This window comes from Semicossyphus pulcher, unplaced genomic scaffold, assembly GCF_022749685.1.
Source record: "Semicossyphus pulcher isolate SPU_LCO1_2020_fin unplaced genomic scaffold, fSemPul1.0.p SCAF_23, whole genome shotgun sequence".
Lineage (NCBI taxonomy): Eukaryota > Metazoa > Chordata > Actinopteri > Labriformes > Labridae > Semicossyphus > Semicossyphus pulcher.
Window position 1 is genome coordinate 8,822,045 of NW_027211697.1, and position 144,179 is coordinate 8,966,223.

The 144,179-nt window shown below is 43.3% G+C and overlaps 3 protein-coding genes across 6 annotated transcripts; all 3 read left to right on the forward strand.

Moving 5' to 3' along the window:
- The first annotated feature begins 11,371 nt into the window (after positions 1-11,371).
- Positions 11,372-71,254, forward strand: LOC138602717 (BAH and coiled-coil domain-containing protein 1). Of its 4 annotated transcripts, none has more exons than XM_069674265.1 (28): positions 11,372-11,543; positions 38,117-38,299; positions 44,924-45,049; positions 45,256-47,616; positions 48,107-48,221; positions 48,319-48,518; positions 48,602-48,763; positions 49,979-50,286; positions 50,637-50,982; positions 51,527-52,477; positions 53,864-54,033; positions 54,144-54,280; positions 54,467-54,580; positions 57,368-57,482; positions 57,795-58,029; positions 58,178-58,378; positions 60,172-60,345; positions 60,478-60,761; positions 60,950-61,030; positions 61,534-61,666; positions 62,605-62,719; positions 63,274-63,349; positions 65,973-66,081; positions 66,217-66,333; positions 66,442-66,612; positions 67,360-68,594; positions 68,755-68,991; positions 69,100-71,254. In XM_069674265.1, the coding sequence occupies exons 1-28, from the start codon at positions 11,372-11,374 to the stop codon at positions 69,307-69,309; spliced, it is 8,838 nt and encodes a 2,945-aa protein (XP_069530366.1). In that variant the 3' UTR covers positions 69,310-71,254. The 4 variants fall into 4 exon arrangements, with proteins under 4 accessions (XP_069530366.1, XP_069530367.1, XP_069530368.1 ...); XM_069674266.1 differs by having other exon boundaries at positions 48,605-48,763; XM_069674267.1 differs by having other exon boundaries at positions 48,605-48,763; positions 57,798-58,029.
- Positions 71,255-93,217: 21,963 nt separating this feature from the next.
- On the forward strand, positions 93,218-97,470 carry fscn2a (fascin actin-bundling protein 2a, retinal). The gene is made up of 5 exons (XM_069674702.1): positions 93,218-94,040; positions 96,512-96,668; positions 96,758-96,879; positions 96,989-97,156; positions 97,265-97,470. The coding sequence occupies exons 1-5, from the start codon at positions 93,218-93,220 to the stop codon at positions 97,468-97,470; spliced, it is 1,476 nt and encodes a 491-aa protein (XP_069530803.1).
- Positions 97,471-111,689: 14,219 nt separating this feature from the next.
- LOC138603051 (transmembrane protein 235) lies at positions 111,690-117,158 on the forward strand. Its single transcript, XM_069674705.1, has 4 exons — positions 111,690-111,861; positions 113,080-113,157; positions 113,500-113,637; positions 116,914-117,158. Exons 1-4 carry the CDS (start codon positions 111,690-111,692, stop codon positions 117,156-117,158), a joined length of 633 nt encoding a protein of 210 aa, XP_069530806.1.
- Positions 117,159-144,179: the final 27,021 nt, after the last annotated feature.

Sequence of the window (144,179 nt, forward strand, 5' to 3'; positions counted from 1 at the left end):
TGTAATGATTTTAATTAGGAAAGGTGCAATAGGAGTCTTCTCCGTGGCAATGCTGACACTCCAGGGTGCCTGGAGCCAATTAAAAATATGTGCTGATCAAACAGCCTGCCCTCGCCATGCACGACTATCCCCAGAGCCTCTGCAGCAGCAGAGGGACGGCCAAGCTCAGGGCCTCCAGCTCCCACCGAACAGGCTGCAGACGAGCAGGCAGAGCTGCGCCCGGCGCTCTCCGCCCCGAGATCTGGTTCAAGGCTCAGCTACTCCCATTAGCTGCATGCTACAGCACGGCCACGCAGCCCCAAAAGAGGAATCCTTCAGCACACAATCAAACGTCTGTGAGAAAATGTCACACACCCCATTTGATCCCCCACAGAGATCCCTCTTTTTTCCACAGGGGAACTGGCTCAGCCCAATTTTCCCCACACTCAGAGTGAGAGCGCCACATTAAATTAGAATTATATGACGATTTTAAGTGACAATTAAGCCTGGTATTAATTACACTGTTCCCTTTGTTTCCAGCAATCCCTGCGATGTTGCCTGTCCCAGGAGTGCCAAAAATAGATCAATTTAAACGAATGTGAAAGCAACTTATATTTTCCAAATGTTAATATTCTTGAGGAATCCTTCATCTCTGTCATGTCCTCTCCCTCCTCCCTCTGCGAAGACCCTCCTCCCTCTATCATTAGGCATCTCTGTCCCCGGTGATTAATGATACTAATGAGCATGTGCAGCCATTCACTCTGCCACACATTATTCTATCCTCTGGCTTAGGCCATGTGTCATGTCCTCCTGAGAGCAGAGAACATGGCTCCCTGGTCATATTCAGCCAAACAATAATATTAACTTATATCTTTTGCAATATCTACAGTATGTCAGAGGGGCTGTGACACACTGGCACACATGTACAGTTTGCAGGAACATGGCTACAGCTACAAAGATATTACATTTTGGAAAAAATCCTGATGATAAAAAGAACATGCATGCACAGGAAGCACAGATTAATACACTTCTATATCGAGATCACATTTGAAGTTTGCTTTATTTATTTGTTGGCGAAACAATTCTCAATGCATTACTCGTGCTTTAATCAAATATGACAGACTACTGCTGTGGCTGACCTGCTGAAAGACACTGAATTTATATGGAGCCTGTAGCCACCAAAATAATAGTGGTTCAAATCAGAAATGAACCTCACATTGAGGATTTTAAAGCACACATTGCTCGTTGATCCGACCGTGCCACTTTCTTCCTTTTCAACTCTGTCATCTCTGCGATGGGCGAGCATTGTCAAACTTTCATCACTGGAAGGTGTTGCAGGCTTGTCAGGCGGGCAGCAAGATGCACGATAACTGCATATTTGAAGTTCAATAAAAAGGCCCACATATCTTAAAGAGTCGCATCAGCCCGGGAGACTGAAATACAGCTCATCACTTTTATGTCAGCACCACAATCGGCTATTGGGATATGAAATTAATATGACAGAGGGGCCACCTGCTATAGAGGGGGCACAATGGGAACCAGGAATGCTGGTTTGGGCCTTGCAGAGGACATTTTTAATTGGACGCTTCATGTGAAAGGCATATACATGTCATATAAACCTATTTGTCGCTATGATGGCAGAGCTGGATTTATGGCAGCCAGCAAAGAGACATAGGGAGAGAGGGAGACGCTTTGAAGAAAAAGAAAAGTAGTGCATGGAGGCAGACAGCTGTACATTTGAGTTATTACTTTACAATCAGCGCACCAAACCACTGTGAAGAAACGCTTCGTTTTACTCCGATTGTTCAGAAGTTGTTTGTTATCAGGAGCCATGGCCGTTAAACATGCTCTGACTTCACTGCATGCTTGTAATTGTTGCTGCTGTTAGTGTAGATAAGCGTCAACATAGAGGGCCTTTAACTACCTTTTGACTATACTTAGTTAGAGCTGCAGGCCGCTGCGCTGCAAGGACTGGATCACGGAGTCCATATTGATCGTACATCAGTAAGCGGTAGCCTGGTCTCAGCACCTTCTTAATTCAGCAACAGTTTTCAGAGAGGTGGTTGACTGGAGGATGCTGCAACTGAGTTTTTCTACACTGAGATTAACGTTGAAGGATATTATCTGCACTTTATCGGTATCTGCAGATTATGGCTTTTTTTCTGCCGATATTTTCTGCCATTAAAACAACACTTTAATTCTGCCTCAATGCTCTGTGATGTCCTAAAAAAGCTTGGCGTAATGCTACAACAGTAATTCGGCGCGAGTGTGCGCGTACACTGCATGCACCACGCCTCTTGCGGCAGTCATGAAGAAGGGTGCAAGATGTCAGTATGGCAGTTTTTCAAAGTTTCCGAAACAGATAGCAGGGTTGCTATTTGCAATGGTTGCTCAGCATCGGTCATGTGAAGAGGCGCCAAATCTGTTTTATTTTAAGGAAAATGTTACATACAAATAAATATGGCATGTTGTACATGACCGAAGTTTAAGTAGTTTTCTTATATTTCCCAGTGAATGTGTGCATTATAAAAAGCACTGTATTATATTATTTCTGCATCTGCCAGTGGGCCACTACAACAAGAGCAGGCATGATATCAACTCCACTCCAGGGGAGACTTGATGCTCTTTGCAATTAGGTGGGAAAAAAACATAAATATATCGTTATTGAAATCAGCAAAAAGGGTTGGAAAATATCCGCATATCGGATATCAGCAAAATATCCATCGTGCATCCCTACTTGTATGTCATCAAACAGCGGTTTGAACATGTATTTTCTATTTTCCATTTAAAAAGAATCCATCGTCATTATCTTCATATGAAATATATGACTTTGGTGAAAAGAGATAAGCGCTATATAAACAGTTTACAGTTAAGGGAATTTAAACTGTGAAATTTTATGATTTTGTGGTCTCCACCATTTTTGAACTTCTAAACATGCAGGGGATTTCAGCCGCTGCTGCATGACGTAACCTCACTATATAAGAGAAATCAAAATATGTAGCCTTCGTTTGCACCATTTTCCTGCCAACGTAAACCCTGTGGTGTCATTTCTCTGACTGGCAAGAGAAATCAGAATCTCCTAATAACTCAGCCTTAGGGAGAGGAAGGCACGAGTTGTGTAAAATGAATGCATGGGCTCTGTGAATGGGAGCAGGAAGCCCAAAGGGCCGGGCTGACTTACCACGTGGACAGACCCGGTTCTGGGAGATGCCAGGCCTTCGTCTGGGACCCTGAACTGATCAACATGATCGCTGCCCAGTTCAGCCATGTGATGCTTACGCAACGCTCCTCCACCAACCTGCAGCTGGGGGAGAAATCAATCCCACCACAAACCCCCTTTTCTTCTCTCAAACAAGAGCTTTTTAGTGACAACAAGCCATCTTGGTCACATGACCATGGGAGCATCATGCAACACCCCCCCCCCCCCCCAGCTGTCTACCAGGACCCCCTCACTGCAGATGTTCAGTAACAACATGCATGATGAGTTTAATAACGGAGGCACAATGTTGCTCTTGTGTTGTTAAGCCTTCGACAGCTGTGTTCGACATCTACGATCACAAGGCTTGGTCAAGGAAGATAATGACCTAACGTGTGATACAGTGGGGCGGTGATCAATTGGGTTTATTTGAATGGAGAGTCATCTAAAGCTGTTTATTAATTCATCCAATATTAATAGCATTTATTTTATAATGAGAGCAGGAAGAGACAGTAGCTGAATGCATAATCAAATTAACGCTGATGTCTCATTTTTACACTAATGGGTTAATGGAGATGATGCATTGATAGAACTCATTCGTAGCAGCATTTGGTTTAAAAGAACATAAATGATGTTCGCTTCTGAAATTTTAGAATTGTACTCAAAGCAGCACACTTTGTAAATGTTGTCACTTCCGTTTAGGGCTGCAGAGCAAAACAGTGATCGCCAGTGAGGTAATGAAGGGGTTAAAATATGATGTCAGGCCTGTTGGCTTGGTGAACGGGAAGGTGAAGAAGCTACCTGAGGATTGCCATGCATGATCCAGTACTAAAATCATTAAGCGTAATATTTAGAGAGAAATTTGTTTTATTTAATTAATTTTATTCATTCTTAGGGGTTAATTTATGTTTTTGTGTGTGTGTGTGTTTTTCTCTTTATAGTTTGGGCTCCCAGTTCTATGCATTGTCTGCGTCCAAGTTATTCCTCTGCTGGCACTCATATGCTTTCAATGATCTTTTGTTTTCACTCAAAGGAAGTATGATGTGAATTAACGAGACCTGGTTTAAAACAGACTGTTGCTAAAAACTGAAAGGTGTTAGATCTGCCCTTTAGCCAGAGTCACATCACGGCGGGGAATCATCTAAAAATAAAATGAACAGTTTTATTGGAGTGGTAAGATCAGGGTTCTCCCCTTGAAGTGAAGACAGATCCATGAAACAGAGCCAGCGTTCAGTAGGCTTCTGGTTATGCCATATGCCACTACAATTCAGGCAGTTCTTACAGAGCGCTCCCCCCCACACACACATAGAAACACACACACATCCACCTTCATTATACCGATCCACCAATGACAAAAATATTTCATGTTTGTTGTGTTATATTTTCAGGACTAGCTCTACATAAAATGTAAGGCTAAATGTGTTTACTAAATGTTATGTATATGAGTTATGCATACCTGTCTATATGTGATTCTTAATATCGACTGATATTCAATGAGATAATGCCTGCATGCACCACTGCTCATACGCACACACAAACATAGACAAACACACACAAACACAGGGGTCAAAGGTCAACAGTTGTCTACTCACTCCGAATGATTTTGACCGCAGTTTCACCGCTTAACGTAACCAAATTGAATGCGTAAAACCAATGCACAAGCCATGCACACACTCATTTTTAATTATTTTTTTAATTTTAATTTTAATATTTATTATTTCATATTACTTTCAGTGAGATTGACAGCATTTTAGCGACTTAAAAATGACGAAATTGTTCAAAACTGCAAGTTGAACCTTCAGGTAACACAGGGCGTATTTGTTTCATGCTTAAAACAATATTTAGATTTCTCCATCACAGTGAGATGTTTTACACGGTCAGCCAAGCTTGTAGTGTTCCTGGGTATTTTATGTGTGGAAATAAAAGCACATAGACAATGAGGTTGTGTATCCTCGCTATCCAAAGGCCCCTTTCACCGTGTGTGGATGTGGGTGGGAGGCTCAGACTGTCAATCATCGACGCTTCATTGATCAAGGACAATCCTCGTCGTAAAACTGGTCTTTTTCTTAAGAAATCACTCACTCCGCATTAATTATCACTCCGCCTGGTTTGTGTGTGCGTGGCGCACACTGAGGTGTACGTGCTCGTGTGTGTGAGTGTGTGCAACTAACCACCCCTTTCACATTGCATGCACTCACTCGAGAGGAGCCCATGATGAGATGAAATTCCAACAGCCTCTGCTAAAATACAAGTTAGTATTCAAGCAAAGCAGCCGACCTTTAGTGACATCTCACACAGGGAAGTGCACGGTGAAAACAGTGTCATCATGCTCACAGCTCAATGGACGCGAAAACATAAAACCCACTAAATTCAGCTCAAGATTAATCTGTGCAAATAAAGATAATGTCAGAGGTATTTTGTATGTCTATTAATAATGTAGGTCCAAGCTCACTGGGTCTACAATTTGAGGGTAAAAAAAATGAGCCAACTGAAGGTTTCATGTTTCCAAAATTAAATAAATAAAAAGTAATCAATGCAGAATTTTTTCCAGATTTTTAAATGTAAACAGCATCAAAAATCTACCTTGGTCAGGGGTCACAAAGAAACACAAAAATGTGGTAATAATTTAACTCTTTTTTTTTTGGTCATAAATATTAATAGCCTCCTTGTATATTTTATTTTCTGTGATCTGACAGTTAAATGAAACATTTAGCCTGCTCAAGGGTAAAAATAAAAACCCTCTTCAGTTAAATGCAGTTTATAAATAACCAAATGAAAAGCAAATGAAGGAAACTTTCTTCTTTATTATTGTTACAAATTAAACATAAAACGTAAAACAAAATGCTTTGTATATCAGAAAGTGGCTGCTATTAATTCACACAAAAAGGGGAGGGAGGGGGGTTACATTCACATGAAAACCTTGATGGAAAAAAAAATGTTATATGGAATCAATTGGCTACTAAAAAAGGAAATATTTTGGCTGCACTACATTTACGATCGTCTTCATATATCCATCCGCTATCTCGCCAGGCTCTATGTTGGCATTTTACACCCTAATCTGAATTTTAAAGCTAAACCACAACTATTACAAACAGCATGCGACGCTATCATCCGATTAACGCCAACGTCAATTTTTACATCAAACAAATTACACTGTTTGTATTTTTTTTAACCACACAAACCCCCACTACGACAAACCTCATGCAGCCACACTTTAAAATGGTGAAAGACTCCACGCAGATTTTCTCCATTAAAGCGGACTTCGGCTGGGCGATCCACCGCCGGAGCTTTTTTTTTTCTCTGTGCCCCTCTCCTTTCCACCTCACGTGCAGCCTGAAACCTCAATTGTTTCGAGTTTCACTTGTTTTCATAACTTTTCATAATGATTAGACATCGCTTGGTCCGCATTATTCCGAAAACTAACCTCGATTATTCTAAATATCCAACATATAATTTCCCCCTCTCTGCAGTATTCCCTTTGATTCACGCTTGACTCATATGGCTTCAGGGCCAATGGGGGTCCGCCTTTGAGGCGCCTTGAAACCGTCTCTTCTTATCCCCTTTCATCATCTAACCCGGGAAGCCTTGAAACCGCAGGGCCAGTTATTGCCTTTTTTTTTCAGACAGCCCAATGCGGACTGGCCAACAGCCAATCAGAGTCTTGTTTACATTCGGTGACTGACAATGCTCTGGCGCTGTGATAGCCAATCAAAGCCTCGCATACAGGAGGGGATTCATTTGTAAACATTTAGCATAATGTAATAACCAAAGTCCATTGTAATAACATGAGGGAAATGTAGGAATTACTGTCTTGTCTGCATCATTCAGTGTAGAGTTTCAAGAAATTGGATTTGAAATCATTTGTCAAAAAGCATTGAGTGTCTCTAAAGCAGGAAAAATATAGACACGAGTACAGAGAGTGTTTGTGTAGGCCAATAGAATGCCCTGAATTGTAAGCAATATTAAAAAGGGAGGTTTGCTGGAATTTTTAGTTGCATAATAATTGACTGATTGATTTGTGCTTATCTTTTCTTTTTAAACAAACAAACAAAAGGCTAAATTAATGCAATTTTCATAGTTGTCATGTGTTGTTTCTATTTTATTTGTGACAGGCTTATCTCCATGTCACACAGGCAGAGATGTAGGCTTTTTATTTTAACACACTTTTGCATTTAGATATCAAAATAATTAAAATTAAATTGAGCTTTGACATAAATAGAATAGCATGGTAATATATATTGTTTACCTTGCAATGACCACTGCTTATAAAAATCCTCCTTTTTAATTTTATGTATTTGCATACATAATGTATTCAGGTTTAAATCTCTTCAGAAGTGTCATATAGTTGCAGTGTGTTCATCCTTATGATAAACTATTTGGAGCATTATCTCAATAATGTTAGTTTAATTTGGGTTTTTCTTTAAAGCATGCATAAATTGAATGGCAATATTGATTTTTGTTGTTGTCTTTTACCTTATTTACATTATTATGCCCTCTTCCTGTAGGCCTTTTATACCACTATGCATTTTAATCTGTGCTCACGCTGCACTGAGCTCTATTGTGGTTGATTTGGACCATCCTGTGCTTTAAATCTGGCGCTTTTCACTCTGTTTAGCATTGCCAGTCACCACACCATTGGCCTCCGCTGACGGCCAATCAGAACCTTCCGTATCTCCGGGCGGGCGGCACGAGCTCATTAACATGCAGGTATCCGACCAATGGGAGGGCGTGTTTACCCTGCCCCGAGACGCGAGGTACGCAGTTGCACCGGGAGAGAAACCGCTGCTCGGAGATCCGAGCCGCGATCCAGCCAGGCCGGAAGCCGTAGTCCCACAGCTTCCATAGACTGAAGCAGAAGGCTCCTGCACAGCCTCAGATGGAAATATTGTAGGATTTCACTCTAGCCACATGGTTTATTTCAGATTTTGATTTTAAATGGGCGTCGCACACGGCATTGCACCTTCCCTCCCTGTGTTTTGTGATTTTATTATTTATTGTTATGCAAGGATTTAACATACCAGTAAGTAGTAATTTTATATACTTTATTTTTTTGTTGAATAAAACTATATCAGGGCCTGTTTTCTAGCTGTAAAATGACAGAGGCTGAGTTAAGTACAAAATGCTAAATGTGACATGGTGTTCATTATACACAGCTCATTGCTATAATTTACAAAATAAAAATTAACAGTATAGGCTACATGGTGTATTCTATGTGGAATAAATCCAAGATGTAATGGATCGAACTGACAAAAAAGAATTACCTTAAATTATACTTATCAACATTTAAATCAGCAGTATTAATATTAGTAGCCTATGGATAATAATAATTAAAATAATCGTTAATACATAGGCTACAGTGAAAATGTTGGCGTTAGCAGCATTATTGTAGCTAATTAGATATAATATGGAATTGTCGATCGACGACGTATTTGCTTATGATTTGTTTTTTATATACATTTTTTTAATATATAAACGTGACAGTCTACGTATTTTACAATTTGCTACTATTTACAAGCCTTTGATAAACTGTTCAATTGTTCTTTTATTTATAACCATGTGGATGCGGTGTAGACTATGGTTGCAATCTGTTAGCTGTAAAAAATACAAGCTAAGAATCAGCATTTAGAGGACCGAGGACACGTTAATACTCACCCCGGCCGAGGTGCACTCCCTGTCGGCCAGCTCAGTCACGGAGGGCCGCCTGTCTCGCAGCGCGATCGGACCGATACAGCATAATTTGATTTATTATCTGCGTTTCTGCTTTCGATTGGATTCTGCAAATGAAATTGACAGCAGCTTAATGAATTGCATTATGGGCGTCGATTATCTGAACGGTTCTAAAAATTATAGCGTAGATTTTGGTGAGGGGATCCGCACATTTGAGGCTAAAAGAAAAGAACGGTAGGTGTTCACGCTGCTGCAATTTAATTAACACGAATGTACAATTCGACCATTTGCAAAGCAACAGTCTCTTCCAAGTCAGGTATATGTTTAATCATTTTTTATTTGGAGGTTGTTAGTGGACATTTGGTGGGCTAAATGCAACAGCATGGCGAGGGGGAAGGTAGGCTAATGGCTGCCTGCAAAGCACTTTCTCAGTATGGAGACAAAGGCAGTCCTGCTCCTGACGGGCGGCCATTCACCTTGGATCTTCCACAGTCCACACATTGAAAACTTAGCTATCATGTGTGCTATAGTAAGGCTTCTTACACGTTTTAACGTTAAGAGGCCCACATGCATGCTCACACATTAGCACACGAAGCCTCAGTTTATACGCTTTTTTCCCCCAGCAGCTCCGTATGGAAGGATTTTATTGTTGTTGATGAAGCACTGAATTGCAGGCTAGGCTGTAACTGGCTACATGTGGAGATAATAGTGTTGAATGAAATAGCACATTATGATAATATGTTTGTGCATTCTTACACATTTTTTTCTTTACATTTTTAATTTGGATTTAAATTATTTTGAAATTCTACTTTTATCCACGTTTGAGAACACCGTGTAGGATCCCCCAATTGAGAATCTATAATGTAAAACCAGACACGTAGCTTACTATAATGGAAGAAATCAGTCATGTAGGATTTATTTATTTATTCGGATCTATAAAAATTAAGCTGCCTTCTGTTTGCCTGCTTTATTTTTAATTACTAACAGCCATCACAGAGGCACACGAATGGTCTGTCACGTTGACATGATTGTGGTAAAGACAAAAGCAGATATTTTTCCAGTGAAATTACAGTTTATTTTAAAATAGTTTTAATTTATTTTAAACGATGCTATTTTTGTAGCATGGCAGGGGATGTAGCCTCTAATGTATTTACTACTCAATTTGATTACCTGACCTGAAATAGGTCAAGGCAGATGAAGACAGTGAGAGTGCAGTTATTCACATGCACACACACACACACACACACACACACACACGAGGGTGCGCGCACACGTGCACGTACTCACACACACAGTGAGAGACATGAGTCCATGCTCTTAAGAGCTGATGCATCCCTGTTATGGAGTAGTATTTTAATTATATGCTTATTTTAAATATCAGGTTTCTCGCTTTTGGATTTGTTTCGAAAACTTTTAACAGCACAGGTTTACTGTGCGCAAATTTGTCGATGCATGATGCATTTTATTTCCTGTTGCCAGTTTAAAGGTAAACTAAGATTATTATGGGGGTCTGCAGATGGTTCAAAATATATATGTGTCATTCACGCTTGTTTTTATAAAAGATCACTTAAGTGCAAATGGGAAAATAGTGTGAGGTGTAATGAGAGCTGAATGGAGTTTATATAGAGGCAGGAAAAAAACGCCTGTATCAATCGGAGACAATAGGACGAGCAGGAGAAGGCAGGCAGCGTTGTTCACCTTGAGATGTAGGCTGAGCAGGCGTCCATCATTATAACACACCCAAACAGGACAACACACTTCCTTCTCCAGCGGAAATACGAGTGTTTTGCATTGTTGCAGCAATCACGATTTCATTAAAAAAATATATAAATTGCATGTTGATGTGCTCACCGTGGTTTTGGGAGAGAGAGTGACAGCTGGCAGTTGCTGACGTGGTAGGCTATATGATTTAAGCGTTTGGATAAAGTGTGATATCATTGTCAAATAGAAATGTATAGAAGGCTAAAATCTGCTCGCTGTGCCTGTGTGTGTGTATGTGTGTGCAATGTGAAGTGCTCCTCTCCATATGATGCATGCAGGCCTATATCCCAGGCTGATCAATAGAGCTGAATGTGAGCCCGGCTCAGTGGGCTATTGGACGCCTCGCTGTCCGTTTCTATACGCGCTGACTTATTTGTACCATCAGTTTTATGCAGAAAAATGAGATTTCAGCTCAGTGCAAAGGAAATTTTGACATGACAGAAAAGGTGTCACAGCAAAATCCAATGGAGCTGCACTAATGATTTGTTTTTTGTTACATTTTTAAAAGACTAGACTGCACTGTCAGGATTTTTGCATCGTGTAATTCTTACCCGGGCTTTTTTCCCCCATTTGTCTTGATAATAAACGTGGCTTTGATTTTCTCCTTTGGCAGAAAAGATGATCGGGGGCTGCTACGTTTTTGGCTGGGGAAGCCTGCGATCGACTGAATGCAACACCTAGATCTGAAGGAAAGGATTATTATATGGGTTGCATTTGATTTTCCTGACCTGCCCTATCCGGATTTCGGATTACTCAACATTCTTCGGAATGGAAGGACGGGATTTCGCTGCTCCGGCGCACCTCCTATCAGAGCGGGGCGCCCTGGTGCACCGAGCCGCCTCTCGGATCGCTCCCTCGGGCCACAGCTCTGTGCAGCACGCCGGTCACTTCCCGCCGGGGAAATATTACCCCTCGCACATACCAATGGCTCCCCACTCAGGTTAGTCAATCATACGAGGGTTTTGTCACACAATAATGTAGCGCTACTGATATTGTTTGTTTCAATAGAAGCAACATACATTATTATCTCAGTGCTGTCTGTTGTTTCAAACGCTCTTGTCATGATGTTGCGCCATAAAGCCTGTTCATTTATCAGCGTGAATACATGGCTGTTGCCTGCATGTGTGCTGGAGAACAAAGCTGATTATGTTTTGCACAAAAGGGACTTTCTGTTTAAAACAAATGGTTGCTCAGCCCAGGTGTGGCTGTGGAGTTTCACTATTCAAATATCCGCTAATAAATCATTTGAAATTTGATTTACACAAGACCCACAATCCGGAATTTTGATTAAGCTGAATCAACATTAAATATCTCAAAGGTAATAAAGACATCTTAGTTAAACAAATAGCAGTTTGATAACTTAGATAAATGCCATGGTATTTAAAAATGGCATTTAAGATCTGTTTTAGTTTGCACACAGGGAGTTAGGCACTGCATGGCTTCCCATTGGCTCTGGAGCTGAATCTGAAATTAGATCTTGTCACTTTAAGTTAAATTGATAAGTGTCACACTGGTGCCACCGCTTAACCAGAACACCTAGAGCCATAAGCAAGGAAAGGAGAAAGCTGGATGAGCAGGCGTTATGTATGGATGTTGTATTAAGAAGAGTAATAGTAGGAAATACTCCTCCTATATTGGGCTTCAAAGTGTCAGGGTGCAAATGTGTTCACAGTGCATGCATCAGGTTTAACAAGTGACTTAGGTATCTTGTGTACCAAAATGTGCACATTTATAAACATGAGAACACACATTTGTGCCCACATTACCACTCAGGGTGCAGAATCATCTATAACAGCTGACATATGGTGGACAAAACAAAGACAGTCAAATACAAACTCAGACAAGAATGAAAAACAAACATGGTGACGCTTTAATATTCAGTTTTTGTAAAAACAAGATTTCTGATGTTTTTTATTTGTATGTTGTTTTGGATTTATTTAAATATTAAGTGTCTTCCAAATTTGGCCTTAAGAAAAATACAAATGTGAAAAAAAACATGCACAGCATTGTAATGGACTGTGTCAATACACTGTTGTTGCTCTTACTTTGTCCACCCCTGTTAAACAAAAGGAATGTAAATAAGTCACAACAGAGGCATATTGATTGCATCAAACAGTTACACTTCAGAGGCAGTTTCCTTTGAAAATATGGTAATGCTGCTTCTAAAAACATGTTGTGATGCAGCAGTGGAGGAATCTAGGGTCACCGCAAAGCAGGGAAAATTTAGCGCTTAAAAGTTATTTTATGTAACGTATAAGAGCTACAACTATAAATGAAATCTGTGGGCTCGGTGTAGGCGGTTTTTGTAGGTGTCAAATACCGTATCAAACTAAAAAATGTTTCTGATTTATATCTTTTTGTTTATCTATTTATTTAATATCTAATTAAAACGTAATACGTAAAGCTGCCAAATGAAAGATACTTTTTAAAAATTCATTTTGTTTATAAAGATTCTGAATTCATTTGCAAAATCATGCTAAACATGAGATATAATTAGCCATTCAGGAGAATTCATGGGCGCTGTTCACCATTCATCTCTCACCATTCATGTTTGCTTTTGGCAGTAGTCTCTCTCTCTCTCTCTCTCTCTCTCTCTCTCTCTCTCACACGCACAGTGCCTGCGTCCGTATGTTTTTTTTCTTATAGATGTTTTGTTGAGAGCATGAAGGCTAATGCTGGCTACAGGGTACAGGTGCTCCCCCCGACCAGATTTGGTGTTTTCTTTTGTAGTATTGTGCCGCACCAACAACAAGACCTACCCTCCAAATGTCATCACCGTTCAATGAGCAGCACAGGTGGTGTATTGTTCTCCCCAGGCTCGTCAGTAACACATAGGTGCGACTGAGGAGAAGTCTGTCTAATAACCTACAGATTTAGAAAACGACTTAATTCTTTGCATTTCAGGTATTTTTTATTAAATCAACACGGAGAATAATTTCCCAGAGTTTCTAAATCCCCTGCAGGCTCCGCTGGAATGATTTTGTTATTGTGCTCTGCTGATGTGCAATTTTTGATTTATTATTTTAATAATATTTGAAAATGTCAAGCATGTCATAATGCAAATAGGTGGATGAGACATGAAGGATAATCCAACAATTATAAATGGCATGTATTTTTAAGACGATAATTCATCAAAAAAGCACACATTGCAAATCTATTATCCATGTGACGCGAGGAAAAACTAAACAAAAGCGCTTTTTTTTTCACCCCTTAAAAGCCTTTTTAATTTATAATGTCTGCATTTAAAACAGCAATTTTTTTAATGTATCTTTTTCAGTATTTTTTAATGACAAATAAATCTTAAAGGAATCCTTCTTTTTGTTCTTTTGCTCTTGAGTTAGTTTACCCAAATTAATTCAGGCCAGTCACACCATGTAAGAACAGTCAAATGCTCGTAGCTTGTCTGACCAAACTGGTCCCAGACTGTTGTTCTTCCTGACAGGCCAGGTCATTAGCGTCCCCTCAAGTGTCCCCCGTATGCTAGCAACATTAGCACAACTGAGAATGTTGTTTGCTGAGTGTGTTGGATCCCTTCAGTTTCTCTGCACTTTCCCCCCGGGGACTAACTTGCACACTGGTTCACATGAATACTTTACAAAGAGCATGAATATTTCAGGGTTGATGTAAAAATGCATTCAGAGGCAGGTTTCTGATGTGGCTCCTTGAAAGGGCTTCTCTGACTTTGCAGAGGTATTTATTGGGAGCGTTCCCTTCACCCCCTTCTGCTAAAAAAGAGCGGTGGCGTTTGCAACACCCTCCCTTGGCATAGTTCCTTGTTGGGTTACAGAATTTCAACAGATTTTTTGGGGGGGAATTTGTTTCTTTTTCCTGCACATACTGGTGAGTTTGGTTTCAATAAGGCAACAACAGACACACGCTCCTTCTTTCTTGCCCACTGAACCATGTTAACATAGAACCGGTAGAGATTCTGTCAGTGTGCATTTGCTGCTGTCCATCTTCACCTACTACAAGCAGTCATTTGTAATGCATGTCAGGTGGTCGATTTATAGTTTGCACTGTGTTCAGGGAATGTGACATTGGAGCAACTTCTCTCTCTCTCTTCTTGCTGATACAGTGAGACACAGACCTGTTAACTCATCTAATGTAGCCTAATTCAGCCAATTCATTTACAAGGACTTTGAAATAGTAATTTTATCTGCTGCTGGCTCCGGCGCGGAGTTTGGAGACAGACTCGACTTGGCTGCGAGGCTGGGATTCAGATGTTGGATAGTGTCAAAGGAGGAGACACAGTGGAGCTGTCTTTACTGCTGGCATTTATGGCTGGGGGCTCATCTTTCAGCCATATTGTTCTGATCAGTGTGCTCTGGCTGAGGTGTGGCTGTGTGAAAGCAGCAGGGGGGCCTCAGAGGCTGTCCATGGCTGAGCTCTGGTCTAAACACCCCATGTAATCAAAGGTCATATTTGTGTCATCTCGCTCGCTCGCTCGCTCTGCCTCCCCTTCCTTTACATCTCCTCTGTCTCCCTTTCCATAAGCTGTCCTCTCTCTCCTCCCCTCCATTTCTCGGCCTCTTTCTTTCCAGCAGGAAGACCCTTGTGTCTGGGAAGCGGTGGTCTTCCTGCCACCTCTGTTTTGGCCACCCTCCCCTGCTCCGGGCCATTGTTGCAGACCCCAGCTTTGTGTGTGTTTTACGGCTGCTGTTAAAGATAAAAAACAGTCCCTTCCACCCCCTTTATTGTTTTCTGGTAGGATGTCCCTGTCATTCCCTTGGTTTTTATGTCCTCGCTGGATATCCGAGCAGCTTCCCCCTTCAAAGGTTAGCTATGCTGTCTGCCTTCTCCCATTTTTTCTCCAAAGGGGAATAAATAACTTTACTGAGACTTTTATTGAACGTCTCATTGCTGGAATATCCCATGGGTCTGTGGTTGTTAGGAAGACGCTTCAAAGACAAACACAGGTGTTTGGTGGAGTTAGCAAAGGGCTGGTTACAACTCGGGTCTTTAAAAGAATAACCCTCAGTGAGTGGGTGAGGGTTGTTTGTGGGAAGGGAGGCTTCTTCTTCTTGGCCTTGTAACTCTTGTGTTGTGAGCACTCACAGTTCGTACCAAGCCTCCCTTTGGCTTAACCTACCCCCCATCCTTGTTGACCCCGGACAAGAGCGGTGGCTGGAGTGTGTTGCGTGCTCAGCGTAATTATTTAGCAGCACAGCACCGAGCCACAACTGAAAGCCTGTGCGTGTCCTTTCTTTTTAAATTTGAACAAGTTTAGGGATTTGGTGAGAGGACATTCAAGACCTGAGCGAAAAGAAAACTGATACCTTGAATAACACGTCTTAAATATTACATTAAAAGTCTGTTTGTATCCAGGAGCCACCGTTGTGGAAGTACGGTGACAGAACGTGGGTCTTAGGCCAAGTTGCATTTGGCTCGGGTCTTCTGCACTCCCTCTCTCTTTCGCTCCAGCTCAGCAAAACAGAGTGAAAACCTCGGCCCGCTGTCGAGCTCGTTTTGTGGACCGTTGTGAAATGACACGGTTCAGACCTGATGTCACAGGAGTTACCATGAATAGTGGAGGTGTCGCTTGGCATCCTACACCTGGCTGAAATAGCACCTTGCCCAATGCTGCCGCCATCTGTCACCTACCCCCTGACACTCCCACTGGTAACCAAAATGACTTGCAAGGGCAGTCAACTGTCTTTAAAAGGATAAGTGCCTTGCATAACCAAATACTGTTAATAGGGGTAAAATGCGCTCTGCATGTTTCAAGTGGATTCAGGCATTGGTATCATTAAAACTCAGGCAAACTCCAGACTATCCCTGTAGGCTTCTTGTCACTATCGGATCATCGTACCAGGTGTCCAATATCCAGTCATCAAAAAATAAGTAACAGCATCTGGGATTCAGTACACGCAGGTAACTTAAGTGACAGTTCCTTTTACATTTCTTTACTCATCAGCAAAACTGTCCGCAAAAAAGTGAAGGCTGAGGCTGAGTGTGAAAAAAAAAAGAAAAGAAAACAGGGGTCTTTGCAAGAGGAATTCAGCTAGTAAGTGGCCATGCTGCCTCAGAGGCCGCCTCTTCAAACACACCGCCACCCACACTACAGTACCGTGTGGCATGGTGCCACAGAGCCCTCGCCTCGAGCATGGGGCGTGTACTCAGGACAAACACAAAGGAGACCCACGGGTGAGAGTGACGGCCAGGGTAATACCTTCCTGTATCGGATTTCGGGGCATTGGATTTCAAAACCTTCCTATCTATTTTTACACTCAACACGAGGAAGTGAAAAAGTGGCATTAAGAATCCAACAAGGCTATGTAAGTCTTTTGTTCACTTCCCATGACGGACACATGCGCGCACACACACACACTAAAGCTAAAAAAAATAGTTGGACGCAAAATATGTTTCCTTGAGATTGAATAGACTGATACATTTGCCCAAAGTCAACCAATGCTGTTTTGTTTGTGATCTTGATCGCGCCCTTTTTTTTTGCTCTCTCTTGTTCTTGCTCTCCACCCATTCTCCCTCCCTCTCCAAGTATCAGGCTGCTTCTCATCAGGCAGCCCCAGGCCCACCTAAGCGCATGGCCCGTATTGCATGTGACAGCTGTTGGACATTATTAACGGCTCAAGCAGAAAATCCAGATCACTTGTTTTTTAATTTAAATTTTATTATTGTTATCGGTCACTGAAAAGAACAAAAAAAAAAAGGGACAGTTGCCCCATTGTTGTTAGCAGATTTGTGGTCAGTGACAATACTGTACTGATCATGAGTGTGTGCAAGCGTGTGTGGTTATGTTTGGGTGGGCGTGTTGAGTTTGCACTTGTGTGTGTGTGTGTGTGTTATTGGGCTTTTTTCTCCAGACACCCCCCACTAGAGCTGAGGCACCCTGTGGTTCGCTGTGAGGCCTAGACAGGTGCATTGTTAACCCTCTAACGTCTGAGTCTGTCCCCGCTGAATCTGCCGTAGTGCTCCTGGCATGGATTTCATGCTGGTGATGCAGCTCGTGTAGTTTTGCCGTTTTTGGCGCCGCTTTCTAATGTATTGTTCATTATCTACACATAAGAGTTTCATCCATTAGACACTTGATTCACGTGCAGGATGCCTGTCCAGTAGAAGCTGTACGTGTCAATGAATGGGGTTCATTTTGAATGGTAAACAATTAGTTTTCCCTGTTCAGCTCTGTTTTTAAAGAATATTCAGTAATGTAAGCTTCAACATATCAAATAGCAGATTCTTAAATGTAGATGATACGTAGCAGAAGGCCAAGATTAAGAGCAGAAAAGCCTCAAGTAATGGGCCAAGATTTGGTGACTGTCAGTGGAACAGCGGGCATGTATGACACAGTACCAAACAATGAGGTGCTCTGCGAAATATATGCAGAGATTTGCCATTAAATATACATGCAGCATGCCTCTCAAAGATGTGTCAGCCTTTTTGTGAGAAAACAAAGATTAGCATCAGGAATTCCATTTTAATAAGTCTCCTGGGACCATCCAAACAGCTGCCTAGTCCTCAATCCAAAGGGGACTTGTTGCTCTCTCTCTCTGTGTCTTTATGTCACACACTCTCTCTCTCTTGCATGGATCTCCTGTGCTCCTTCTGACATTGATTAGAACAAAATTCCTGCTCTCTCCCTCCCCTCCTGTTTTTTTTTTTAATCAAATCACTTGTTTTACACCACAAATTCTTTGTCTGCATGTTCCCTCTTTGATGATCCACGTCCATATGACTGCTTCTCCCTGCAGTCCCCCCATCCTTTACATTCACTGTCCTCCATGTGTCTGACTCTGCCCTCCACCTCATTCTGCAGTTTTATTTGTCCCATCTGCCTGCTGTGACCACTAGGCTACACTGCCTCCTCTCTCTGATACAGTATGTGTCCTGAGGATCTGGGGCAAATGACTGGCTCCTCAGCAACAGATGTGTGTTTGTCTGCTGGTGCTGCATGCATTAGCTTTCTCTGCTTGCCATGCACGGCCACTGACCTACCCTCTGGTGAATGTGGGGGAAGGGACACAGTGTGTGTACGCACGAGAATGGCACAGACAGACAGAGAGGAAGAGAGGAGAGCGACAGCAAGACTAAATGCACACTGTCACATGCTGTCATACACTTACTGGTGCATTGCAAGCGTTTGCACAAAACGGCACACACACACACATGCACGCGCATGCACACTCGCACGTCTTACACAATCACACATCTAGCTTCCCAGGAGGCCATGAGGCCAGTGGGACAGAGCAAGCTTGAGAGTCTGGTTTGTCTGTTTACATCTAATTATAGAAACAGGACTATTTCTGCAACCACTGCTCCAGCTTTTTTATACTCTTACAAGAGGGGGAGAGGGAGGGAAGTGAGAGCGAGTGAAAAAAAAACAAAGCTTTGACAGCCTTTTCTCACAATGGTGAACGGTTATCTCATCCCCTCAGCGCTGCTACTGTCTGTGGGCTCTCAGTACAGTACAACAGAAGACAGAGAGGGAGGGGGAAAGTGTCTTGTATCGTAAGCCCTCTCATCCTAGTGTAACATGAATGTGCAAATTTACGAGAAGCGAGCAACGGCATACGCGGCAATGTATTTTCCCCATTAGCCACATGGATACACTGAGTTGACAATCGCCCCGATAAAAAGAGAATAATTTCTTTACCCCTGCCCCCCGGGCTCTCGCTTGGACCCGGCAGAAAGCGCCGTCCATCACAGCAGTCAAAACAAATGGAAGAAAAAGTTCATGTTGGGGATTAGCGTTGTATAAATGTATCTAGTAGTAAAGAGACAGGGCCAGTGCGGTAGTTAATCCTCAAGCATGGTGGCTGATATCCAGCTGAGTGGCTGTTGTTAGCCAGGGGGGCCTGCAGGGGGGACGCTGTCAGGGAGACGCTGTGCTGCCCGTCGGCCTGCTTGGGGTTGCCAGGTGAGAGCCGGATCAGGGCAGGGTTGGGCCTGTGGGTCCGGGCCAGACAGGTTGCAGCCTCTTGCAGGTGCTTTCATAAAGAGCCCCCCAGGCAAATTGCAAAGCCCGCTGGATGCAACCTGAGCCAGGTGCTACCCATCCCCCACCCAAATACATAAACCACAACATAATGGAAATGTGTGCTTGCATTCGCCCCACCACCACCACCACCCACGCCACCCTTTTTATTCTGAGACATGGCAGGTAAATTAATTGGCCATGAGTATGTAACTTATATGCCGAGATAAAGGTGCGCTGTCTGGCCGAGGCGTAGCGTAACGGCCGTAATGATGGCTCCATTGTGTTGATGTTGAGGGGGGTAGTTAGCGGCACAGCCAGCGGGGCCTTTGCTGGAGGGCTGGATAGTCTCTGATTAATAGTGGGGAATGCTTTGAAGTGACACCCAAGTGCAACGGCTCACAGGCTAATAGCAAAACCATCAGTATAGGGAGTGCTCCCTCTTCCTTAGTCTTCATTAGCTAACGTTTCCACAGCACTATCTTGCCACCCTCCTCTCACACGCCTGCCTCATCTACGGAGAGCCTTAGGAACTCCGGGGGTTTTTATTTTTGCAATTGTTTCATGATTTCACTGTCATTTTTCTCTGTCACGTTCGGTAAAACGGGAGATTTTTTTCTTGAAGGCAGCAGAGAGGGACGAAGATGAGGCCTTTCCTCCCAGGGCTCAGCCGCAGAGGTGAACTGTGGCGCAGCCCTAAAGACTCGTGGGATTGATGTGGCACAAGTGGGACACGACTGGGGACTATTCCCAGGATCCATTTTGATCTCCCGTACTGACAGACGCGCTACAGCTGTGGGTGTGTCTGTGCGAGTATGTAAGTGTGTGCGTGTGTGTTTAGGAAGCCGAGGCGGGGAGGCAGGGTTGGGTCTGTCAGCTGTTGGAGTAAAGTAAACTATTAGCGGTGGGAGAAGGCAATGTTTCCAGTGAAGAATTAGAACCACTTCTAATTGCAGTGAGGTTGGGCTATGATTACATGCTGGCTAATGCACTGACAGACCTCTCACTTGGCTGGCTCTCAGAACGCTGCTGAAATGGCTGAATGCCTTTTGGTTATACAGCATAATGGGAGGGTGTGTGGACGCACGTGTGAGTGTGTGTGTGTGTGGGTGGCTGCCTATGTGTATCTGTGATTAAACCTGTTTTTCAGAGTGGTTTTCTGTGCTTCTGGCATGATTTTTAGAGTTATGCATTTTGCTTGCATACTTGCGTGTGTGTGTGTGTGTGTGTGTGTGTGTGTGTTCTTTGTGATAGCTGTGCTCTGCTCCTTTCTTGAGTGCCTGTCGTTATTTGTAGTGGAGGCAACTTTTCTTTCCAAATCAAACCTCAGCTGGTGCAACTCTCTGAACAGTATGTAAGAAGTGTGTTTTTGAGTTTTTGTGTGTGTGTGTATTCATGAGTTGTATTTGTGTGTGTGTGTGTGTGTGTGTGTGTGTGTGTGTATGCCCACGGGAAAGAGCAATCAAAGAAGCTGTGTGGTGGAGCGATTGTATAAAAGGAGTGAGAGAGGAAACAGAGTGGCAGGCAGCTGAGAGGGCAGCATGTGGGGGTGGACGGGGGGCTGATGCAGGTGCCTAATTCTACCTCAGCCCTGGGCGTTTTATATTCCATCTATCTCTCTCTCTCTTCTCCACTTCTGCATGTGGCCGTCGTGGTATGTAGTAAATCCAACTGCTTCAATTACTTCGGTGATCAGCCAATATATCTGTGACAGTAATCAGAATAATAACACACACAGATGGATTTATACAGCATTATACTGGAAGTCGTCTACATAAATAATCAGGGAAGAATTTTAGAGAGCTGTGTTCATTTTTCAACTCATAATTTTATGGGTTTTTTCTTTTTTGCAGAACAGCTTGTTATCAGTTGTGCAGGTGCCCAGGTTTGCAAGAAGCTGTGGTTTACTGTTTTGCTGGAAAGTGCTGTAAATCACATCGCATTCCCGGCATATGGGGTGGCAGTTATTGGGTTGTGTCTGCTGTTTCTTCATCAGGGCCTTAGGCTGTGGGTGGGCGGTATACCAGTTTCACACCATCACCGGTGTCACGTTCTGCCACGACATGGATTTTGCAGTGCAGTCAATACTGAGATAAACATTTTGGTTTTCGTACACGTTTGCCATAACTTATCTACAGGAAAAGTCCGTCTGACATCACGTAGTGCATCTCTTCCGCAGAGCACGCAGAGACCTGACGCTCTGCATGCAGAGTGTGTGTCGCTTGCCTGTAAACATGCACACGACGCTGCAGCCGTCATATATAATGTCGGCGGGATAATTGAGACAGCTTTCCAGTGAATGTGTCCCTGTTATTAGCGGAACCTCGTCCCGGTGCTGTGGCCGCATGAACGGACCGTTCGCAGAGCAGAGGTGCTGCGGAGTGTTTAAATTTAGCGGCTTCACCTGCTTGCGCACACACGGCATGAGGTTGTGCGCTTGGCGACAGGAAGTAGGACGCGTGAGTTTTGTTTCCAAAAGTTACCATCACAGGTAACGCTGATTAAACATACATTTGAACACCGTTAGAAACGGTAGATGACAAGTAACCCAGTAGCAGCCCACAAGTCTGTTTGTAGTCGCTGAACCAAGTGTGGTAAAAGTATGAGGGATTTTTGTTTTGTGAAATAGAAAATAGATTTTAAAGTCCCAAATAATATTAAGTATAATTGTAAGTTGTTTATATGCACATGAAAACACAGTGATGTGTTCCCTTACATTGACAAGAGAACAAAAAGAGCTAGAGTACCTTTTCATTTTGTAATACCGATACCGGCAAAAGGAAAATAAATACAGTGATATGAATTTTAGGCCATATCCCCGACCCATAAACCTATATAAAAGACCCAGACATGAAAAAAAAACAGACAACATGATTTCTCCGGGGTTCAGGATGTCAAGGAGAACTTCACAGAAATCTGTTGTGTGTACCTCTGCTGATTACTTCCCAGGGTAGCGATGGGTCATAGATAGGCTGGAATGGTTCTCAGACTACTCAAGGGATGTCACACCTACATGAGGGCTTTTGGAGGTCAGCTGTACAACATGGCTGCTGCGGAATCATAAATGAACTTTGGATGTGCATGTGGATTTGTGGGCAGGACATGCAGGACATGTGCTAGATTCATTTCGGTGATGTGGATAATCGGCACTTCCTGGTCATGCTGGTGACCGACTGGTGAGTTATGTGGAGAGAAGTGGTCATACTCCTTAATGGCACACGACCAAACCAGAATTGTCTGTGTGCTTGGAAACTGGATGCATCAACACCACTGGCATGGCGGAGGTGGGCTAAACTATGCAGATGTGTGGGAAGGAGAGGATGGTAGGGCGAACTGGAACATGTGATGGTGCAGCAGATGTCTGCACCAAGAATTTTATTTAAGAGGTCGGCAATATATGAACATCTTTTTGTTGTTTTCGGTATGTGTATGTAAATGTGTGTATCCCCATTTGTCAGATCTTCTTTCAGAAAGAGAAGCTGCTTTGAGGATCGATACTGACATACTCTCTGCACAAGTACACACACACAAACACACACACAACATACACACCCTTTTTACGCTTACTGTCTCATCTGTCAGTTGACAGAGTTTTCTCCAGCTCTGTGGGTTCTCTTTCCAGCCAAGCAGATGGTGAACATTCAGAATGAAAGCAGATCCTAAGTCCTTTTGGATCTCCATCAATCCAATAGTCTCTGGGACTGTCCTGCGCGGGGGCTCAAGTTTCTCAGCACTCACTGAGGCTTCCCAGCTCTTCAACCAGGGTGTAGTTGCCACTTTCCTGTCCAGTGCTTTTTAATCTCACACGCACAAATTCTGCAGCTGAAAAGGGGCTGCTGACAGTTGCTCCCATTGCTCACTCCTTTTCTCCCCGGCAACTCAACTGATACCTCCGAACCAAATCGGGTGCCTCTGCTCTCCCACATCCTCACCCAGGGTGTCCTACTGTACTATGTGAACATAGCAAACCGCTCTTTCCCCTCAAATTTCCTCCTCTGTCCCCTGTACCTGCAGTGGCAGCTGTACCCCTCAAGCCCTCCTCCCCCCGGCCCTCCACCCTGTGTGATTTTACGTGACAGATTGAGTAGGATATATTTCAGCACGCGTGTTCGGATCTTTTAACGGGGCTGGTTTGAAGGCGCGTCGTCTTTGAAGCCCGCACCACTCCTAACTGTAAGTGATTTTATGAGACATGTTTCTGTGCCAGTCAGCCAGGCCACTGCGCCACAACCAGATTGGTGGAGAGCAACGGGGATGCCATTCCAGCACAAACCATCTGGGAAGAAAAAAGGGAAGGGAGAAAGTGTGCGTTCTTGTGTAAGTGATTCTACACATATGTTTGTGTGGGTGTGTGTTTGCGTGCATGTAAAGGGAGAGAGGTGGTTAGTGCTGGCTGTGAGAGGAAAAAAAAGTTTGGCTTCTTGAGGAAGGCCTCATACTGCCCCTGCCTTCGTCTACTGATTTACGAGCTTGTGAAGGAAATCTCTCATTTGTCACTTTTCATCTCTTTTCTCCACGTCATCTTTTTTTCTCTCTCTCTCTCATGGAATTCAGCTTTTTCCTTGAATCTTCTACTGCTTCCTTCAGAGGACAGAAAGGAAGAGAAGAACTTTCTTTCTTTCTGTATCTGGTTAAAAACATTCAAGGCTTGCTGGATATGTTTTAGTAAATATTCATGGGTGTTGATATGCCAGTGTTATGTAGTTTGCTTGTGGTCAGGATGCGTGTCATTAGGCAGTGTACACTCTCTGTCTGTAAATAATTCCAAACACTTGTTACGGTACTGTTTCTGCTACACTGTGGTTTGAACATATTGTCGGAAAAAAACATTCAGTCTAAATATTATGAGCGTGCGTGTGGACATTTCCGGCCATGCACACACGTTTGCTGCTAAAACCTGCTAGCCAGTACATTACCGCGCTGGGGTCACAGTCAGGTCAATTGCAGTCGGCAGTCTTAGCATGTGTGCGAACATCAATGTGCAGTCATCGTGCGTTTATGTGCCAGTGTGCGCCTTACTCACTCAGGTGCTACCTATAAATCCACCTCACCCTTCCCTGGCCCGCTGAGGACACAGCAGGAGCAGCGGGGGCTTCACCCTTTTTCAAAGCGGGGGTGAGAGAGGAAAGGGAGGGAGAGGGTAAAGGGTTAGAGGGGAAGGGAGATAAATGAGGGAGGGGGCTTAATGAGAGCCCTGGCTCACATGATTATGGGACATGCTGATAGAAATCAGGATCTTTCTCAAAGAAGTCAATTAACCTCCTCCCCCCTTCCCTAATTATGCACGGATTGCTCCACTGGCTCTTTACTGATAGGGCTGCTCGGTTCAGCTCAATATGCAGACTCATGCTGCCTTAGTCTACACGGGTTTGTGTGTTTTGTGAGAAGCATTTGTCAACCCTTTTTTAAAATAGAAAATGTTCCCAGTCTGCTTTAAACTCCGGCTTTTTAAACGCCAATATTTATCCCCACCCCCTCATCTTTTTTTTTATGTGACAAGTAGAGCCAGTACCGGACAGATCCAGGAGGGGGCTCCACCCTTGGAGGCCTCTGGTCATTAGTGCATAAGAGGCTAGATGATGGCTGAACTCTGTGGTCAGAGTAAATAAGCAGTGTAGTAGAATGTCAACATGACCAGGCGGCTCCTTCACAGCACCCAGTGTTGACATAACTGCTCTCTTATCTGAGAAGTGCAAAGCCCAGCCCCACAATAGAACACTGTGCCAGAACAAATACAGTATGGAGATAGAAACCACACTTTCCAACACACACACATTCATCAACACACACTGTGAGGGAATGTGTTGTATGGCACTACAAGTCAAAGCTGCTACTGCCAGCATCAATATGGCACAAAACAATGCATAACTGATAATGCAGGGCTGTGCAGTAATAAGTTTCGGTCCCAGCGTGGGCTGTTCCTGCTACCCGACTGCCTTGTATTCATGTGAGCTCATGAAAATAACGGGGTGTTAAGGATCTTGGTAATCTGAGTAAATGACTCCTCGCTCTCTTCTCAGTACGGCACAAGACCGAGGGCCAGCCTGACTGTCATGAGACGAGCTCTGCCATCAGACTTAAGTGAATGAGCAGTTTGTGGATGACACAGCTGCAACTCTCTCTTGTGTGAGTGTGTCAATGAGAAAGAAAGGGGAATAGGGGAAAGAGGTCACAAAAGGGAATAAAGATGGCGGCTGTTTGCTTTTCAAACCCCCTTGTTTAAGTACCTGTGTCACATTTGCTATTTTTCTGTGTCAAAACATTTCAGTAAGCCCTCTTCCCCTCACTGCCTCAATTCACCCTAATAACTCTTCTTTATTCTCCTTCCCTGTCTCTCCCTGTCCCCCTCTGCCTCCTCCCTCCACTCCATTATGGCCTCTGCCAGGTCTAGACTGAGCTTGGCTCACACTGGCGTTGTGATAACCTGCTGAAAGCTGTTGCCCTCCTGCGGATACGAAGACACCCAGCTGAGGTTTCTCTGCGATACTTCTCATGCTCCCTCCCTTTAGCTACACGACTCGCTGTCTTCCTTCCACAGATTCCCCAAATAATTCACTGGTCAGGCCAGTTGCGAGGCTTTCTGGCCCCGACGCATAGATGCTGACATGTTTTATGACAAGCAGACCTAAGCGCATATTAAAGAAAAATAAGAAAAGCCAACATGTGCACTCATAGGCACAGTGTTCAAAGCTGGTTTAATGGCTACTCTGGGATATAGGGCTTTTATTTGAGACCCAAAACACTGCCAGTAGTTCTATTGAGCATGGCCAGTTGGAAAAATATACGATTTTAATTTCCAGCCTGCTAACATGTATATGCAATGATAGTTTTGTGTGGCTTCTCGATGAGTGTGTGTCCGCGTGTGGGGGTTGTGTGTTAAAGGTTGTTCTATGGCAAACGAGGCGAGCAGCTGCAACACATCTGTTGACTTCGATCAGATGCTGAAGGCCCCAGAAGGCGTTCCTCCTCCTGTGCTGGTTCTCAGTACAATCTGCAGATGAATACAGAGTGAGGGGGGATAACACGTGACTGTCCGGCCTGCTCACCTGTCCGGCTGACTCAATGTGATCACTGCAAAGGAGATGGATGATTCCAATGTTAGCTGTGCAGCCAACCAACCAGACAGACGAGCCACGAGCAGTTGATCAAGATGATATCCCCCCTCCCTTACGTCTCCCTGCTTTGACCTTGGACTGTGCCTTTTCTACTCCTTGCTGTTCAAGCTTACATCAAGCTAACCAGCTGGAGAGGCTTTTTATGGCTGCCCTGCTCTATGTTACACTTCATCTGCTCGTGTTCGGGTGAGGATGACCTTCTCTCCTCTGTACACATTGCAGGAAATGCTCCTAATTTTGTGCGTTGCTGCAGATGTTGAGCAGGCCCAGGCAGCGGCATTCCATGGATGACCAGTGTCAGCAGTCAGGAGACATAACTCAACTTTAAAGCCCAGTTTGTGTGATGCACTTCATAAAATAATTTACTGTGAGATTTGGCCGACCTTGTACGCATTCAAAAGTACAGGCTACTTCAGAGAGGAAGAAAGTGGTTATTCTATGGGCCAAGTAGAGCTTTGTTCTTATGGCAAGAAGCTTTGCAACAACAGAAGTCAAGGAGATCACGCGTCTTATACAGTGTGTTCTTTTCAAGGTAAGACTGTGTATCGTTCGGCCTTGGCTACAGGTGCCTTCCCTCCCCTTGTCTGTAGGTTATCAGAACCAAAATGCTCACATTTGTCTTGCACAACGCTACAAGAATTAAACATTTCTCCTTTGTTCCCCTTGTGAACCAGCAGCAAATTATATTCAAGGCTGCGGAAAGACCTTGGGCTGGCTGGCGCGGCGGCTTTCTGCTCCGTTATCTGCACTGTTCTGTCTCTGAGCCTCTGACAGGCTACATCAGACGGAGAGAAGCCAGAGCAGGGAGCTGCCTTCTGTTTCTCTCACACGCATCACTCTCGGACTTTATCATATTACAGGCCAATCCAAGAGAACTAAGAGGACAAGCAGCAAAGCAGTCTCCTCAACCAGCACTGCTCCCCATGACCTAAAGGAGGCGCCGGGCCACAGGTGGAAGAGGGAGGGAAAGAGGAAGGGAGGACGTAGAGGACAGGACATTCCAACGAGCCCTGGTTGCCAGTTGAATGCTGGGATGCTGATTTATTGGCAGCTCTGACGGAGGGAGGGGTGAACCTGTGACTCCCCATAAAACAAGACGTTCATTACCCTTCCAGACCTCAGGAAAACTGATGGACGAACAAGAGCAGAGAACCAGAGTGCAAGTGGGACGAGCGTGGGAGTGTTAGTGGTTTTTAAAAACCCAAAAAATGAAGAGAAAGTGTTTCCATTTTGAGGCAAGCGGATGACTGTAACTGAGGGAAGAAAGCGAGGCGATGAGGGAGGACAGAAATATGGAGCTGAGCAGCAGGGGGAAGGAGGCAGAGTGATGGAGGAATGATGGAGAGGGTGTGAGGACGGAAAGGGAAAACTGAGAAGGGGAATGAGTGATGGGGCTCGAAGGAGCAAAGGGAGAACAGGGGATGAAAGTGAAAAAGGGAAGACAGCAGGCAAAATCTGCACCATGAATCGAGCTGCTTGCAGATTTATGTGGTGTTTTGGGTATCATTATACATCAACCAGAGGAGATGGGGAGACTCGAGCAATATGACGCCTATGGGGTTGTGTGTGTGTTTATCTGTGTACCACACTTTTATTCTCCATCCTCACGCTGTTCATGTCTCCTCCAAAGCCAACTGACTGCTGAATTCGACAGAACGCACTCGCCTGTGGTGAGGTAACATCCACCCACATCCACGCTCCACTTTTCCAAAGCCTATCTATCTAGCACTACTGGTTGAGAGAAGAGAGGTAGACCACCCAGGACTGGGTAGTCAAACTGGTGCTTTGATGTGGCACAAGCATATGTGCAGTGCATGGGTACAATCTCTGCTAAAACACACTCGCAAAATACAGTTTTACTACCTCCTGTGCGGCATCATTACTTCTCGTCACTGGACCGGTGGGATGCTCAAAATGAAAGAGAAAGAGAGAGAGAGAGGCAGCCACCTCCTGTGCCAGGCAGTGCCAGGCTGAAACGCTGGAGCCGTATGGTCGCCCTGAGGGGGGGAAACCTGCCCAGTCTAACCACATCTCAATTAACCAATTAAGTTCAAAAGTTAACAGGGGACTAATTAGAGAGAATAGTGCTGAACACTTGTTTTAATCTGCCTTTTTCCCTCTACCAGGCACGTTTGAGTCCGTGACCTGGCTGGCTGAGCTTGAGCTGCGTCGGCTAAAACATGGCACGCAAAGACGCCCTTAGTCACCCATCCATCCCCACGGCCAGAACATAAAACCAGTGGATTTAGACAGATCAGTCATCAGCTGTAAAACAAACCAGATCAAGAACATTCCATGTGCTGTTTCCAGTGGAACGCGAGAACCATGAAAATCCCATCTTTGAATCAGGAGATTGAGAGACGTACGAGAAATGTTCAAAGGAGAGTTTGTAGTTATATGTAACACGGCTATTTCCTGTTCACCCCCGTATTTGGTCCTGCAGATGGGTTTTAATGGATGCCAAATGGGAGGTTTAGTGCCTTGCTATTGGCCTGTTGGAGTGTCTTTTTAACACCATCATATTAAATGACTTGTGTTTAGGACTCGAGGCTACGGCGTGCTCCGCTCGTTTACAATACGCCTTGGGCAGAAAGTGTTTGTGACTTACCACTAAAAGTACAAATTTTATCCCTGTGTTCAAGAGAAGGAGGGGGGGCTGCTATATTGGCTGCTACCACCAATAAAAGATATGTGGGCTCTATGACACAATTGTAGTGGGGCTGCTTTGAGCCCTGGAGCCAAATGCAGTGTGTTTGGAATCAGGCTGACAGCTAGATAGAGAGAGAGGTGAGAAATCCCTCTTTGACTCTGCTCATTTTAAGCGGGGATATCTGTGTGCTCTGATTTTTTTTTAGGGCTTTACTTGAAGGCTGTGACAATTTAAGTTACTGCATGGTTTATTAGCTGTGTGTGTACATGTTGTGTGTGTGTGTTTGAATGGGGGGAAGAGGGTAAGAGAAGTCAGGATGCAGTTTGAGGGGTGAAGGACTCCCCTGTTGTATGCGAGACCCTGGAGGATTCCTCCCCCTTTCCTCTCTTCCTCCTCCTCCCTCCCCCCCCTTTTACACTCATCTCTTCCTCTGTGAGATCCACAATGCTGGGAAGAAATGTGTCATTAACAGGGGAGACCAAAATAATGTTTATGGGCTCAAGCAGCACTGAAATCATTTTCCATATCAGTGCAACTGCATGGGCCCTGTGGGGGAGTAAATCTGATTTTCTCCTCCCTGTGCCAATGGGAAACATCATGGGAAAGAAAACAGATTGGATTGTTAGAGAGATGGCCTGACGCAGCTGTGGGCGGCTCTTTTTTGTGTTTGGGTGTGTTGCTGTGTGTGTGTGTGTGTACATGCGTGTGTATCATGAGAGAGGAAGACAGAGAATACTAGAGAGGGGAAGAGAAAGAGAGAAAAGAATATAAAATGCGGATGTTTAGCGAGCGTGTGCGGAGGAGAGAATGAGATGGATGAGCCCCTCTATGATAATCACATTTTTTATGCCTTAGGAATAAAGAGCCAGAACGCAACAAACGGCCCTGATACGTTCTCATGTAACAATGGGTCAGTTAACAAGCACACTCACCAAAGTTCGGACAGATAACAAATGGTTCTCCTTGAGGAGTGTGTAGCTGCCCTGTATACAAAGAACAAAGTGCTTCTGGCTCTGCAAGCACTCAGCAAAATGTCAGACCTTTATTGGCCATTCCATAAGAAACACTTGCATTTTATCTGAACCAAGAGACAAAAAGGCAATCGCTTTAGTAGCTAGCATGGAGGGGGATTTAATAAAGTAAAATGCTGATGGAAATAACAAGGTGGTGCTTGGAGAGAAAACTCCGCAATGAGAGCCAAGTCCAAGTAAAACCTCATTGGTCTACTGTAATATGCACTTCCTACATTGTGAATATTTAAGTTCCCAGAGAAAGGATAGACTGGGAGGAATTCAAATCAGAGTTAAGCAATTTTGTGTTGTGACATTGCTTTTCTTGTGTGTGCTATTAAATCCTTGATGTGGGAGTAGGGAATGTGAGTGTGCATGTGTGGGTGGGTGTAAAAGGAAGGTAATGGGCCTTGAGCTCATTTGTCCTGGCCTGGTCCTGCTGCTGTTTCGAATCTGTCCTCCCACCTCCCGCGTCCCGGCCGGGAATGTCTGCTTGTTCTTCACAGATGAGGCCAGTGACTCAGCACCCTATTTCACTTTCACACGGATCACAGCAAGCACACGCATATGCATGTCCAAGTCAGAAGCCTGAACCTAAGAGACACTAGATTTACGTTAGTATTTTGTCAACCATTAAACTTGATCCGCATGCCCTGCCATGTGCTCTACCCTAATATCTTCACCTTCTTCTTACCCTGTGGCCGTCTCCCACACTGCTAAAGTCCTCAACTAGCTCTTACTTTGAAAGTCAGAGGTCTTATCGACTCTTAAACGGCACTTCCTGGCCCGCTTCTCGGCAAATAGCCGCAGCGGTGCTGTGTGTCCGGCTCTTTATTTACAGTGCCTATAAAACGCCTCTACAGCAGGAACTCTTCCAGACATTGCTATCTCTCCCGTCTGCCACCCCCTGCCCTCAGCAGCACCGCTGGCACAGGAGTGATGGGATCAGAGGTGGGCCCCTTTTTGAAAATAATAACTTTGATAATAAAAGAGGCTTTATAAATGATTAATTGCCCTAAAGTAGAATAACGCCTCAAGGAGGCCTGCCAGGTAGTGGCACTTCTGTGATACCTGTGGTGGTGGTGGTGTTGTGTAACTGTGTATTGGTGGGATGTCTGCATGTTTACTGACATTGCTCCACCCCTACCGATGAAATATCTCTTAAATCTGTTTTCTCCATAGCATCATGGCCTGTGTGGATCTATTGTTGTTTTCAGGCTCCCTGCCAAGCCAGGACAAGCCAGTTGGACTAATTTGTTTAGGATTAGAATCTCTTATCCCTATCATGTCCACTGTATAAACAGCTGGGTGAAGTGGGCGGGTTGCTTCAGCTGACCTCCAAGCCAATTTTATTTGCATAGCACTTCTGCAAAAAAAAAAACCCAACAAATTCTCAGAAATCCCATTCACCCTGCCATCCCGCTTCAATCGTGAGAGAGTGGCTGACCACGAAGCCGCTCTGCAAACACAGGCTGTCAACTTCAGTGGGACGACCACCATACGCACACACAATCACACACACAGAGGCTCACATATGCTCAGCGACACACACTCCCACACACTCTCTGCTGCTCTTTCACTCTCAAAGTTTCTCACAGTTTCTCACACCCTTATCTTCACATCAAGTCCAAACTCTCACCCCCTTACCCCTCCTCAGGATGTTGCTCTGTAGTGCAGACAATCTTTCTCACTTTCTTCCTCCATCCATTCTTTCAACTGCTTCTCCCGATCCCTTTCCACTTCTCCCACCCCCGCACTGACCACATCCACTAAACTCACTCCACAGGCACGTAGAGTGGAGAGCGTCGGAGGCGTGCGCTGCTGGCACTTTCCCCCACCCCTGCACTGGGCAAGGCTCCAGGACTAGACCGCCTGCATGGTCTCTCTCTCTCACCCGTGCTTCAGTATGCTTCTGATCAGCCTCCTATTAGAGTCAGCCCCTCTTCCCCAGCCCCTCCATTCAACCACCCACTAACCCAAAAAGACAACGTTGGGGAAGGAGTTTATGAAGTAACTACAACAACAACAGCAAAAAAACCCTTTCTGTTACAGTTAGTTCCGAAATAAGGAGGAATTTGGCTACCAGTTGCGCTAATGTTTTCAAGATGACTGACTGTTTGAAGGAAATCCCCCCTTCTTTAGTAGCCATTTGAAATTCTTTCTGTGTTTTATTGTGAGGAAGTAGGTGCTGGGTTAGTCAGCGGCCCTCCAGGGTAGCGTGTGCAGTCTGTCTGAGGCTGCCGGTATGTTCAGTTACCCAATCCAATCCAGCTTCCCTGCGTTACCAGAAAGGGTCAAAAACGTACGTGTGAGCGAATATGTGTGCGGAGAGTCTGGCTGGCTTCTTTGGCGTCTGAATTTCTAGGCAGAACATGGAACTTCATCGGTAGGAAAGTTTGACGAGAAAGACACTGATGTGGGAGTAACCTATACCGACAGACACCCTGCTCAATATGTTTTCACTTGGTAAGTTAACATTGAAATGTCTATTTCTTGATCAATTCTGTCGTCGGTCTTTGCTCTCTGCTTTCCTTATATTAGTCCGAGCCAAACCATGGACATTCAGAGCTTAGTTCATACAAACACAGAAACTCTTAATGGCTTCAAGAAGAACAATCTGTAATCCCATTCTGATATGTTCTGAAAACATGCTCTGATGTCTTGTCTTGCTGTGTCACAGAGCTAAAGCAATGTCAGCAACAGCTACTTCAACCAGCCGATTGATCTTATACAGCTCTTGGAAAAGAAACTGTTTTCTCTTTGATCACATGACTAATACTGCCGTTTTAATTATTTTGGGTATAAGTGTGTGTTTTGTCACAGGTCACGACAGAGCTTATATATTAGCGTTCAGCTAAAGAGCCTGGCTGCCACATGGCACTGAGTGCTGACTGTGCACCCTCAACCAGCCTGTGCTCACTCACACTTTCTGTGATGGGAGGTCTTATAGACTACTGGTGTATGTCTTGTGTTTCTCTCTCCTGGCATTTCTTCTTCTTCTTTCCTTCTCATCCTCTCTGGCGCTTGCTGATCACTGAGCTGTAGAGAACAGGTTGATGCAGTCACACCTGCAATTTTCTCTCTGTCTCTCTCTTTCTCTTGTCACCATCATTCTCATCTATGGCTGTCTGTCTGGTGTCCTTGTCTAGACGACATGTCCATCCGTCCCTTCAGGCTGCCGTCTGCAGATAAGACGGAGAGCCGCGGACTACCTTGGCTCATTTTTCAAGAGCAGACAGGGAAATATGATGCATGGTGAAGTAATTTCGCTTTATCTTCTCTTAGACAATAGGCAAAGTCGTAGATCTGTGCTTTTGCGGATGTGTTCGCTTGCATTCCAAAGCGCCTAAGTGCATGAGGAGAGGTGTCTATTTCTCCAGTCGGAAAATTTTGATCTGATTCCCAGCATTCAAAAGAACAACGTGTTGTGGGCGTTAGCTTGTTTTCTTCTCAGCTTTTTTTCCTCCATCATTACTTGGCCCACTCTTAGACGAATCCCTTTACGTCCTATTATTGTTTAATTCCTTGTTAAGACACCAAAATACCACTCGCCATTGATTTGTATTAATGGGCAGGGATGCTCAGCGGGGCAAAGATTATAACACCTCCCTCCCCTGCAGCCTAACAGTTGAAACCAGATTAAAGTACGGAGAAAGGTATATGTGTGTTGATTTGTGTTTACGAGCTGCACAGGATGTTGGGTGGGGTTTCAAGGTAGGTTTGGAGGGCTACTGTTGCTGAGCAGCACAATGACCAACTGCATCTGCCCACTGCTGTAGTAATGGGCAGCATTCAGCCTCCTTGCCTCGAGCGCTGTTTTTCTATTGTTCCCATGACAACTGGGCCTTCATTTTCCCTGCTCCGCCTCCCCGCCTGCTGCTCACTCAGTGCCGTCCACAGGGGCCTCTGCCTGGGCCCACATTACAGAGTGTGCATACATGTGTGTTTTGGTCGTGGTGCACAAATTGGACTCCACACACCCACGCTGGAGTGTGGGTGGAGTAGCACTAGTTAACACCTCCACCTTCTGAGGTTCTGGTTTACTTGTGTGTGTTTTTTTTTTGTTTGTTCATTTGAACAAAACTGTGTGAGTGAGGGTGTCATGGTGGGATATTTACGTGTCTGGAGGGAGGTGAGGTTCCTCCATCCCAATGCTCCCCTCTTTCTCCTTTAATTCTCTAACAAGATTAATCTCCATCTCTGTTAGTGATCGGCGCCGATTAGGATGAACTGGATTGTATTTTCTTGAAGAGCCTACACAAGTGCACTGCTGGCACCACTTAAGAACTGGAGAAAAATAAACAAGTTTTTTTTCCCACAACGTAGGCAGAAAAACACACTAGTTTTACAGGGAGCTGGCCTGGCAGTGGCAGGCTCCCTAGATCTATGACACTATTTAATAAGCTGCTAAATAAACAGTTATGGTGAGTCCAGCACTGGTGCTGCTGTGCCTCAGATTTTGCCCCACTTCTTCTGCTCTGCTTTGGTTGGCAACCAAACTGAAACTACCCCGACACTAAGGCAGACCAGCCCACTTTAATAACCTGTGTGCATTCACCTCTGATTCATTAGCCTTTACATGGGTTTAGGGAGGGCTTCATATAAATAGTATGACTCTTACTTGTGTCATTAGATTCAGCTGTGGTATGAGAATGCTATGGTATTCTTGCAATACCATCACAGTATATTTCTCAGCACGAGGCAAGAAGCAGATATAACACAGACGGAGGGGTTCTTTCCTGAGTGACAAGCTGTGGAGTCAGCAAGACCCCAAGTGACAGAGGTGAAGGCCACTGCATTATTACTCGGCACTTTTGCTCAGATTGCACCAATGGTCCAACCCCTCTCCTAGTACGGATCCTGTACCTAAGCTGGATTAATGAGAGGTCTGATCTGGTTGTGTTGAGGTTATGAGCTTCTTGTTTTACCTTCCTTCGGTTTTCCTTCAATCCCGTCTTCCCCTACCATCAGCTTAAACTTCAAAGATCCCTTGCCTGACACCTAGACTTTTTATGTATTGTCCCTCTCCTCTCCTTCCTGGCAGACACTCCTCACTTGGTGTGTGAAGAGGGCCTTCGCAGCCTCTCTCTGTCACTCCCTATGTCTCTCTCACCCTTTCTCTTGCTCTCTCTGGGGCAAGGCTGTTAATAATGCAGGAGGATTAGCTGATTTATGAGCGCCGGAGGCGCTGAGGAAAGCTGGGGTTCCTTGGGGCGACAGGCAGAAAGGGAGGGCCGAGGAGTGTGCAGTGTGGAGGGCGGTGCCATACAGGAGCCCTGGGTGTCTGGATGATGGAGCCTAGCAAACATGTTCACCCCCCCCCCCCCCCCCCCCCCCACTGCCCCTGATACCCACTTTGAGCTCCACAGAGCTGTGCCAGGAGCGCAGTGCAGGGTCAAGGGTGATAGGAGGTTGCAACCTCGCAGAAAGGAAGGGCTGAAAAGGAGAAAAATGTGGATACTGTGGTAGCCATTAAGGTACTTCTAGCCAACATGTTCAATGGTTGCTATAGCACCCATTCCTACAAGCCTGCCTCCAAAGATGTTTTAAGTCTTCCTCATTATATGTCTGTGTGCTTCATCCTGCAAAAAATTGTGATGACAGAGGAAATGGTTGGATTCAGTTTGTTTGTCTTTTGCATCAGAAAAAATCTGGTTTACTTTGAGTTAATTTTGCTGACTTACAGTTAAACCATTTTAATACATGTTTTCTGTTGTACAAAGGACACAAATAAAAATAGGCTGTGGCTCAGTGGTAGAGTTGTCGTCTCTCAATCGGAAGGTTTGGCAGTTCGGTCACATGTCGAAGTGTCCTTGGGCAAGACACTGAACCCCAAATTGCTCCCTGTGGCATAGCCATCGGGTATGAATGTATAGATCGTTAACTCTCAGATGTACGTCGCTTTGGACAAAAAGCGTCTGCTAAATGAAATTGTAACACTGTAACATTGTAAAACAATTACCAACACTGAAACCAGGGATATGTAACATATTGCTTTTTAGATTTTTTTTAGGGGTCTTTTTCTTACAGTAATAAATGTGTTAGTTAAACTCTTAAGAGACTGTTATTGTTTTTCCCCGAGTTTGTGATTGACTGTCAGTAAACACATACACACTCAGACACACACACACACACACGGCTGGTTTTAAGGTTGTTTTCGAGGAAGAGCTCTGTAAGGTCAGGGATTGTTGGGGATTTCCACCTGTCTGGGGCTCTGGAGCAAAGAGTGACAGAGCTGCGCCTGTGTGTGAGAATGCGTGTCCAATGCCTATTTTTATGTGGGAAGTGTGTGTGTGTGTGTGTGTGTGTGTGTGTGTGTGTGTGTGTGTGTGTGTGTGTGTGTGTGTGTGTGTGTGTGTGTGTGTGTGTGTGTGTGTGTGTGTGTGTGTGTGTGTGTGTGTGCCTCTGCATGCTCCTGTGCTCTGGCCCATGAGCCATAGGCTTTTTCGGTGCAGGAGCGAGCGGCAGACTGATGGGTTTATTCCTGCTGTCTGCCCAGAGGATGTGCTCACTCACTGCCTGGCTGATTAAGACTTCCACACAATTGTTCTCACACTCCCAGAAAAAAAAAAAGATCGATTCATGTTTGCACTGATTCACGCTTAAAGAAAATCAAATCACACAGCGTTGCCTGTTAGATCAGCTCGTCATGAGGGGCTGTTAATTAATTTTTACCCTGTCGCTCTCCCCTTTCTTTTCACAATTGCCACGCGATGTATGCTAGACCAATGTGTGTGTTTGTGCATGTATGTGCATGTATGTGCATGTGTGCTCTCATCCAGGCATTTTCATACATATGCATGAGGCTTCACAGCAGTGTGACTTGGGGGAAATGAATGTGCAAAGAGCCGGGGACCCGGGCCCCTCGCTCAAGTGCACTGGCGGGCGCGTAATGGGAATGTAATTTAAGCAGTGGTTAATCAGTGTGTTTTCTCCGACTTGCCCAGCAATGCATAATAGACAATCAGCCCCCAGTCACACGGGCGTTGCTACGAATGGTCAATTACTCATCATAGTCTTGTTAAACACACAGTTCAGCCAGCCAGGGACAGATTGCTCTGCTGGTGCCATCATTATGGTAAAGAACAAAGCAATGCTATGTGTCAGAGAGGAAGAAGAGAGAGGAGCGACAGAGGGAAGAGGCATGCATGTAGTGTGTCTCTGCTCATCGATATGGGACAGAAGGAGGAAAAGGAGGAAAGGGCCACTGTGACAAAGCAGAGAGAGGAAGGAAAAAGGAGTTAAATGTCACAATGGAACCAAAAAGAAAGTATGAGAACAGGATTGTCAGAGTCACGCAGAGAGATCGGAAGAATGAAAGGAAGAGAGAAAGAGAGGACGTGAAATGGAGCAGAGCAATGAGAGAGATTGAGGGCATGAAAGTGAGAGATGGAGAGCATAAGATAATGGAGGGAGGGAGAGAAATTGAGAAAGGGACACTGGGGAGCAGGAGCAAAAGTGTGTGAGAGCGAGAGGGAGAGAGCCTGAGAAAGTGTGTACTCAGCTGTGAGATGAGACCTCTGTCTGCCCATGGGGAGAGGTGGTGTGAGGGGAGAGAAGACGAGGGGAGAGGGCTCTGCTGTCAGTGAGGGGGAGGAGAGTCACTTTCCCATCACACACATACACCCACATTCACCCTCTCCCCAAGGCTCCGATCAACTCTGCTTAATAATTCCACCTAGATGGCCAGTGGACTCCATCCTTTTACATCTAGATCTCATTTTCTTTGTTTTTGGTCACACTGTACATGCACTCCTCTAATTCTAACCATGTTTTCTCTCCTTAACTTTGTCCCCTGTGGGCATGCAGGCAGTGGATTGATGGGCAATTCCTCCGCCTCCTTCATGGGGACCTTTCTGGCCAGTAGTCTGGGTACCCCCCCTTCCCACCCGTCTCACCCTTCCCGGCCGCCCTCCTCGCCCTCCTCACCTTCCTTCCGGGGTGGACCCCACTCCAGCGCCTCGCAAATCTGGTTTCCCCATTCGCATGAAGGTATCTCAAGTCACACACACACTCCCACAGCCTCACCCCATCAGCAGACCACATCATCTGTATTGGGAGATATTCTTGTCATGGAAGTATCGGGGACAGAGCTTTGCAGGGTGTATTGTTACTGATATTGTGTATTTTTAGGCCGTGTTAGGTTTCCACCAAAGCACGGCTTGTAATCATCTAGAGAGAGCCAGGCTCCCACCCTTTTATTTATGCGCCGAAACAGTCCCAGGACCAGCATGTTTAGGACTGAGCTTGGTGCCACGGTTTCTGGATAGGGACACTGGGTCAAAAGTTCAGCCAAGGAATCTTGCGGTATTCCAGTCACGTCAGCAGGAATGTCACTCAGGACTTTCTGAAGCAGCACGCGCAAAACGCCAAGCCAGTAAAAAGTTGCAGTGATTGCAAAGCTTTCAGCTGGTGTCTACATCTCAGTTTAATAGGGTGGTTCCCACCCAACGCTCAGCTATACAAAACCCTTGCTGTACACACAGACGCCGGTGCACAGTCAGGAAAATACAAAAACACACACATACATACAGTTCAGCACCTCACATTTCTGCTTAGATATAGCCGGGAAGTCAGACAAGGATAAAGGAGAGAGATTAATCTGCTTGGGTATTTCGGGAATTCTAATGCTAAGGATGACAGATAAATGCAAGAGCCCCCTCCCCACGCACATATATATTAATGCAAGGTCTGCATTCCTGGGGCTTTACTTCTGTCACTTTTGGATTTACATGTTCGTAATCTTTTACTAATTACATGACGCGATGGCCACCTAATGCCATCGAGTGAACCGCAGTCTTTGGAGGTAATTGACTCTTGTCATTTCAGCCCTCTTGTAGTCATTTATTTATTTTCTAAGAATAGCCCAGCTGTTAGTCCATGGGGGTACGCCGGTGGGGAGTGTTTGTTATTTGTGGTCACTGATCATCCGCGCCCCAGTTGCGTGATGTGTGGCTGGGTCTGATTGGGTGCAGTACAGCTGAGATGCTGTCTGTTTTTTTTTAGTGTGTTAAGGCATTGAATGCCTCCCAGCGCCTTCCTCGCTTCCCCTCCACTCCTCTCTCCCCCCACCTCGCTCTAATGTCCTGGCCACCAGGGGTTGATTCAGGAGACAGCTGCTACAGTGGTGAGAGTAGGTGAAAATCCAGACTTCTTTCAATGAACAACAGGACACCAAAAATAAACCTGAATGAGATACCAACTGTAGCGTTAGCCCAGTCTGAAGCGTTTACCCTAAAAAGTAATTTTTAAGCATGAGCGTTTCTTTTACCTTATATTGTCAGGGTTTCATTGTCAAAGATTTTCTTCTTGTGGAAAAGTAGAATAATATTAATAAGAGTGATGATGATAATGCCAAGCCTAATAAAAGTAATGGAGGTGATTATGACTGGGATTATTACTCAGTTGGCAATGGAGGCCATTATCTCTATTGCAGTTTAATTGCATATAACGCACTAAGAGCATGATTGAATCCAGACTGTTCATCAACCACATTCAGCTGTTCCCTCCTCAAGATAATTGCATATTGTCTTTTTCCTGTTTTGCATAAAAAGCAAGTCATCAAAATGAGCGGCACAATTACCCAGACTCTCGCCTGCTCTCTCCGGGTGTCAGCAGAACCCCACCAGCAGCAGAGCAGGCGCTGAATTGTGCGTGTAAGTGTCAGCGCATTAGTGTGTAGCTTGTAACCTTAAAGATATTCTCTGGATTTTTTTTTTGCAAGAGTGTTTTTAAAGTGGCTGCATGCAAATCGTGCATTCAAACTATTGTTTGATCCTCATGTCTCTGGCATATACCTGTCATGGTGCAGGATGTCTCTTTCTCTGTCTCTGGCGCGATTTCCAGAAGAAGCCAGAATAAACCATTTATTGAGCGATAGATGATAATAGTCTCATTAGTTGCTTTGGACATGTTCAGGCTGCCAGTCCAAATCCAGTTTTGGCCGATCTAGATTGTATCAAGATTGATTTCAGAAATGTCTGGACAGCAAAGAACAACAACAACAAGAACAACAAAAACACAGCTTTTTTTCAAATGTATCACAAATGACATTTGGAGGCTGTTTGACATCATTCAAATCAGATTTCCACAGATGCGCCTTTCTTCAGTCATCCTGCTACTGAAGCTTAGCGTCAAAGTGTCATTTGTATTTTTGCATATTTAACCCTACTGAACCCCAAACAGATTTTTGATTGTTTTTATTTTTTCTTTATTGACTTAACTTTATTAGGCAAGCCAATAAAGAAAAAATATATTGTCTATACAATTATAAACACAGGCTTTTGAATTTGTATTTCTGTGGGGTTGCCGCTGGGGATTAAATGAAAACAAATAAATGCACCTAATTGCAGAGAACATCAAGTCTCCCCTGTAGTTGAATTGATATCATGCCTGCTCTTATTGTAGTGGCCCACTGGCAGATGCAGAAATAACACAATACAGTGCTTTTTAAAATGTACACATTCACTGATATATACAATGCAATACTTATTTGTATGTAACATTTTCTTTCAAATAAAACTGTAATAATTATACAACTTTCCCTGAGACAATCCTGACAACAGCTACAACTAGGGCAAATTTGACCTATTTCACAGAACAAATACTTAAAACGAAATCAACCGTGCTGTTGGTTTCAGAAACTTTGGAAGAACTGCCATCCACAGACATCTTGCACACTTCTTCACGCTTCACGAAAGAGGCGTGGTGCAGGCAGCGGGCACGCACACTCGCGCCGAGTTAACGTTGTAGCATTACGTGAAGTTTTTTTATGGAATCATCGAGCATTTAGGCTAAATTAAAGCGTTGTTTTATTGCCGGAAAATATGGGCAGAAATATGACATATCTGCCGATGTCGATATGTCATTTTCGAGCCATAATCTGCAGATACCGATAATATCGTGCATCCCTAAACAAATGTAATAAAAACTACAAAGTCTGTGCAAAATATTCGGTTCAATGTGAATTTTGATCAAATTCTGCTCCTTTGGACCAAGATGACTTTGGCAAAGGAAGTCAGAAAATGTCATCGAGAAACTCTTATGTTGGCTTAAAGGTTTATTGTGTTGGGGAGAGGAAAGTGTACTGTATACTGTCTTGCAAACGCTGACATATTCTCAGAAGGTGACAGTGCCAAACCATTAGCGGTTTCCATGATGTCAGAGGGAAGCAAGGATTAAAAAGGTTCTTTTATGCTTTAGATTCGCTCCTCAGATTGATTGCCAGATACAGTAAGAGCCATTGTGTCTACCACACATGGGATTGTCTGTTCATTCTTTGAGGGGCACCCTGGACTCACTGACACAGAGTGAGAGAGAGGGTCGGCAGTATGTGACAGGGACTGATGCAGTGTGGTGACCGTTTTAATAAATGTAATGTAAAATGTTTTTCATCAACACTTGGAGAATGGATTGGGTCCTTTGAGCTTTCAAATGATTTATTTTCATGTTTGAGAGTGATTGAATAAACCCGTCTGAATCAACTGAGAGGAAAAATTAAAAAAGAAAAATGGACCATAAAAAAAAAAAGCGTACCTCCTTACAGGCCCGAGGCCAACTGGCTGTGGTCCAAATGACTTCTTACGTTATGCCAAAAACAATCGCAGTCTCATATTTCTGTCAACACATATAGACACACGTGCATGCGCACACACAATTGCCTGCACACACCTGTCTAATCCACTTCTGTTTGATACGCCTTTCCAAGCCTATCTTCAGTTGTCCATCTTTCCTTCTGTTTGCAGTTGCTAGCTTTTCCTTTGGTGGGATTTAAGCTGCACCCCCCACCTCTCCTCTCTTCCATACTGCTGCCTCTTTCATTCTCTCTCCCTCTCTCTGCCTCTCGTGCCAGCCTGCATCCCTTCCTTTCAATTAGTCAAACCTAAAGAGATCCAGCACAGTACTGCCCCTCCTCCGCCAAACCCCTCCTCCTCCTCTTCTGTGTCTTGATGGTTCTGTCACTTTTTCTCAATTAGCGGACCTGACAGGCAGCTAAGCCTACTCCTCCTCTCCTCTTGGTCTTGCTTTGCCATGTTCTCTCTCTGTCCCTCTATCTTTAAAATGTTACAGCCATTTCTCTTGAGAGAATATAATTCAGCATTTATGTAATTTAGCATTTAGCAAAATTGAGGAAACCCTCATCAGCAATTGTATGGGGTTGTATTTTTACAGAAGGTTTAGGAGAGGATAGGAATGAATGGTTCTGGGCTAGGGCAAAACAAAATACTGTCATCTGCCTTTAATTCAGCAGGCTTAATTCGCCTCTGCCTCTAGGTGCTGTTCTATATCCAGCCCCCTTCTTTGTCCTCCCTGTCGGCTTGCTTCTCTTAACCCACCATGCTGAGAGAAATACCTCCAGAACTTCTAGAAATCCCTCCCTGGGATGCGGCTCTGTTTGTTCTGCCTCTTGCCCCTGCTCTGCCTGTGGAAAAGAGGGCATGCGCTGCAAACTCCCCTCTGTCATTCACTTGCCAAAGCGGACTTGTTTATGTGTGTGTGTGTGTGAGTGTGTTGAGGGAGAAAAAGGGAGCGAGGCTGCTGTGCAGTCAGCAGACTGCACTAAGACCCTGCTCACGTCGCCTGCAGCAGGAGCAGCGGCAGCAGCTTCCCTTGTCCTGGCCAGATTAATGGCTGAATGGGCTCTGCCGTGCCCAGCAGTCCCCCTCTTGCCGCCCCAATGGAGGGCATGCTGAAACTGAGCGGGCTGGCATTATCGGGCACAGCCAGACCACGCTGTGAAAAGGGATTACGCCGTCAATCGTCACGCTCACAAACAACATGCTGCCGCAGAAAAAAAGCCCCTCTACCAGCTTGGATAAAGACTGCCAAACAGCTCTGTGCTTCTCTCCCTCCCGAAATCAGAGAAGAACGTCTTGCTTAAACAAAGGATCCCCCCTTCTCCCACTGTAGATGAATTGGCATAAATATGTGTGCTTATTAATCATGACAGCAAAAAAAAAGAGACTGAGACAAAAGGGAAGAGAGGGAACAGAGTAATAAAGGTAAAAAAAAATTGGTGAAACCAGGAAAAAGAGAAAAAAGTCCAGGGTATGTAATTATCACCCCATTGCCCTCCTCAGAAAGAAGCACCTCCTGTGTTATTGCAGGGCTGTTTGCCCTTTCTGTGCATTTCATTAATTAAGATGGGAGCATGCGGAGGCCGCTCTGAGACGGGGTCATTAAGCCCACCACAACACTCCTCCCTCCCCAGAACTGGCTCGCAGCACTGGCCCCATTGTTCCACCAGCAAAAAGTGAGATATTCAATAATCTGAGCTCCTGTTATAACCGCAGCACTATGCGGGCAAAAACACACACACACACACACACACACATACACTCACACACACACACACACACACTCACAAGGCCAAATGAAATGCATCTGCGCTTTCCTGGATAAGGTTGCATGCTTGCCAACACAAATACGCCTGTCTTTCATTTAGCTTGTAAAGCCATGTTTTCCTCTCTTTATCCCCCACCTCCTTCCTTCACTCTGTCTGTGAGTTGTGTTTGAAAGTGAGGCTAGAGGGTGAGACAGGTGCAAAAGCAGGGGAAAGGAGACATGAACCACCTGGACTCTGTCGATGACTCAGAGGTCACTGAGATGCTAGAATGTCGTGCTGATGGACAGACTACTGTCTTTAATACGGTGGCGGAAAAGAAGCACTAAGGCAAAATAAAACATGCTTGTTTCTTCTTCTACTCCTCTTTTTCATCTTTCATTTCTTTTCTATTTTGTTTTTATATTTTCTGAAACCAAATTACATCATATGGTCAGTAGAGAATATTCAATGTAGTTATACATAACTATTGTTGGCAAAGACTTTTATCATGAGCCCCATCTGCTGCATTTTTGTAATTTACAGCGCTTTAGTTTTATAATTTAATGTCTTTCTTGCAATCGTGTAAAATAATTAATTACACAATATTAGAGCTATAGAGCTAATTAGAGCTAATTCAATCCTAATTAATTTGTTTTGATGTTGTAGTTCTCTTCTTGCACGAGAAGTGGGTTGTCATAGTGATGCTGTTTCTTTGTCCTAATATTGCGATGGGCTTTCATCTCAATCCATGTTCTCTCTCCTCCCTCCACCTTCAAAGTCCTTTGTGTTTTTGAATGTCCCACTGCAAAATGAGTTTTGTGTTTGGTCGTGGTATAAATATCCTCCAGATGGACTTGATGTAATAAGCCCAGGTGTACTGGCTTACAGGCCCAACATCCAAATGACCTTTTACCCCTGATGTAGGTCAGTCAAGGTTAGCCGCTCAGCTCTTTCTTCATGGTAAACAAGCTTCAAATCTGTTCTTATCACCCCATTCAGATGGATAGAGGTGCCACTGCCAGTGGTGAGAGAGAGATAAAGAAAGAGCCATATGTTTCGAAGACAAATTTCATACATTACAGCAATCCCCAGGCTTGTCTTGTATTGTTTGCATTCTTAACTCAGGCAGGAAAAGCAAACATGACAGGCAGAGCCAGTACTTATTTGCGTATGAACACCACCAGCTGCATTGGACCTGAAGGATTATGCTGGGTTAGTCTGGATAACTGCATCTTGGTGGTTATTGTCCTGTCTTATCAGTTATCTCCCTCTCTCTCTGCTATTCATCTCAGCAGCTCCAGGGTATCCCCGATTCTCAGGGAGCTTGGCCCACACTTTCCTTCCCATGAGCCACTTGGATCACCATGCCAACAGTGGAGTTCTTTATGGGCAGCACCGTTTCTATGACACCCAAAAAGGTGAGTCGCGGTGATTAAAATTTAATCAAAAATAAATAAGACATTTAATCCAAATTATACAACATAGTATGGTGTAATTTGATGTGGGATGTCAATATAAAGATGCCTGGGGATATTATCATGTGAGATGAATAATGTAATTCTGTAATTGCCTTTCCTTTCTTGACTTATGCATTTCTTACTTGCCTGCCTTTTTCCTGTATTAGAGAACTTCTATCTTCGGAGTCTGCCGTCCCAGCCACCTCTCATCTCAGCCAATCACAGTCTGCCACCAATGTCCAGGGCAGGTTCAGGACACTCTCAGGGGTCCTGCAGCAGAGAAAGAGATGCAGGGGTAGGGACAGGTCTTCACAAGGGTCTTAAAGAGGTTACCGTGGAAAGAGGAGTGGGGCCTGTCAAGGAAAAGGAGAGGTCCAGCAGCAAGCAGGAGGCAAAGGAGAGACAGCAGCACCAACCACACCACAGCCACCAGCCACCCCAGCCCGCTCACCACCACCACCACCACCACACCCACTCCCATCAACAGCATCCACACTATCCGCAGCACCCGCTACCTTTGGAGGAGGTCAACAGTAGGGCAATGGAGAGGCACAAGGCATCACTTACAATGGAGTACAACAAGGAACACCCTCAGACTATGGGCAAGCCCCTCAGTGCCTGCTTGCACAATGGCAAGATGCAAAATGGAGATGCAGGAACTGGAGCAGGGGCTAAGGCCTCCATGTCCAGCTGTGGTGGGGAGGGCACAGCCCTTGTGGCTATGGGGGGTGGGGGTAGCAGTCAGGGTAGACATATGGGGTCCAGCGGCAGTAGTCGCTGCACCAAAGAGGGGGTTAGTGGGGAGATGAGGATCAGTGAACAACCATCAGACTGTCTGGAAAGGGGTCAAGCACCACTACACCACTCTCTATCCTACTCTGTACCTCCACCCTTACACATGGGTTCTGCTGCAGGAGGGGCACACCCCCATCCACATTCTCATTCTCACCCCCATGCTCATCCTCACCCAGGGGGCTTTCACTGTCTCCAGCTCCACCCCAGTCACCCACATCATTCCCACCATACGCACCATCACCCGGACTTCTTCTGCCCACCCCCTCCTGCTCCTCTAGCCAACCCAGCCTCACATGAGAGGGGGCCAGCCAATGTGGGGCGAGAACCTAAAGTCACAGGGGCTACATTTGTGCCCTCTGTGGCAGACCTGGGGGACAAATCAAGTGGGCCATTCCAGCTTGGTAATCCTGACTGCCAGGGGGTTGTCAGTGGAGGGGGAGGCGGAAATGCCAAGGACAAGGTAATAGAAAAGAATGGAGGCAGTGGGCACCACACTAGCTGGCACAGAAAACAGCAACAGCAGCAGCAGCAACAGCAACAACAACAGCAACAGCAACAGCAACAACAACAACAGCAACAGCAACAACAGCAGCACCCATACAGAAAGACTGAGAAGGCCCCAGACTGGATGCAGTCCCATCACCAACACCATCAACCATCACAGCTTCCTCCACCTCCACAACTACAACAGCCTCCACATCCCCAACAACAGCACCAAGTTGCCAGATCACGCAGCGCTGAGTGTATCAACAGTGGAGTGGAGATGGATGTGTTCAGGTCCTCACTGCCCCAGGGACCGAAAGCTGGTCATTCTGTCCCTCATTCTGTCAATACTTCTCCTTACAGAGACTGTTCCCATCCGGCACTCCCACCAAACTCCTCCCCACTTGGAAGTAAAAGCATGGGTCAACATGGTGGGGCTGGAGGACCCCATGGCCCGGGTCCCGGGGGTAGCTGCTCCTTACAGAGAGATGGCCAAAAAGTAGCCAGGATACGCCATCAGCAGCATGGCCGACCTGGCCCAGATGCTCCTTCTCCTGCTGAATTGAACCAAGTGGCTAGTCAGGAGATGAAAAGAAAGATGGACATGTCTCCTTATGGTTACAACAACAGCAGTGGGCAGCACCATCACCAGCAGCCCCCTGTGCCATCCTGGGCCATGAGGCCTCCACACCATATGTCGCAACCAGAGGAGGAGCAGAGGAAGTCTTACATGGATTTAGGGAACGGTGCAGGCCAACATTCCCAGCAGCAGCAGCAACAACAACCGGGAATGAACCTGCCTCCTCCTCAACCAACCCCTGTACCTCCCCTCAGTCAGCAACAGCAGCAGTCACAGCAGCAACCTGAGCCCCAAGGTCCGACTCAGGTGGAGAGCAGTGCCATGAAAAGCTTACTAAAGTACAGCAACCAGCAACAGCCACTGCTCCTTTCCCAGAAAAGTCCCTTTGGGGGGCTTGGAAGCCTCAAATCAGGTCCTGCTGGTGGAAGCTGTGCTCTGCAGGGCAACAAACAAACCCTACCTTCCAGAAAGGGCCCGGCCAATGAAAACGAACGTCCTGATTACAGTGGGCGGAACCGGGATATGGGGGAAGCAGGTCATGGGGAAAGTGAGGTGCGGCAACCGCCAGTGGGAATAGCAGTGGCGGTGGCCAGACAAAGGGAGCCAACTTGTCGTTCAGCAGACGGTCATTCCAACAGCCGACAGGGCAGGGTGCACCCCTCAGTGAAAGGTAAAAACAAAACAGGGAAATGGGAAAAAAAACTAAATAACAAAAGCAGTAATAAGACATACTGTAATTATAAGTGAATGGATGCAGAGTCCTTATTGTTTGTAACTCTCACTGGCTTTTACTACTTATAGGTGTAAATATAATTTGATTCACAGCACTCCCCCGATCCAATGGTGTAATTTTGAACTAACAGCATTACCAATGGGATGCCACTTGGCTTTCGTTTCATCAAATCCAATTTATGATACCTGAAATATAGGTGTGATGGAAGGAGTAGGCCAAAGCACTGAAAACTTCATAAGAGTACAGGCAGTAAAAAGTATGATACAAAATATAACCGCATAATAGGGCAAACTAATACACTTCCAGTAAGCAAAGTCTCTTGTGAATCATTGTAGTGTTTGTCGAAATAGTGAGAGACTTGGGAATATATCCTCGCTATAGGACACGAGGAAGAAAACTAATGGTTAAGCTAATCTTTGTCTCACAGGACCACCCCGTTCCATGTATCCCTCAGATCCCACCACGGAAGAGGAGAGGAAAAGGATGACTGGGGAACAGATAGGTCTGACGTGTTTGGACAGAGAGAGGGACACATATATCAGGTAAGCAACTGTAACGCCACCGCTTAACAGCCAATTATAATCTGTTGCTGTTAGAAACAGTCAGTTTACTGGTGCTCAATTGCTTTCTGGATTTCAGGGATAATAAGGAAAGGATGGAGTTTGCAAGAATCCATCCCTCCAACAGCTGTCACGGAGACCTCACCTCTCATCTTATGGTCCCAGGCGGGACTTCCCTCCAGTCTGGCCAATTAGGAGATCCGGCTGCACACTCAGCGCACCATCATTGGATGCCAAGAACTGGAAGCCCGTCCCTCTGGATGACGGGACACTCTTATGGTAAGAAAATACAAATAGTTTTGTGAATTAATTAATTGAATTTTTTTAGAAGAGATGGGTAAATCGATTTATTTTGTCTAAAGCAGGTATTGGTCACACAGCCCTGCATCAGAATCTACCCCCAGGTTTCTCTGCAGCTATGCCAGGTCCTCTGCAGCCAGTTCTGCCTCTGTCTCAGGACCCATCTGCCCAGCTGGTGGTTCTGCCCACCGAGCCTCCTGCCCATCCTGCCACTCACCACCTGGGTATGGCATAACCTTGGTTTCTCTTCCGTAAAGACGAGTGTTTTATTAAAGCACTTTGAGCTAAATGAGTTTGCCAAATAGACACAAGGACAGCCTCTATGTGTACATTATGTAAAATGCACATTAAGCCCTTATGCAAATGTAAACCCCATAAATTTGAAATTCACTAAATGTAGGCTATATTTCATAGGTTTGCCTACTACCGACTAGTACTTAACACAATGTTATATCAATGTTCATAAAAACATCTCATCTAAAGCTATACTGTATACCCCCCTCCCCCTCAGTTGACATGTATACACAGAAAGGGTGCAAGGTTGAGAGAAAGATTTTTCAAACTCATTGTAGACGCATTCAGTGAACAGGCTGTGACATTTAATTAGCTCACAATCTTTTACGCTACATTTCCTTCTGTGCTCTGCAGGAGTTACAGCCGAGAAAGGAAATGCATCCGCAAAAGCTTTCCCACAGGAAACATTTCAGTATCCAAGTTTATGTCTCTGAGCGAGGATTTTTTGGTGTGTCCGTGAGGAAGGGGGTGGAGGGCTGAGTCAGGGGTGAAAGAATTGGTTCCTATAGTGTAGGCCCACTACTTCCCAACCCAGATCTGCTGTAGCACCCACATAAAGTTCTACAGGACCTTAAAGCCACATGATGAGAAAGGTTGTCTACCCACAGGCATGGGAACTAAGCCTCCTGCTGGGCCCTTTTGCAGACCATGACTGTGGTTTTGGCTGAGCAGGTGGGACTTTTTCAGCAAAAAGTCCACACTGAGTGCATTTCCAGCCCACCATGTTGACCTTTGATCAACTTCTAACCATCATCATCTGTTCACATTTCATTACTGTCGCGCTGTTTTTTACGCATTCCTGTATATTCTCAAGGCAGTCCTTAAGACACAGAGAGGGGAGAGTGTGGGATTGTGCTCGGGGAGAAGTTGTTCTGTGAAGACAGAAACCAGATTCTTGGAGGAATTTGTGCAGTCACTTTAAAATGTGAAAACAATGATTTTTAAATGATCCTTAATGCTTTTCCTGTTGGGAAATGGGTGTGTGGGAGGTAGGTAATGAGAGATATGGTTAACACAATGATGTATTATAGTGTGTTACACATAGAGTTGTTGTGTATGTATCCAAAGTGTGTATGTGCATCCATGTCTGATATGTGTTCTAAAGTAGCCCCCTTTGTCACAACCCTCCTCCATTTTCTCATTAGATGTGATGGAGCAGCCAGGGCTGTGGCCCCCTGTGTATGGCGCCCGGGGCCCACCCTCCCACATGCAGCATCCTGCTGTGTACTCCCGATCCCAGTTTCTACGGCAACAGGAGCTGTACGCTCTCCAGCAGCACCAACAGCTTCAGCATCAGCATCAACATCAACATCAGCACCAGAGCCACCAGTCACAGCAGCCACAACCACACTCTCAAACCCAGCAGCAGCAGCAGCAGCAGCAGCAGCAACAGCAACAGCACAGAGCTGCACATGGCATGGACATGCAACATCATGTAACTCACAATTCCCAGGTGATTGTAAAGGCAACGTATGAGAGAAATGATGTTAGTGTGAAGAGAGTTTTATTACTGTAGATTTCCACAGATCCATCTAAAAAGAACACGAGTCAAGCAAAGTATGAGAGGCATGAGTCAGCTTAAATCCTCAAATTACCATTTAGTCTATTTTTAACTCCCCTAATATTTTTCTGGGGTATGCTTATTTTCTCACAAGGACGAAGTGAATCACTGAATATAGGTTGCAGAGCGAGTAGCTTTTTGTGTCAGTGACTAGTTTGCCAGGATCTTGGTTATTACATTGCTAATGTGGAAATTTACTTGGCTGTAAAGTGTGACGAATTCATTTTATTTTAATGCCATAGATGCAGAAGAGGCCGGATGAGCCCTCGGTTGAACTACAAGAACTCATTTCGGAACCCAGAACGCCTAAACCTGCCAAGCCCTACTCTTACAACACACCTCAGAGAAACACCTCTCCCCCTGGGGCCTGCACTGCTCACCTGTCCCCTTGTTGCCAGTCCCCCTCACTACGACCTCATCCTAAAAGCACTCCTTCTACCCCCTGCCCTGCTCCCAGCCCTGCTGCAGCAGCCCCTCACTCGCCTGCCATCAGCCCTGCCCCACCTCAGATGCCCAAAGGGAATGAATCCCAGGACAAGAGAATAGAGGGGCAGCCACCACAGAATTACCCAGAGTCTCTGGAGCCTGGTAAGAATAAGTAAATCCATCCTTTGCTGATTCCATGCAATGTAAAGAAGACAAAAGAAAAAGAACAGTAGATTTCAGGATATAGCTGCTGAAAAATGGCTGCTAGCTGAGCCTGGGCTTTCTAGTACTGTTACCTTGGTAATGTCTGAGAAACACCTCAATAGCATCCCTCGCTTCTCTGCCACCCCCACAGGCCCGCACTCTCTTCATCATCATTAATGTCTGGCTAACGGCCACCAAGCGCCAGAGAAATTGTGTCAGGTGCTCTGATAAACCAAAGGCCTGGCCCACTTCAAAAAACACACTTACACAAGGTTGCATGCGAACTCCCTCTTGCTGCTGGGATATCAAAGCAAAGTGTTTTTCCTTTTCCTTGTTTTCGCCTCTTTTGACCTCAAAGGTAGCTAGGGAGTTTACCTTATTCTTTGTTTACTTTGGCTTTTCTGCTAAAATATCCTTTTTTGGGAGTTTCTGTCAGAAGGTTTTAGCCAATATTTACAACTGATCATTCTGTTTTGTTATCTATATTTTGATCTCTCTATAGACTTGCCTCCTGGATACACCTACCCAGCTATTGCCATGGGCTACAGGAGTGGACCCTCCCCCCAGGATGTTCGACTGGCTGAGCCGGCCGACCTAGAAGCCGTCCAAGTGGAGCCTGCTGAGCATGCTCCCCAGTCTCTCTCCAACCTGGGGGACGGGCTAGACTGCCAAGCGATCGTCAGGCCCCTCCCAGAGCCACTTCCACCTAAGGAAGTGGAGCAGGAAGAGGAAGAAAGAGTTGTTGAGAGAGTTCTGGAACGGAGGGAGGAGGTGGAGGTAGCAGCGGTGACAGCAGCCAACTATGTGCCTGGAGAGAAAGAGGCGGAAGAGCAGGGGCCAGCTGAGGAAGAGGTCCTGGTTTGCCCCCCTGCTGAGAGCCCGGTGTGTGAGGCTGCTTCCTGTCCAGTCTCCCTTTCAACAGGAGAGCTGGAAAGGCCAGAGGCTGTCATCACACTGGAGGAGGAAGAGGATGGTGAGGCGGTGGGTGAGGAGAGCCAGGTGGAGCATGCTCAAAAGGTCAACATGCCTGGAGAGAAGCAGCCAGAGTTGCCCACCATCATCGAGCTTGACCCTGCTTCCCCTGCAGCCCCTGAGGTGCAGTTCCCAGCCCTGGAGGAAGTAAAAGACAGCCACCAACAGCAGCAGAATGAGACAAGCCCTGATGACTCCTCAGTGGATTTTGTGTGTCTTTCTCCTGCTTCATCTTCTGCCCCTAGCCCAAACCAGGCAACTGTTGTTGTGCCCCACAAACCTCTTGTGCCCTGCTACTGGAGTTTGGAGCTACTGATTGCTGCCGCCTTCTGCACAGATGTACCTCCATTTCCCTTATTCCCTTTTAGCGCCCCATTAGTTGCCCCATCACCGCCTAACCCCAACCAGGGTATGGAGCTTCTGAGTGAACTGGCAGATCTGGAGCTGGAACAGCAAAAGCTTACCTGTGGAAAAAAACAGGGTGAGGAACAGTGGTTCTTCCATTACTCACAGATATTAACATGCATACAGGAACACACTAATATCAGCAGAATGCACCCCTCTCTCATAGTTTACCCTCTTTTTCCTCTGCGTCCACCGAGACAAACTCCCACTCCCCCCTCAGGCCTAGCCTCTGTCGCTCTGTGTTCCCTTCAAGATACTGCTCTGTTCCTACTGGTCTCAAGAGCCTCTGGTGGATTCTAACATGTCCCCAGAGAAGCTGTCTGCAAGACTGCTTGCCGTTTCTCTTCTTTGGTGTGTTAAAGGCACTTTTAGTTTCTAAAAGGCTGTTCTAACGACGCAGAGGCCTCAGGAGAGCGAGAAGAAGCAGGAGGACAGGGCTGAACTGCTAGTGAGGGGTGTGCACCTCCCTTTCTCACTCCCTCGCTTTCCCTTGCAGCTTTCCTTAGGGAGCCGTCTCTCTGTCTCTCCATCCTGCCGCTGTTTGATCCACACATGTGCAAAAATGCACAAACACACACAATTGCAAATACACCCAATTCAACAAAAAGGCGAAAAAGACACACCAATTGGCTTCCCTCTCTCCCACACACAACCCGTTACTGAAAGTTAGTGTGTAATCGCAAAAGCAGTCGATGTTTTCAGCACCCTGGAGCATTGCCTGGCTAATTAGACCCCATTGTTTTAAAGTGCCTTTAAAAGCTTCCTTGTTTTTCAAAGCGCCATGTGTTTTTTTTATTTATGCAAAAGGATGTTTTGTGTTTACCACAGCATCCTAATGCATTTAACTGCTCCCGAAAGGTTTCTATAAAAAGGGTATCATCAACTGATTTCAGAGTCAGTGATGTTGTCTGTGTGATGCGATCTTGTTGACAGCCCAGGGAGGTGGCACATGTCGAGTCACAACAATAGTCTTTACCAAAACAAGTGAAATGAATCAGTATTTTATTTTTACATGTTGAAAGACGGAAGGAAGTGTTACATTGTAAACAAAATTGTATTTTTCTGCGTCTGTGACCAGGCTGCAACTGCATCCCTTAGGCACATTGATTGCAGATACTTTTAAATTCAACGGGCAGTTAGGGCTGTATAGGAAGGGCTCAGCCCAGATGGCCACTGACATAGCGGCATCTGTTGAGTCCACATTGATATGACCTCTGAAAGGATATGCTGTTGCTTCCTCATGCTAGCTTAATGCGCCAAATTTCCTGCAATTTCTTTCTTTGTCACAATTTATTAGATAAATAACAAAAATACTGCGACAATAAGTGCAATTGCAGGTTTTGATGCTGAATATGCACATGTAAAACAATGAACAAAATGCCTCTCTCATTCATTTTAAATCAAGCATGCATAATGTAAGGTGGAAAAAAAGCAATGGTTTATTTCTGCTGTTCTGTAACAGAAGAGGAGATGCTGATGTTTGACCTCCAGAGCCTTGCTACCCTGGCCACAGCCCGTGCACTGGAAATGGGCTCCCAAGAAGGCAGCAGGACAGATTCAGGACGACACTTCCCAGCTCGCAGGATCCTCAATTTACGCAGGAAATGCAGCTGGACGCCTCGCAGTGAACCAGTAAGACTGCAAATATCAGTGCTTCCGTTGGGGTTTTAATGTCTGTCATTCTCTTGAACTAAAACATTGTTTTTCTTGTTCAAAACAACCATCAATGACACATCATTCAGGTGTGCCCAGCCAAAGGTACCATGGAAACAATGGATGGTCCTGAGCTTGCCATGCGTGTTAAGTTGGCGGAGCTACAGCGTCGCTATAAAGAGAAGCAAAAGGAGCTTGCCAAACTTCAGAGGAAGCACGATCATCAGTGAGTAGGACCTTATCCTCCTTTCCCTTAGCTCTTCTTCACCTTTTGTCAGAGAAGTTAGACACATTTAAACACATGTGTATAGTTCTCAAAGGCAGCCTTTCTGTATTCTCTGCTGCTACAACGGTTTGAAAGATACGTGTAGTGTCTGTGTGCTCGTGTGTTTACATCTGCATGTGTAAGCAGGAAGGAGGAAACACCTCGCAGCCCAGCGCGACGAGGACCAGGGCGGCCTAGGAAGCGGAAACCCACCCTCACCACAGGTCCAGTGTCCTCATCTGAGGGCCAAAGAAAAGTCAAGTGAGTATCACTCAGCTAATCTGTGCTGGCTGGCTATATTCCAGCCCTGCCTGATAAGCCCCTTTGTATCACAGGCGTACAGGGGCTGCCTCTCATTGGCATAAACAGGAAATGGGAGAACACAGCTGAACCATTCAAGAAAGTCCACTTGAGTCCCTTTCTAATCTAATCAACACTGGCGTTAATTGTATAAAAGCATGATCAGGGCCAGTTTTGTGTACGTCTAGTCGTACAGAATATTTATGTATGCTTGATATATGGATCACAAATGGACCCTCGGACTGCAACCCATCTTAAACCTCAGCGCCATTACTGTAGTGCATGTCTAGCTTTGCTGTGTAGGGTTTGCTGGGGGAGCTGGCTGCTGGCTGGGGGGGGGATGACATTCAGAGGATGTAATTAGAGCACTGTGAATTCTCTTGTAATCTGTCCCAGCAGCAGGAATGTCACACACCATAGCCCCACAGGTCACCAGGGGTCCAAAGGATAACATGATGGTCAGACAGTCCGGGCACTCAGAGATAAGCTGACATTTAGAACTCAATGTCCATGCGTATGTGAGAAACAAAAAAAAAAACAATTAGAGGAATACGGAGTAGTGCAGGAGAATAAAAATGAAGAGAGCGATAAAGAGATCGGAATATATTCAAGAAGTAACGGCATTTATTTTTCCCGAAATGTGTTGCTGACATTTCAAAACGTGCAAGCATCAGCTTCTTTAGTCGCGGGGGGAACCATTGTTGTTCGGTGGCAGTGGCGTACTCATAGACCAAAAGGTTTAGGGGATAAAGGGTTGCTGTCAGGCTTCAATTAGTCTTGTCATCAGGGTTTGGAAAAGGCTTAGAGCACTAAATGCCACCTCGCAGCGTTTTCTCTCTCTCTCCATCTTCTCTTCGTCCTTCTTTTCTCGCTGCGGTTTCTGGGCAGCAGTCCACCGTGTTCCCAGCTGACCCTCTGCGATGTCACCTCCACTCTCCTTCCACCAATGTGCCTCCACCCCCTTGCCTGGCCAACCCCCATTGGAATAGGGATGCTGATGCTGGGTGACAATGACACCCAAATGAAAGGGTAACGGCCAGGGCCCTACAGCAAAATGCAGAGGAGGAAGGGTAGGGGGCTGACATGGGTGCGGTAGAATGGCCTGCAGGCCACAGTACAGTAAACTGCAGTCTGTCTCTCTATTGTGTTAACACTTAAACTGCAGCTAGCCACAGCTCTGGTACTTGCTTACTTTTGCCCAAGGCAGCTAGGGTGTACACCCTTTTTCTTTCCTGCAGATGCGTGTGTGCAATGCAGAACAGAATGACATGAAGCTTCTGAACAAGAAACAGGAAGGCTGGGGACTGATTAGCCCCATGTTGCGTTACATGGCAGGGTTATGTAAAAGCATGCACTGCACCTGCCACTCATGCCACTACAAGACGCTGACGCTTGGGGACTATGATGGAGGGCAGTGGGTCATTGGAGTAACAGATCAGCCTTATAGTATTTTCTTCTCCACCTTAATTTGCTTGAACCACAGGGAGTGTGTGTGGCAGTGTTCTAGCGAGCGATAAATTCAAGCTTCCCTGCCTGTGCATTTTATGCATCTGTGCAATTAGGTTTGGATGCAGCTGTGTGCTTATGAGCATTTATGCAGGCATTGTTTGTTTTTTGTGCGTGCCTGTTATTCCTGTGGGTAGAGCACTGGAGTCCTTTGTGGCGCTGCTTTGATTGGGGGGAAGGCTGGAGAGAACTGCCGCTCGCCAGCAAACCCTGCTAATCAATTCTGTTTAATTAGTCACTGTATGCTCAGCCCCAACAGCCCCCCACAAAGGGGAGGGACTCTGTCATATTGTGTTTGTCAGCAGCGGAAGGCAAGCTGTGGCGGGATGTGCCTCACAGGGACAACTCGCACTCCGCTGCCACCTCTGTCACTCTCCTGTCAGTCAGTGGGCAGACAGTCCCACTGCCCGACAATCGCCTTCATTCTTTTTCGCCTTCTGTGAAAGATGTATGCTGACACACACTGATTATGAGATTTACACACAATCAAGGCCTTCATAAGAGCTCCGTGTTCTCGTATTCCTGTGTTCCTGTGCGGACTAAACAAAGACGTGCAGCACATTTGAATCCAAACAATGTTACAGATTTGTATGTGGTACATGAACTCTGTAATGAACTTTATTTACTTCACATTTAAACCCTTCGTACTCTGTAAATATGACTTATGATTTCCTTGACAGTAGGCACACCAGGCGAGGGTAGGTTAATCTTTTGTTTTGAGCATGCATGGGCTCATGTGTGGTCTATGGGCAGGCTTCCAGAGAGAAATTCAAGGGCATTTGGAGTGTTCTGCCAGTGATGCTGTTAAGTGTAGGGGAAAAAGTGTGCCACAGTTATATGAAATCCAACTGGAGAGCTATGATATTCACTGAGAACAATAGAGCTGCATACAAATGCAATGCCTTCCAACCATTTACTGTATCTTTCAAAGCTGTGCAGTGCTTCAAGAGCTGCAGAGAAACTCCCTAGGTACAGTGTTAAAGCGTCTTATGCCACACTGCCCTCAAACAATCCCAGGTTTCTTGTTAGATCCCATTTTTTCAAGTATGTGGTTCAGAAAGTGGGCTCTCCGTGTCCTTTTTTGTCATTCTGTTCATCAGACAGAAAAAGGAGAGTTATTAGATCCCACAGAGAGGTGACTCAACTCTGTTTTCCCCTGTGATGTCCTACCCCCTTTTTTTTTGCTTTCAAACTACCGCTATTCTCCTCTAATGAATGCCTCTCCCTTGTTTTGACTGGCAGGTCGCTGGGGGCGGGGCTTGCCATGTCGCCGGAGGACCTAGGAGGAGGCGGAGACTGCCAGGGAAGGAAGAAGAGGCTGTCCAGTCGAAGCTTTGAGCGACTTAGCAGCACACAGGTCAGGGTCCCCTTGTCCTCCTCCCTTTTGTCCTCTGTGCGACCACAAATGAAAGAGGCCACTCTTTGTTTCTTTGTGTTTGATATATTCCTTTGTTGCACACCATTTCTAATTAGGTGCTACCCTCAGGAGTCAAATCCTCTGCTCTCCATATTAATATCTTTTTCATTGGGGCTTCTACTATTCCTTTTTCTTCTCTGTGTGTGAGCAGATGAGAGCCCTCGCTCTCTCTGACGTTCTGCTGCTTTTGCGGCTGCTGTGACCGCGAGTGTAACTGGCTCTCTCTGGCTCTCTCATCTCTCTCTGTTGCAGCAGATAAAAGCACAGGGCTGCAGAAAAAGCAGTCTTCACCGCATGCTCAGCTCCAAGCTGGCCGGTGATGTGACTCAGCTCAAACAGAAAACCCATGGTAAAAAGAATCTCTCAGGGACAGGCTCCAGGGACAAGGAGCTTTCGCCCTGCAACTCCAACCCCAAGCATAGACACAGAAGCCAGGGCACAAGCAAAGCTGAGTCCAGGCTGGAGTCAGGGGGACAAAGTGACACAGGTAAATACTGGCAATCATGAATATGATTGTGCTGTTGATTGTGTGAATATGATCATGATTTTGCGTTAGGGTTAGGGTTAGGGTTAGTTCTTGCAGTTCTTGCAGTTCCTCCAACAATTCCCAACATTATTTTTGCAAACCTTCTCAGGAGCAAGTGCAGACAGTGGTCCTCAAGAGAGCTGGATGGGACTGGTGTGCCGAGGACGTAAAAAGGGATCCACCTCCCTTACGCAGGGTTCCTCTCGAATGAGCCAGTCTAGAGCGAGAGCGAGAGTTCTCCGTGGCCAAAGACAGGACATAATGGAGGAGGGAGAGAGCTCCCCTGCAGAGAGTGACTCCTCTGATCAAGGTGAGGAAGAGGATACCAACAACACACATAAGCCCCTTTCCTACATGCACCGAGCTCCTGAAAATGTCCTTCTAATGTCCAGGTGTATTCATTAGTAAACAAAGAACTATCCAAATCACTTCACAGGAAATGTGTTACAAAGCAAATGTGGAATATTTCATAACCGTCCTGAAATTGTCTGGAAATAGTAAGGATGTCATGTGTGAAAGGGGCTACAGCGTGAACCCCTTTGGTTAAATAAGCTGGCAGCAACCCAGTGTAAACAGTCGTGGGCATTGTCATCTCACAGCAAGAAAGACCTGGGTGTTTTTAGTGGCTTTAACCTTTTTGTTTGAAGTTTGCGTGTTTTCTTTAAGCGGGGTACACACAACAAGATAATCAGGCCGATTTTGGGCCCCATTCCAACAATCGTAACCAAAGTCTCGATTTTCTGATGGTTCTAACGATGATCTTGCCAGATGTTCCTGTGGTGTGTGAGGTCTGTTAAGAGTGATTATACTTCCCCCGATCTGCTCGGAAGGCCGTCGTGGCCGCACCGATTTCATATTGTAAATATTTAACATGCTCGTTATTTACGATCCGTTATCCTGTTGTGTGGGGGGGAACCCCGGTGACAGCCGAGCTCGCAGTCTGTGGATTGTCACTTGGAGAGAAACAATAGCCAATGGGGAAGCAAGCCGACTGAAGAAGGTAGCACGACAACCGCAGCCATGGCGATAAAAGCAAATGGGGAGCATAAAGTAACATGTGCAGCCCAGGTTGCTGTCGTCTGCAATGTTTGTTTACTCGAAAGTCTCGTTTGACCGCGAGAGTTTTGCGAGATTTCCAGTTGTGAGAGTCGGACTCTGGTTGTTCATGAATGGAATCTGTTAGTGTGTGGTGTGCTGGTTTGGCGTAATCGTTGCTCTCAAGGAGCAAAGCTGTTCAATCTTTGCTTTTATATTGTCATGTGTGGGCTCTCTCACATTTTACACATCTGTTAAGATTTGGGCCAGGCATTAGTTCGCATTGTTGACTTCAGGGTTCTCTCCCTCTCGCCCAGAAAGACAGACAAGTTACATCAAAAGGAGACTTCTAATCGGTTAACCATTGAAGTGTTACATGGGCAATGAAACAGCGACTTCAACATACATAGATTTAAAAGTCTAGTAAGGATTGCAGTGCATGAAGATCATTTGATGTGTTTCAAGTTAAAAATAAACAACCCCTTACACATGGTGTTTGTTTGAACAGAGATTCACCGACACATTGATTCAGGTATCCATTTCAGATGCCGCTTTAAGTCCAGTGCGCCTTCTGTTAAGTTGTAAATTACTTTAAAAGTAATCAGAGGTAAGTTTATATGCGTTGATGAATGTCAGGCGTGTGCATGGACATTTGACACCTCAGTGATCGCCCTTGTTGGTCGGGTCTGGTACTAGATGTGCAGCCGCAGCTGTGGACACTTGCCTGTGAGTGGCTTTGACAGCACAGGAGACTAGCAGACTGGGTCAAAGCGCTGCTTAAAAAAGTGCAGAGACAACACGCACATAAACTCACTCCTACACTCCATTCCACATTTACCCTGTAACATGTGGGTTAACACCAGGAAATACCACCGAGGCACTTCATATATAATTTCTATGAACAGCAACTATTTACTTAAATGCTAATGAAGTGCCTGTGAAATGATGGAGAGTAAGTTAAACAACTTGACAGGTTGGCAGTGACTTACTTTAAAGACAGATTTGATAACTTGGACATAAACCTTTCCCATCAGAGCCTCTCTATGTGTTCTTCTCTATCTCCAATAGACGATGAAGAAGAGGAAGGCAGTTACGATACAGATGAAGGTCAAGATTACAGAGCCCAACCCTCCAGAGAAGTCACTTCTAGCTCCCACATGACAGGCCCCAGCCCCTCATCTGTTGTAAAACTGGAGGCCAATCAGAAAGCCAGGAACAAGAAACAGAGGCAGGAGCTTTATGGTAAGACTGTCCTTTGAGAAGGATTCATATCAACAAAGCTGCCCCAAATGTTCATTGGAAGCATCTGCTTTGTGTTTCTCCTCCTGGCTTGTTAGCTCTGTCTAAATCTGTTTCTTTAATTGAACTAAACAGGCTCCCAGAGTCTTTCTGGAGCAGAAGGGGAGGTCAAAGTAAGGAAGAAGCCCCGCTGCAGGCTGGGCATGGCCACTGCAGTCAAAAACCACCATGAAGATTACCGGCCCGAAGGGGTTAGAAGGCCATGTGTGCCCAGGTCTAAGGAGCCACGGTGGGGTAGCCTCGGGACCAGAGGCAACCGCTACCGGAGGAGCATGGGATTGGCCACCTTCCCAACTACCAGTGAGAGGCTAAAGAGGGCAACCCGCAAGAGCACGATGTTGAGAGGAGCAATCAATAAGGTTAGCTACATGAGATTTTACAGAAATTATATGCGAATCCCCCAATATTACTTACACAACTACTGTCATCGTACATTTCAAAAACTGTTTAAGTCCTTTACTGTCTTCCAGAAATGTCAGATAGATTTTTCATTGTAGGGATAAGTGACAGACTCATGACTAATCCATCCTCGTGTCAACTTTTACAGAGGAGAAGCTGCTGGTCAGTTGGAGCCCAGTCTTCACAGAGTGAAGAAATCAGCAGGGGACGAAGGAGCAACGACAAGCAGGTACCAGTTAACGTGACTAAAAAAGCACCCAATCTTAACTTGTGAAACCAGCCACATGCAAACCGCCACACACAATCCAATTCTAGAAAAAATGCCATCCTTCACACATTCTATTAACAATTCTGGTGATGTCTTACTGTCCCAGATTTCTCACCCTAAGGACCGTTACTGTAGAACTATTAAAAGTACTTATCACATTGCACATAGCCCAACCTCCTGCTGAGTAATCTTAGGAGAGGCGAGGATGGGAGAGGAGATGTGGGAAGGGGGGGGGGGGTGGCTCACACCTTCTGCTGTGACAGAGTGAAGAAATGCTAGTGAGTAAAATGGCTACTGATAGGAGACTGTACAGGCACTGTGATGTCCCCTGTGGTTAATTGCTACTTTGAATAGGATACCAAACAATTTCTTCTTTCTTCTATCACACATTCTATCTCCAATTTTTTTTATCAATCCCTGCATCCATTTATTCTTCTGACGGCCCCTTCTGTTATATTCTACAGCCAAAGGGACGAGCAGTGAGCCGGCTGCTGGAGAGCTTTGCTGCTGATGAGGGCTTTCAGATGGATGGAAGCAGCTTCTCAGAGGAGGAGGAGGAGGACAGTAACCATGCCTACAATAGCAAAAGCCCTGAAGGTAAATGATAACACGGGATATCTTTCAAGCAGCAGATGAGTTTCTTTTCCAGCTTTTATACTGAATGGTTTCGTTTTCCATCTGCAAAAGTTGTGGGTAGTACCTGGCACTACTTTTAGCATCCCGGTAGCAAAGGTTCCTAGCAAATCAATGATCATCAATCCATTGTTAATGATGCACAGTGAAAACATAGATCTATATTATCCTATATATGATACACTTTTATTTTGAAATTCCCATGGCTTATTTGGAGAGATAGACCGATATGGTTTTTTCAGGGCCGATACCAATTATTAGTAGTCAAGGAGGCCGATAACAGATATTTGGAGCCGATATTCATTTGCAGTAAAAGTGAAAATATTGGCGTCAAAATTTTGAATAATACAAACTCCAACACTTAACTTTGTTTAAATGCCTTTAAGCATATGCATCAGAGCCAAAATAACCCCGTTTTAAATTGATCTCTTATCGGCCATCGGAATAAAAAAAATAAATTAATAAATTTAAAAAAAAGGCTGATGCCAATATGCGTCAAAATGCCGAATATCGGCGCAGATAATAGGTCTATCCCTACTTATTTGTGCCCCACCCCGACTTCTATTCCTTTCTGCTTAAGGTTAATTGGCTTTAGATGTTGTCTCATATCATTTGCAGGCCCCTGAATTAAATCAGATATAAATAGTGTGGTGGCAGGTGTTGTGATATTGCATTTTGGTCCAAATAACTGACAAAATAGAAATGACTTCACTTCACATAAAGTTGCTGCCTGTGTTTGTGTCCCATTACAGACACGAACACAGGCGACACACGGCCACGACGCTCAATACTGGTTTCAAGCGAATAGAGTAGAGTAGAGCCAGTACTGTCTTTTGTGGAAATCAGCATTAGTCTCAATGATGTTTAAATATTAACTGTGATGTTTTCCTTTTCTTATGCAGTTCCTAACTGTGTCCTGACCAAAGAGCTATTAACTGACGGCCTGAAGGTGCTGATCTCCAAGGAGGATGAGCTTCTGTACGCTGCCAGGGTCCACACTCTGGATCTCCCAGACATGTAAGCACATATGCAGCGGTTGTAATGATCAGCAAAGGTCCTTTTCTGCAAATGTAAATACATATTTTTGGTTATTAAGGTTGTAAAGTATTAAAAGACTTAGATTATTTCAGTCTAAAGTTACAGATTTAGGCTCAGTACTTGTGCTACAAACTCACATTTCTATGTAAAAGCTGAGACATAGAATCAATGAATTATCCTGGAGGCTCAACCCAACATAACAGAAATTATGCAAATAAGATTTACCTGAATATGCATCTCTACAATCATCAAAAGTGCCATTAACATGAGAGTACGGTGAGTTATCACCAGTATCCAAATTTAGCCTCGTTTTTATCGCTCTTCAAGTCTTCAGGTCTGTCTTACATTATCAACCCACATCGTCCCATACCAAGCTCTGAGTATCAATACTGCTTCTTTGGCTCAGGCATCATAAAGATGCTATTACAGCAGCAGAGTGGGAGGGAACACATGACATGGGAGCCAGGCAAGCATAATACAAGCCTCTGAAAATAGTCACATCTTCGTCTATCTCTGCTGTGCTTTTTCTCTAGCTTCAGCATTGTCATCGACGGTGAAAGAGGAAACCGCCCAAGAATCTATTCATTGGAGCAGCTGCTACAAGAAGCTGTAAGTTTACTGCAATGCATTAAAACAGTCTTTACTACAAGGAAAACCATCACCTGTTTGTTTGTCAGGGTCACTCAACACTTCTATTTCCTTTTAACATCCTCTTCGCACAGCCTTTCTGTCGCTCTGCGAGGCCTTTTGCGTTTTCTCTTTCAACCTCCATGGACTGTCACTCGGGGTCGTTGAGGCCATCTAAACCTCTTATGTGAATATGAACATATGGGTGGCAGGACCTTTGGGTTTATGTGTGTGCGTGTCTCTGAATGTCTGTTAAACCAAGCGGTGTGTGAGTGGGATAATCCTCCTCACACCTGCATCCATTCACGTTTAAGTTTAAATAGAAGATGACGTCAACTTTACTTCCGTATTGCTGCCAAAGAAACAGAGTTGTTTACAGGCTGTATACATCTATTTATCACATATCTATTTCACTATAAAATTGTTTACCCCTTTTTCAGTTGAACCTGGGGTTAAGATTTCTACTACATCAAGATTGTTTGGATTTGTTATTGTCACTCACTTTCATGTTGAGATATGCAATTACTGTCTATCTAAGTCATCTATGTAATGGGGCATAATTATACATTGTAGAAACCACAGCAAATTCTTGGCTTGTATCCATTTGTTTTATGGTACCACGTGCTTCTAGGTGTGTTATAAACCCAGAATGGAGTTTTAGTGTTTGCTGCAGAAAGCTACTTTTGTACCATTTCTTTTTTTACTGAGAGGATGCTGGTCTCTGTGGACTGTTAACAGCTGGGTCATCTACAGCGAAGCCGTCAAACCCACATCTTCTCCAACTGTGGAAAAATGTCCTCACTAGTGCCAAACAGGGAAGAAGTGTTTGTATACCATGGAGTGTCCAGATGATGGTCCAGGCAAAGAGGATCTTTTTTATCTAAAGTTCTGAATAAGAAAAATTGTAGTGTGTACATTTCTTTTGTTAAATGTACATTTTTACTACTACAGCATTTTAGACTGGGTGTAATTGAATTTCCTGTTTGGTATGTTGAACTCTAGCATTTATGGAGTGAGTTATCTGATAAAAAAAAAAACTAAACAGGCATAGTTTTTCTCTAAAAGTGATGAGTAGACCTTAAAGTGCTAATCTCAAAGATTTCCGAGTTGCGGCAGCACACTTCCCAGACATCCAGAGATGTGTGACGTCCTCTGTTGGCTCCTGGCTGACGGTCGCTTTCCTTTTAAGACTGTTTGCCTTCATCTGAGTGTCAAGTTTGTTTCTTTTTCTTTGGATTTTATCTTATTTTTGAAGTTGTATCTGTAGTCATCGATCTTTTCTTTGTTTGTTCAGCCATAGTAGATTACTGTTTACTTGCAACACTTGTAGAGATCGGAGAAGTAGTCGCTTAGCTCCGCCAACCACTGCTGGGTGATGGAAAACCTGTCACTAACTGGGCACTGCTTGTGATGTTTTCTGCGAAAGTCGCACCAGTCTGTGACTCTGCAAACGCAAAGGCTTTCATCAGTGGGCCACAGGCTCAATCACCATTGAGTTACCTCATTCGGCGATAGACAGTGACTTAACAGACATTTTTTTTAGATGAAAATCTTATTACTTTAATGTTTTTTCAATCAAATATAAGATAGATAAAATATTCAGTAAATAAATAAATAATACTAAATATTGTGAGCTATTTTTCTCACCATGTTTAAAGGTAACTGAGATAAATACATCACAGGAGCAACAGATTCAGTTACACTTCCTCAAATGATTTTGCATTTTGAGAACCATTTTAAAAGTTTTAGGTTTTTTCTTTGTTTCTTTAGTTAGTTAATTATTAAACCATGAACACGCTTAAAAGATTGACCACATATTATTATTTTAGCAGTTGTTCTGCATTGGCTGTTCTTATAATCGAGTTAAGATCTGATGGCTTGTCTCCTCCTTTTCTCATCCATGTTACGATTTTCATACTGATCAATGTCTGATCAGTACGAACAAAGAGATACGCGGGAGAAGGCTTTGTGGTAAACCAAGTTTCCCCACAAAGCTTTCTCTAAGTGCCATTTTCGAATTCTCCCGGCAGTACTACACAAAGCACTTCTGGCAGCTTGAGTCATATCTAAACACTGATCAGAACAGCTGGTTCTGTATTATGCCACACTTCCTTTTCTTTAATATGAGACTAAGAGCCATTTATTTGACTCTGACACCAACAGCCCAATTTTCACTGTGTTTCTTCTCCCTTCCTCGTGCACACAAACACCCACATCCACACCTCATCAGTCAAAGGGTCCCTCGCCATGGCAACAGTAAATGAAAGCAACCTGAAAGAGCCCCCAGTGAGTGGCGGATGCTGGGCCTGCCTGCATTGTTGGAGGGAGGATCTGGCAACCTGCAATCACAAGCCCTCTATTCAGGCCCTCTTTAGTATTACTCAGCAAGTCAGGATTTACTGCATCATGGCTTCCGTTCTTTTCAGCCCTGACTGGCACATTGGCATGAGATAAGTGCCGCTTGGAAACGTGGCACAGTGGCTGCCCATGCACAATGCTCCATGGCCCTCACACTGTTTGTATGTATGTGTGTGTGTATGCATGCACGCCTGTGTGTGTGTGAAGCCTGTAATGAATCTTTATTATGTTTTGGTCTGGCCTTCAGGTCCTGGATATACGTCCCGAGTCTGAGACTATGCTCAGTGAAGGAACCAGGGTGTGTGCTTACTGGAGTGAACGCTCCCGCTGCTTATACCCAGGCTACGTTCGCAGAGGTGAGTCATTGACTTCTTTCTTGTTTTTCCTGTGTATTCTTTATGTCCTAATCTATATATTTAAATCTACATACATTCAATCATGTTCGCTAGTTCCCCGTCATTCCTGAAAATATACAAATTTGTCTTTTCCAGGTGGTTCGTCTGAAGAAGGGAAGCAAGGAGGAGTGATGGTCGAGTTTGATGATGGAGACCGAGGAAAGATTTCTCTCCCAAACATCCGCCTCCTTCCTCCAGGATACCAGATCCACTGTGCGTGTCTCCTCTCTGTGCAACTGAGAAATGTTTCCCCTTTCATGTTGCTGTGCATTGTCTACCTGTATGAAAATGCTAATAATCTTCCAACACCTTGTCCTCTAGGTGCAGAGACATCTCCTGCCCTGTTAGTACAAAGCGGGACATCAGGCAAGAGAAGTTCTTGTCTGGAGCAGGTTCCCATCAGTGACAGACATTCTGACAGACTAAGCACTATCAATTCTGTTATCAACAGCATCAACAGCCAGACTCTAACTGTTCACAAAAGAAGGCCGGGTAAGAATTCACAACTGAAATTCTTATATTCAAACATATGTAACATGTAAAAGTATTCTGCTTATGTTGAGTGAAATATTGTCAAAAATACAACATTTTTAAAGTCGAGCTGAAACGGCATTTCGAGAGTATCTAGCTTCCGTATCGTGACGTATTTCCGAGTGAAACAGGACGTGCAGGCGGGACATATCATTAGAGGGATTTGATTTGATCATCGAGGAGTGGGCGTAGACAGACGTTCTCCACAGCGCAGTAGCTAGCTAACTGACCGAGCGTTCTTGGTGCTCTGCAGCTAAATGCTGTAGGTTGATTGGTTGAAATTGTTTGGTGCTAACTTACGTAAGCACGCGTGAAATTTAGTTTTACCGGAAGAAAAAAATGTGATTTTGATATAAGAAGAAATACATTTTCTGTAATTTTTTTGGCCTATATTGTCAAATAGACGCACAATATTACCGGGGATGTGATCTAAAAGGATTAAAATGACATTTTTAATTTCACCTCGACTTTAAATAGCTGCACTTTTTCCTATTTTCCCAAATATTCAAAATCTCTTGTATATAATTATAAAAAAAACATCCTGATTTACTTTGTCATTTAAGCTATCTTTGAAAAACTATTTCTAACTGGAGTGTAGACACTGTGTTGGACTAGATTGAACAGGTGTACTACAAAATGGTCATTGGTGCATAGTCATGTTTGGTCTTATTGTGGCAACATAATTATATTATATTTCTTTCATTGTAGGGAGACCAAAGGGTTCTGGGAAAAAGCAGAAACAGCTACAGCAACAGGCTGAAAATGCCAATAAAAATCCTTTACCTTTCCTGGGTTGGCCTTCGTTGACCAGCACCAGGAAGAGGACATCCGACAACCTATTCCAGTTTAATGGGACACCAAGGAAGGCCTTTAGAGGGAAGGATGATCTGTTTTCCTTGCCTCAGACCCAGCCACTTGCTTCCACACCAGCCAAAGGCATTTTCAGCAGCAGCTCCTTTGAGGTGGACTCCTTCAGCAGCATTGCAAATGGCTACTCCTCCTTCTGTACTCAGTCCACAGGACCAAGTCCAGGTTTATCACTGGGCCCCAGAAGTGGCTTGTATGATCAGAGGCGCAGGCACGATGAGCTTGTTATGCCAAAGAGCAGGAAGTCTGGACAAGAGTTCCTGGTCAAGTTAGATCATGAAGGAGTGACCTCCCCTAAGACAAAGAACAGCAAAGCTCTGCTGTTGCGAGGAGGATCTAGTGGAAGTAGTATGCCAAGGACAGAGGCTTACTCTCACCCAGTCCTGCTAGTTAAAGACAACAAAAAGGGCGGTGCCTCTCGGGTAGAACTTCTTGTGAAAGGAACCACACCTCAAAGAAAGCCCTTGGATTCTCTGCGCCTTGGTGAATATGGCGACTTGGGCTTTGGCTACCACAGAGAATGTCATAGCTCATACTCGGATCTCGACGATGAAGAGGAAGAGAGGAGAAGGGCTGCATTGACTTCAGCCTCAGGAGGACTAAGGACGGCTGGCCGCTTCCTTTCTCGTCTCTCTGTCTCCTCGTCCTCTTCTGGTTCTTCAAGCTCCTCCTCTTCAGGCTCTCTCTCCAGTTCCAGCCTGTGTTCCTCTGACAATGATTCCTCCTACAGCTCAGAGGATGAGGATAGTTCTACACTGATGCTTCAGAGTTGTCTTTCTTCCCATCGAGGGCTCCTACAACACTCTGAACCCTCCACTTCTTCAAGACCACACCAGCACTCTTTTGTGGCCAAAGCTGTGGCTGTTTCGAATGCCAAGGGAGGTCCCCCTGAACAGGTGTCCAATAGCAAGTCCCTGAAGAGAAAAGAATGCATCAGCTCCAGCTCTAAGTCATCTAAAGATTTTGTAAAGAAGCCTCGAATGCTTCCTGATGACAATTCATTCATTCCAAGGCCCAAGATGTCTGCCTTCCTTGCAGGACGACAAATGTGGAGGTGGTCAGGAAACCCTACACAGGTGAGAATAGTCACATTTTCTACTGCATACCATCAATGTAGTAGGATTTGTCCTTCTTTGCTTTCGTAATATCTGTATAGTAAGCTTGGAATACTAATCATCATAGGAGGATGTTCATCAAAATCAAAGAATATTGGTCAAAGTGTCTGGTTTTCCACAGCGGCGGGGTCTTAAGGGCAAGGCCAGGAAGCTTTTCTACAAGGCTATTGTGCGAGGAAGAGACACAGTGAGAGTGGGAGATTGTGCTGTTTTCCTCTCAGCTGGACGCCCTAACCTCCCATACATAGGTCGAATTGAGAACTTCTGGGAATCTTGGACCTCCAGCATGGTTGTTAAAGTCAAGTGGTTTTACCACCCTGAAGAGACAAAGCTTGGGAAGAGGCATCGAGATGGCAAGGTGAGCTGTGATAGAGATTGCACAACATTTGTACAACATGCAACTCTCACAGTATTCTGTTTTTGGTTCATATAATGTTGCAACTATTCCTGTCTTTTCCCTTTCCAGCATGCCCTGTACCAGTCATGTCACGAGGATGAGAATGACGTCCAGACAATCTCTCATAAGTGCCGGGTGGTGAGCAGGGAGGAGTATGAGTGTCTGACTCATAATCAGAAGCCGAACAGTACTTCCCCGGACCTCTACTACCTGGCTGGGACGTATGACCCTACCACTGGTCAGTTGGTTACAGCTGAAGGGGTATCCATCCTGTGCTGAAACTCAGTGAGGACACTACTGAAGGACTCCTTTGGAGGAAAGTCCGTGGCATTACCTAAAAGGCCCTCAGACACTGGAAGACAACAAGTGTTCCTTGGGAATGCCTCAAGGACCCATGGACTTGTGCACCAAAGCAGGACTGTCTGAGGTTACACACTGGAGTATACTGGCGTCTAATCTTCATGGCAATGAAGGGGATGTCCAAAACTGGTTGACCCTTTCAAGAAGAAATTCTGGGTCTTCCTCTGCAAATTCCATAAGTGGCGTTTCGGTTGTCTTACTGATTTCTTTTTAATGGATCCATTTGTTGACGACTTAAAGAAGACTCATGTGTCCAGCTCCGGTTCATCACCAACGGAGAGCTGAGAGTGGATTTGACTGTGCAAAGTACCATGTGAAATAATCTTCGTGGACCAATTCTTCAAAAGGTAGCCTTACCTAAGGGAATGGAACGTAAGTGAGGCATGGGGCGCTCCCTGGACCTCTTCATTCCAGGGAAGTTTAAAACATTTAAAGGATGTAGTTGATGTCTGTAAATATTTTGAATTTTTCCCAATCAAGCCATACACTTCAGTACCTCTCGCCTGTCTTTACAGTTCAGGTGTACATTGTACAGTTCAATTATTGTATTGTTGTCTGTTGTCTATATGTACATAAAAACTATTTTATATAGGAGTTTATTGTATATATGAGATGTATCTTTCCATGTTTGCGATTGATTTATTTTTATATGGGTGTAGAATACATGACGTTGTTTTTCCTTTGCTTTGGGAAGTCAAGATTGGAGATAGTGTTGCACTGCATATGCCCTGCTGAGACCGACAGAGACAGACAGAGCACAAACAAAGACAGAAAGATTTAGTCTATGACAGGACGAGGCTCACTTTCTGAAAGAGAGGGGTCTTCCTGTTTAAAAAATAGGTCAAGTGGCTTTTTGTAAGAGTGTTCTGTTACTTTGCATATTTGTTATCCTATTTTAAAAACATCTTTTTATTTATGTACCTCTCAGTTGGTCATCATCACAAGGCAGATCCCACTGGACTGCAATCACGGGTCAAAAATGTTTTAAGATTAATTATATGAGCCTACCATTTTGACACAATATCTGTGTGTGATGAGTGTACTGGCATCACTATAATCATGTCCACACAAATCAATTAAGAACGAGACTGGGTCTTTTAGTACAAATGCGTTAAATGGGCATTGCACTCATTAATGCATAGCTCAGCACATTATGACCAACAAAATACCAAAGTGTCTTTTAATATCTTTATTTCCTTATTTAAATTTAACATATGTCAAGCACCTGTACTGAACTCGAATCAGAAATCACTGGTAACTTATAGAATACTTGTCCTCCACTATGTGCATATACATACATATATATAAATATATATATTGGCTTTGCATTGTGACAATGGTTACTTGCACCTACCTGCAGTTTTGTTTAGTGCAAACACATGCAGCAAAAGGCCACCTGGAAGCGTGACTATGAAGGTCAAGGTACTGACAAAGTAAGACGTGGAGTGCTGACTGAATTTTTTGGAATTAGTCTATTTTAGTTTCATCAGCCATCTGTGTCTATTTTGTACAGTACATGCACATTCTAAATGCTAACTGTGATGGACAATCAGATTCACAAAGCAATGGACATAGAATAGGTTCACTCAATCTGAAAATTAATTACGTTTATTTAATTTGTGCCAAGTACATTTTGTCTATTTTGTCTCGTTTGATATGCAATCCCGAGTATTCTTTGTTCACAAAGTTTTATTTTGTTTGCCAACATTTTTATTTATTGTCAATGTTGCTGTTTTTTCATGCCAAGAGCGCTTTATGAGAATGTGACATTTTTTTTCTTGGTGTGTGATGTCGCATTTACATTTTTTAAATAAAACTGGTCTTGTAGGGGCCATTTAGTGAAAAGAAATAAAGCAACACTGGATTCTTCTCATCCACAAACCTCTGTGAATTAATTGTATTATTCAAGCTGAGTCCTCTTCATCTTACAGCTACTCCCACTTCCCATCACTACATTTACGATAAACCTATACATTTCTACCTCTTCTTTTTTTAAAGCTTAGTTTTTTATCAAATTAGAAAAAACATTTGTACTTGAATTTAACACAGAAAATGCAAAATCTTTAGAGTACTGAAAAGGTTTCTATACTCACCAACTATAGAATGTGATACGATTGGCTTATATAAATCATTATAAAGCCAATCCTTACTTAAACTGACAAGGAAATAAGCTGGAGACATTTTCAGAATGTCTCCTTGGATGTGACAGTAACAAACTGCGTTCTGTTATGTCACATAGATTTTGCCTTTGGAAGACAAAAAAAAATATTTTGCCATCCAACTTAAAAATTACATGAATTTGATACCAATGAGTTCATGTTTTAAGAGCAGACTAAAGGCCAGATGAGAATGAACGCGTTTTAGCAGCTGGGGGCGCCTTTTTTGTCGTTGTCTTCATTGAGAGGGACGCTTTTTGCGCACTGCTTTTGCTCACATTTTTCCGCTGTGCGCCCTGTGTTTTTGTGGAAACGCTCTAAACGCCTTGAGTTGAAAAAATGTCCACTCAAAGCATAAAAGCGCCCAACGTCATTAGCGTTTTTTCTCATTGTCCAATCGGATAAATGTAGAGGCGGGCCTTCTGTAAGTTTACAGTATAACAGTTAGGTTAATGACAGCTAATGATTCGGTGGTTAACTTAACAAAAGTTTAAAAAGAAAAAAGGCGAGAAGCGCCTTTTCGTAGGCTTCAGCAGAAAAGGCAGTGCGGTGCGCCTCACGTTTTGCAGGCTGTAAAACGTGAGGCGCACCACACTGCCATTTCTGTCTGATCTACATTCATCCGATAGGACAATGAGAAAAAACGCAAATGACATCGGGCGCTTTTCTGCTTTGAGTTGAAGTGTTTTTTAACTCGAGGCGCTTGGAGCGTTTCCTCAAAAAAGGCGCACAGAGCAGAAAAACGCAAGGTGCTCAGCAACGCAGAAGTTGAAAACAACTACAAAAAAAGCCGCACCCAGCTGCTAAAACGCGTTCTGTCATATTGGGCCCTAACCCAGTCCAAGCACTTGGTACTGCTTTTTTTAAATGTCTAGGTAGGTTTGTTACTGTTTTAAATAAAAGGGAAGAGTACAATTTAGCCCATTAACAACAGGGAGCAACTGCTTCAGCCAGAGCACAGTTGTGCATGTCATCAGCTGATCTGTATCATTTCACCAGGAAGGTGAGTCAGCAAGTCAATTAGAAGTCTACATGACAAACTCTCTTTAAGATCATTTACGCTGCCTTTGCTGCAGCTGGCTAGAGTGTTTATTCTTACCTACTGTATATCACATGGCTGATTTCTCCCTTAACCATCCCCCAGCCTCCACCTGTTCTAGATTCTTATTACTAGACATGGCAATGGCAGCCCTTGCCTTGTTGTGCATTATGTATATCACATATTTCATTTATATGTGTGCTGGGTTCTGTTCTTTATACCCCTTGGGGAGTTTTAATGTGCTCCCCTTAGAATTTTGATTCATTTGCAAAGCAGCAAACCCTTTTTCTGCCAAATTCTTTTATCTGTTGCGATAAATCCTTTGATGTAAGTGTCTCTGGCTGAACTAAGTTTATGTGAGCTTTGAGTTCCTTTGTAAATAGAGACAAATCTGTCACAGCATCAAATAAAGCCTACTGGGTTTAGCTGCCAAGCTCTGTAAATATGATGTTGACTGATTCAGAGATAGCTCTGAGTTTTTCGTGAATCATGATAAAGTACATTTGCTTGTTTTCCTTCAAAATAATTGGTTGTTGGTGTTTCGGTGGATTGTTAAGAAAAACAGGAAAAAGGCCCATAAGCATACTAGAATTATCATTTTGTCACAAGCCCAATAAGTGTGTCAGCATTCAAAGAGTTAACGTTTTTAAGACTTGTGAAAATTCATCAAGCGCTGCAATTTTTTACAAATAAATCTGTCGCAAGAGTTTCATAAATTGAAAAAAAAATCATGTTTTTTTATTCAAAGTGAATGTTTGCTTTTGATCAAAATAAAGGGATGGTTTATGCACATCTCTGAAATGGGGAATAAATGTAAAGAAGGATGCCCTCTAGTGGGAGAAATAATATGCTACAGCAAACATATTAAGCTTAGTACATTCTATTTTTGACATTAAGAGACAGTGTAATACTGTAGCACAGTGTTTTTCTGTTTTGTCTACAATAGTGCACAAATGCCATCAGGGATAACAACCCTTCTCCCTCCAGTGCCCGGAGCAGCAGGTATTCCTCTATCCCACCACACTAGCAATAACCTGCAGCATCTGTACATTTGCATACATTCTCACTAGCTCTGACAAAGCCGATCTCTGTAACCTGCGTCAGTGATATAACCACTGGCTAGGCCTGAAGGAGACACAATATGGGTCAGTGACCTTTCTCTGCAGGCCCATGGGGTCTTTTTGTCCCGCATGGAGACCGAGCGCCGCCCCTCCCCCTTAATGCCCAGACAGGGGCTAATGGGCACATCAGTCATCTCCAACAGCGGGCCAGTGAACACAAACAGCTCTGTTTACCACCACAACCTTTAGTGTTGACTATGGCCATTGCCCCGTGTCTGAGCCGTGGCCCTTCCTGCATCGGCAGCATGGGGGTAGGAGGGATTCTCCTCACCACTGGAGCTGAAGACAGGGTTAAGAGTGGGTGTGTAGGGGGGTTAAGGTTATTACCGTGTTTTGAGATGGATTTGCTTCATTACTCCTCTGTGCTTAGAGAAACAAAGCGGAGATGTGACTCATCAGGGATCTAATAAAACAATAATAGAATTAAGAGAATTAAGGTTGTACTTTAGATATTTTTGGCTAACTATACACCTTGATTTAAGCCGTCCAAACATGCAGTATCTGTGGGAAAGATAAGGTCACTAAATTAGGTCACTGCAGTAACAAAAAAAAGACTGGATTCTGTTACTTCTCACTCGCCAGGTTGGTCTGCCTGCCGCACTTCTCAGTGCCTGTCTGGTTCAGCTCCCTCAGCATCCAGACTGTGTTGCTCAGTGTCAACAGGAGGAATGCTTTCCTGCACAAATATCTGCACCTCATAAATGTCTCGCCCTCTGCTTGACCCTGTCTGGCCTCTGACTGTGAGGGGGTTGAACCGGGGACAGACAGCCTAGTGTGTGTAGCAGAGGGGTGGAGGTGAGGTCTTGGGTCTTAACGTGGTGCTGGGAGAAGAGAGCGGGACAAACAGATCACTCAGATGCTGACTGTGTCTTCTTAAAGGGCACTACAACCCTGATCATTTGTTTTTTTGTGGATATCAATTATAGAGCAGATGCAGCCACTACAGAATAACCCTAATCATACTGAATGCAGAAGTAACTCAGAAGCTTCCAAGTAATTCCTCCATGGAGTGAAGCAATAGTGCAGCAACAGCGTGAAAACAAGGAGCATATTTTATGTCTACATTTGGATACAAGTATTAAAGAGTTGGAATACGATAGCGCAGCTGATATAAAAAGTTTAGATGCGAAAAGAAAGAGACTTTAGATGTATCTGATGATAACAACAAGACCTCAAACATTTTGCTTAGGGACAGACTCAGGACTGAATTTTTAAACAACTTTATGTGAATGAATCCTCCACACAATTAAAGTTCATACATTTTTACAGCATGCATTATGGAAGGCTTTCAGGGAGCGAAATGAAAGCTGCACCTGCTCTTTGCAAATACCTACACTTACTTACAGGGATATGCCGGACTAATGCATACCCCCGTGTTGCACAGACGTATGCCACTCACTAACCGTGCTGTGTGTTGCTTGCTGTGGCCCACATCCAGCCATGCCACCCCTAATCCATTTCTCTGTTGCTCATTATTAGTGGCTTGTAAAGATTCTGTATCAGCTATGCTAAAAGAGCTTTTCACAGTATTACATGGGATTACTGTTGCTCCTCGCTACATATGTTGCTCACAAACTCTGATGTAATGTTGCTACCCTGTTTACATGGCGCTGGAAAAAAACATAGCAAATGCAATGCATGACTCATTTTGTGGGTCTCCCCTTCTATTTGTGGGTTAGATTTTGTTACATCCTTATTTATCCAAAAATCATCCCTCTGACACTTTCTGTCTGTCTGTCCTTCTGTTGTGTACAGGGTGATTTATCCATGAATGACTGAATGAGGAACAAAACATCCACACATGACCTATCGGGAGGTCAGCAGTCTGCTCAGCGACCTCAGCCCGGATGACATTTGTTGCTCTTAAATTGTCCATGAACCTGGGTTTGATTTAACATTTATGGATGTCTTCCTGTAGGGCTGGGTTTAAAAAATCGAGTTCTAAATGACCCAATATTGATTAATAAATCCTGAGATCGATCTTTAAAAATATGTGTAAAAACGTGTCTGATCAGTCACGTTTCTGAGCGCCCCCGAAACACGCCAGTGAGGGAGACATGCCCGGACTAGTTTACTGCACCTACTACTGAGACATCAGTGATCGCCAGCGGACTCTTTTTATCGTGGGTGCTTCATGAATATGTAAGTTGGTTTTGCACTGATGTTTATGTTACACTCTGTTAGCATCGGCTTTGTGTCTTTTTGGTACGTTATTATGCAATTTCCCCATAATCTCGTGGTCAAATCTCGCGCAAGTTGAAGCCCAGTTCGTTTAATCAAAACCACAAGCCAGAAGTACAGACTTAAAATCAGTAACAGGAAAAAAACGTTCATAAGCTGTCTAATTCATAAAATTGTTAATATCATGTTAAATAAAAAGTACATGATGTAACTTATTTGGGGTCAATTCTTATTGTCAACATTAAAAATGTTGATCACGCATCAGGTTAGAGGTGTATTGTTATTGTAACTGAAATACCACTAACCCAATCAATATCAAATCGGATCGGAAATCGAATCGAAATCATGACCTTGTGAATCAGAATCGAATCGAGAAATCCTTATCGATACCCAGCCCTATCCTCCTGTTACCCACTTCTCCCTTTAACAAGATTTCAAGCAAATACCTGCTGTTGTTCTTTTACTGTCCACACAACTCCTCTGACCCAGCAATAGCAATAATAGTTACAGCCGGCCATAAAAGGGGTCATGTGCCTGCTCGTAGAATCCCATTTGTAAGTGCAGGACATCTGGAAACGCTTAAAATAAATGTATAAAAAGTTAGGGCCTTTGGAAGGAAGATCAGCTGTGAGCTCAATTAATAGGTTGCATTAAAAAGCCAATCAATTTAAGGCATGTGGTTTAAGATAGCATGTATGATTCTTATCTCAACTCTTGTAATTATGCATCCCATCAAATATCACAGGTATATTGTATAGGAACCTGATGCTTGGGAAGAGCATTGCTGTTCATTCTCTACAATACACCCCCCTTTCTTTCCACACCTTGCTGTGTAGTGGTGTTTGTGCATTCCTGTGTCGACAACCCTCCGTCTAGTTCTCTGGGGTGTTTACCCCCTTTCACGGTAGCAGGGAAGCAGCTCCCGCCATCCCATCTCTGTTTACATTGCTCTTCTCCTCTATTTACTCAGTGCTCCAGCGCCCTGGCGCACCGCGCACCAAACAGCTGTTCCATTATGGAGAGAGCAGGCGCTTCAACCGCACAGTGCTGCCACACAGCTCTCTCCCTGACAGCCCACCGTGGTTGCTAGCATGATGACTGCCTGGCTCTGCTGGCACGCCTGCCATTGTTGCCATAAAGCTCAGTCTCCTTCAATGCCAGAGTGGCTTCTGGGCATAGAGTCAGCCAGGGCAACTGTCAGAGATTGTCTTGAAACCACAAGACAAATTTGCCAAGTTCAGCTTTTGATTAAGTGTCTCTGTATGGGATGCAGTTCTGTGGTGATTTAAACAAGCAGCAATCATATCCAGATGATCTAGAATAAACTGGCACAAACGTCTTTACAATGAAACAGGGCTTGTGAATGTGTCATTACAAAACATACTGCGTTTCCATCATTTTGGCACATTTTCTGTAAGCACCCTATATATCCTGCTACTACATGACATCATCCATAGGGGCCATTATCCCACAGAGCATGATGATTCTTCCTCGGAAACGCTTTGCCTGGCTCGCTGTCAGGTAAGAGAAAGACTATTGTCTAACCGACTGCCTTAGGGGTCACACTATACCATGAATCTCCAGTGAATTATTTTTACCCTTTGCATTTTCTTTTTCCTGCTGGTGTGCACAGCTGGTGCTGAGTCAGGAGACAGGAAACCTGGAGGAAGGCCACCAAGCATCCCGAGGCTCCCAGTGGGCTGCTGCAGGGCCGTGTGGCTGCAGGGACAGGAGACACTCCATTTATCACAATACAATAGCTGCTTGGGGCGAGCGGAATATGGGCCTGTCGGGGTCTATACGTTCCTTCATTTGTATATAAGTGCTCATATGTGAACAGGCATCAGTTTGTCTCTTCTTCTCAAGTTGTGTTTTTGTGTGTAGGCTTAGTGGTGATAATTACAGCATGACATACATGTCAAGTTTTGGTATTATGCAATCTCATCCGTTACAGTAGGGCCGGGCAATATGACAATATATACTGTTAAAACAATATGAAAATGTCTGTTTGTGTTTTTCTACATCATCTCTATCATGATGTCACAAAACCAGCAGCTGAACTGCTTTAGGGCCCGATCAGACAGGACGCGTTTTAGCAGCTGGGGGCGGCTTTTTTGTCATTGTTTTCAGTGAGAGGGAAGTTTTTTGCGCGCTGCTTTAGCTTTGCAGAGCGCCTTGCTTTTTTCCGCTCTGTGCGCTTCGCATTTTTGAGGAAACGCTCCGAGCGCCTCGAGTTGAAAAAACGTCAACTCAAAGCAAAAAAGCGTCCGACGTCATGGGCGTTTTTTCTCATTGTCCAATCGGATGAAAGGAGAGGCGAGCCTTCTGTAAGATTACAATGTAACGGTTAGGTTAATGGCAGCTAATGATTGGGTGGCTGCCTTAACAACAGTAGGAAAAAAAGCCGCCCCCAGCTGCTAAAATGCACTTTGTCTGATCGGGTGTTTACTTCCACAAAAAAGGCAGTGCGGTGCGCCTCGCGTTTTATAGCCTGCAAAGCGCGTTCTGTCTGATTGTGCCCTTACGGCAATTTTTACGTCCTTTTGACAGCACTTTACGTTCTACTCCTTGCACGTGGGAGTGAACCCGGAGCGAGCCATAGAGGGGAGGCGCTGTTTATTAACATGGACATTAACGTGCAGAAAAGGACTCAGGCTCAGCCCAGGTGAAAACAGAATTCACACAGGATTATTAAAAAATAGGCTTTACCATGTTGTCATTTCATATGGACTAATTCTTTGTTAAATAAACAGAAAGCATGCCATATCATAAAATAAATCGTTATCGAGATATGAAACATATGGCCGTATCGCCCAGCCCTAATTTACAGTGATCATGACCTGAGTGACAAAGCCACTTCATGTTGTTATGGTAACAGTATATGGTGCCAAAACCACAAACATCATCAATGTTTCACACAGGCTGGATCTCCCACTCCCAACTTTACGTGGACTTTTTTTTATGGTTAATTTCTATGTTTTTGATCAGATGGTGACTGCGATATATTGCTACAATACTTTTCCCTGGTTTTCCTGCATCTGTCCCACTGCCGTTTAACCGAGTGTATGTATGGCGCAACAAATCATGAGCACCAATGATGTGGATATTTTTGCACAAAAGGGAACAGTATGGCTGTTCTTTCAAAAAAAAAAAGAAGAGAGGAATTTAGAAAGAGAAAAAGACAGTGAGACAGACAGAGAGAGAGAGAGGGAGTACCATATATGACTGCGTATTATATATGGGATGTGTCGTACTGCTCATGGTGGATTCATGTTGGGTCTCTCTCTAAATAATAGAAAAGAGTTGCTGCTCTTTTTGTAAAGTGTCTTGAGAACTTTGGTTATGATTTGGTGCTTTACAAATACAATTTGATTGATTGATATAAAAGTTTAAAATTGTATTTTTGCATTTCTTCCATCAGTTTTTTTTTGTAAATACATACACACAAAATAAATAGATACATATATTAATTTAAATATTATCATCTTGATCTAAAAATTCTGAAATTCTTTGTTTTTCCTTTGATGTTATATTTTTTGTCCATACAGGCCCTTACACGCTGTCATACCCCTTTCCTAGGATGCAGGTGGTCAAAACAACTGATGCACTGTTGCAAATGCACCGCAGACCTCTCAGGGTGATGAAGACACATACGTGCAGCATTTTAAGCTGCTGCGCACACACACACACACACACACACACAGCACCTCTTTCTTCTACGTAGCCCAGCAGTAGAAGCCTCACCCACGATGAAAAAGGATATCAGCGTGTATAATGGCCCGAGTGGTGAGTGAGCGTATTAAAGAGAGAGACATCCAGAGAGAGAGAGACAGAGCATGTACTCATGCATGCATGCCTGTGTGTGTGTATAAAAGTGCCAGTCATAGCAGGATATAAAAGAATTCTGCCCAGCTGCCAGGCCCCCAGCGCCAGTTGCCAGAGCCCTTAAACACATCCATGTCCTTCACTGGATTGCTCTACTCTCCTCTCCTCCTCGAATATATCTAGCACTTTAAAAATATACAATCTGCTTAGATACTAGGCAGTCATAAGCTCCATGACTGGCACTTGGACATCTTATCAACATGAGTTGAAGCCCTTGGGCAACTAAGCCTGGCTTTGATCAGACATTTTGGAGACATCTCTCATTTTCTTCAAACAAATCCATTGGGGTTGGTGTGCTAAATTCGAAACAAACTCAAAGCACTTAATGTACCTTGTGATGCAGAAAACAGAGGCACAGCCAAATACAGTCTGTTTAATAAAGAGGTGAGAGGCAATCTGCATGTTTGGGTGAGGAAGAGATACTAAAGGAAATGTCAAAGAGAGGGGAGGACGAAAACAAAAAGTGGTTAAATTCTGCCAGAGAGGAGAGGGAGAAGCCCAGCATGCATGGGCCGTGCTATGAGATCAACTGACAAACATCTCTGCAACCTTAGCAGAGGCAAATCAGCATCCATCCCCTGAATGTCCTGTGACAGTTGTTATGTACAGAGACCCAATATCACCTTATGTCTGCCTTTGAATTTAAGCCCTGCTACCTGTCAGTGGGAGAGAAACCGAAAGTGAGTGAATGTAAGAAAGAGATAGAAAAGTGGGGCTCAGGGCCTGCTGCCCAACGGTGGGGGAGAAAGTGAAAGAAAAAGAGAAAGAGAAAGATGTAGACAAGAAAGAAAATGAAACCTAAATGGACCAATTCAACTGGCGAAGCCACACAGAGAATTCACCTGAGGGCAGTCTCATGCCCTGTTTGTGTCTCCATGGAGACAGGCCTATTGAGTGTGCGCTTCTGTGCAAACTGACAGTAGTCCACCTAGCTAGTCCTGCTATTGATTTCCACACAATTTCTTTGAGCGGATCAGGGGGAAAACCGAGCCTGTGGTCCAGCCCTGGTGAAGGTAACGGCGAGAAGCTGCTGTGTATTCTCATCAACCTTGAGATTTATTCCTAAAAACAAGTATTTTTAGTATTTAAAAAGGCATTTCACATGCGCACGGTGCATTCCTTTACTCCGTTTTAATGTATATCACATCACATCAGATAATTCATTTTGTCAGCTGCTACCAGGCATTTGCTCAGGAAATCTCCAGCTTTGAATATATTAAGTTTTAAAGACCTTAACCGACAGGGCTAAAGGCTTGATAACATCTTATAGTCTGGTGCCTCGAGATATAAATACATCTCCAGTACAGGGCATATCTGTTTTGTATCCTGCATGGATTCAAGCCCTGAGGCAAGGCTTTTCTGTCATCTCTCCCCACTTCCCTCGCTATCCTGACCATAGGAACCAGATCAGAGGCTCAAGATGGCCTTTATCTGGGGTCTATTGGCCAGTGTCGGGTTACAGGCCCCACTCTGTACACACGGCACATTATGGAAGTTTTAATAGGTGATCAGAGCAGCTGTTGCCGGCACAGCGTTGATTTACTGTGGCTAAGAGAGGGCTTAATGACTATAGAGGCAGACGGCTCTTAACCCTTTGATGTGTGGTGGATAATGTAATAGGATCAGGTAGCCCCCTGGGAAAGTTGCATGTATACGCTCATGCACTAACATAAGCACACACAGGCACAAACGCTTTAGGAATACAGTTACACCATCTAAAAGCTCCTTAATAAGAGTGCTACCCTCTCACTGTTAGAGAAAAACAACATACGGATTCGACTTGTGCCACAAGTCATGGCTTGTGACACGCTTGTAAGGTCCATGCATGAACATATAAACACAAACACACATGCACACACAGTTGTGTTGCCTGCTGACAGGTGGTGCGTGCTCAAGGAAATACAAGCTTACCCAGCACAAACAGCCCCAGCAGGCTTAGCACTTCAGCAGAGAAGCAATTGGTGTACTTATGCAGAAGTTAGCACTATTCAGACCATGCCACATCCATCTCGAGGGTCAAAGGGCACAGATTTAAAGACACCAGTATCCTCTCTTTTACAGTGCGTGCTGGATCGCAGCTGGGCAAACAACACGAACCGGCCTGAACAAACAGTCAGGTGATGGATTAAATATCTGATGACTTATAGCTTTGACAAAATGAGACTTCAAATTTGCTAGCGGCTGTGAGGCTAAATGCTAATGTCAGCATGCTAACATGTGTTTAACATAATCACCACTATAGTTCAGAGTGTTGGTGTGCAGCCCTGTCTCCTACTAATTATGTTCATATACAACTTTAAAATTAAATATGCTTTTGTTGAGTTGTTCTGATACCAACACCAGTACTGTTTTCTGTCTGCTGATATTGCCTATAATGCGGTATCAGGTATCAGCGAGTATGCCAGTCAAGGCATGGACTGGATGTCATAGCCCTCCTTAAAAAATCAATGAACAGAGGTCGAGTCGATAATTTCTGATGCATTCGAGGAAGTTAGGAAATCTAAACGCTGAACGGCTTTCGAGACACAGCGTCAAGGGAATTTGTTGATCTAGAATGGACTGTTAGCTGAACTTACACGCAGATGTTTATAGAGATTAATAAGTAGGTAAATCATCGTCAGATAGCCGCTGATGGGAGCCGGGATGTCATTACGGCGGAGTACGTTCCGCCTGCTTTTTGCTCTCCACATGGACTGTTTTTCCTGCATACGCCGCAGCCTGCTGATTCGTGATTGGTCAGTATTACTCGGACTACAAGTGTAGTACAAATGGAAACCAGAACACTTGCCATTCCTAAATCCACGTCCCTGCCATTTCTATGTAGAATCTGTAAATACAGATTAGATGAAACGTAACCTAACCATGAGAATGTAATTCATACATCATCTGTTTGACTTACAGCCACATTCAAATTTTGAATTGTAATATTTAACACACAAAAATAAAAATCTTTAAGACTTAGGACGTTAAATTTGTTATTAAAATCAGGTAACCATGATCTTTCCCTGACCTTTGGGTGATCTGATGCATAAACTTAAACACAGAGCTGAGTTTAGATGCCAACCTTTGTTGTGACAATCTGGCATTTTATTCGCACACCAGCCATCTCCTTACGTTAGATAAATGATGCGTTTAATTCACTTTAAAAAAGGTTGTCTGTGAAATAAAGCCGCCATTGATTAATTTGTCCCCACAACTAATTACGGAAAGCATTTTAGTTTTATTAAAACAAATGTAAAGGAGACAGGGTTGCAGTGTGCTATCATTAGACAAGTAGTCACAAAGTATAATCACAGTTGATTAATATGTGAATACTAATAGTATTTTTGTAAAATATCAATGAAATCTTGACCCAATGATAAAACTAAAGAATAAGTAAGAGGATCATCAAAATTCCCACAATTTATCCTAAAGAGGTCAAGAATGTTTTTACCAAATTTCATGGCAACCCATCCAACTGTCAGGACATTTCATTCAAAACTACAAATGTCAACCTCTAGGTTTGCACACATACATTGGGAGGGAAACACCACACCAACATTTGTATGTCGTAATCATTGTTGTAACAACAAAAGATCTCAGCCAATCTACTGTTTTGAACCCCAACATAAACCTCCAGCCCGGGCCCCATTAACCCATCTCGGAATGATGGCTAAATTGTCCACTAGCTCTCCGAGGCCGGCCAGGATGTAATCAAAAACAGACGGAATAATCAACGAAAATGCTTTCTATTCCGGTAAGGATGCCTCCCAAAAGCACATGAATTACATTGAAGCAGGCACTGGGACTGTGAATGATGTTGGGCTACCCGCACCAGCCAAGTCACTGTCTCCCAATGCCAAGTGAGAGGATGCCAGGCACTTCCTGCTGTAAACAATCTACCCACAGACGGAGGAAGAGGGGAGGAAACCTCTGAATGAGAAACAACAGGAGACAGAGGGGAGACCCAGTTGCTCAATGAAAATTTCTCCAGTGAACAAATGTGCCCAATTTGTCAGACAAGCTACCGTAGACTGTTTGAGTGGAATGGGTGTGTGTGTGTGTGTGTGTTTGTGTGTGTGTTTGCAAGGACAAATAGCATCTCTCTGTGTGGATGAACACATAGCAAAGGCTCAGGGCTTATGGAGACAGACGTTGGATATACAGCTTGGCTGAGTTCACACTACATAATAAGGGCTCCCTCTCCTTTCTTCATCACTGTCTCTCCTCCCACACATCCCCTCTTTTCCAACTGCTGGCCTAAACTGCAGTCTTCTAGCCAGTTTCATTAGCTATGTGTGCCAACATTGACCTCCCATAGACTCATAGTGGTGACTTCGATCCACATTTTCTTATGTGACAAACAGCTGATTTTTTTTTGTTATAATTTACATATCAGAGAATATCCTTATTGCTTTACACGTGCACTGTTTGGATAATTCCTTTTCATTTCCCCCCCCTGGCTGCTGTGCTAACAATTCCGCTAACACATTTTGTCCGGGACGCTAAACAAACATGCTCCTCTGACCCTCTTAAAGGAACCTGGGAATAACTGAAGCTTTTGAATCAGCATGGGAGGGGTATAGTGCAGACTGTATCACCAGCTCGCACTATTTATGCACTTGTGTGTAAATCACTCTCCTTTACAGTCTCTGCGTGTGGGAATGCAGTAAAAAGTGAGGGAGGAGAAATGCCTCGCGACGTATGTCTGGCTCTTCCAGAATGGCAGAGCTTGTGCATAAACGTCTGAGTGAACAAACCCAACATGTGGAGGCGCTGAAACACCATGTGTTTGCACATAAATTACTATGTACGCATGCACGTGCACACACAGGTACACACGAAAAAACACACACAAGGATAGAAAGTATAGGCAACGTATGCAAGCTCACATCCACCTAGACATGAGCTCACACAAACAAACAAGCACGTTTTCACAGGCAGACAGGCGCACATACCTGTCATTGTAATTCACGTGATCATTGTCTTTATATGAAAGAGACAGGGAATTGTCAGAATGGCAGAAGCTGAGGCCTCGTATTAGCCCTGCTGTCAGAGCCAGTGAGCAAAGGATGACGTTAACATGAGCGCCCCTGTCCCTTAAAGCTCACCCTGTCTGCATCGAAACAAGAGCCCAGTCTGTGCACGGCTGTATGCAGCGTCTACCAGGCTGCAGTTTAATCAATGAGAAACTGCTTTTATTGCTTACCTATTTACAGGCTGATTTCCCTCCCTGAGAGCTGAGGTACCATTATCAATAATGTATTGCACTGACAGCGAGGTAACCTCCAATTAAGTCATACCACCTTTTCTCTCTGCATCACCAGCTCTGTCTTCACTCCTTGGTGAATGAGGAGGGGGAGGGGGTTGGTTTAACAAGTTTGGCTCACTCTAAAAACAAATGACAGCCAACAAAACAAATGTGGCATTACAACTGAGTATTAAAAGGCTTGACATTTACCAAGGCTCATTTATATGACTGCCCACACTTAGCTCATTGGCAGCCCAGATTACACCGGGTATAGTAGGAGAAGAGAAGGCCGGGGATGGGCTGGGTTGGGGCTGGGCAAACACAGTGGGGTGAGCCGTTAACGGCCTGTGGGAGGATCGTCCTGTAGATGAATGAACACCTGGATTAATGGGGTCAGTGAGCACTGAGCTGCTGAGAAAGGAGAATCCCAGCCAAGGCAGCCATTTTACATTTTACTTTTACTGCATGTCTCATGGTCCGTTTTCCTCTGCTGGTTTTAGAGGGGGCAGCAGGAGGGTCTCTCGGGGGCCTACGAGAGCATAGAAAGGACATTTTTGGCCCTGTGTACTGTATATAAGGCATAAGCAGTGGGGTTGATAGTTATACAATTATGATTTTATGAACTCTCTAATCGTTTTTTATAACACTGAAGACATGCAGTGAATTTCTTAGAAACTGAGCTCACCTGAATTAGCAAATTCACCTCCCTGATGAATTTTCAGCGTGAAGACATGCACCTTTTTCTGAGGTAACCTTTTGTCATTTTTCTGATTTCTTTAAACTATTTCACCTTTGCCCTTAGGGAATTGGTTGGGGTACATTTACCAAAAGACAACCTTGACTCCTCTCTGAAAGTGCTTTACAATATGAGCTAAACAGGGAGGGTGCTGGCCCTTTAAATGGAGCTCTGAGTGCTAATAGATGCAGTCTAAAGGTGCCACTGGAACGCAACCTGAAAAATGGTCTTATCTGAAAAGGTCCAGGACAGTTATAAATGAAATAATCGCGCCCGGCACATTAATCCATGTTCATGCCCTAGGGGGAGACCTCAGCTCAACATCTGATCTGTGTGAGTGCATGTCTACAGTGTGTGTACGTGTACATGCATGTGTCCCTGTATTTGAAAGTTACCAATCCTTTTCACTCATTCCTTTTTTTTGTTTTTCTGTCCTTCAAACTTATTCTTTAAGAGCAGACAGCAAAGGGTTTATTATTCTTTCTGATTTGCTTCAGTGCTTTTCACCAGGAACTGCTTTTCACCAAGAGAGACAGACAAACAGAGAGACAGCCAATATAGACATATCATTCTCATTTGCAACTCGGCTTGCCCACTGGACCAACACAGTTTATATGACATTCATTTATTGCTCATATGGCTCCTGGAGCGTCAGGCAACCCAGACTTGCTAGAAAGTTGGAGCATCTGAAGGACATGTGAAAAACTGTCCTCATTTGTTGAATATTATTTTATAATAAGGGAGTCATGGCAGCATGACATATCAGCGACTGTACATCCTCACAACAGCTCATCTGTTCTTTTCTGTTCTGTGTTTGACGCAGGAATGGACGAACTATTATATGTATGTTTTTTTGTTATGATTCACTCTACACTTTGCATCTGTATCATTATATTTTGGACCCTAACAGCTGGTACACATGTTTTACAGAGCCGCAATATATTATGCTTTTGGTTTTGCTACCATTTCATGCACTTTTACCTCAATTAAAAAAAGCATTTCAATTGTAATTTGCAAAAAGGTTCAAATAACTTTTTGGTGCCTAAATTTTAATAGTCAATCACTGATCAATAAACAAACCAAATAGCTCAGCACATCAGACTGATACACGAGTATGTGCATCGACACACTGAGACTCGGTTATATCCTGGAAGAGAAAAGAAATCCTCTTCTGTATACCCTCAGAATCAATTTACTGCACTGTATCACAAACTACTTCAGCTTTTGCTCTGTGCTCAACCAGCCGAGCAACTTATTTCTATTAGCAAGCTTGAGAAAATAAGTGACAGCATAACCCAGTGAACACACAAATCAAAATTGGTGAGGGAGCACTGAGTTTCAATTCATAGTCAACACTGCCATCTACTGGACGCAAATCAACTAACACAACCACAGAGGCAATGGTGCTTAGATACAATTGCGAAGTGAATAGAAAGTTGGGCCGTGTCCCAAAATAGTTCAGTGGATGATATCTTTGGCAACCTAAAACAAATTCATATAGGGGCTTATAATGTGTCTAACAGACTGCATTAATGGATTGTGATCTTACTGGTGAAATTGAAATGAAATTATCCTAACTGACAATAAAGAGGTTCACAAACTAAAATTAGGACTGCGCACCCACAGAAGGTAGAGGACTTAGCAGACAGATTTTAGACCGATTTAAAAAATCTCGCAGCAGATGCCAAGATGTCCTAAGATTTATTTCCAAATAAGCCTCAAGCATCTCAAACTTTGGAACCTACAACTCCTTTGTGCAACTCAATAGTACCCTTTGTTAGACTCTCCAGGCCTGGCAAACGCTCATGTCCTCTCAAAGTCCAAGCAATTTGCGTTTGCAGTCTCCAAGCCTAAAACCAAGATTACTCTCGTGTTGTGACTTGATTGTTTTCCTGTGACCTGACAAGGTACCCAACTATTGTTCAATACATAAAGAGCCCTTAATTTAGTCAACTGTTTTCTCGAATTGATAAATATTCCTAGTGTTTTTTCACAATTGAAATTGGTGCATGGTCCCTTTAAGAAAGTCAGCTGACATTTACTCACATAGAATTAGGAGCTCTGTTAGTCTTTGCATATATACAACATGGATTTCTAAATTACACAATACTTTTTAACGACAGTAAAGTATTTTCTATTTTCTATCCTATTTTCCCATGAGAATGACCAAAGATGGACATGTGGTTAGATGGATAAATGGCTGGATTTAGCATCTTCCCAACTATAACGATATTTCTTAAACTGCAGTTCAAATAAACATTAAGTTTATAATAATAATAATAATAATGAAGCAATTATTATTTTGACCACTATTAATGGCAACACTAACTTGTAAAGGCAATGTAATTGTGCATTGGTGTAAGGCAATGCTGCCATCCAGTGGCCACAAGGTGAAAACACATTAAAGATTAATGTATTCAGGAAAGGTTTGGGGGAAAGTGGAGATATGAAGGTTCTTTGTTCGGATCATTTAAGATACAAGTTCAGGAAAGATATAACAGACAAATGTTTGAATAATGAGGTTCTCATTACAAATGACTGAGCTTAATCTTGTTGGATATTAGTCCGTTTCAGATAGTTTAGAAATGAAGTATGAGCACCCTTCATTATTCCAACCTTGTCTGCAGCTTTTACTGATTTCAAATCATACAGTGCCAACAGAGCTAGCTTGAAGGAAATACAAGCTAATGCAAGCTAAAGTATGCTTTAATACTTGCCTGTTTATGCATATTTACAGCTTATATTATTAATGTATGCAAGGATCATGGCGGGACAGTTACGCTACTATCTCCACTTACAGTGTAGAAAAGTATCAAGCAAATAAACTTTGCTATCGAGCATAAAAAGCGATTCACCACGTTCACACAGCGGCCATTTTCTTCTCAAGCTGAGGGAAGCTCAAATACGGTTATGATTTCATACTTCTGTGTTTCAAGTTTGCAAGCCTGAGTGACCAGGAAGTAAAGAGACAATAGATAGATGAAAACCTGGAAGACGTCAAACTATATTGAAAAATAAAACTATATTGGGTAACTCAAAAGCAATAATTAGACAACAGCTAAAGTTAGCATTGAGCTACTTCCTATCTTCCATTACAGTTTTTTGATCATGTAAGGTGTAAATTCCTAGCTAACAGTAATAGTAGATGGCTATCTGTCATGTTAGCTACAGTAGTGTTAGCTAGGAATTGGTTGAATGCTAATGTTAGCTATAGTGACTTGGTTGCTGACCGGATATTTCAAATGTATTAAAGATGAAGAATTTGTGCACACTGATTTGAAGAAGAAAGTAGGTAATCAACACATACACTGATCAGCCATAATATTACTACAAGCCTGCCTAATATTGTGCAGGTCCCCTTTTGCTGGCAAAACAGCCCGTCGAGGCATGGACTCCACCAGACCCCTGAAAGTGTGCTGAAGTATCTGGCACCAAGACGTTAGCAGCAGATCCTTTAAGTCCTGTAAGTTGTGAGGTGGGGCCTCCATGGATCGGACTTGTTTGTCCAGCACATCCCACAGATGCTTGATTGGATTAAGATCTGGGGAATTTGGAGGCCAAGTCAACACCTTGATCTCATTGTTGTGTTCCTAAAACCATTCCTGAACCATTTCTGCTGTAGGGCAGGGTGCATAATCCTGTTGAAAGAGGCCACTGCCATTAGGGAATACTGTTTCCATGAAGGGGTGTACTTCAGCAACAATGTTTAGGTAGGTGGTACGGGTCGAAGTAACACCCACATGAACGGCAGGCTCTAAGGTTTCCCAGCAGAACATTGCTCAAAGCATTACACTTCCCATAGTGCATCCTAGTGACATGTCTTCCCCTGGTTAGCGAAGCATACTCCACGTCCATCCACATAATGTAAAAGAAAACGCGATTCATCAGACCAGACCACCTTCTTTTATTGCTCCATGATCCAGTTCTGATGCTCACGTGCCCTTTGTAGGCACTTCCGGTGGTAGACAGGGGTCAGCATGGGCGCCCTGACCGGCCCATACACAACAAACTGCGATGCACTGACAACTTTCTATCAGAACCATGCATCCACTTTTTTTTTAGCAATTTGAGCTACAGTAGCTCTTCTGTTGGATCGGACCCCACGGGCCGGACTTTGCTCCCCACCCGCATCAATGAGCCCATGACCCTGTAGCGGGTTTACCAGTGTACCTTCCTTGGACTAATTTTCATAGGTACTGACCACTGCAGACCGGGAACACGCCACAAGAGCCGACCCAGTTGTCTAGCCATCACAATTTGGCCCTTGTCAAAGTGCTCACATCTTTACGCTTGCCCATTTTTTTCTTCGAGGACAAAATGATCACTTGCTGCTTAACATGTCCCATCCCCTGACAGGTGCCATTGTAACAAGATAATTAATGTTTTTCACTCGACAGTGGTTATATTTGATCTTTTGATTTAAGTTGTATATAAATTAAACTTAATATCAACATAGTCTGGAATTATACGGTTTATGATTGTTATAGAATTAAAGTGATATACGTGCACACATACCAATCATAGGTCAAAATATTAATATATTTTACTGAATTATGACAGCCAGAGGTTGTGCTAAATGTGAACACATATTACTGAGCAAAGCCAAGGAATATGGCTCTCTACAAAGTGCCAGAAGTTCCCCCTCATCTGACACTCAAAGTATTTATAGCTTTTCCCAACAACCACACTGGAGGACGGAGTCAAAAACCAGCAGTCATAGAGAGCGGGAAAGACACTAAGGTGTAGAATTTGGTAGGGGCGGTAGAGGCATGTCGCTTCCAATATCCAGTACACTTCTGATGTGTCCTTAGCAATACTTTTGCCAACATGATGTGCACATCGACTAATGCACTTTGGTGGTGAAATCTGGACTAGAAGAAGTGTTCACACCAAATGGTTTACGCTAATTTGGAGGTTTGTGAGTTCTGTCTACAACTATGGAATGCAATTACCGTGTTCAGTCTGACAACAAACAGTGATGAAACAATAGTTACCTAAGTGTATTTATTTGTTAGGTAATTCATAATTCCTTCTTTCAGGATTTATCCTGAGTTACTACAGGAGGGATTCTTTGTTTTGTTTGTTTGCTATAAAATAAAGTTGTATTTGAAGCACCAATAATGAATAATTATTAATAATTAATTACTTGAATTAATTGTGAGTTTTTATTTTACGTCAATAAAGACATATTTAATACAAATTGGTATGACCTTAGACTGTGATTTGAGGGTTTGCCCGTCGGTTTGCCCAAGGGTGCCCCCCTCTCTGTCTGTTTGTGTGTGTGCGCGTGGTTTCTTCACCCGACTGCTGATTCATCTCCAAACCAGCCTCCAATAATCTCATCAGCATGCAGTGTAAGAACCCTGACTCATCATCCAATCATTACTAGGTTGTTCTACCTCTTTCAGCGGCAGTCACTCCATTGGCTGCTCGGTATAGCTGTTACTTAAGTTTTTCTAGCTCTTTCCTTGTGCTGCTTGGTGGTCTCCTGTGCATAGGATAACCAGTGTCCACTCCTCCTCGACTCACTCTTTCAACCTACATAACCACATCCTGAAAGCCTGCCTATCCACTTTCCTGCCAGCATACTAGCCACCCAACTCCCTTGGCAGCCTACCTGACCCCTGCCTTGTCCATCGCCAACATTACCACTCCTTAATGGCTACTTAAACCACCTCAATCCTCCATCTTCTGCCTGAGTCAGCTTTAGGGTCCATTTAAACTGTAGCCTCAACAATTGGTGCAGAAAAATTCAGGAATTAAATTGTGTTTCTTGCTCAAAATGTCCAGGGGGAGGACCATCAGAACCCCAGCTGAGTACGTGTCCCCCTAATGACAACCCACTTCTTTCGTATTTGACCAGTCCCCCACCTAGACTGACGATCAACAAGAAGAGGTTCTGCTCCAAGCTCCTATATCTGACACCCACACAATAAAAAACAATGATTCAACAATTGACAATATAAGACCAATGAAAAAGGACACTGTCCTCGAGCAACTGTTCACACATCAACTTTGGACTTACGTTTGAGCTCCACAAGTGGCTTCTTTTTAGCTGCGGGCTATTACCAACCTTTGTCCTTAGATTAACATTAGAGCGTTAACCTCCCGTGGTGGTCTGGAATCACTATGCTAATCGCTCTTAACTGTCAAGGCTAATCAATTAAAGCACTTGTCTTTAAAGATTATTAAGTAGAAACAATACCCAAAGGATTTTGCTTTGTCCTATAGTCTGAATCACAATTTTGTGGTTTTGTTATTTACATTGTATTTTCCTTGGCACTGCCCTGAACCAAAGAAACCTTAGGGAACCTCAGTGGAGGATAATGCTCTTATAAAGGGCAATCTTGGCGTGCACTGTAACAAAGGTCATGGGGCAAGGACTTGTGTCCTCTATTATCAAATGACTGAAGGAACAACAAAGATGGGTCTGGAATATCAGAAGGATTAGTTAAGAATCAACACAGTTGAGAGTCGAGCAAAGGCAAATGAGCAATGCTTGTACATGCAAATGTGTATTATTCAAATGTTGCTTGGCTAAGCTCACGGATATCGCGCATAGGAATATCTCTGAAGACTTGAAGCACTCATAATGTAGGTATATACCTCCTCTGAACCTGAACAACTGAGGCGAAAACTTTGAGAAAGAAACCTTTGTACTGCTTTAGGGTGTTAAGTCTATTCTTCTGGACAAATCCTTTTAGGAAAAGGTTCTGTGAGGAAAACTATTTTAATCTTTATATCAGCTCTTTAACAAGCAGAATACGTATTCAGGAATAGCAAATGTAACTCAAACTGTGCTTACGTTTACTTAAGCTGACCCAAGAAAACTCAATCTGTTTGAAAAGTGACTCAAAAGAGAAGGAGAGGCGGTGGGGAGCAACCAAAAGCACCTTTAATGTCTGGACATTTTCCAATTAGGCTGTGACTCGCCAGCAGATCAAAGCTAGGATAATCCTTGGACTGGATAGCGTGTCTAAAGAATATGTATGCAAATAAGAGTGTAACAACCAATAGGGTAACCCATGAGTCTGTGTGAGTTAGAGGGAGGAAAGACACGGGCGTAAGAGAAAACAAAGAGATGAGGATAAGGAGAAGATATTGACGAGATACAGAATGAATCTGCACTGAGTGAGTCCTGGAGGAGGAAAGGGAGGAGGGGAGGTTCGCGGTTGGTGCACTGGTAAGTGACGTCAGCGGCTTGTTGGATGAGGTGCTGTGTCCTGCTGATTTTAATCCTTACTCATTAAGGAACAGAGAGAGCAAGTGCCTGTGCAAGCCCTCGAGGGAAGAAGAGAAAGTGACAGGAGAAGGAACATAAAACAACCTATCAAAGGAGATAAGTGGGGCTACTTCATTGGTTAGGAAACGGAGGAGGGGAGAAATCAAGCATTTTATTTTTGTTTTTCAGCGTTACGTGTGCTTTTCCTCATATCCCTTTTCCCTTGTTTGTAATCTTTAAGAGTGGCCTGTTCAAGCATGCCCACAAACGGAATTAACAAGGCCCTAAAGCTGCAGTTTGGTCTCATCAACTATGAGAACCGATACCTGACAGCCGAGGCCTTTGGCTTCAAGGTTAACGCCTCAGGGATCAGCATGAAGAAGAAGCAGATCTGGACCTTAGAGCAGGATGAGCAAGATGGCCAAGTAGTGTTCCTCCGCAGCCACCTGGGACGGTATCTGGCCTCTGACAAGGATGGGAAGATGATGTGTGGAGCGGAAAAGCCTGACCCTGACTGCCGTTTCCTTATTGTGCCCCAATCTGATGGTCGCTGGGCACTGCAATCAGAGCCTTACCTGCGTTACTTTGGAGGCTCCGCAGACTACCTGTCCTGCTTTGCCCAAGCCATTGGAGAACAAGAGTTATGGGCTGTCCATTTGGCCTTACACCCACAGGCCAGCCTGCTCAGTGTGGCACGTAAGCGCTATGCCCATCTGTCTTCTTCAGATGGAGAGATCTCAGTGGACAGCAACATTCCCTGGGGAGTGGACTCCCTGGTTACCTTGGTATACTTTGACGGCAAGTACAGCCTGAAGACCTGCGATAGCCGATTCCTCAGAAATGATGGAAAACTAGTGAAGGAGAACACCAATACGACTAGCTTCACGCTCGAGCTAAAGTCTGGAAAGCTGGCCTTTAAGGACTGTGATGGGAAATATCTGACCCCAGTGGGTCCCACTGGAACACTGCGGTCTGGCCGATGCTCCAAGCCTGGGAAGGATGAGCTTTTTGATCTTGAGGAGAGTCATCCACAAGTCGTTTTTCAAGCCGCCAACAAAAGATTTGTCTCAGTCAAGCAAGGTAATTAACCTCAAATGAAGAAAACAACAAAGAAATCATTTTTTGTGTAATCACAATCTTACTTATCTAATAACGACTTTAGTTTGATAGAAATAAAAATGCTTTAGTTTGACGTTTATGATGATCAAAATGCAGTATAAAGTAAAACAGCAGGTGAATAAGGATTATTGATTGTTTTAAAGTACGTGTTATATAAACCTGATTCCATTCAAAGGCAGTCAAAGTACTAGTGTAGTCATGGTAACAAATGGGCACGAACGCAATATGCTGAATACGTAAGCTACTGTAAATGTAGCACAAAGTACTTTCCGAGGCTCCATGCTGAGTTCACACATGCTGAGAGAAGTGTGAACGTAACACTGTTTACATCCTTTAGTATCCTCGTTAAACGTTTCTTTCATTGTCTTTAGTTTAATGCAATAGTCGTCTTTCATGGGGGTCATTCCAAAGGAAGTAATAAATTATACTTTCTCTGTTTTATCTTTACAAGAGTTTTAAAAAGGATATTAGGAAACTGAACCAAGATGGCCTCGTAGAAGACCAGGCAGGTTTAGGTATTTAGGCTAGCTAACAGTGTAGCATTAGCCTATGCAAAACACTTAGCACTAAAGTATGCATTGCGTGCCTCCTGGAAATACAGTATTTATGCCAGAGTTGAGCACTGCCAATGTTGGTTGTTGTGAACATAAAATGCATTCAAGTATCCAAATTTAAATTGAAATGGACTGGATTCATTTCTGAATCTGTACAGCCACATTTCAGTGATCATAAAAGCAGGTAACATTCACCAGCTAATGAGAGAATAAGCTGTCTTTCCTGTGCACATGCAGGATCCAGAATGGTTGACAGACATACTGTGAGGTCATTGTGGTAATGGGCTTTGTCATTTTCACTGTGTGTCCATTGAAGATTAAGCAGAGTGCAAGAGACTCCCGTGCAGACCTGTGCCCCTTGGGTGTCAAAGCCTGAGAGTTACTCACTCTTCACAGTCATCCAGTTTTTCACATGTCTACCAATGTGGCAACAGCCAGGCCTTAATAGACAAATCAGTTGGGGTTTCTTTTCAGTCTGTATTATTTAATGTTATTTCTGAATAATTATTCAAGCAAAAGAATGTGGGAGTTGGGTTGCAGGTTTTTTTTAGCTTTAGATTTGAAACAATGTTTGCCACCCCATCTTTGCTAGAGTGGTTGCACCTTTCTAATGCACATGCAACACTAAAGCATATCTGAGAAACTGGCTTCTCAAACTGACTTTGGATTGCACTTATATTATGCTTGTGCATGAATAAAGTTGTGTATTAATAAGAGGTCACTATTAGGGAAACATTTTAACACCCTGGCACTCCATCCTCAAACTATATATGGCAAATAATTCAATTTTTAACTGTTATATTCTTCCTTGTGGCAGTCCCACGTTTTTCAAGGAACAAGGTATGGAAAGCTGCTTAGTGGGCCCTGCGGTGCAGATTTGCATTTCACCACTCAGGGAATTACAGCAAGCGAATGAACGGGAAGGGTGGAGTGGTGGCTGTGGAGGATTAGGGTTGTAACAGGCTTAAGAGAAAGGTTGAAGGATATTTTTGTGGCATCTAATTTGAACAACAGCAGACACAGTTCAGCTGTGTCTGTGTATTCTCCGCCACCTGACACAAACTCCCAAGGCAGAATGCATGTGGATTAAGTATGTGACTTTGGATTGACTGGAAGTGAGGCACTCGGGTTTAGAGAAGAGGGTACTAACTAAATAACTGGAAAGATAGGCACAAAATTTGAATATTATTCTGTAATTGATTTACCTTTACTTACACAGTTGTAACTGGGTACAAAAGAGATCACAAGTCGATTGCATGAAACTTACTTAAGAGCAAAGATTCCTAACACGAGGCATGGGGAAATCCAAAGCTGCAACAATGCTGATTGTTTGATTAAGTGATCCTTGGGCCCCAAATCCATATTTTGAGCACCCAAAATCTCAACCGCTTTTAACTTGAAATGTACAACACAATCATTCTTTTATAGGGAAAAAGCCTTTTTTATCGACACTTTAAGACTAACAGGAGAATTTTTATTTTTAAGAGATTAACTGTAAATAAAAGTTACCAAACATAGAAAAATATGTTTGATTTCCGGCTGCTTTAAACAAACTGCCTTCTTGTTAGTTGCAGTAGAGCATGATGTTATAAAAACCCAAGACAGGCTTAAACAAAATCGAGCTACAAAAGTAATTCAGCAATTTAAGGTGTAATTATTGTGATTATAATATTGAAAGCATCTTGAAATGTTGTTAATCGTCCACATAAAATGCAACAACAGAGACAGCGTGATGTAATTATGTTTTGAATTAGTATTATTCTCAAGTCTCTTTGGCGATATTGGATGAAAATTTGATGCAACATTGTAAACCAAATTTCTACCTAACAAAGGCCCAATAATCAATGCTCCCCTCTCCCCCCTCTCCTTTATAACCAGGAGTGAGTATTTCAGCCAATCAGGATGTGGAGACAGACATGGAGACCTTCCAGATGGAGATTCATAAGGAAAGCAAAAAGCCTATGTTCAGGACAAACGGCGGATCCTACTGGACTCTCGTGTCTCACGGAGAGATCCAATCCACTGCCACAGAAGTGTAAGTAGCTGTCCTGGTTCTATAAGAGAACTTTGTTCTATGTCAACACATTCTTCTTACACGAACCCCATCCATGTCCCTTTTTCCAGAGAGGTTAACACAATGTTCGACATTGAGTGGCGAGGAAAGAGGGTCGCCCTCAAAGCAAGTAATGGAAAGTACGTGTGCACAAAGAAGAATGGGCAGCTCTCAGCGGTCAGCGATACAGTCTGTACGTGCTTTTAGGCAACCCACTCGAAATGCTGTGTTTGTTTGAAGACGCCGCCACAGGTACATGTCCCACGCACAAACAGCTGAACAGTATTTGTCCTTCGTTGCAGGTGAGGGTGAATTATTCCTGATGAAACTCATCAATCGTCCTATGCTGATCCTTCATGGAGAGAACGGCTTTGTGTGTCACCACAAGAGCTCCAACACTCTGGACGCGAATCGATCCGTCTATGACATTTTCTCATTGATCTTCAATGATGGCGCCTACTATGTAAAAAGTCAGTGTTTTCGTGCGTGCATCACATACAAATTCATCCTCATCTATTGAAGCAAAAGTTGCTTATATATATATATATAAAACATAATCCACTGTTATCTTTCTGCAGGTGTGAATGGAATGTTCTGGTACGTCTCCAGCAGTGGCCTAGTGTGCTCAGATGGAGAAAAGCCTGAGGACTTTTTCCTTGAGTTCCTGGAACATGGATGCGTTGCAATCAAGGGCTCTAATGGCAAGTACCTTCGTGGAGATAAGGGAGGTACGCTTATGGCGGATGCTACAACCGTTGACGTGACTTCCCTTTGGGAGTACTGATCACTGTCAATCAGCATCCTCAAAGAGCAAGCAAGAAGACGGGGTGCAGAACCTGCTTCTATCACTCAAATGAAGCGGACTGGCCGAGTTACATTTCCTGCCTGTTTTTATACTAGCTACCCGGTGCCCAACAACATGTTTTGTTTTACTCTAAATTGGAAGAGTTGAAAGCTTGAGGAAGATGTGAGTTGAATTGAAGTGGTGAATGTTTCGTCTTTCCAATGACCTTGCCAACATCAAACAAGACATAGAGTGAAAGCATGTAATTTCACAAATACGGAATGAGACATTATATTTTATTTAAAATAAGTACAGTGACAAAGAAATATCTATGAGGGCAGCCATACTGATCAGTCCCTAAACAGAGAGAAGTTTAAATGAGTGTTGCTGCCTTGGACACATTTTTTGTGTGGTCATTTCAAGAAGCTTGGCCATGAACGGGAACAAAAGGAATGTTAAGTCCTGTTGCTACTAAATCCCACTGGCTAAACAGACAAAATATCCCCAAAAGCTCAAACAGCCTTTGCAAATTTTTCTGACAAACAACATTCATGCACGCTTGCTGAGAAGCGTCAAAACAGAGATACTCTGTCAATTTACTTTTGAGTTAAGCCAACCGTTTGTCTCAGAAATATCCAACCATATTTGTTTACAGCTCTTCAATAATTTCAATACTTAGACATGTTATAAGAGGACAGTCATTAATGTCATTTTAATAACCAAGGTAATGCACCGATGTCTTCAGTGACAGCTAATGGCTAGTGCCAATGGTGTTTTCATTTATCTTGACTAACAGCTTCCATGAAAGCACATTATGAAGCAAATGAAGTAGACTGGAACAAATAGGCCACTTTGCAATGCTGAGCCGCGTATATCTAAAGAGGACTTAGTTCAGCATGACTGCAAACACTTTTTTTTGAAATGTGGAGTACATTTAGATTAACAGAGATCAGACGCGTTAAGGAGCAAAGAATACCAGCAGAAATGTCATATACCCATTACAGGGACAAGCGATGAAACCAGAGGGCGAGGTCATTAAAGCGTATGATGAGCTGTACATCATTCTGTAATGTACCAGGTAAACGTGTTCAGAAAGTGCTTCTCTGGTGTTCTGCCTAGGGGCCTTAAACCACACTGCACTCTGTATCCCTTAATGCCCTGTCCTCATGTTCAGAGTTGAGAGGTAAGATTAGGAAATTTAATGGATAAAGAAAAGAGATATTTTTTAAATTGCAAAGACGACCTACTGTAATTCTTAAAAGTAAAATAAGACGGTCCTACATTTCATGCAATATTAGAATACAAGTTTTATCATATATATTTACCTACAGTCAGGTGAGAGAATGCGATTAATTAAAGTTGTGTCGGCAGATTGCTCCTTCAGAAGGCTTTGGAGTTGTTGGAAAACGTGTGTCACTTTTTACAGAGTTGGGCTGACTGCCTTCCCTCTGTTTCCAGTCTCTGAGCACAGCTAGGGCCAAACCATCCCACTGTATGAATCGTCTCATCTAACTTTGGATATGACAGCAAACAGCTACATTTCACAAAATGCTGGAGTATTCCTCTCGGTAACCTAACCACCGCTGCTTTTGTAAAACCTCTGGTACACCTTTTAGCCGGCGCAGCCCTTTTTTTAGTGGGAACTTTTTTTGTATTTTGATTCAATCACTCATATGACTGAATTGATAACAAACTCCTAACACCTTTACAATTGATCCTGTAGATTTTTGTCAGTTATTTCCTGTGAAGAATTGAAGTCTGCAGTAGTTGAAGCGTAATGTCTAATCCAATGATTCTGTGAAATTGCAATAGAAACATTTTAGGGAACAGCTTGGTCACCTATGAATCCTGTACCAGCTCCGTAGACAGCCTCCAGTCATATTGTAGAATGTATTTTATAAATAGATGGAAGTTGTTTTACTATCTTTGTTTTCTTGTATTATTTTTGAAAATGTTGATGACAATAAAAACTTGACATTATCTTTGTTTTCTTTGGTAACAGAGCTGTATGCCAAGCTATGTTAATATGGGATTCAGAAGGTTAGGAACCCTCTCCTGTGATAGGTGACACTGGACCCCAAATAGTTTGCACATGAGTGGCGGCTATAGTATTGCAATGTTATGTCCACGAGTACTATCCCACAACTATCTAATGTTTGTAGACTTCTAAGTGAAATCAATTCAAGTAACTTTTTCCTTTCACTGATGCTTCAGCTTGGTGACCTCAGACATGTGACGGAGTTAAGACTGCAGGCCAATCTAATTTGTTTCTCAAAACAGGGCTTGAAGATAGACTGTCGGCTATTTGCAAGTGATTACATTGCATTTGTGTGTCCCGACATCACAAATGTATCTGCATGGGGTGTTGCTGTAACACTTTGGGGCGGCTTTCTTTTTGTCATGTCAAGAGGGAGTGAAAAATGCATCTGTCACTGTGGACGCTGTGTTGTGTGGCAGCTTACAAGTAAACGGTGGAGCGATAATGTTTGCAAGTAAGGCAAGAACAACTGAAATCTGAGTTGAGCTGCCAGAGACTGAGCTGAGCTGTAAAAATCCAAACGGAATCGCATTTCAAACCTCTAACTGTGGCATGGATCTAGTTTCCTGTGTGTTTTTTTGCTGTCCAGGCTAGTATTATATTGTCCCAGTTAAACATAAGTCAGTTCCACGTACCTGTTGTGGAGAGGATGGAGAAGTTTTGTATGTTAAAATAAGATGCAACAAAGAGCAACAGAGACATTTTATCTGTGTCCCAAAGGGCATATTTGACGGCTCCTATACATGCAGCCGACAAATGCGCCCTCCTTTTCCCCGGGCGTATTCCCGACGTATCCTAAGATTCATTGCGCGGCAATTCAAGCGAGATTACGGACTCTTAGGCGGCCGAGGGACGCTTTTAAATCTAAAGGTTTTTGGTTTCAACTCAGTTGACCAGCTTGCTTTACATATGTTATGAAAAACGAAAGGGCCCTTAAAACAAATGATCTTTAAAATAATAGGTCAAGTTGCGCTAGGGTAAAGGCGGGAACAGCTGGTGAAGCAAACAGGAAATCCTCATAGACCAAACCGACTTCTTTCAGTTCGGCTTTAATGGTCTACGCAGGCTATGAATGGCGCATCCTCGATGCACCGCCTCCTTCGAAGGCTGCAGCCCCTGGATTGAGGCGCAGCTTTCATCAGACTTACTCAAGAGCTTTGGTTTTTTGGTTTGCACCTTCCTGGTTTAATGGCACCTGAGTGGAGAATTAGAGACACGAGGTGTTTTGTCTCAGTGTGCTGTATTTGCGTAATGGTAGTGGATGGATAAACACATTGTTTCGTTAAGTCTTTATCCCGTTTTCTGGAAATAATTAGTATTTGTGCTGGTCCACAGGGTGACAGTAATGCACCAATGCAGGGCCCTGAACTGAAGCAGCTAAAGCCATCATTAGCAGGCTATTATTATTCCATTATTACACATGCTTTTCCTACGGTGTGAAAAAGCTCTATGGTAATCAAGGCTCAGTAATACTGCGCACAATGTCACATTAAAAAAATTGCGGTTGCAATTTTCGCCAGAGTAGGAAAGGCATTGTTATAACTGATGATGTGATAACTGCATTTCATCTAGGAGTAGCAGGGTCCTGATATAGACCATGATGGCTCAATGGGGGGGCATAATTAGGACTGAGGCAACATTAATGTGATCAGTGACACTGTAAAAGTGTAACTGTAGCTGTTATAGTGAATCACAATGGCTGCTAAATAAGGGTGATGAGCATGGCTATCATAACCTTCAGTACATGTACGGCTAATTCCAAGACATTCGTAACAATTGTGACCAAATTCGGGAATGTTTTGAAAGCTATTTGGTCAGTTAATTTTAATTTCGCAACAGAACAAAGTCCAACCTTGTCGGCATTCATCCACAAATAAGAGGCAGTGAGGAATCTCTGAACAGTGTGGTTCCAACTAAGATCATTCTCCTCTCTGTACACTGGGTGGCACTGTGTACCTCTCTTTGTTCAGTCTTTGTTACAGTAATCGACAGTGACAAGAGAAGCATTTCCTGCTGCAATCACGACGAAGCACAAACACCTGTAGGTAATCCGCCACGCTGCACCTGACCTCCTGACATCTGTTCAGACTCTCAACAACAACAACCCCGAGTTGTAACTAGAAGTGGCTTCGGCTGTCACAAAATGCCATCAAGTAAACAAGATATGATTTCACAGTACAGGAGGTCTTGCAGGTTTCATCACCTTCTCCAGTGGTTTCATAGTGTTTCTAACTCTTTATCGGCAACAAATTAAGGTGTTTTTTTCTTCGACTTTCATCTGTGTCTCTTTGAAAACCAACCCTCCACCCTCAACTCTTCAAACCCAACACATTTTACAATGACACGTTGCCGCCTCCTTTTTAATTCTATAATTACTCTGGCAAAGGTTTTCTTTGAGAATCACAGCCCTGTAATCCCCTGCTCACTCGCCCAGATAATTATACACTACTCACTGAAGTGGAGATGTTTTAACTGATTAACTTGCCTTTAGCCTGACATTGTCTCTGCTTTTGGCAAAGCATTTTAACTGTGCAATGTGTAATATAAAAAGCAGAGCACCAAAGATTTAAGTGATTGCAAATAAAGTAAAAAAGGAAGCTAAATAAAATGTTTTCATCTCCAGTACAACCAACCTTTTTGACCCGAGCTTCTTTGTCTGTCTGTGTTTGAACCGTGAAACTAAAGAGCTCTGCTGAGAACGGTTGGCTAGAGGTCGATATGTATTACTGACACTGATTTGGTCCTCTGTGTGCTGAACTGCAAGCCTGCCAGCAGCCAGTGTTGTTCTGAGCAAAACAAGACAGAGATGGGGCGAGTTTTTGCTGGGTTTTAAGTTGAATGTTGAAAATTCATCAGAAAAATATAAACATTTCTTTTGGATTCAAGACAAGTGCTTGTTTTAAACAGATGGGCTGGACGGTCTTGGAGAAAATGCAAATCCAATTTGAATGAAGTCCAGCCAACTCTTTGGATCAGTCACGACCTTCCAGTAAACTACCCACACAACAACACTAGTTACCAGTTAGCATTGCTTTCCTACAGAATAGCATTGTTGGTCTCAAGATGTGAAGATAAAACATTATGCAACATTAAACATTGGTAGCATTGTCTTTTTAATGCAATGCATTTGTTTTCCTGGTCAAGACCATGCGCCTACATTAACCACAATTCAACTCAACCACCGCAAATGTAAAACTGTAATATACCATTAGCAGCTAATTTAGCCTAGAGCTGCTAGCCTCAGGCAGAAATGTGAGGCTCATCTGGTAAACGTCTTTCTAACTCCACACCTGCAGATTTTGACAGCAAAAGATGCAATGTGTTAGTTTTGATGAAGCTCCCTTTAGAGCCACAAAACGCTTTAATCTTAAATGTAAAGTATGTCCTTGATAACTAGAACAAAGAGATTACCAGTGGTGGTAATCCACTTAGTACATTTACTAAACACCTTAATTCAATTTGAAGGTAGTTGTACTTTAGTATCTGCATTTTCTGCTACTTTACTCTACATTTCAGACCCATATACTGTTGGCCTACTTCTTACTTCTTATTATGTGATAACAGTTGTAGTTGTATGTTGCAGATTCAGACATATATATAATGTATAATGAATAACTAAATAAATGATGATGTGTTATTATAGTGCAAGATGATAATAGATTAGATATAGTGATCTCTGTGGGGAAATTCATGAGTAACTATCTACATCTTTAAAGATATAATCTCAAAGTTTTTCTGTTCGCCGAATGAGGTAACACAATGGTGATTGAGCCTATGGCCCACTGATGAAAGCCTTTGCATTTGCAGAATTATGGACTGGGTGTCTGTGGCGACATCACGCAGCAGTGGTTGGTCTGCAGGGTAGGCGGAGCTAAGCGGCTGTTTTTCCGGTCTCTGCAAGCGTTGCGAGTAAACAGTAATCTACTATGGCTGAACAAACAAAGAAAAGATGGATGACTACAGATACAACTTCAAAAAGAAGTGAAAATCCAAAGAAAAAGAAACAAATTCGACGCTCAGATGAAGCAAACAGTCTAAGAAGGAAAGCGACCGTCAGCGGGGAGAATCGAGAGTTACGACGACGACTGTAGACGTCTGGTTATCTGGGAAGCGTGCGCCCACAACTGCCGTTTATCGCCATAAGGTGCCGCCAAATAGAGATATTATTACTTTAACAGCTACAAAACTTTACATATAAAAGAAAAATGTATTGTAATCCAATCAAATAATTAACTTTATTTAATGGCAAAACTTCAAATCATCAAAAATTTTAATTTGGCTATTTCGCTTAAGTCAAAGGTCTGAGAACTTCCTCCATCATGGGGATTACTATACCAATCTTTAAAGCTGGAATAAAATTGGATGCATGCAGTTTTAGAGTTAATACAAGTTATTCTTCAGTATCCCTCACGCACCCAACTTCCAAATGTCCCCTCAATCATTACAAAAGCAAAAGTCATGTTGGTTTTCAACTAGGGCAGCGCAATTAATCGCAATTTTTCCGTTATTGCAACATAAGCTTTCGCAATAAACACATCAAAAGTCTAAATGTATCGCAATGTCGTAAATGAGTCCTGCTTTCTCACTAAGCCTGCAAATATTGTACCTATTGGATAGAGCCCTGGGTATGATGGCCATGCTTTTACACAAATTTGATGCTCTCAGATGAAGCCCATGCTAGCTATCAGCCACCCTCAGATTAAATGGTGTCAATTTAGAAGTGAAAAAACAGCTTTTTGGATTTGTTTGGGATTCAGAAAGAACGTGTTGCAAACGCTGGTATTGTTTTAAACATGCAGAACTGCAGACAGAGTTATAGCTTATGTGCAATCTTTGTTCTTATTTATGCCACTACATATCGTTACTGCAATATTGAACAACATAATCACAGATTGCAGAGTTTTCTTAAATCGATCAGACCTACTTTCAACCCAGTTAAGGAACAACAAACTAAACCTTCACCCTTCACAGGCATCAGATATCCCTGGTCTCCATCTGTTTCATTAAACGAACACATAATACATATTTCATCAATTTAAAAGCTTTTAGAGAGAAAGTGAGGGAACTTTACGTCATACAACAATCTCAATACTAACATAAAACCTATATGTATGTTAGGGATGTGTTAAGACATCTTGAAAAACAAGGATATTGGAAAAGGGATTAACGCCCATCTGATTCTGGAGATAGATTATAGTCCACAGGAGTCCACAGGAGTCCACAAGAGACAATCAATGCCCAGCTGAAACCCTCTAATTTCCACTTGTAATCACCACCTAATAAAGAGCAATAAAACTCTACAAAACCTTAAAACCAGTGAACGTATATCTTCTACTATCCTTAATTAGCTACAGACTGCAGAAAATGCAGATGAGTCCTTTCAGTCAGCTGGTCATGAGGCTCTGCACAGACCTCGCACAAACCAACAGGCCAACCAAATTAGCAAATGAGAGGAACACCAGAAATTATATTCAAACGAACAACCTCATCCAGCCCTGATCAGCGGAAAACAATGCAGATTAACTGTCAGATAACTGGTATGAAAGACCACAACCTGGCCTTCGTGACTGGTGTACACAGATAGATCTGGAAACCCAGAGAAGGTAAGAACTGACACTTTGGTTTCAGGTGTAAATAGAGAAAATTGAAACAGAAAGCTTTTTTTAGACTGAAGGAGGTGTTAACTTCTTACCTCTCCTTAAATGCTGAAGCTCTGCTGGTTCATCACTCTGCTCTCACATCTTCACACTTTCTTCATCACTTTGGATACAACATGGCTGGGTGAGATTCTCGCGGATTCCTCGAATTAATCTGCAAAACAGAGTAGAGTTAGCGATCTACAAAATGCATCGGAGCACGGGGACTCTCGAGTCAGCGATGCTTTATTCTTGGCAAAAAGCACAGCTGTAGCACGACATGAAAAACAATACAACAGCTAACTATCAGACCATTGACCCACCATTGGTTCTCAACTGGTGGGTCGGGACCCAAAAGTGGGTCGCGGAGCTGTTTTCTGTGGGTCGCGATGTGTGCTTGAAAAAAAAAAAATTGTGGCCAAAAATCCATGCTGCGCTTTTATTTTGAAGGACATGGGTATATTATGACGTGCGTGCAGTAGTAGTGTAGTTTATTCACACGCCACGTATCCATTGATACCGGCTACATTTTTGAAACTTGATGAGCCCTACAGTAGTTGCATTAATGTTGCACTTTCTTAGTTTATTTCTGTTGAAAAAAGGCTGCTCATTGAATGAAAACTCTTGTGTTTTGTTCCATCTCGGGTCCAAACTGCACCGATTTCAATTAAATACATGTTAAAATTTTGGGTCGCGATTCGTCATGAAGGAGGTGCTGGTGGGTCCTGAGGCTGGACCAGTTGAGAACTACTGATAATGTGTAAGGTAATGTGTCTATAGTATCTATGTGCTGATAGACAAGGTGGATTGTAGAAGTGTAAATGTCAAACTAGCTGTTGTGAAAGCACACAGGAGAACTGCTTACAAGTGTGTGTGTGTCTTACTTTATACTACTGTACAATATTCTAAATGTTATCTGTCTTACTGTAAGGTCACATGCAATAAGCTGTTTTTGATATTGGTAAATGTGTGATGGCATTATTATAAGGTACTGTGGTGTTGCAGAGAAGCCTGATCTACAAATGTTGTTCTTGAAATGAAGAAAATGTTTGTTTTGTATAGAATCCAAAATCAAGGTGATTAAAATTTTTTAAATGTGCAGTAAAAAAAGAAAAATTGCTACTCTTTTTTTAATACTGAAGCATACTGCAATAGTAATATATTTGTCTATATAATCTGAATGACTTTTTCCTCATTATGTATCCATACTTTTCATGCTTCAAATACAAGATGCAGACATGGTAAGTCTCGTTCCTCTTGCTGACAATAATAAAAAGCCAGGAGTAATGTATTACTGCTTAAAGCAAGCATGCGCTATAGTTAGGGATGCACGATATTGGATTTTTTGCCGATATCCGATATGCCAATATTTTACAACTCATTTAGCCGATTACCGATACCGATATTTTTTTCCTGCACACATAATTGCAGAGATCATCAACTCTCTTCTGTATTGGAATTAGCGTACAGTATGATGGTGATACTCTTATCACATTTGTTACAACGGTCGGGGTGACGGGTCTTGAGATGGTTAATCAAGTTTGTAGTGTTGAAAGACTTTGCCTTGGCTCCTCCTCGCATCACCGAAGCTGAGCAGTCATTGCAAATAGCAGTTTTGCTATCTATTTCGGACACTTTGAAAAACTTCCACACCACGGACATTTTGGCTTCTAACTCTCTCATGCTGCAGGTAGACACAAGTGACGTCATTAAGCTGCGCCGTGCAGGTCTTCTTCGCGCCGGGGACATTGCGCTAAGGTCGGGCATTTAATCAAGGATGCAACCATCCATTATTTTATCGGTTAATTATATCGGCGGATATCGGCGTGTTGGCCGTTTTTAAGCCAATATCGGCTGATACCGATAACGTGCCGATAATATCGTGCATCCCTAGCTATAGTTGTTAATATAAGCAAGGCAACCCTTTTTAGATAAAAATTAAAGCATCTGAACGAATGTGGCAGAGGTTTACAAGCATATTTCTGAAGCTTGCAGAATAAGATGCAAACCTGTGAGCGTCAACTAAAGTCAAGGGCGAAAATACTCAAGAGCACTTTGAAAGATAATAATTACCTTAGCAACCACAAACTCAGAAGTGTCTTGGCATTTCATTCCTGTTTCCACTTAAGATGGCAGATGGAAGTATTTCTCATTAATCAAAATCAGGTCTACAGCAGGTACCGGGAAGAAACAAGTCTATTTTGAATGATTCTAATCGTTAAGACATTTAAATGCTAGATTAATAAATCTATTTGAATTGGTGCCATATTTTCAATGCAAAATAATCTTTAGTCTATGATGCTGAGAATCCGACATTCTCTTTGATCATTCATTCACTGCTGTTAAAATCAAGGCCCACACTTCTCCCAATAAAAAAAGTTACAACGTTATGCAAAAGTTTGGAAGATAATAAATGTAGTTTCTTAAGACAGCGTGCTGAACAATAGTCTGATGAAACAGTGTCCACTCAATAATCATGATGGATGCTACAAAACTGTAATAGAATCTGCATGTCACAGTGGGGTCACCTTTATGACTACACGAGTCGTGACACAGGCTGTCGCCCACATATGGGCATGCCTATCTGAATTACACTCAGAAATTCAATTAAGTCTATTTCATTGCACAGTTTATTCATTGTAATTTTTCCTTCTGACTTCCCTCTGTGTCACATCTGATGCATCTGAGGAGACTGAACTGAAAGGCAATTCAACTACAAAGAGGCTGCACAAGTTTGGAAAATTGCAGTCATCAAAAACATCTCAATTTCCCGTCCTATGCTTGACAAATCCATCTTTCCCTCTCTGTGGCTTATGACGTAAATGTGTAAAGATGGTGCGAATAAGATAAGATGCTTTATTGCCATGTCAACACAAAATATAGAGAGGAACAACAAAAACAGCCCAGACATACAGGTCCCATAATGCTTTGTGCCTCTACAATTAGTTAAAAGTGCTTATTGCTGAGTGATGGCAATACAAACTTTTTTAAGTACTTGTTGGCTTAAAGCTGCAGTAGTTAAGCTGGAGAAGAGAGCGGACTTTGCTTCAAAACTTGAAAGATTAATACCTCAAGGTACCCCTTCTCTCTCCGCAGCTCTCAGTCCTGCCTCCAAAGCTCCCCCCGTAGAGGAGACCGTCATGCGCGCGCAGGCTAGTAACCACGGCAACAGAAGAAGCCAGGTATACAATATGGAGGACACGCCAGAAAAAACTTGAAATGACAACAACCGCAGCCGTTGTATTACGCCATCAAAACAATCGAAGCAGATACACATCAAACCAGCGGAAATCAGTGTTTTTGCTGGGAACGGTAATCTACAGCTAATTCTATTTAGCAAATGATGCTGTGAACATTTAGCCGTGAGAGCACAGGTACACAGAACTATCAGGAGAAAGTCCGAAACGGTAACACTGCCTGGACACTTCACAAATATTTTCAACCACTCCGCCATGAAACAACGCCAAACAGCAGCCGCATTGGGAACAAGCTAATGTTACTTCAACACCAACGTAACACAACGTCACAGTAACCACAGGCATCTTCGCAATGTGAAACAAATACAGCAGAAAGTAAGCTGGGGTAATTACCTGTCGAGCAGAACTGTCTAACTCAGCATCGCTTTTTTATGCTTTCAGGTACCGTAGTTCTCTCCACCTCAGAAATGCCGCTCCAATGTTTACTGTTTTTGTTTTTGTCTCGGTCCAACTCTATCTTTTTAGTCTGCTTTTCCTCAATCATCTTCTTCGGTTTAACGGTCTTTGTAGTGTAAGCCTAGTTGGCAAAGTAGGGATGGGCAGTTTTTTCGTTCCTGGTGGTTGTTTTTAAGCCTTTGTGGACACGAACCGGCTGATGCTGCGCACACTGAAGAAATTGAGCTTGACCGTGTGAGCATGCGCGGAGGAGTGGTGCTGCGCAGCGTGTGATTGACCGCAGCCTGAGAGACTGCTCGGCTCTGATTTGTTGTTGCGTTCCGTCACGGTAGATTTTTTGCAAATGCCCTTAGGAGCAGTAGGAGAGGCCAGAGGAACATGATTTTTTCACAGATTATGTCTCTCACGTACTGCTGCATGGATAAAGTGACAGTTTGAACATATGATAAAAACTTTAATAATGTTACCTACTGAACCTTTAATGCTAGCTCTGCCTCTACAAGTGCTTATATATAAAAATTCAAGTACAGAACAGTCTCAGGAAATATGCTGTTCTTTAGTTTAAGATGTTTAAGATCTAAGTCCTTCACCTAGGGGAGGGGTTTGAAGAGGGAGCTAGTCTCTGAGGACCATATATGCCATGTGTCTGACAGTATGGCATACTGTATATAGAGGACAAACAAGGAAGGTCAAGCCCCTTTTTCTGTCCCCTCTTGTGTTGCAATAACGATCTGTGACAGAGAAGGCGAGGGAACTGCACAGTATCCCTATAACTGTGGAAAATAGGGCCTTTTTACAAGATTGGCCACATTGAGGTAGAAAACATGCCACGGCAAATGTAATTTTACCTTTGTCGAGATGCGTCTGACTAATAAAAGTTACCTTCGCAGAGGAGAGTTTGGTCATTTCCTACTTTCTTCCCGCTGAGAACTTCGTCATTCGCAAGCTGCCTGCAGCTACAACAGCTCTAGAAAGAGACAGAGAGAAAATCACACTTAATTTATAACCCAGAGTGTACATAATTACATTTGAGAGGACTGTGCAGCACGCTGTGATAAGATTGTGTACTTTTGGGAACCAGTGGGGTATATGATTGTAGCTTTACAGTATACTGGTTGTGAATTTTAACAAGACGCCTGCAAATCTTCCAATTGGGTCACAGTCCTTGATTGTCAAGGGTAATCCTGCAGCAGCTAGTTTCACCTTCAACCTATAAAACCGTATGACATTAAATCAGTTGTGTCATTTGCGGGGGTAACTTCAAAGTGGTAAGAAAACTTTTATTCAGCTCAACGAATCCAATTATGAACTGGGGGTGAAATTAATAACCGAATTTAAGGATGTCCAGTTCTGAAATAAATGATATGGTTATTTGCTTCCACTTCATTAACTGCACTGTTCAGATGTGGCTGTTTTATTTGTGGTTATTTTCTTGTATGCCATGTTTACATAGTGAAAGACTATAAATCTGAGAAGTAAAATGTGGAAAATAGTTATACTAGTTGCCAAAGGCATAGGAAAAATGCTGCAGGCTGCAACTGATTTTTTTTTTTTTCCAGTGAGACAACAGCCAAAAAACTGAAGAGCCATTAAGCTACACGGTAATGGCTTTTAAATTATCTTGGGGTAACTTTAGTGGCCTTGAGTCAAGACATTATTTCAACTGAGAATTTGTGGCAGTACAGAACATTTGAGGGGAAGCGTAGTGTCCAAATGAGCATGGCTAATAGACCCATGCACAGCATAGACATGGCACAGACACAGACTCCAGGGCAGGCTGTGTAGTTGCCAAGGATGCTTGTGATGTAACAAAGTGGCTAAAGAAAGAGAAGAATAAAGGGGTTTCGGTTAATTTGTTGAAGTTGATCATGTCAAAGTAATAATTGTATAACACCTACCTCAGAGGCTGATGCTAAAGGTTGCCATCATTACGTGTCTCCAGAGTATAATCTTTAAAACGTTGACGTACCAGCTAACGGCGGTTTAGCTTCAACGCATTAAGCTGACTTTTTGCGACCATGTGGCGTGCTGGATATTAGATGCACGTCAAAAGCTGCCTTCAATAAAGTTAATTTAAAAAAAAAAAAAAAACAACGTCAAAAGCTGCCCACCTGCAGGACCCTTTCAGTATGACAGCCGAGTGCCTGCCATTAATTACAGGTGATTTTTTTAATTAATAATCTTTTTTTTTTTTTATGTAACCAGGATGCCAAAAGTTCTTAAATCCATTTATCGTATCTTATCGTATAGGCTATGGCTCCCAGACGAATATTTTCATTAACGCGTCTTATAGGGCTTAAAAGTAATTGTTAGTTGTATTTGTTAAAACTGGAACTTTCTCTTATACTTGGCTGCCTTAGGCTACTGACTGAGTCGTGAAATAAAATAGTAGGTCGGTTAAAATATCTCACTACATCTGGTCGCAGGGCTATAATTGAGTTACAGTAAGTCAAAACTTGACGATCAAACTGTGACCGGATGTGGGCTATTTTGCATCAGAAAGAAATTCCAAGCACCTTCGCCACACATGTTCCCCACACTGCGTGATGTTTTACTCCCATCATTTGAATCTTGCTGGATCACTAAGGAGCGCAGCCACCACTGTCAGCCACAATAACAGACACCGTGTAATAAACTAGCGCTGAGAAAAGCGCGTCTTTACTCTCTAAGGGAACTGGAAAGCATTAATGGAATATGTTTTTTCATCCTAACATTTCAGCACTGTGGTAGCCACGGGGAACCAGCACGTTCTTCAAAGGGATGGATCCAGCTGGAGAGCTTTTACGCATCGCATCTACTGGAGAGTCGGTACAGATTACAGTGTATTAGCCTATAAAACAAAAACTTAACAGAATACCAAAGAAGCTGCGCTCTGCGTGTGGACTGTATACAATGAGGTACGGATTGGTGGTCCTTGCTGCTGGGTTCACAGGTTTGCTCAGTTTTAGCCTCCTCGCTGTGGCCACTTGGACTGATTACTGGTACATCATCGATGTGAATAAAGCCAACCACACCGGTCCTGACGACCTGAGTTCACATTCTGGACTGTGGAGAATAATTGAAGGTATGTCAACTTGACATTTCATTCAGATGGTAAAAGTCTTGATCAAGTATGATGTGTGAGCTGCGTTGAATTCGGACGTAGCCTTCATTTTCCCAGAATAACTTTTGCGCTGTTTCTCACAGCAGGAGGATTTTAAAGAGCCGATTTCATGTGGCATTATTACCAGCAATATTGTGCGTAAAATAAAACTCATTGTAGATGCAATCATTCTTAAATTCTCTTAAATTTATCTATTTTTAAATTAACCAAGAATGTTATAATTTCGGGAAGCAGGAATGTTCATAGCTGTACAAACACCAACACTGATTGTTTCTAATGTTGAAGATAAAAGATAAAAATCGATGTTGCCAGCTGAGTGTAACCAGCGCTTGAGCTATAACATATCCATACATTTTCATTGATCTCGGGTCTTTGATGTTGCTGCGTAACTGGGCTTATTGTCAGCAGCAGTCCACGGCAGAAGCCTTCATGTATTCCTCATCACTCCACTTATACAGAGGCTGACTCTGAAAACTCGGAGGGTAGAAAAACTGCGTACAGTTGATCTCAGCTGTGAAACACTGATGCCAGAAGAGGTGACGTGCCAGTGCATTCAGCTTGGAGAACAATGACAAAGGCGGCTTTGTGCTGAATTATTAACTCCTCAATAATATTCCATTTCACTTTTATAATGAATCACATGAATAATAGGCATATGACAATAGCTCCATATAGTCCATATAATTTCTGCATGTCTTTCCCCTTTTAAGTAATAACTGCAGCCACTGTAATCCCTGCATGCAGCTGCAGGTGAACACAGGAGGTTGCTAGGGGAATCTAAAGAAAAATGTCCTGCACAGCTGCAACATAATCTTTTTGCTGGATGCATGGGTTAATCCTAGAGGTTTCCTTTTTGTGGCTGGTGGCACCCACTGCTTGCAGTCAATGCCAATTAATGGGACTATTCAAAGCTCTTCATGCAGCGCTCACACCTGTGACATCGCCGCAAATGTGGAAAATGTGATGACAAACATTCTTGATGTGAAACTGCGTATGGCTGAGGAGAAATGTGTCAAATGGAGATGTCTTGGTTTTACTAAGTTAACCATGTTAAATGTTCTATAAGTATTATGATTATTATTAGCGCAACTCTAGAAAAATCGAAGTGAAATTGTTTGTCATCCTGTAGCTCTGTTCTTATGTCCTGTCATGTGTAACCTTTTCGCTTGACATTTTCAGGAGCAAACAGGAGCTCAGTCATCCCTTCTTTCACTGCGAATATGTCCAGCCTGTCAGAGACAGAAAGGCACCTTCTTGGTGAGTGGTTCAATGTATTAACCAACACAGGAGTTTATAATGAAGTGGAATACAGTGATAGATTGTCCACTGTGATATTTAGGCTATTTTTAGCAAGTCTCAACATCCAACAAGTTCATTTACTCAGAGTGGAAATGAAAACCAATTTCTCCCTGAATGTCAGGAATCGATCGGAAACTCTCAACTGGTTTTTCAAACTGTTGCCCTTAGCAGTGATCTTCAAATGCAGCTGTTGCATTATGAAGGCTCATTAACAAAACCCCAGGGTGGTCCTCTAAATCTTTAAGCACAGTAACAATATTGGATTTGCTTGTGCATGTGTGTGTGTGTGTGTGTTTGCAGGCTTGCACAAGGTGGTGGTCATCGTGTTGCCCCTCAGCCTGGTCCTGCTGGTGTTTGGGTGGATCTTTGGACTCGTCAGTTCGTTGGCCTGCAGCCCCAGCTTGCTAGCTGGATCAGCATCCTACTGTCTCTTCTGTAGTAAGTCCCCACCGTATTTATTTTATGTATTTATTCAGTCATTTGCCTAGTCTGTAGCACATACTCTTCCCAGGTGTAGGCTCGATCATAGAAGTCCTTTGCTTGTCAGTTTGCAGGAAAAGTGCGTGGGCAGCACATTGTACACATGGATGCCCTTGAGTGCGTGTTAACTTCAAGTAGAAAATCTTGAGAATTCAACTCCAACTGCTCCCTTGAAAGTCTGATTCACTGTTATCTTCAGGCAAGTGCTACATTTCAGCCCCCTTTCTGATACTGGAACAGATTGAGAGCCAATAAAGAAAGTGTGATTACTGTTGTATAAATATTATATCTTGTAGTTGACTGAGGAGGTAGAATACACAGCTTCCTTTAAAGTATTTCAGTGTGGATATTCAAAATCCCATTCACTTTGATTGAGTTGAGTTGGGTAATGATCCTCATGCTCACAGTGTTATTAGACTAGATGGTAATGGAGATATTATCACGACATAAAGAGGAAAAACACTTTAGAACTGGCATGAGCGCTCTCTGCAAGACTTCCAAGTCTTTATTCAATCTTTTTTTGTTGTAGGTTTTGTCAATCAACACTGTATAACGGACTCGACACATTCGTGTGCAATGAGAGTCATACTGTGAGAGATGCTCTGACAGGGACGCCCACTGTTCGCCGGTCATTACTGCACAAAGGGATAATCACAAGCTGGTTCCTGATGAGCCTGAACCTGCTTGTGACAGCTAATATTCTTACTGTGGGTTTTGTTGGTATGATAAACAGCGTCGATCACAACATGTGGAGTGATTGGTGATCAGTGGCACAAAATTGCAGAAGAGCTTGTCCTTGATTGAAAGGTGCAGTTTTTCTTTTCTTTTACATGATTTTTAAAAAATTCAAGTCAAGGATATTCTTCTTGGACAGCCCAAAATCACAATTCACAATTTTAATGTATAATACTCCCTCTGTCCTTAGACCCATGAATCATATCAGGCAAAAGATTTATTTAATAGGAATTTAGATTGTAATATAGCAGCTTTAACTTTACAATAAAAATGCAAAAATCTATCCATCTATCTATATATAGATATATATACATGCAGTAGGTTACTCTTTACTCGAAAAACAGCCGCTCAGCTCTGCCTACCCTCTCTGGCAGACCAACCACTTGTGATTCCTTCCGCAAAAGTTCCCCCAGATACTCAGTCTGTAATAATGCTAGATATTGCAAATGCACAACACAGACACACCTGCGCCAGCTTTCTCCTCAACAAGTGCAGCCAAGTAGTAACAACAGGGCTGCTCATTCAACCCTTTCCCCGTCAGCAGCAGCAGCGTGTGATTTAGCACTTGATTCTCCAACAACATCCACCCCTCCATGCCAAAGTTCAGGTATCTGCAGCCATGCATCGGTGTTACCAGTATGCAGTCTGCATGCGCGTTCACTTGCCGTCTAACAGACATTTATTTAGATCATCACTTTAACAACTATTGGATGACTTGGCTTGACATTTGGCGCACACATTGATGTTCCCCTCATTCTAGTATGTCTGGTTGGCATTAGCATTTAGTCCAAATCACGATTTTGCCAGAGCCTCGTATCTTAATGGTGGCATGATGAACAAAACACAACCTCTGAGATAGTTAGCAGAAAATCTCAAATTGCTCCAAAATATGACAATAACATTATATTTATGTCTAATTATGTCTAGGACCTCAAAGATAATACTGAGTATCCCCCTCTTTGATGACTCACTTTCAACAGCAAGACAGTCGCAGACAGATTGCTTTTTTCCCTTTGTATTGGCATTCTCAGTTGTTGAGCATTCACAATAAACAAGAATATTTTCCACTGAATGCAATTGTTAAGGCATGAACACAAAGGGAACGGGTTTGAATCTCGATTTGGAGTGAGATTGAGGGCGAACGCATGGCTCTGTCAGAGGTAGAAGGTCTTATTATATACCTCGCCATCTCTGCTGACAGGGCCAGCCTTCCCTGTCACACAGAGGAGACAGCTAATTTCATGCTTTGAACCAAATGTCCTGTCCCCATCTATACATCAGAGGCATGCCACGAGCTCTAAGCTCTTCCGCTTTTGAAAAGACCTCTCTTACCAAAGAGGTAATGGATTTCATATGTTTTGTAATAGAGATTGTTTATCCAATGTTTTGTGTTGATCTATCTTTTTAATCCAACTCTGAACGGTACTGAACTGATTAATCTATCTCTTTGGACTGCCTCTGTGAATACGAGATCTATGAAAACTGACATTTCCGTCTTGGACAGTTTTTACTTCTTGCTCAGCTTTATCTCTGCAGCTCAAGATTGTTATAAAAAGCAACCTGCAGTCTATGACAACTGGTATTGCTTTTGCAGGACTGTGCAGGACTTTGTTTATGAGTTCTTGTCTAAATCAGGGTAGGCATCTCCACTTTTCTCCAGCCGGCTGCAGTTATTACTGCGGTTAAAGTCTCTGTAAAATTGATTGCCGGACTTGCAAACCAATGAGGTCTGCCCGCTGTGCCTTTCTTCCCATCATTTTTTCTCGCCAACTTCATACGGGGTCTTGATTTCCTGCTTGTTAAATAGAAATACTTGACAACTCCACAGCTGTCATTTTGAATGGTCAGTAACTTACTGAGGTTAATTGCTGCAGACGATTGTGCAGTGTGTAATGGCTCTGCCATCCAAACTGCCACACTAAAGGTCAGTCTGAATTGTGCGCGCAGAGGCAACAGCACCGTATTTAAGGTATTTTGGAGCCGAGATTCAGTGATATGTTATTCCTCTCTGCCTACCTCTGAGGTAATTGTTATGAGAGATGCTTCTTTTGTCTGTTTGGGAAGCCAAAAAGAATACATGTTAAAAACTTCATAGGTTTCTCCTGCAGAATAAATGAGTGGATTAAATCTAGAAGCACATTGCTGGTAAGATTTTCTAAAGTGCTTTAAATCTTTAATGCTTCAAGATTGTTCTAATTATTGGGCTAACAGGTTTAAGTGTATATTATCTTTCAACCTCCAATTTGTTATGAGAAGATAATTACGTTGGAAAATGATGATTTGCCCATTAATGCATGATTACTTTAACGACCTCATTGTATAAAGCGGTTAAGTGTCATGCATCATCTGGATAACTGTGATTAAGCAGATCAAAGGTTTCAGGACGATAGACAGGTTAATCCAGTTTCTCACGATGGATCCATTTGCATGCTACAGGCTCAGGGGGAAGTGTTTTTGTTTTTTAATGGCGACATCTGTCTTTCTTCTGTGCACTGCCAGGTCTTTTTACTTTAACTGGGCTCAGCGTCTACATCAAATACTCCAACCAGGCCATGGACGAGTTCCAGCGGATCGTGTCACCGGAGAACCTCGCCTACGTGGATGTGTCCTTCGGCTGGTCCTTCATCTCAGCTTGGCTCTCCTACAGCCTGGAGGTGGCCACTGGCCTGCTGCTCATGCTGGCTGCCAGAATAACTCAGATGAAGGGTCACTATGACTCAGGCGTAGCCATCGCCATGTTGTAGATCGATGTTTTTTGATGCCCAAGTGACGCTTAGAGCCCACAGGTTTGATTGTATTTTATTTATTTTGGTATTTAATCATTTATTTTTGAAGAATCACGCAGGTCAAGTGCCAAGAAAAAAATGCATAATTGCATTAGCATAACTGCAACCGTAGAATCAGAATAATTGAAGCTGTGAAACAAAAGGTACTTCTGTGTTTTGTTCTGTGTGGCTTGTAATGACTACTTCTACCTTTTATCCTTTAGGTATGCTTTTCACTTGTCATTGTCCACAATGATAAATGAGGCCGCACAAATAGATAAAAGAGGCAACCCATCCAGAGTGTAATCCCTGCAGAGGCTGCACATTGTGTTTTTCTTTGTTTTTTACTTCGGCTTTGTTGTTGTCCATACTGTACATGTGTGTATACTGATACTGTTGGTCTCTTGATCTAATTTGATTAAGCAGCAGACTGTTTGTGAGTTATGTCTTGAAACATGTCGATAATTTGCAGAGGATAGCTTCGCGTACGACCAAAATGAGAATTCACTGCACTGCAATGTGGAAAAACGACGTTGCATTGGATCATTTACTTTTTGAGGCAGGCTATATGAGGCTTTTCGTCTTGAGAAGGACCTCTGCACCTTCTCTACTCCCATATCTTACGCCGTATTTAAATATGGTTCATATCAGTGCTTCAGGGTATTTCATTCAAGTGGAAACATTGCTGATGCTGCAGCAGAAAACCAAAGGGGCCAACTAGCACACATTCAGAACTGCTATAGTTTTGTAGTTTCTCACAGCAGAGCAGCTGTTTCTATGTGCAATACACATTTGCATTCCACAGCTTTTTAAAGCATTTTGGTAAATGTAGAAGTAAAATTGGCTGCTGAATGTTGTGAACATCTTAAATGTTAGTTTGTGTGAACTGCTTACACATTTTATTCCTGTTCCTGCCCTAATGGTGGATGCTTAAATCACGGAAACAGAGCTGAAGTGCACTCTGGGGGCTACTGCAAGCTTTATCAGCAGTACAGAATATGTGCATTAGTTAGTGCCTGCTTTGCCGTAGTAAAAGTCTATATATTGTAATATTGTATCTGTGCTTTTCTATTTCTAGAAGTAAGACCTTCCTCTGCATACTGGAAGTAAAACAAATTTGCAGTGCTCTAAACTTTACTGTGTCTGTGTTCCCTTTTCCCATCATAAAAAGACCTCGCTTAGGCTTTCATGACTAAAGTCCTTAACATTTTATAGCAAAAGATTACAACTGCTGTACTCTGAAAACGTACAATAACAGAAGAAGGCCACAATGATCAAATGCTTGCAAATGTCTGCATGCACTCTGTAATGAAATTGCACAGAGGATTTTTGTGCTGTGAGAATACGATCATCAAAAAACATCATGATTATTTGTATTACTCATGCACTGTTTTACATAATGTATGCACAACACAACTCTGAGGCAACACGTCAAGTGTTACAGTCGCTGCCTAAGGGGAAAAATTAGAGTCTGAATTTAAATGAAGCACATCAGGTGAAACGGAGAAGCGATGGTGAAACGGAATCGCCAAAGACAGCCACATAAAATGTCATGATGTTGTGACACAGTTGTTTATTAAAGTTGCATTGAATCAAAATATATATGTGCAGTTAAAGCATTGGAGATGGTGGGACAATTCAAAGAAAAAGCTGGTTCATAAGAGTTCAGTCCTTTTTATGTGGAATAGTAGAATAGTAGAGGACAGGAAGGAACTTTTTTTTGACGCGTTTGAAAAGAAAATGTGTTTAAAATAGTGCAAATATGAAATAGGGACAGGAATGTTCAACACTGCCACACACAACAGCATTTATAGTCAGAGCTAATTTGCAATGCTCGTCCCGTTTACACAGAAAACTCATTAACCAGCGGCCATCCTCTTTGCACATCCGCGACATTGAGGATTTTTCACATCATAATTAGTGTGTACAGTTTTGAAAAGGCTAACCCAGGGAAAAGTGTTTCTGTTTGAAGCCAATACAGTATGTTTTTTTTACTGGATGTAGTTATACAAGTGAGAATATACTGTAGGCTATATTTCTATATGAGCAGCAAGCAGGGTTGAAGGAAAGTCGCAGTCTCAGCTGAGTGATGTGTGCAGAATATAACATATGTGTTACTGACAGTTGTACAGAAATGTAACCACCTTTTAGTGCCAAGAAACTAGAGCACTTACTCGACTGTCTGGCATTGTGCCTCAGAGGCGTGAAAGCAGTGCATTAAATGTCAATTCAGTGTGTCAACGAGGAAACATCTCTTGAAAACATGAAATGACTATAAAAAAAAAGATGATTTTTTCCACCGACAAAAGCTGAAAGAAAAACTTAATTGATGAATGAAAGGTTAACGAGTTACAGAGATGTGCCTATGACTAATAGTGCTGTAAGTAGAATGATTGACCCTAATACATGAACCGGCACTAAACGCATCTTTAAATTAGACTGCCCGGCACTGTAATGGGGAAAGTAGTGCGAAAGTCTTTGCTAAGGCTGCACATGTCAGAGATAGATGCTGTAGCATTAAAGGTGTGCTTCAGCCTGATTTGCTAAGTGATTTAAAGCCTCTGCCGGTGAATCAAAATCCAAACCGTGAAACATTGTGTCCACTCAGCTGTTTGTTTGGCAGCTTCCTGCCTAGTAATCCCGTCTCAGACGGTACAGAGAGCTATAAAGGAAAGACCACAGCACAGCGACTCAGTCTTGCAGTCCTCCTTTTATATATTGGGCCTTCTGAAATCCCTTTAAACTTTTATGGAACATAATAATTCAATCGGCTCTGGCAGAAAAACACCAGAGTTGGAGCTGAGCCATTTCTCTTCACTTTGTGCCCTTGTCCTTGACAGAGTGCAGTTATTCTGACAACCTTTAGGTGCCCAGTTTCAGGGACAGACTTTCTCAGAGCTCACAATCTCCTTTGTGAGCTGTTTTTTTCTCCCAAACATGTAAATTGATCTGTTTCATGAGTCAGTGTCTCTGTTTGTCACAAGTCCTTGATTTTGCCAGTGAAACAGGCCTTTTGAACTGTCCTCGATACAGAGCTTAATTGGGGCTTTTAGCTCCTTTGTGTGAATCCCCCAAAACACTGTGCATCATTTCTAGGTAGCGTTGCTTGTGCTCGGCTCTGCAAAAACTCTCTCTCGGTAGATTTGTTGCCAACATGAGGGGACACAATTTATGACAAACAGTGAGGGAGCTCATTGAGTTGGCTGGAGCCAAATGTGTTCTTATTTCTGTAATAGAGCCATTCACAACATACAGTGCAACAAATATTTTTACAGAAAAAAACACGTCCTTTGGGAAAGGTTAAACCATGTTATTTTCTAAAGCGATTATCTCATTGATGAAAATGCTGGTGTAAGCTGTAGAACATAAACTAAACAGCTCCATGTATTGATTTACTGTATGAAACAAGCGCAGTCACGCCATTGCTTCTCCTCAGCAGGTCCGTCATAATAATAAAATGTTGCAGAAAAGTGAATTTATCACCACCTCAAGAGCAATAATCTTTCTTCTGAATCGCACATTAGCCTTGGTGGAGAGCCGTGATGGACTGGCTGTACATGAGAGCTCGTTCAAGAAGAGCACGGCGAAAAGTAACAGTCTTTAGTTTGTTTCGAGTCCTAAGATATGTTCAAGATAAAGATATAATCTGCAACATTTTAATTTAAATAAATGTCTGTTAAGTCACTATCTTTCGCTAAATGAGGTAACACAATGGTGATTGAGCCTGTGGCCCACTGATGAAAGACTTACCCCTTTCCCACCTAAATTAGCTTGTCGACACAGCCCCGGGAAGTCCTGCTTATAGATGCCGATTGTCTCTTTTCCCATACCGACGGAGCATAACATCGTGCCGGAGAGGGGGCGGAGATTAGCGTGTCGACGTGTGTTTTGTGTTCCCGTCAATGCCGATTGGTGCCGAGGAGATAATTACCCGGGTCTACTGCAGCGTTGATTGTAACCTTTCTCATTAAGCAAAAAAGCCGGGTGTTAGTGGGGTTTTTGACCAGTGGGAAAAGGGCTTTTTCCATCACCCAGCTGTGGTTGGTCTACCACAGAGGTTAGGCGGAGCTAAGCGGCTGCTTTCCCGCTCTCTGCAAGTGTTGCGAGTAAACAGTAATCTACTATGGCTGAACAAACAAAGAAAAGATCGATGACGAAATATACAACTTCAAAAATAAGTGAAGATTTCGACACTGAGATGAAGGCAAACAGTCTAAAAAGGAAAGCGACCATCAGCGAGGAACAAAGGGAGCCAACCGCAGAGGTCTGGTTATCTCAGATGTATGCACCCTTTGTCGCCTTTGATCACCATTAGGTGGCGCCAAATAAAACGATTATATCTTTTAGGCCCTAAAAGGTTTTTACCAGAGAATCTGACTTAACGTTAAGCTATTGTTAGGGGTGTTGAAGTCACATTAGCTTTCAGATCAAACCTGAGAATACAAATAGGGAGCAAGCGCTGATGAGGCTGCAGATACACTTCTTCAAATATAATGATAGCTGACATTTGGATTGCATGGAAAAGATTGTATGTGTTTAAACATGATGCTCATGATCACACCATCGTTCTTCTCTGTTGCAGCTACCTTAACCTTTAACCTCATTGGATATTCGACCTCGTCACATGTCTCATTTCTCGCTCTGCAACTGAGGGGATTGTGTGCGTGTGTGTGTGTGGAGACGATGTCTCAGGATTGAGTGGTCTCATAAAACAAGTAGGGACTCAATCCCAGGAGGTGGGCGGATAAGATGTGTTTTCTCTTAGCTGGGAACCACTTGAAAAGTTAATTAGACCTGCCAGTTTGCTCAGTGAGCACCAATACTAATGGGATCGTTTTAGAAAGTGAAGATGTCACAGGCCTCATTTTCATCTGTTTCCCGGGTTCCAAATTATTATAGACTATCCAGGTGACTGATGAAATTGGAAGGAGAGCTCACACAGGGATGAACGCGTAAATCATGTGACACACCGGTACACGGATGCACAGTCAACAAGAAATAGAGAGAGAAGAGTGCGCTGACAAGACCTGGAGTTAAACAGTCCAAAAGTTTTGTGAACTTTAATCCCAATGTAATGAAAATTAACATAATGTCAGGCATGCTGGAGAGATTCCATATTTTTTAATTACTTTTGTATTCAGAAAGTTTTGAGTAATGTTATTACTTTCCTCACAGCAGCCAGACAAGTTATTGTAGTAGAGCAAACATTCATCTGGTGGTACGTGTACCCGCTATTAATGTTCAAGCAGTTCTAAATCTTTTATGAAGCTCAGAGTAAGTTGGAGCAGGAAGTTTCACATCATCCTTTTCATTCATTAAGTCATCACTCATATCGCTCTCTATCTCTCCCTCACGCCCTCTCTATCTCTTCCAAGCGTCTCTGATCAGCTGATCAGCCAATCATCCTGCTACTTTAAAATCCGTTCTCCTCTCTGCTGCTGTCAGTCCAATCCTCCAGTGTTCTCCGGGTTCAGCTCTTCAGAAGCCTCGCTCCTCATCACATCCCGCATCCGTCCTTCCTTCACCATCCGCCACCAGTGTATAGACTCCATCTTGGGGGTATCCTATCCTGCTCTTGCCCTTGCTACCCCTTTCAAATTAATGAAGACGTCACTCATAAGGAGGTCTCTCCTGATTGAAATAATAACTGTTGTTTCAAAGTATTAGGAATAGGAAGTAGGTAGTATTATTTATGCAAACATTTACAGAAACCATATTTCAGCAATCGTACACCCTCGACCCAGCCGGGGTTGATCAGGCCCCAGCTTGTGTCCAGGTAGCATTATACCCCACCCACGGCTCTCCTCTCCTGATCCACAGTCACCTTGAAGCAGCCTCTGTGGCCAGCTTGATGGCCCTTCACCTCCTGGCCCCTGTGATGCCGAGGCCCTGCAGAGGGACTGGCCTGCGAACCCTCTGCAACCCACCTCGATGGGCTCACACCTCGCTCGCCACCCGTTGTTTCTGCACTTTTCCACCAGCGCCGTGAACTTTGCCCTCTTCCTCTCGTTGGCCTCCTCCAAGGGAGCGGTGAGTTCCAATAGAATGACCTGCTTGGAGAACTTCTGGGATCAGAACCAAGTCCGGCCTTAGCGATGTTACAGCCACAGTTTCTGGAAACTTCAGTTGTTTTCATAGGTCAACTTGCAGTTCATAGTCTTGTGCCGTTGCTAGTAGGCCAGTGGAGGTGGTCCTGGCTTTTTCCCAGCCCTGAAAAAAGTTGCGATGGTCGCTGGGCAGATGCGCATGCAGAGGCTAATCCCACTGCTGATGTCTGCTATATTACATATACTAGTGTTGGAGTCATTTTGCATGTGTGTTAGTCCTTGTGTCTGCAGCTCCTGTAAAACTAAGGTTTGATGATCATAAACCCCTGTTTGGTCAATATGTTCTTCTTGGTTATACAGCTCCAGACAGAATTAAGAGACCACTGCAAAAATGTGTTTTTCTCTGGTTCTACTATTTATAGGTTGATGTACGATGACCTTTAGTTTTATTGTGTACAACATTTCTCCCACCTTCCAGATAAAATCTCATTTATTTGCAGAATAGGACGACTTTACAGTCCTCGAATAATGCAAGGCAAACAAGTTGGTGTTCATGTTTAAACAACAGAATGTTTTAACTGAGAAAGAGTTCGGAAATCAATATTTGGTGCAATAACCTGCTTTTTAAAGGGGGGGTATTATGCTAATTTCAAGCTTCATGTTTCACTCTGTGATACCTGTGGAGTATCTTAGCATAATCACACTGCTGCTCTGTGCAGGCCGTCACACAGCCTCTGCCTGAAACGACTCAGCCAGCTCGGTCCCTTTAAAGGGGACATATTAAGCTATGCAATCAATTTTCTTCCATTTTAATGTGCTTTGTTTTAAAAATTTTATACATATTTTTTATTGAATTATGTTTCAGAGCCTCTCCTCTCCTCCCATGATTGGCTGACAGTATTTCAAGTGACCACGTAGCCCCTCCTCTGTATACAGACTGAATAATAATGGACTTAGTCTCAGTGACGTCACCCATTGGTTTCTGAAGAAGCGTTTTGAAGCCCGAATTGCGCCGCCGCTGGGGGTCGCCATATTGGAAATGCCAGAGCTGGCTAATCCAGAGGCAGGCAAAGAGGCGGAGCGCGACCGAGCTAAAGCCTATGGCTGAGGACTTTGGGCGGGCCGCATGAATCAGTCAGCTACGGCTATGAAGCTAGGCTATATGTTCCTCAGCGTAGCTAGCGATTATTAGCCATAGACTGTATAAATAAAGAATGAGCTAGTTTGACTTTGTCAGGAGGAGATTCTGCCGGTGACTGACTGCAAGTGTTTAGTTATCAGACTAAAGAAGTAGCGGACTCGCTGCTTGCACGCCCGGTGAGAGAGCGGCGAACCGACACGTAACGGGGAACTTAACATAACCGATCTTCTCATCACTGCAGTCCGCTGTAATCTCTCCGGGGAAAAGCCAACAACTCCCGACTCCTATTTACTGGTCGACGGATAAATAAATGTTTGATAAACACTGCACAGGCTAACAAGCAGCTAAAGCGAGCACAGTATACCTGCTACATAGTGCAAAAAATATTTCAATACATAACTATAATATTCAACTCACCGAAAAGCTGGAGCTCAGACTTCTTGCACAGCAATAAAGTTCAATAAGTCCCACAGAGAGAGAGAGACAGATTATTTGTCCAAACTTTGAATGAAAAAATCCCCAAAAGGCTCCAACAACACAAACAGGTGAAGTTAAGCTCAGTGTCTGTGTCTGTGTTGATGTCTAGCAGACAGCCAGCAGGATCCACCTGTCAATCAAGTGATCTGGCCCCTATGATTTAAGGCTTAATATAATTAAAACAGGTGGGTTATAAAAAAAATTCACCCCCCGTACAGTTATCTTGAACAATAAAATTAGCTATTTATAACAAAACAGTTTTTTGTACCAGGCTGTAAACATGTTTATTATTATTATTATTATTATAAAAATTGGCATTTTCCCACCTGCTATAATGTTATTTCTTGTTTTCTGGAGCCAGCCTCAAGTGGCCACTCGACGAACTGCATTTTCAACACCGGAGGTTGCCGCTTGGTGTGATCCCACGTCGTGTTATTCGGCCTCATATGTACGAGCCAGGATGGCCAGGAGGTATCAGAACGATAAGTTGGAATCTCGATGACTTGACGTCAAGCTTGTGCAAGAAGGCAGCCTGAGGTGAATGACGATTGGTCGATTTCAGCGAGAAACCTGCAGCTGTTCTACCTACCTTGAGGCTACCTTTTTAAAAATGTAATTCAAGCAGCTGGGCTTTGTTTGATGGCTTGTGAACATCCATCTTCTTCTTCTTGATCACAATGAGGGGGTTTTTAATGGCGTTCGGATCTGGATTGGGCTAGCTGCGACGCATGAGTGTTTTTTTCCTGGAGCTGTATGCAGTGCAACCATGTATGGTTGAAGTGCGGCACACATTTCCTCGCAGAACCAATGTGGGGATAAGATGTACGTCTATAGACTTGGTCACAGAGAAGACATACTCTAACAGAGACCTGAATGGCTTCACTCTCAAGCTGTAATTTCTGATGGAGACTTGTGATCTGACGGGCAGTGAAAAGACAGCTGACACGAGAATAGTAACAAAACATTTGCGTCAAGTTCTTTCAGCTGAGAGGGAAGAGAACGGGAAAGCCTCCCTTTGGACGCCTGTAAACAGAAAAAGCAGATGAAACAGAAGAGGTGGGGGAAAATATGATGAATCGTAGGATAGATAACATAATCTCCTCTGTGAATAGAATAGCCCACTTCCTGTTGACAAAAAGGACGGCACAACACTTTGGCCATGACCCCAGAGAAAAGAAAATGGAGAGAGGTACGGGGAATGGTTTTATTTTCCCTCCACCTTTGTCGCCATTTCTCCTGCACGCTCTCTGTCTTTCTTTTGGGGCTTATTTCAGCGGACAATGACGAACTGTCGAATGTATTCTTATCTCCACAGTGCAGCTTTCTTCATGGCGCTGCCAAATTGCCCGAAACCACCGCGAAAGTGAGCTTAATGAGGTTAAATGAAGCCAAGGAAATAATGCAAAGAGGGCAGGAAGTGGATTGTCAGAGAGAACCAGGCTTCATGTCTCCTGCTGCCTGGAAGTGGCATGCAGGGCGGCTGCGGCTGCATCAAGCGTCATGCCTTCCAGTGACGGTAACGCAATAAAGCATGATACACACATGGCCTCTAATTTGATTCAGCACAACACTTCAATCCTGTTAGAATCCTGCGCTGTAGCTTATATAAACCTACAAGGCCAAAACAGTCTTTTCTTGTAATTCTGGAGTCCTTGTGGAAAAAAACTCTCCACAGCCGCTGTGGAAGGAGAAATAATTGAAGCAGATGCTGTGATTAAATCTCCAGTGTGTGTTGCAAGAGAGGCTGTGGTAGTCAGACAAAAACACACGGAGCAAAGAACGCTCTTGAAGCATCGTGTTTTCTGTCACAAAGAGAGTCTTTTTGTTAATTCTGCATCTGAATCCTCTCCGGTGTTTTTTACCCACATCAGCTTTTCACAAGCAAAGCACCTGGTCAGCAGCAGAAATAAATAAATGTGATTATGTTAATGAAACCCAAGTGAGAGTACAATTACAGACACATGCATGTATGGAAACACACGGAGCAAACATCTGCCTGTTTATACATGCAGCAGACCTAGAGCGCCATTAGCATTCATTCAGGGTTCCTGGCAAGCCACCAAAATAAGTCCAATATTCACTCTGCTGTTTTTTTACTCTCCAACAGCTCCTGGGGGAAATTTTTAGCGAGTGAGTGCTCAGATACATTTCCACCAAACTTTCAGTACAGAGCTTTTTCCACAAAAACACAGCAGCTTGCTGTGTGGAGGATTAAATCATGGGTCATTTAATAAAAACAATTAGCTGGAAGAGGATAAAAGGGTCCATAGAGCTGATGGGAACTGCGAAGTAGGGGTGATAATACTCTATGGATTTGATTTATATGAAAGTATTGGTTATACAAAATAGACTTAAGTAGCTGTAAATGAGAATGCAACCACCTCCTGTTGTACAGTAATTTAATTTATCTCAGTCCCTGTCTCTAAATTTGACCTGTCAGTGATATAGAAGAAGAAGAAGACATACTTTTATGCTACATACATAGTCCAGGACAGGAGCCTATGGACATGCATTAATGGAGAGATTCGGTGCCTTGCTCAAGGGAACCTGCCCAGGAAAGGAACTGGCACCTCTCCAGCTACTAGCCCCAATTCCACGTTTGGTCCGTACCCTCCTGTTCCCGAGCCAAGTCCCTACGAACTGAGCTACCGTCTACCCAAATAGCGATAACCCGTGTCATTAGGCATGTTTTGCCCTTTTAACTTCACGACAATCCATCCAATAGAAAAGCATCAGCTGTATTGCCATGATCCAAATAACAAGGACATTTCCCTGGTCTGATGGTGCATATAATGAACATACAGGGGAAAAATGGGGGTGAGTAAACTTCACCACTGAAGTTGAAATCTCGAAGATCTCAGTTTCATTCTCACACACGTCCCAGATATCAAGACAGTGTTGCATGTGTGACGTCGGTTCGGTTGTGACTCTTGATTTTCCTCGCTGACGGTTGCTTTCCTTTTTAGACTGTTCGCCTTCACGTCGAGTTTGTTTCTTTTTCTTTGGATTTTCACTTATTTTTGAAGTTGTATCTGTAGTCATCGATCTTTTCTTTGTTTGTTCAGCCATAGTAGATTACTGCTTACTCGCAAAATTGTAGAGAGCGGAAAAGCAGCCGCTTAGCTCCGCCTACCCTCTCTGGCAGACCAACCACTGCTGGGTGATGGAAAACGTTTCACCGCTTGTGATTTTTTCTGCAAAAGTTGCCACAGACCCAGTCCATAATTCTGCAAATGCAAAGGCTTTCATTAGTGAGCCATAGGCTCAGTCACCACCTCATTCGGCAATAGATAGTGACTTAACAGACATTTATTTACATTAAAATCTTTGAGATAATTACTTTAAATATTTACGACACAGGATATGAAAAAAGAATTATAAAATAAAGTGAAACACATATTTGTTCTTAAAGCCAGAAGCCTGTGCAGTTGTGCAGGTATGATAGTAGTGAAAATGAGTACAGCGAACACGTTCACTGTATAGAGCTAATTAAAATGTCCATAAAGATCACACAGTGTGCGTTACATTAGATGGAAATGTAACAAAAGACTATTTGTGCATTAATGCACGAAGCAAAAAGGCTTCTGCTAATCAATAAACTTAACTATATGGTGATAATAATGCCCGGAAAGGTAGCAAAAGCCTATAAACAAACACAGTACCATTTAAAGGAGTGTTAAATGGGCCCTAATGTGGCGTCTTTGAGATAAGAAGGAGCTCACTCGAGGTTTATCACAATCTCATTATGCATGCAGCGAGCCTGTCGGCGAGTAATTAATCATCCAGATGGACACGAAGTAAGCAACATTGATCAAACTGTCCTCTGGACTCACTGTGATAAGGTGGTATCCCATCATCCGCTAGGTGTCAGCATTGGCTCATTCTCACTTACAGGCCTTCATAATGCTGTCAAGCACTGAGGGTGCAACTGACTTACTTCTGACTTTATATCATTGATTAATTGTCATCAATGTTTTTTTTAAGAACAGAAATACACTTTTAATTGCAATCACGGGAAGCTGGATGTATTCAGCTTCTGTTTTTTCTACTTTATTTTCACATATCTCTAAAATAAACAACATCTGTGGCATAACAAGAGACTAAGAATCCTCAGTTAAACTTTTGAGAACTTCACAGGTAAAGAAACCACGTGAGGTCTGTTTGTTTTCAACTCGTACGACCTGTAAAGGCATCTAATACAAGCTATTGTCTATGTTTATCTGGCTGCATGAGGTAACACAGGTGTCATACAAGGAAATCAAGTGGGACTCCTTCCAGTAAGGTCTAAATAGGGTGTGTATGTCTTGGCACTGTTTCCACCCATTCTACTCTATTACTGTAACTGCAGCAGCGTGTCCTGGAGTAGCTGCAGTTTAAAGACAGCTTCCTCTTGTAGAATCTTTGCAAACCCGTATTTAAAAGAGAATTCTCACTGATAACTTCCTGTAGATTTGCATGTGCATGTGCAGAGCGATTTTCTGAATTTGATCCGAGCGAGCTGCAAACTTCCCCACATGCCTCATTCAGGTGTGCACTGGCTTGTTCTCACACGACCATGTAGTCCTTTTTTCTTCCTGCTTACTTGGAAGAACTCCTGTGAAATCTGTCACCTTCGTGTGAGTATCTATTATCGACAAGGTTCAGGTTTGTTGCTATCACTTTCGAGGCTATTGGTGAAAGAAGTTGACATGGGGTTTCAAGTGTATTCTGCCCAAGGCCATGTGTCATAACAGGAAAATTCCTTTGTGCAGTGTTTGGAATGCCTTTTTGACCCGTTTTTTGATCTTTGCGTGTGGACGCAGAACAAAGGCCCGCATTATGGTCTTCTTGCTGCAGACGTCCCCCTCTCAAAGCAGCTCTGAGTCATACACTTCTATGGTAAACAAACAAACAATCACGCTCTGTTTCCAAGGATAGAACTCGATTCCATTTACAACGCTAACATCTGTCAACTGCTACGTCTGCTGAGTCCCATTTCTGGATGCAGCGACATCAGATTGGCACGGCTGGGAAGCGCGCGCGTGTTCGTGCGCGTGTGTTCATTCCCGTAGACATGTGGCTGCTGCCATAACAAACAGAGCTGTGCGATGGTCACTATGAGGCCTTTAATATCTAAATCCTCTCTGCCTGGGTCTCCAACCAGCAATGCAAGATTCCTACCACTGCGATGCACAAAAGGGGACATAATACTACACTGTAAAGTGCGCGGCATACTGCATGCCCCTGGGGGATGAAGCAAAAGTCAAATTAAGATTGGAAAGGCCAGCATTAGATCATTGTACACACATGCTCACACACACATACCCGAGCAGCCCTCCTTCCAATGACAACAAACAGGAGCTGGGATGCAGTGAGATGAGGTGGTTACAAGCCTTATATATATACACAGTATAATATATATATATATATGCTGTTTCCACAGAGCTGTCCAACTTTTCCTTCTGCTCTTATTTTTCTGTTCTCCTCCGTCATTTCAGATTGAGTCTGAGCTGTATTTTACATTTGTTTGTCTGTGTCTGTGCAGCAATGTTTCTTAGCGCTGCAGAGAAATATCACAACAACCAGATGGGGCGTCACAGCGAGGACCAAAGAAGACGGAGTGCAGGCTGTCTGCTAAACCTCTGAGAATGAAGTGTAATGGGTGAAGGTTACCCCAGGCACACACACTGCTACCAATCACTCACTGACTCGCAGCCAATGAGCTCGGAGACAAATGCAAGCTCTCCCAGATCCCATTTTATGTTGGTAGGTAATGATTAACCATCCGACTGACTGGTCATTTCAGCGTCATGCTGATACTGCAGGTCAGATAACAGAACTATTCTCGTCTGGTTACTAGGAAAGAGGAAACAGCCTTACCCGTCATGCTTTTATTGTGACAGTAACCAATTCCACGTTAGCTCTCCTCATTAGGGTGTGGGCCAAGATTCTAATGAAATTGTATAATGAGTTATGCAAACTGCAGTTACAAGGTATCTGATCTTGAGTGAACCAGAAGCTGGTTGCTTTAATCTCACTGGAAGGTCAGTTCCATAATAAAGAGCTGATTTCTGATTAAGCAAAAGAAGGGATCAGGCCATACAAGGCATATTCCAAGAACACATTATTCACCCATGTTTTCCCCACTTTACTTTTTATTCTACAACTTTTATTTTTAGCTCCATATTAATCTCATAATTAAATCTACTCTCAGATTAAGATTTTATACGAATGGACTTAATTTAGCAAAATAAAGTTCGGTAAAATGAGCTTTTCCTTGATTTGCTATGCTACAATACTTGTGTGTTGATGCATCAGTAAAAATAAATATAATTAAGATTTATTATGACTGGAGGGATTTTGTGTTCTCCTTGGCACATTTGCTTACATTACTGCAGTACTTTAACAGAAGCAGAATTTCTCTCATTATGGATGATTATCATCAGTATTATTACAGTTACTTTTGTCGATGCTTGAAATACACTACCCTTATTATATGATCTATTTAAAGAACCTTGCCCCCTGAAAACCGAGCTCTCATGCTCCAGCTCATTTAACAGCTTGATTGCCCTTTCATTGGCAAAGTAGAGAGACTTTTGGGAACTACAGTACATAGTGGGAAATGGGCCACACAAAAAAAAGAACCATAAACTCATAACCTTAAAACTGAAACCTTGTCGTGAACTTCTAAAAAGACAGTTCTCTAGAACACACAAACACACATACATACACACAAATTTCCATGTTACTCCCCTCCTACATAATGTGGAAAATGTTTGCCCTTTGATCACCGCTCGAAGTGATGCAGTCAAACTTTGATCAATGTGCTGAGCTTTTACCGTAATGTTTAACAACACTGCTGAGTAGCATCTGTGTCATGTGAACTACTCAAGTGAGTGTGAGCTGAAATCCCACCACATGTACTCTGACGTCTACTCTGCCCTGACTGAGGGGGGGGTTTGTGTAACAAGTTACTTGATACCCAGAACTCTTAGTAAATTCACAGTGTTGGAGTCACTCAACTAAAGCAATATAAGCCAGTTATATGTATATTATATGATAATACATGACATATAATACATTTAATATTCATAGGCCAAGGTGCAAACTGAACAGATTGTTCCGTCCCGGCCTCCTGATACGGTTTTGTTTTCTTTTGTTTCCAGTTACTTCCTGTTTCATTTCGGAATGCTCACCCTTCCTCTTGTTTCAGACGCCTCGACCTCCCGACCTCGTGTGTTTCCCGCCTTTGTAATTGCCTGCCCCCGGCCCCGATCAGTTTCACCTATCACGCCATAGTTTCAACTGACCCTCATTACACTTCCTCTCCGGTTTATTTAGTCCCCGTGTTCTCGTTGTCTGTTGCCACTTTGTCTTTGTTTTCTACAGTTACAGGTTTTTTCTTTATGTGTTTCTCAGCCTAAGCCTCTGCCTAGAGATTTGGATACCTTTGACTGTTTATTTGACTGATCTTCTGCGTACTGAGCCCAGCCTTTAGGAACTTTTTTTTTTAATGCGTTTTCAGTCTGAGTTTCTGTTTTCCTAATATCAACAGGGAGCTCATTTGTGGAGTAAGGTGTATGGCCGGCCTTTTTAATAACTTTCGTAGAAAGGCAAGATTTGCCAAGGGGCCCCAAGATCAAAGTTTCCTATGAGAGACCTTTAAAGCTTGGAATTTGTTAACATTTGACCTTTTAAATCCCAGAATAGATGTAGGGTGTTTTTTTTAACAAACCCAATGTAGCATTTTTTGGAAAAAGCCACTGTCAGTCAAAGCTGGTGTTCTCTGTAATCGATAGAAGCAATAATTGCTGTGGAGAAAGTTGTACAAACAGCTCGTGGTTTCGCCCATTCTACATTCCTACAACACCCAGCGTACATTGCGCCCCTCCCTCTTAAAGGAACGGCCTAGCGTTTTCCAGTCAAGGACATTGATCGCTACAGGTGATGGCTCAGAGCGGTACATAATCCGAAATATGACGAGAATATACCGGTGGATCGTCTAAAAGTCCTCAGGCCAGCAGTCTACATTTCAAACTTTTAAATTTAAAAACGATTTTAAATGAGACATGACATCGGAGGCGGGCGTTCTAGATTGAGGAAGTGTAGTTTAGCAAGCTCCCTGGCCAGATGACACGTTTTACATAGTCTGGTGGAGGTTTTCCAGGGCCCAGTGGAGAAGCGTCCTCCAAAGGCACATAGCGAAATTGGCATTAGCTCCCCTTAATAGCATGATAGGACTGAGGTTGAAAATTGGTGATGTAAGAGCTCGATCGTGGCCTTAAAGGGCCTGATTCAAACCATGGGCAACAAATCGAGCAGTTCTGGTGTCTGGTTTGACCTTGACCTGGGAGTAGGATTTGGCAGGGCCATTTGCAGCATGGTTGGCTGGTATCGATTACTTGATCTGGATTCATTCAGCCACCAGAAGCGTGTGCAGGACGTAGAGGTGGAGTGTAGTGAAGGAGAACTTGGCTAAAGTTAAAGACCATTGTAGAATGGCTTCAGAGGTCAAATGGCACATGCATGCACAAAAGCCAGAAGAAACAAGAAGAACAAGAAGTTTTTCTTGGTGACAACATATATTGGAGCATTAAACTGCAGGAGTGACGCTCAGGTTCTCTGCAGCCAAGCGGGGGACAACAGAGTTCTTACTGGTAATGGAGAAGTCACGGAAGGACGGGCAGCCTATTCTTATCGAGTCATAGCTTCAGTTCAGCTCCCTTGTGAGTGCCAAAGACAGTCCCAGTTGAGTGGCCGTTCATGAATCCAGTTCAAGAAGGTTTATCTGGCGAGTAAAGACAGCCTGCTCAAGTGCTTTGGAAAGAAACGGCAGAGGAGAGAACTGCCTGTAATTTATTACAGCAGGAGTGTGTTTCTTTCACTCTGACAGCTTTAAGAGTGTCAGGAAAACAACCAGGTGCCAGAGAGTTGCTGATGAGGTGAAAGGGAAATGGAAAAAAGTCAGGAGTAAGAGACTGAGATGGGGGTCAAGAGGTCAGGTGGTTGGGCGGTGGAAGGTAACAGAGGTTAGTGCCTCATCAGGACAGAGGACTGCTTCAATCTGTCATCAATGGATGTTTAATGATTCGTGTTAAACCTTACATGACTACAAATTCTCTTCTGCATCTCTCTGCACACATGGATAGACATCAGTTTTTCATTTGTCTTTGTGCCGCAGAACAAAAAACTCTTTGATGGCTGGCTGTCAAAATGAAAAACATTTCTAACGTGATTGTTCTTCGAAATCGAGCCATCATCCTGACAAATTGAAGGAGTTTGATTGGACTTATTTTCAGCTCTACCAGAGGGAATAAAAACAGTGCATCAACATGAAAGAGGGAGACAGAGAGCCGGTGAGAATGTACGTGTTGGTGAGGTGATTAAAAATGGAAGCGTCTCTCCCTGCCGACATCTGATCCACTCCCGCAGCCGTCTGCACAAACTCTGGCATTACCTCAGACCGGAGGGGCTTGGGTTTCTCACAGTGGACACCAGGAGGGATAAATGGAGTCTGGCCCCATTCATTGTGCAGCAGCAGCAGCAGCTCTTTCTCCAGATAATGATTCATAAAACGAGCTCAGGGAGTTTTTGCTGTGTTTATATGGAAGCCTTAGAAAACCCCCAAATTCCCACTAATACAATCTTTAAATATGAAATCCATTATGCACAGCTCTGTCAGAATTTGCCCCATGTTGCAGTTTTAAGCCCCCAAAAATAAAAATCTGAATGATTTGATGATCTGAAAATGTATTTTGTCTCCACTAGAGGTGACAAACTTCTTCTCCTGTGTGTGTCTCTCTGCCTGTGTGCATGCATTAGTCTGTCTTTATTCCTGCAGAGGCATGTGCATGCATTATTATATCTGTGTTTATTGGACTGGAAACGCTTGAGTGACTCATTCCAGGCGGCTGGATTAACACAAGGCTTTGGCAGGCGTCACAGCCAGTCTACCCTGGTCAGGTTCAGGCTTTGCAGCCCCTTCTCTCTGCTGCTGGGCCAATTTGCTCAGCCAACATGAGAGGCCATGTCACCTGGTTGCCATTGTTACTGTGCGGTCAGCCTTTTCCTGTAAAGAGTGGAATAACAGATCCATATTCGGCATCCCAAACAGCCCCAGAGGGTTTGGCTGAAAAGAATATTTCTCTTTTGTTGTTCTCGTGTTCTTTTTATTGTTTCTTTTCTCCTGCAGCTGCACGCCCTTTCTGTTTTTGTCTCTCATATTTCTTTTTCCATTCCCTCTTTGTTTTTATTTCTCTTCAGCAAGCTGATTTCCACGAACGTCCCTCCTCTTGCCGTCCTGACAGGCTGCGGAGAATGTACGTGCCATGTGCAGCAACCTTTTTTTTTTACTGATTCAGGGGTTTACTTACATGATTCCCCCTCAAAAAAAATCCACAATCGGACCTTCTGAGGCCCCCGTGGAGAAGTTAAAAGAAGAATGCAATCACAGTTCTCTAAATATGGAACTGTACTTTACATTCTGTTAAGCTTTTAAATGACTTTCAATGAGTCAAGTTCCATTTAGGGGACATTTGGAGCAGACACTTCCCTACTGAGGAAGCCGGTTATGAACTTCCTCATAACAAAATGAATGGCTATCCTGTTTGTTATGTTTTATTATTCACAAGTACTCTGAAATAATGCTTTGTCAACTCAAGCCAATGCACTTCAAAGGAACAGTTATCTGCAGCGACTTCTTTGTAATCAGAAGCATCTTCCTGATAACAAAGAAAAGTGTAGCAAACAGCAGCGGCTACTCTACTGTAGGTTCCAGAGAAAGGTAAGTTATCAGTTTCTTTCATTTGATTATGTTATGTTGACAATATTTATCTGAGTTGTAGAAAGGAAAATAAGTGTTTGTTTGTTACAGATCAAGAGAACACATCTAACTTCAAGAGAAATTCCCCATGAGACCAGCATGATACGCTGCAGCTGCTTTGTATATTCTGCCCCGCCTGTGTCTGATCTCATGCTCCAAGCGAATGGAAAGTCTTGTGTTTTATTTAAAACCCTTCCCCAGGTGTTCCTCAAACAAATGATCAGGCAGTTCTCACTGTGATGTGAAAGCAGGAGCTTCAGTTAATTTTCTTCAGGCCATCACACGTGTCATCCTGCGTTAGTTTCCCTAATTTCCCAACACATTTGGCAAATCGTTTTTGGGAATGGTTGTGTCATATGGGAATGCAGTAAGTGTTGATTTACTTTGTGTATGACAGGGCCAAAAAAACAATTTTACTGACTCGTGGGAACGGAAGGGAAATCTTTTATCTCAGAGAAATGTTATCTTTGGGTCTTTAAATGGAAATCAAGAATTTTTGGAGGTCAGTCAAGAGCAGAGGTGCACAAATTATATGAAAGGCCAAAAATTAATCTGGGTGGCGGGCCAAAAAAATGACATGTGAATTTACATTAACAGTAATTTCTGCTTAACAGTAATTTTATTGATTTGCAGAAATGACAAGACATCCATATTCTTCTTTTTGATAGCATAAACATATTTGAAAGGAAGGACACTTTATAGAGAAAATGCTTGAAGCTCAAAGTGCTTTGGAAAAACAAACACCTGTATTCTCCATCTTTGTAATCAAGCATGGAAATTTGACTTAAACTTAAAACACTTGAAAAATTATAAAGTTAAACATGAGACAATATTTTTCCAACATTTTCTTTTATCTGTATGTCACAGCCTCACTCCATCTAGGGCTGCACGACATTTGAAAAAAGTGCAATAGCTTTTCCTTCTGCGATATTTATTGTGATATAAAAGGACAAGACTAGGTCAAACCTAGTATGTGGCTGACCGCATCAGGTCAGTGTGCGCTTTTGTGGGTGATGTGTTACAAGGACTGTCCTTATGAGGCCGATGACAACTTGTTTGAAAGCAGGTGTGTGCTGCGGACGTAGGTGTGGACAACGGACGAGCAGCCCCGCCTACTCCCCCGAACAAAGTATCCAGAGCTGTATAGACAGAGAGTCGCATCAGTGGAGGTCCAATATGCTCCATGATCCGCCTTTGCGATGTCGCAACTCTCTCTCTCTACGGCTCTGAAAGTACCGCCACTGACTCACTCAGTCAGTCACATACAGACCCAGACCCCGGGCGTTCAGCCAAAGATACAAGAAATTATACCAAGTAAATGCAGTGTGTTTGTATGTTTTATCAGCGTGATCTGCCCCGTGACAGTAACTTCTCTCCTTCTTCCTGTCGGCACACACAACCTCACGCCGTTTGTGCGCTGTAGGTATGGCATTGCGCCAGAAAGGGGGCAAAGATTAACGTGTCGACACGGATTTTGTGTTCCCATCATCTCCAATCGGAGCAAAGGCGATAATAACGCAGAGTCATTTGACCCGGGTCTGAATGCCGATTGTAACACTGTAAAACTGAGGCCAGAAATGGAACTGCAGCGAGCCCCTAAGTTAACAGCCACAGGGGCAGAAATAAATATGCCCCTGAACCTTGAGCAGTTTACCCAAACCTCGGCGGGCCAAAACAAATTTGGCAGCACTGGTCAAGAGTACCTGAATGGCATGACAGAGCTTTTAGTAAGAAACAAAATCTGTGTGTAAATGAAAGAAGACAAGTTTGTGTCTCGAGCACAGGCCCACAGAAAGCCTGCTGTTCTGCTTCTGCACACGTGCGCACACAGAACCCCAAACGTGGTGTTCTAGACGCATAATTGCAATGTGTTTATGCCGCTGTCACGTCACATTCGTTTTATATTTACATGTTGTTCTGCCCCATTTTACAGTCCATTTAACAAGCAGCTGCTCGGTCTGTCATTGAGACACGGGACTGTAAAACAGACCAGTAGGTGACTTCATGTAGAGGTATGAGAGGCTGTATAATAAAGTGTGACAGAAAATACCGATTGCTTTCTCATGGCTTAGGTTCCAATAAGTGTGAATTACAGATGCGGTTTTAGCCCTGAGCATAAACAAGAGAGATAAAACATACCTTTGATGGGAAAGTTTCAAATATCAAACTAATGACAGGAAATACAGAATACAGCAGTGATGTGCAGCAGAGTGAAGTGAGGCATTTCCCTTTGTCATATCTGAATTACAGGAATAAATGGTCATTTGAATGATGCGTGTGTTATTTGGCTTCCAAATGAGGCTGTCCATTTGATTTCCAGGAAGGCCAGACCAGGGAAAGCTGATTTCTAAAGTAATTTGAAGCTATTCAAATCTGAAAGTTTAATTACATAAGTCTTGCACCAGTAAGGAGCTTCTTGTTTCCTCTTAAGTTTATCCCTCCCTTGTGTCTTTTCGTGAGAGGGTGGTTCTTTCGCGATGTTGCAAACCTGTAGCTTATGGGAAGCCAATGTTTCCTGGTTACCTCATGTGTTAAGAAAAAGTTTTGAAACAGACTTTTTCCAGGAAGCAGGAAGAGATCGTCTCTGACATGCAGCGGCTTACCTGAGTCAGATTAGCATAATAGATATGAGGGTTTGGTCTTTGAAGTGTTTCGCTCTCACTGTGGGAGTTTATCTCTCGGCATCTCTCTGTCACCGTCTCCTTTGTGTCTCTGTTCTCTGCCTCGCCACAGACGAGGTAAATTGAGTGTATCTGCGCGTTCTTTCGTTATGTTTGAAAGACGATTGAACTTGGGTTTTTCTTACTTCAACCTTCATACCATATCCTGGAGCCTATCCCAGCTGTCATTGGGTGTGTCAGGGTTTTGAGTTAAACAAAAAGGTGAGGACCCAGATGCAGACTTAGATAAATAGGTTTAATAAACAGAAGGCAAAAAATGCAAAAACAAAATCTAACTCCAACAAAAGACAAAAAGGAAAATCAAAAAGGCGGAGCAAAAAACGTACAACAAAACCAGGAACAGGTAATCCAAGAGACATGAGGGGTTAGGGGAAGCACGAAGAATATCCATCATGGACATAGACAAAACTCCAGAGAAGGACGACACAGGACGGACGACATAGACTCACGTACGATGGATCACAATGAACAGGCAACGAGACAAGGGAGCACAAAGACTAAATAAACTTAGGAGGTGAGGCTAATCAGACACAGGTGAGACAATCAAGGGAGCAGGTGAAAACAATAAGGGCAGGGCACATAATCCAACAGGCGGGAAAACACACAAAGGCAGGAAGTAAAACAAGACAAAACATAGGGCAAGAACTACAAAATAAAACAGGAAACACTAAAAACCAAACTCAGGACTGTGATAGTAGAACTCATGCAGAAAATCTCTAGACAAGAAAACACAAATGAATTACATAACTAAACAAGACTAAATCAAGACAAGAACACAATATATTAAATACAAAATTAAACATGAGAACTCATGACAGGGAGACAAAGTGACATGGTTAAACAAGAAATAATAACTGAACACCAAAATACAAGAAAACCGGAACTAAACTAGAAACTCGTGACAGGGTGAGAGGCTGGGTACACCCTGGACTGATCGGCTGTCAATCACAGTGCAGACACACAGAGACAGACAACCTTTCACGCTCACATTCACACCTAAACTCCACACAGAAAGGCCCCCCTACCTCTAAACGGGGATTCAAACCAGAAACCTTCTAACGCTAACCACTGTTCCACCATACCTTCTTCTTTCATATAAAATAAAATTACTAGCAAGGACAACACCATCAACACGATGCGATTCAACAATTTATTGATGAATGAGATTGATGATCATGGTGCTTGGAGTTGGAGAGGTCAAACCTCTTGCGGTTTTGGGGAAGCTTCACAGGGGATCTGCCGTAGCACCCGCACAGGACGAACCCTCAAAAAGCTCCAGTTTGTAAAGGCAATGAGCAGATCTGATATGTTTGGATCAGAAGAATTGTAGCTATGGTATGTTTGGGAGGAAATAAGGGCCCATGGTTGTATTAGATAATCTGGTATGCTATTGCAGAAGGCCGAGGTAGCGGCTCTAAAGGTCAAGATGAATGGAGCAATGGATTGTCTTTTGTTGATTATGTTGCAACTGCGAGTTTGTCTGAATATAAGAGGACTTTGTGTTGTTGTTTACATCCGTTTTGCTATGGCATGCTAGTCGAGTGTGATATGCGCCAAGGAATCCTATTTTCTGTTTTATTGTCCCACTTATTTACCTAAAGTACAGCCTTGATATTTAGAAGGCAACAATGATACAACGTAAAAACAAAAAGATACTTACCCTCAAAGAAATTAAAGCCGAAGTAACAAAAGTGTTTCATAAGGTTGGGGGTTTGATCCCGATGTCGAAGTGTCCCTGGGCAAGACACCAAACCCCAAATTGCTGCCGAAGGCATAGCCATCTGTGTTTGAATGTTCACTGATCCTGATTGGAGATTGGCATAGTAGCCTTTCAGTGTATGAATGTGCGGGTGAAAGGGTGAATGTGACATGTAGTGTGAAAGCGCTTTGAGTGGCCGGAAGTGTAGAAAAGAGCTACATAAAATCAAAGTACAGTCCATTTAGATAGAGGTAAAAGTACAGATACTTGTGTTCAAATGTAGGGGGTGAAAGCAAAATGGTGTACATTCAATGTACCTGAAAACTCTACTATAGTACAGTATTGTAGTATTTGTATAAAATTAAAGTTGTAATTTCAAAGATCTCAGTTTTGTTCTCTTTGGCGACAAACGGGGATTGCGGGAGGACACTTCCCGTGTATCCAGACAGTGTCGCATGTGCGACGTTGTAAATCTTGATTTTCCTCGCTGACGGTCGCTTTCCTATTTAGACTGTTTGCCTTCATCTTAGCGTCGAATTTGTTTCTTTTTCTTTGCATTGTCACTTATTTTTGAAGTTGTATCTGTAGTCATCGACCTTTTCTTTGTTTGTTCAGCCATTGTAGATTACTGTTTACTCGCAACACTTGCAGAGACCGGAAAAGCAGCCGCTTAGCTCCGCCTACCCTCTCTGGCAGACCAACCACTGCTGGGTGATGGAAAACGCGTCGCTAACTGGGCGCCGCTTTTGATTTCTTTCTGCAAAAGTCGCCACAGACACCCAGTCTGTAATACTGCAAATGCAAAGGCTTTCATGCGCCATAGGCTCAGTCACCATTTGGCGATAGATAGTGACTTAACAGACATTTATTTAAATGAAAACCTTCCAGATTATCACTTTAACCTTGGGAGTACATCAGTCACATGCATAAACTCACTAAAAATAATTGATGACAAAAAGAAAGACAGTTCTCAATATATGTATGTTTCTACTTATTTAGAAATGTACTCAATCGTGGAAAGAATGAGTATTTTCTCAAAAAAATCCAAGTTCCTGTTTGCGTCAGACCACCACAGTAAATCGTAGTAAATCTTACAGGAACTGTGAGCGATCACACACTTTGCCCACCCGACAACAAAGCAATGGAATCATTCAATTTGACTGTAATCCTGCCTTTACCTTCATGTGACTAAACACGGCACTCGCACATTTGTGGTGAAGCCAGGCAGTTCAGAGGAAACCAATCATCTGGTGTTATCACCACTGGAGCTGAAACCCGGGGGTCCCAGCGGTGTCACTTCCTATCACTGCTGCTCAGTAAGAGGAGGGGGCAGGGGGTGATGTCACACACCATAAAAGAGAATGAAACTCAGGGGGAGGTCTGTCTTTTTACGGAGACGTTTTATTAGAAACGGCCACATGTTTCAGGAAGTTTGCTTCATTTTCAAAATAAAAGTGTTGAAACTTGAGAAAAGCTCTGGAAAGGAGTCACACACACGCATTCCAGATGAGTGATTCAGATGTTTGGAGCTACATGTTCACATTCCTCATTCATTTGTTCTTTCCTAATACTTTGGTTGAGCAATCCATCCTTTCTTCATCCTTAATTGTTTTCAGAAGTCTCCCAGTTTATTTATTGGTTGGAACTGCTCGACCAGTATTTCAGGCCGTTATGGGAAGAGGTTTGCCTGAACAAATGCAACTTGTCGAGCGAGCAGTTTGGGTTGTGTTTTTGTGGAGCCGCTTCTAATCACACGCGTTAATATGCAGTAGATTTGCACACTGCGAGGTGGCCGGAGGTGGTGCCTTCGGTGCCCACGCAAACATGGTGTAAGGTTTTTAGAATCTGAATGAGTTTTTTTTTTAAAAAGAGAACAAGCGAGACCGAGAGAGAAGTTGTGAAGAGCGCTTTGCATAAAATGTGGTTATATTTGCTCAAGGCGCACAGGTTGTGAGCAACATCTGAAGGGTTTCCTGATACGCCACAGGATGAGTCACACTTCTCAGAGGCCGCAATCAATTCCTTGAATTGTTACTAAGAGAGCAGCTCCCCTCCCCTCTCCTCCTCTCCCTCCTCTCTTCCATCTATCTATGCTAGTCATTTTTCTCATTCATGCCAAGTGTGTCACAACTCCTCTGAACCATTGCTCAATCAAACAGCCGCTTACTAACCTCCCGTCTGTAACTTGTTAATGTGTGTACTTTTTATTTCCCACTGATTTACCATAAATATGAGTAAAATTAGAGTTATCTTTTTTTTTATATACCCAGTTATTTTTTGTGCGTCTTTATCATCATACCACTCCAAATTTTTGAAGTAAATATTGTCATTTTTACTTCAAATTTTAAGCTTTAGTTACCATTCTCACTGTGAATTCAGGTAATCAAAGCAACAACAAACATTATACAGTAGTATTGATTAAACAGCCCATGGTTAAGTGGTCAGAATAAATCAACTTTAAATTATTTCATACATAAATGTATATATAACAATGATCAAGGACTGCTTCTTCCCACAGTCCAAAGACATGCTCGTTAGGTTAATTTGTGATTTGAATTGTGATTTGTATGAATGTGAGCGTGAAAGGTTGTCTGTCTCTGTGTGTCAGCCCTGTGATTGACTGGCAATCAGTCCAGGGTGTACGTGGCCTCTTGCCCAACGGCTGCTACAGCTGCAATCCACTCCAGCCCTCCTGCGACCCTGAACAGTATAAGAGGTAAAGATGGTCTTCTGTTGTACTAAATAACATAACTTTGACATGACTTTTACTTGTAATAGAGTATTTCTACTATTTCTAGAGGTATAGTTAATGGATGGATGTGTGGTTGGATGGTTGAATTGATGGATGGTTGAATTGATGGTTGGATGGTTGGATGGTTGAATTGATGGATGGTTGGATGTGGCCCAGTGGTAGAGTCGGTCGTCTTTCAATCGGAAGGTCGGAGGTTCGATCCCCAGCTCCGTCAGGCTACATGTCGAAGTGTCCTTGGGCAAGACACTGAACCCCAAATTGCTCCCGGTGGCATAGCCAACGGGTATAAATGTGATATCTGATTGACAGTTGGGCACTTTACGTAGCAGCCTCTGCCATCAGTGTGTGAATGGGTGAATGTGATATGTAGTGTAAAAGCAGCTTTGAGTGGTCGCAAAGACTAGAAAAGCGCTATATAAGTACAGTCCATTTTACCATGGTTAAATCGAATTGATGTATGGTTGGATGGTTAAAGTGATGGATGGTTGGCTGGCTGGCTGGCTGGCTGGCTGGATGGATGGTTGGATGGATGGATAGCTGGCTGGATGGTTGGATGGATGGATGGTTGGATGGTTGAATTGATGGATGGTTGGATGGATGGATGGATGGTTGGATGGATGGATTAATGGATGGATGGATGGATGGATGGATGGATTAATGGATGGATGGATGGATGGATGGATGGATAGATGGTTGGATGGATGGTTGGATGGATGGATGGATGGATGGATTAATGGATGGATGGATGGATTAATGGATGGATGGATGGATGGATGGATGGATGGATAGATGGTTGGATGGATGGTTGGATGGTTGGATGGATGGTATCCTGTTGTACCTTTACTTAAACAGGTATGGCATGGCTTTTGCTTGTAACACAGTATTTCTACACTGCGGTGAAAGATGCCCACACCAGTTCAAACCTAACTCAGCATTACAGTACTGTGTGTGAACACAGTACTGTAATGCTGTCAGATCACTATCACAGAAAGACGCAAAGTTCATTGGAAAAACATGACTTAACATATTAAGAAATCATCACAGCATCACACCATCTATTCTGACAACATTGCTCAATTTCTTAAGAATACAAGTGATGCGGGTCCAGTTCATTGTAACACCATTTTCCAGTAAATACTACAGAATATTTTTTATAGAGTTTAACGCCTAAACTGAAAAAATGATTTACTTCCGCTCTCTGCGTACATGGTGATCCAAAAATACGCAGAACGTCACAACCACAACCACACACACACATAGACAACATACAGTGTGTGCCTCACTGATAACGATTTTCCTAGAGTTGACAGCTGCCTCCCCCCTCCCTCCTTCCTCCTGCAGCTGTGTTTCAGTGATCCGTTCACTGGTGCTCGGTAAGATATCACATCAACGTCTTTTCGCA

Excerpts from the sequence above, each read along its gene's own strand:
- LOC138603051 (XM_069674705.1), top strand. The coding sequence starts at position 111,690 with ATGAGGTACGGATTGGTGGTCCTTGCTGCTGGGTTCACAGGTTTGCTC. Across the intron at positions 111,862-113,079 it reads ACTGTGGAGAATAATTGAAG|GAGCAAACAGGAGCTCAGTC; the intron begins GTATGTCAACTT and ends TGACATTTTCAG. Across the intron at positions 113,158-113,499 it reads GACAGAAAGGCACCTTCTTG|GCTTGCACAAGGTGGTGGTC; the intron begins GTGAGTGGTTCA and ends GTGTGTTTGCAG.
- LOC138602717 (XM_069674265.1), top strand. The coding sequence starts at position 11,372 with ATGGAAGGACGGGATTTCGCTGCTCCGGCGCACCTCCTATCAGAGCGG. Across the intron at positions 61,031-61,533 it reads GAAGGAGCAACGACAAGCAG|CCAAAGGGACGAGCAGTGAG; the intron begins GTACCAGTTAAC and ends TATATTCTACAG. Across the intron at positions 68,992-69,099 it reads AGAGGCATCGAGATGGCAAG|CATGCCCTGTACCAGTCATG; the intron begins GTGAGCTGTGAT and ends TTCCCTTTCCAG.
- fscn2a (XM_069674702.1), top strand. The coding sequence starts at position 93,218 with ATGCCCACAAACGGAATTAACAAGGCCCTAAAGCTGCAGTTTGGTCTC. Across the intron at positions 94,041-96,511 it reads ATTTGTCTCAGTCAAGCAAG|GAGTGAGTATTTCAGCCAAT; the intron begins GTAATTAACCTC and ends CTTTATAACCAG. Across the intron at positions 96,880-96,988 it reads AGCGGTCAGCGATACAGTCT|GTGAGGGTGAATTATTCCTG; the intron begins GTACGTGCTTTT and ends CCTTCGTTGCAG.